The sequence below is a fragment of the Rhipicephalus sanguineus genome, chromosome 7 (genome assembly GCF_013339695.2).
Source record: "Rhipicephalus sanguineus isolate Rsan-2018 chromosome 7, BIME_Rsan_1.4, whole genome shotgun sequence".
NCBI lineage: Eukaryota > Metazoa > Arthropoda > Arachnida > Ixodida > Ixodidae > Rhipicephalus > Rhipicephalus sanguineus.
In genome coordinates this window covers 69,408,246-69,552,424 of record NC_051182.1, presented here as the reverse complement: position 1 = coordinate 69,552,424, position 144,179 = coordinate 69,408,246, and the positions used below count along the sequence as shown (strand labels likewise).

The 144,179-nt window shown below is 47.8% G+C and overlaps 1 long non-coding RNA gene across 1 annotated transcript; it reads right to left on the bottom strand.

Moving 5' to 3' along the window:
- Positions 1-25,070: 25,070 nt before the first annotated feature.
- LOC119399517 (uncharacterized) lies at positions 25,071-67,070 on the bottom strand. The gene is made up of 2 exons (XR_005184876.2): positions 66,834-67,070; positions 25,071-25,227 (listed from the first exon to the last, which is right to left on the bottom strand). It is a non-coding gene; the product is annotated as an uncharacterized LOC119399517 (long non-coding RNA).
- Between the last annotated feature and the right edge of the window lie 77,109 nt (positions 67,071-144,179).

Below are 144,179 nucleotides of genomic sequence, written 5' to 3'. Positions count from 1 at the left end.
TCTTTACTTACTTTAGAGCATATCTGGTTGTTGTTGAATGTCCAACTTATGCCCCTTGCGTTGAGTTTCTGCAGCTGAACAACAAAAGCTTCGAGCAAGAGCGTCATGTTGGGGTGCTCATTCCCATACCACAGTAGCGGCATCATGACATTCTTCCAACGCAGCAATGGTGGCAATTGATCAAGGGTTATCTGGACTGGCCATATACTGTACTTAGACGACTTGAAAACGGGACTGCCATCGCTATTTACTGTCACTGTCAAGTCGTGCGCAGCCATGCCAACTTTGTTCCTCGAAGCCCGATACTGTGAGCCGTCGGTGATGTCAATCATGGAAGTGCTTTCCGAATTCCTTGACAGGCTGGCCATCACAGCAGCACTGGTCGTCTGGCTAGAAAGAACAGACTCGAGCTGTTTTTCGATGGGGAGGCTCACAAAAAAGCTACCCGAATGCATCAGGCCACGTCCAACGTACTTCGAGTGGCATGACTGACATTCAACCTGAATTCTTCGTCGCTCCTCTAAATCACCATTCGTCTCGGCAAGTAGTGATTTGCAACGTGGACAATAAAAGTGAAACGTGATGTCTTTTACATCAACACCACAAAGCTTCCTAAACAGGTATTTGCTTTCCGGAAAGGCTTTTTTCCCCGACAGGCTGTTGTACGTTTTCTGGATGGCCTCAATTACTGTCCAAGAGAGGCCGTACTTTACGGCGAGGTCCAATATCATCATGTACGCATCGCCCTTGGTCAGCGTGCCCTCATCGTTAAATGGTTCGGACAATTCTTCAAAAAACATGCCATTTGTTCCAGAGTCGGGCACATTCTCATCTGCACAGGCGCCAGGAGGAGGTCCATTCGGTGGCTCATCATCGTTCATTTCAAAGGAAGCATATTCGAGCGAATCTTCGTCGCAGTCCACGTCCGGAGATGCCTCCGCTTGAGGAATGCGCGCTGCGTCGCAGTCGTCGTCACTGGATGAGTCTGGTGATGACAATTCGCGTTGTGAAGTTCCCGATGAAGGCGCCGGCGTAGCATCGTTCGCGACTGTTTGACGAGACATCTGCGAACTATCGCATGTTGAATTGTGAAGACGCCACTTTGTCGTTCTTGGAATTTCGTCGCTTGATCCAGGATCTAAATACATTTTCCGCCTTTTAGGTGGACCCATTGCACAATGTCTGCACCGATAGCACGAGCCACACACACAAACAGAGACGAAGAGATCGAGTGAGAGTCTGAGAGTGGCCAGTGGTATGTGTGGTATGTGTTCAACAACAACAGCTGGTGCTGCAACACAAAAATATTACTCCGCGGCCGCGCTGTTTTAAATACTGCTTTTAAAGATTTACTTAATTCTCGGGAGAATTATTCAAGCATACTGCAGCCAAAAGTTTTTTTTTAATGCGCTTGTTTGCTCTTGTTCAAGTGTAACATCGTTAATATAAGCAAACTATATTTTGACGAACACATGAGCAGCCATTAGGCACGTGCACGTGGTATCTGTCGTCAGCCCCATTCCTCCATGGTCAGCCCTGTCCAAGCAGTTGGAAAACTGCACGAGATCGCCACGGAAGCGACGTGGCCGCTCGCTGTCTCCCAAAAGGTGGGGGCGCTGCGATCGTTTTGCGCCCTCGCGACGCCGGCTGCGCCGTGAAGAGGGTCACGTGACGTGATCGCAAAGCGATGCCAGCGACACCGGGAATGGGCGACCATATGCGGCCGCCTCCTCGCGCGAGTTTTCCAACTGTCCTCCCTGTCGTCACTTGTCGCTTAAATTTGCTTTGTTGGCTCTGTCTCTGTCCTGTGCTCACTGTGGTTGCTCGTGCGGTGGATGGTAGCGACTGCCCGCATTTTCCCAGTTGATGCCGCGACACATTTAAAGAAATCATGTACGCGTACGTGCGTTTTGTGGAAGAAATCGGCAACAGCTCATTGTATACAATACCAGCAAAGGACATCCTGAATTTTCACCCTAAGGACGTAAATGACTTCGACAACAGAACGACGTATACGGCCTGCTGGCACGATGAGGCCAATGAAGAAAACAGTGGTGAATACGTGATACAAATCCTAAAGCTTGCCGGTGAGTACCTTGTGTTATTGAGTGGTTATGTAAGATTTGTTAGTTTTCAGTACGTTGAACGCATATTTTTTAGCCTAATTGGGTACGATGGCTTGCACATGATTTTCAGTGCACTATAATTCAGTGCTCATAGGCATAGCACTACAGTGCAAATTATATAGTGTTCAGCTTTCTGACAATTACAGATTTGGCTTTGCTAAGAAGGGTGGTTGAATATTGGAAGTGGATCGATGTTGTGGGTTTTATATGTGGGTTTTATATAGTTCTTCCGATACATTCACATGCTGACGCGACCCATAGTTATTTCATTCTTGAAGTTTAATCACGCGGTTTTACACTGACGTTTTTCATTTTTTAGCGTGTTCTGAAGTAAAACTGACGTACCCGTTTAATGATGATATCGTCATGATTTTCGAAATCTAGTGTCGATGTCCCGAGTGCATGCAGTAGTCACGTACGCTTCGGAATTAAGTCATATTGCTATTTCGCAGCAGTAATTGGTGAAATTGACCTGCCGAACCGACAAAATTTTCTCTGTTAAGAATATATGCGCTATAGCTTGGCTGATAGATTCATTTGAAGTAAAAAACGTGTTTTGCTTTGAACACGTGCAATTTTAATAAAATCTAGTCAGGATGTATATTACGCACCAGTGAATTAGACAGTACTTCGGATTGAGAGTTTATGTGCTTCACTTGATCTCTAAGGTTAGTGTCATCCTCAAGGTTCTGAATTTGCGTTTAGCTTTAAGTGATGTTTGAATGCAACATTCTGGAGGAATGGCAGCAGTGAAGCCCACTTCAGCATCATTATTTAATGTGCTTGATAATAGCGGCTATTTTTCAAACTGAAAGTTCACATTATATGTTACTGCTATTTTCGTTAGTTTGACAAAATTAAATTTCCACAAAACCAATGTAATAGTGCATTCGTATTAATTACATTACAGCATCAAAGAAAGAAATGCAGCAGCAATTGGCCCTCAAACGGCCTCAGATTCCGAAGTTGAATCCTTCAGTTGTAGAATCTGAGGAGGAGGAGCAGACTCAGACAAAAACAAAAACAGCAAGACGGGTAAATAAAGCAAAACTTCAAAATTCAATTTTTGAGTAATAACACGATTCACATTACACTTCATGGTCTAAGTACTTATGCATATTTTGTTGCAGGAGCTGCATAAACAAAAGCAGACAGCAGCGGCAACAAAAAAGGAGCAATACAATAAAATATTGGCAAAGTACTCCGAACACATGTCTCAAAATGTTGCCGATGCTGCAAAGGTAGTGTACAAGCCTTTTCCTGGCATTCTAGCTGTGCCTCTGTGTACTGCAGTGTTGTGAACTTTGCAGATTTCCAAAGACAAAATTAATGGTCCAGTTGAGGGAGACTTGCCCCGTGACCAGAAGCTCCCGCGAGAAGGCTCCAGGAAGCCTGCGGCAGCTCCAGGCAAGAAGGTGTGAATTGGTTTTTACCTTTGCTGTGTGCTCTGTCTATTTTGTTCTTTTACATTTTGAATTGTGTGCTACAATGTGAAGTGACTCGTGTGTGTGTGCATTATGGACCTTTTTCCTTCTCCATTTAATTTACATATGTGTGAAATCAGTAATTTAAATGTGAGCTTTTAGGGACTCTATCCTGGTATGCTCGTACTCTTTTCAATGCACAGAAATCTAGCAACTCGAAGCACACAGAGTCGAGCTCCGACTCTGACGACAGCGTTGCACCAGCCAGCAAACTGAAGAGCGCCAAACAGGAAGCACGTTTCTGGCGAAGCCAATGCATGGCTGAGCGAAAGCTCACTGTATCACTGAAGGAGGAGATAAATTTTTTAAGAAGTAAAATTGTGGACCAGCTGACACAATGTGAGTCGACATCCATATATTTTGATTTTTACCCCGCATGTCTTTTTGCAGATGTATAAAATAGGTTTAACATTTGTGTAGTTGAATCAGTTGCACCTTTCTCCTTACAGTCCAAGAAACACTGCAAGCAAAGAAGGATGAACCAGGTAAGCATGTATTACAATGTCCAATTGTTGGATGAAGAATATGTAGCAAAAAAGATACTTGATTGACACATATGTACTGATGTCTAATAATGTGGCTGCAATGTTTTCAGGAGCAGCAAACTGCTCACCAGCACTTTCTCCAGTGCCACGGCTCATTCATTGTAGCGATGAAGAGAGCAGCAAATGTAAGTATAACATTGCTTGGTCAATAGACGGATTGCATTGTGCTTTTCTTGCAATAGCAGACTTCACAAAAGTCTTATACCACGGTGAAGCTGTAAATGTGAATGGTTTTCTATATGGCCTTAAAAGAGCATTCTGCACATAATACAGTGTGCAATAATTTCGAGGAAACACTTTTGATGCATTGCGATATTTCCATTTGTCTTAAAGCAGGCCATATGCACTGCGAAATGATCTAAAGTGGATCTTGTTATACTGCCTTGGATGTAATGTGTCAGAGTTGGGGTGACAGAGAATAAATATAGCTGCTTTTGTTGCATAAACGATATGTATCGGCACCTTTCTTGTCGATTGAAAACGTATGCATTGAGTACGAAAAATCCATTCTAGTCCACATTGTTCACTTGTAAACAGCTCATTTTTTTGTTAAACTTCTTGCACCTTTGTGTTTCACAAATGTACGCAGCCATAGACACTGCCATTGCTGCACCATGCACAGAACTCGGGCGGCAGGACAGAGCTCCTGAGCATGCCACAGGTAAATATTTATACCAACTTTCTTTTCACTTTGGGCCTAAGGCAGTTGCTTGCCTCCTCTTTATCTCCAGATTTAGATTTCTGTATTACAAGTTATGAATATTTTTATTAACAGATTCTGAAAGCGTGAAGCCTGCTGCCCCACCGCCATTCTCTGAAACTTCTGATGGGCGTGTAAGTAGCCTTCAAAGACTACGCTGAAAATGTAGTGTGCTTTAGACTGCTGTTTGCATATACCTGTATGTGTGTCTATTTTTTTAATATTTTCTTCTTCAGTTCCACCTCTGCAACGAGGTGTACACGACATCAGTACAAGCTGCAAAGCTTTTTTCAAATAAGAAGCCAACTATTTTGGTAAGAGAAGCGGCGCAGCTCATTTGGGGCATAGAAGTTCTGGCCCAACGCTCCATCAGTGGAAAGATGGCCCCCACGAAGCAAGGGGAAGGTGGGCTGCCATGCAAACAGCTTTCTCCTGAGAAGCTGGACGTGGTATATGGTCAGTATTTCCCATGAGAGGCTTCTGTGCTTGGAGTGCGCTTACAGATTTTTTTTTCTTTGTAGCATGCCTGTCCCACTGGGGCCAACTGAACAAGGTGGACACGGCTGCTGTGTCACAAAAGGTGCTTCGCACACTAAGTGAAAAAATCCAAGATGTCAAGAAAAAGCTGCGTTTCGAAAAGTAGTGTGCGTATTCAGGGCCGGCAGCCGCACGTCCAGGCCTGACTAGTCAAATAAAAGCGTTCTGTTTTCATACGTGACTTCTCTTGCTGCATACCGGAGCTGACCAAAGATGTCGGTGAAGGTGCTAAACGAACATACAGATAAGGTAGATGTTAGCTTTGTCTGCATTTTTATGCGAATAGTGCTTTTATTAATTTCCCTGAACGTATTTTCACAGCTGTACAGCTTAGGCCGTTTTTTACTTGAGCAAAGAAACCTGGGGTGCTTTACTTTGAGTTCGACATACTAGCTGCAATACATTATTCCAATTTTGTCAAGTGGTAGCTGGGAATTAGTGCAATTAAGAAAGCATTTTCAGCTGGAAATGATTTCCATTCCCTCCAGGAAATGGTTTCCATTTCCAGCTGGGAATGGAAATCATTTCCTGCTGGAAATGATTTCCATTCCCAGCTGGGTTATGAAACCTGGAAATTATTTCCAGCTGGAAATTTTTCCATTTCCAGCCACCATTTCCAGCTGGGAAAGTTCCCATTCCCAGCTGGAAAATTTCCAGCCTGGAAAAATTTCCTGTTTCATAACCCAGCTGGGAATGGAAATCATTTTCACCTGGGACCGTTCTGTCTGTCGCAGGGAACTCCACGTGCCTTCCAGTTGTCAATTTTAGCTTGACACCTCAAGTGCTGCCGCAAGGCATCTCTTTGGCATTGCTGTCCACCTTAGAAGACAACGCAGTGAACGCTTTCACGGTGGCCACTCCTTCCGACACCTCTACCCAGCACCTCCACCAAATATGTTACGGGGAATATAAACAGAGACTCGAGGACTAGCAACAGATGTATTTGCAAGTGGTTCACCGAGCAGCGCTGCTGATAGGAACAGCTCGCGCCAGTCTATCTTATTGTCGTCCTTTTCTTCGTCTTGTGGACCACGATGCCACTGGTACGTAGCAATATTGTGAATCATAAAGATAATTGTGTCAGCGATACGTCCTTGTCTCTGACGTCGAAAGAGCGTGCCTACTTAGCGTAAAAATAAGTTTTAAGTGCCACGTGTCGTGGGAAGTGACGGCAATGCGCATGCGTGAGAAGCCTTGCGCGGCAATGCAATTTCCAATAAAGCACAGTTGAAAGTCCAGCGCTCGTCCGTGTGTAACGCCTTCTTCTTGTGTGCGTCTTTCTGTGTCTTCGCTGGTACCCCGTTTTCAAGTTCACATAGCACCATTTGTCGTCGGTGAGAACGGTGGCCTGCGGTGACTTAATGGGAAATAGGCGAAAAAAAATCAAATTTTACGAACAAAGCTAGTTATCAAAAACAACTCCCGGTTCTATACATCACAGACTTATTTCAACATTCTGTTGAAATTACAGTGTCACACTACAAACCGCGCGGCTTCCCCGAGTGTTGAATATTTTACAATTGGGCCCCATGTGTTTCTAATGGGCGGTGTTCAATTTTCCTGGGAAGCTACACGCTTTGTAGTGCGATACTGCAATTTTACCAAAACATTCCAGTAGGTCTCTGTTGTATAGAACCCGGAGTCGTTTTTATAAGTAGCTTTTTTTCAAGAGATATCCTTTTTTTCGCCTATTTCCCGTTCAGTTATGGCAGGACGCCGTTGTTGCCGCCGAGAGATGGCGCCACGTACACATGTCCCCAAATTCTGGGAACGCAAACTTGGCAGCCATGGCCCGGAGTGAGTCGTCTCGGCTCAAAGCATAACAAAATGTGCCAAGGGCAGCGGCAGCGGCAAAATACCCTCTCCAACGCAATCCATCTCTTCATTGGGCTTTGTGCGTGTAAACATCTCGTGAGCCGAGGCACGGCCGTTTTTTAGATGCTGGGATGCTCATGCAGTCCCCACAAGTCACAGATTTCAGGAGTGTTCTGAGCCCGGATAATGAGCGTAGTATTCGGCATCAGGGCCTCGCTTTTTCAAGCACGATTCTCACGAGATACAAGCAGGCGGAAACATTTCAAGACTAAGCATGCCCGCAGAGTGCCTGTCGTGTTGTAAAGAGTGGGTATGAAAACAGAATCTTCCTTTGTATAATCGACTACACGGCATTCAGGCTGCGTGTGCAATTTGCCGAATATGCAAATCATTCTAAATGTAAATATGATTGCTCTCAACTGCAGTTCTGTTATAATATGCAGTTACGCACATGGTCTAGGCAACGGAGTTACACGTTTTCTTTTATTATAGTTAAAGGAGCACTGACAGAAAATTTCGAAGGCGAGATAATGAGTGAAATAGATGTATGCGGAGCCATACACAACATCTACGAAATATCAAGGGCCAATATAGCCTAGAACATATTTAAAATCAATTTTAAAGTGCATGCAGCGCGACTGAGCGAGATGCGAGCACCTCGCGAAGCCGACATCAACGCGGCGGATATGTAAACAAACCTACGTCACGAGTTTGTGTTGGCTGGTTGCTGGTTGTGCCCTTGCGCTTGTGCGCTTGTGCTACCTGTCATTTCTTCCTCCGTGCCTGCGGCTTCGCGTGTGCTGGTTGCGCTCCCTTCCGCTGTTCGCTCGTCGTGCCATTTGGCAGATGTTATGGCCCACTCACGCTAGCGGCAAGCCTGCCGCAACGGCCTGGTGCCGCAGAACATCGGACGTCGCCGCACGCGCGAGAGCTGTCCAACGTGCACGGCAAGCTTCTCCGGCGAGCCATTCGCGCCTCCGAAAAACATCGCCGCACTGCCAAAAGCGGTTGTCGTCCACTTCGAATCTATCAAGTGGCCGCCGTGCGCTCTGTAGCGTGTAAGCTCCGAACTGATGCTTCCATTTGCTTTAGATTCATGTCCTTGAGCTTCGACAGCAATGTATTCGTCCCGATTCGGAGCCGTTTTTGAGAGCCATAGTCAAATAATCGATGCTGTAGGGTTAACGAGTCGAAATGGGCGCTTCCGAATGCTCGGAGGACATAGATTACGCGTTTGTTAGTTGTTTCTAATCCTCCATAGCTGGCGCCACTTGACCTAGTGCCACTTTGGGGACACTTTATTTGGTTTTACGCGACGCCTTTTGACTAAAACGCTCTATTGACTGCTCGAACAATGCCTGGCAACGACACGGACGACGTCCGCACTTCTAGCGTGAAAAACGCGGATCAAAAAGCAAGCAGCTCGAAGCGTCCCGCGTCAGACGAACTGGCGTAGCGGACGAACTGGTGCGGCGCCCGCCGCACCCGCTCTCGCGCGTCCCCTACGTCACAATTTTGCGTGGTCACGTGGCCAGCTGTTTACCCGTCCTACGGAGGTAGTGCTGTCTAGCTCGGTGCTCTTTGAAACTGAAACTGCGACTGGGCGCTCTAAAAACGTCTCTAAATAAATAACCGTCGCGCACTCGCGCAAACGAGGTTCGCAGCCGTGATAAGTGGATCATAAGCTATCTATTGCAACAAAAAAAAACAAGGTGCGAAATTTTTGTGTCAGTGCTCCTTTAAGCCAACGAGTGCACGCTATTCAATGTGCCTAGAACATTGTTTCACTTTACTACTCCATATAAAATCCGGCAAGGAATACGGTGCAAAATTCAAAATATTTCTTACTTCTGAAGTATATCTTTCCCGCCTTTAAATATTTCCAGAAGAAAGTGATCAATACGAGATTGGCAAAGTGTCTGCATCACCACAGTTTGTTGTCTACACGTCAGTACGGGTTTCAAAAAGCCAATCCAATTGGTACATTTCTAATTTTAAAATTTGTCCCGCATTCATTTAAAACAAATCTTAATTGCCGGGACATTTGGAGACTTCAAAAAAACCTCATTGAGATCCATTTACCAGCCAATGTCAGCTTGTCCCAGAGCACGACAAGTACAATGGGTTCACTTCCTTTAAGAACATGGTACATGCCTTCTGTATCGAACAATGTTCTGCTAACGTGCTGGGTACATACTTTTTTCTAGTACGAGATTTAGGCTGTGAAAAGCTGATGGACAACAGACAAACAATGGAGCGCCAAATTCGACTGTTTAACGGAACTCCCAGAGAGCAAGAAAGAAATCGTCTCTTATGAACAAAATACCAAGGCTATATTGTTACAAATAAAAATGTGCCCTCTTTAATTACTGTAAACAGAAAAATTGAAGGACACTTTGTAAATTCCAAAGTGTGTTCTGCGAAAGCCTGTGGCCATTCGACTGACTATGCCGTGACGGACACCGCCGCCGCATTGCGCGACAGTTGCGCAACGCGCGTTGGAAGGAGAAACGCGCAATTGTTGCGCGTTCACGGACGGACGCCACCGACGGACGCCGCGTTGCGCGACAGTTGCGCAACGCTCTTTGCAAGGAGCAACGCGTAACTGTTGCTATGCGCCGCTGTGCCTTCACGTGATTGCTGAGAGAGTGCGAGGGGGAGAGGCCACAGCTGGCACCGTTCCAGGGCATGGACGGACGCGGTCGGACACCGCGAGTATGAGACATCAAAGGCTTTCGTCTTATTAATACCAAGGAACCACGCTAAGCGGCTCTGATTATATTTTTAACACTTCGGCGAAAGAATCTGCTCTGGCATTCCAACAAAAACGTCAAGGCGATGGTGTGAAGATTAAGCAGTGTGTGTTTTTGATAACTTGGAGATCGACGATGCAGTCAAGGCATAGGACGTGCAGTCAAATGCATGAGTCATGGCCGAACAGAGTAAAGAATACATGCAGTCCCGCGCTAATAACGTCGTAGGCGGAAAGCACGTTGTTAAATCTCAATGCATGAAGTGTTGAACTCTAAATTGCTGAACAGAAAAGCTAAAACCTAAGAATAAATGCAAACTCCGCCCACAGCCGTCACTGTCCCACCCAGAGAAAGTTTGCATTACTGCCGCATCCAATTACAGTTATGACATTTCCTTGAGGTTAAGCACCTACGCGTATTCAGTGATTTTCTTAAACGGAAACATGTTCGTGTCGCTGGTTCTTGGCTGAAAGCTTGAACTTCCTGGCAAGTTCAGCAAAGATTCCGACATCACTGCTGGAGGAAAACAATATTTGAAGTAGAGACGACGAACTTTTAATCATTAATATGTGCAGTGTTTACATTAGCAGCAGAAATGTACTAACGGATAAAGCGAAAACCACCTAGTGCAACTCTGTTGCACATATGAATGGCAGGCGCGCCGCAGTTCTGGGGGCGGCGCTTGTATTAAGGTAATGTCTCATACTCGCGGTGTCCGTCCACCCGTCCGTGCCCTGGCACAGTGCCACCTGTGGCCTCACTCTCTCACAATCTCTCAGCAGTCATGTGATGGCACAGCGGCGCGTAGCAACAGTTGCGCGTTGCTTCTTTTATCGCGCGTTGCGTAACTGTTGTGCAACGTGGCGGCGGGGTCCGTCGGAAGCGTCCATCCGTCAACGCGCAACAGTTGCGTGTTGCTCCTTCCAACGTGCGTTGAGCAACTGTAGCGCAACGCGGCAGCGGCGTCCGTCGGAGGAGTCGAATGGCCACAGGCTATCGCCGAACACACTTTGCTATTTTTTTTTCAAATCAAGTCACAATTTTAATTTAAGATCGTACATATTGATAACAAACACTTGTCGGACCTGTAACCAGTGTCCTTCAATTTTTACAGTGTGCTTCAATTTTTTTAGGGCGAAGCACCTTAGGGTCTAGGCTTGTCCGTTGTGTGGTGTCCGTTCTCACGGCACAGCACCATGTAAAATTCCCTAAAAAAAGGTTTAACAATAGACTGATATCAATCATAATTTTTACGGAACAATATCAAACACCTAGAAGCACAAACCATTTATACTAGTCGGCGATTTCAACGTGGACATTGTGAACCTTAGGACCTAGCTTTGTCGTGGACGCTCACTGTCCGCTGTCATGGTGGTTAGAAAACCGTTGCTATAGTCGAAATATATGTGTGTATGTGAATCATAAAAAGGTTCACAATAGAGAAACAACAATCATAATTGTGATAAACCAATATAAGACACCTCCAGGCACAAAACCTTTATACTAGTCGGCGACATCAACGTACACATTATGGACCTTAGGACCGAGCTTTCTCGTCGACTCTTTATGTCACTTTATGTCACTAAATTTACATTATATTGGGCAACGCTCAGGTAACATATGTGAGACACAAAAAGAGTTGACTACAACGTATACACATATGGATCTTAGGACTACGTCATCGTACGTCATCATTCACTTCGTGGAGATACGTTCCATACCACACATTTTCTTTCTACCACAAAATGAAAAGAAACACCATAAAAATACCGACATTAAGCGCCTATCAATCAAACATCTGACAGCACAATGCACGCTGGAGTAAAAATACACGAGAGGACGCTGCGGTGCAAGTGCACATGTAAGCGCCTTCCAGACCACACATTCTCTTTCTGCAATGGCTGGCTTGTGCAGTATATGACGTCTCGATACGCTCTACGATGCATTTCGTATGACTGCAAACAACCAACAACCACCAGGGGAACGAGCATAGACGTCGTCTTTGCCAACTTCAGGCTAGATCCGATCGAAGAACCATTGGCTTTAGATTTCACGGACCACAAAGCAGTAATAATGAAGGCAAAATGGAATCCACAGCTCAACACGACGACATACGAGTTCAATAAAACACATTGTATACAACTGTACACACGCGTTGTCACTCATTTACATGCGCGAGTGGGCAATGTCACGGGAGATTCACGGTTACCGAGTAATCCCCAGTGCTTCGCCCACTCATAATCATTCACTTCGCAGATATGCGCGGATTTTTTTATACATGCTTGTGATTGACAGAAACTTGGCTGCCATAAAGTCAGTACAGTTTCTAGAAGAAAAGCTCCCCATAGGTCCCATGCATTAGAATCTCTGACCACATGGGCGCTGCCATTGCCGCCATTACTGTACCGTGCGAGCGTTACCAGCACCTGAGACGCATGCTATACTTGACGGTGGTATTAAGCTTTCATCGTAATTAATAAAATTGAGCTCACGTGAAGTCGAGTTGTAAGTACGCGTCCACAGAAAGAGCAGGAGACAAGGCATTGCGACTCACAACTCAGTCAAAAGACGCGCAATCGGCCGCGATCTCGAACCCAAATGGATATGGTGGCGCCATCTAGGAAAAGCTCGTGCAGACGCATCCTCCCTAGCTGTGAGTTCCGCGCACACTAAAATGCCTAAATGGCCTTGAATCTTTCCTTAAAAACTTTTAAATAAACGTTAAACACTGTCTGCATGTTTCTAATTTGTCAAAATTCCCGTGTTTGATTTTTATAGCCAGTATTACTCACATTGAATAGCGCTACTTTTAGCCGATTTGTAAATAAATGCAAAGGCAACAATCATAAAGGCACAGTAATGGTGATGTTCTTGTGGTTGGCGCTCTTTCGGCCCAGCTTTTCCCCTAGAGTATGTACTAATTCTATGTTGGCTGCAGCATGTGGCTGATGATGCCGATGTTTTACAACGATCCTGTTAAAGCTGGCCGTCAAAACTTTGGTGTATACAAAAATCATCATGAAAGGGTATGTTCCACAGAAATTGAGCGAATAACCCTACTCACCGCTGGTCTACTAAAGATGAAGAAGGCAACAGACGGGCGACAAATTAAGATTTCTAGACAGACGTAACCAGTAACTGAGAAAAGCTTTAATAAACCGCCGGGATTAACCCAGTGATAAACACCGTGGCCGCACGTTTCAGCTGTGCTGACGCATCTGTAGATAGTGCTTCAGCGTTACGTAAAACGAGAGAATACTATGGAACCGGATCTTCTCGTAGCCGCAGTTGGCTGCGAGAAAACCCCGAAGCGATGGAAGCCCTACGCGAAAAATATGTCCGTAGATCTTTGAGAGGTGCGAACGCTTCGTTTCAACGCGAGTGTCTGTCTCTGGAGTTTGGACATTTGTGTCATGTCTGTGACTGTCTGTGGTTTAACTCGAACCTCTGTGCGCTGAGAAGCAACCTAGAAACAACCTAGCACAACCTACCTAATTCCTAACAACAAACTAGAATCAACCCGGAAACAACCTAGCATCACCTAGCTGAAGCCTAGCAACAACCTAGAAGCAACCAGATTGGACTTCAGAATCGTCCAGCTTCGCTGTCTCAAGCCTTAGGCGACTTATTGCAAGCTAGAACCCCAGGTGGTCGACATTTCCGGAGCCCTCCACTACGGCGCCTCTTATAATAATATCGTGGTTTTGGGACGTTAAACCCACAGCTATTATTATTATTATTATTATTATTATTATTATTATTATTATTACTATTATTATTATTATTATTATTATTATTACTGTTATTATTTCCTTTTTTCCTGCATGTTTGTTTTTACTTACAGCCCTCGCGGATTGAAACGCGACATCGATTTTTTTTAGTATACCGACAGCTACGAGCGAGTGCGCAACATAACCGTGTCACATCGCTACGAATCTGACCCCTAAAGGTCGACGTTACACCGATATGACACGAACTGAAGACGATGGAAACACATGTACGTGCACTGCTTATCCCTAAATTCTCGCGTCTCATTCCGTAAGTAGTATACTTCGAAAATGGCTGAACGAAAGCATGGACGCCAAGCACCACTTATTACTGTAGCATACTCATGCCGTGCTCGCAGCAGCGCTGGACCCAGCGAAGCATCGGCGTAGCCAACAGAACCAAAAGGAAGTCCATTGAAAAGTGTAGCCCGGATGTATAGGTAGTCAAGTGGTTAGAAGATAGTGATGAAGACGTGTTAGTAGCGATGGTCCGATGCGCTGAAGGCTGGCCAGATAATGCAATAACAGTTGCGCGCACACCGCAAGCACGTCAAGTTGCAACAATCAAGAATTCATTGAAATATGTGCAACTATTCTGCATTGATGCTGCGGGAAACGCGCGGTGGAAATCATTTATCAGTGAGTCTGGCTTTAATGCGGGTGTTATCTACAGATTCCCGGGAAGCTTCCGTGATCTTTTTTTTTTATTAAAAGTGTTTAAGGAGAGGTTGGTGTATAGCGCTTTGAGACGCTATGTACACAATTGCGTACACCACTTGTTTTTGCTATTTTTATTCACTAGGGGCTAAGAAAGAGCAAGATACATTGAGCTTTGGATAAATCGAACCTCCCGCATAATAAATTTGTCTTGATTTCACTTCATTTTGCAGTGTCGCATGTGATCACTTTGCTGAAGGCACTACCATATTCGACGAGTCGTTCGACATGCCGCTTCCCGCCCCGTCGAAAGAAGTGAGTGAGTGAGTTGAACAACTTTATTCGCTCCACAATAGACGCGAGTAAACTCAACGTCACCTGGCTAGGCCCACTCGGGGACCATCAGGTTAAACCTGACGGCCCTCGCGCGGGCCCTCTGGACGGCCAAGATTTGAGAGGTCTGGTCCGGGGCCTTAATGAGCCTCTTCATTTCCGCTTGGGTGAAAGGGGGACCGGCAGAGGCGCAGCCCCACAGGACATGCTCGAAGTCCGCATAACTACCACACAGCGGGCAGTCCGGGCTTGGGAACCGTTCAGGGTACATTGAGTGTATAATTTTTCTTTGCTCAGCATAGACACAACCGAAAACGAACTTGCGCTATATTTTAGAATGAAATTTCATTCTATTTATGCAAAAACGGAGCATGAATGGTTTCAGAATAAATTGGTACTTAATTACAAATTAATTAAGAATGATTACTATACCACACAAACATTAACGTAATACGACATAATTGTTGTTGCAGTATATTATCGAGTGAAACAACGCTGTATCGATTTGACGCATTTACATATAGTTCTTCATAGGAGGCATCTGAAAGGGCTAGGTATGTCTTTGGCTAGTCCTCTTCTCTTGCTCTACATAACTGACACCTGTATCGACATTCACAAACCTAATCCCAGTACTACCAAATTTACACATGAATGGGCTTTTACATACTAAACCCAGTACTACAATATAACTGTCCACGCAGCAGCAATGTTCACACGTCATAAATGTTCACACACACGAAACGCCCACGCTTTAATGAAGAGTTCATCAAGGTGATCACACAATCACTGGACACTTTCTCGCACCTTAAACACAGCCGTCATGATCGCAAAAACCAATTGTGGCAGGTACGAAAACACTATAAACACAAGAAAACACGGGAAACATGTGACCGGAAGTATGTCAATAACAATGTAAACAACAACTTTTTATCTCATTTAAAATGTTTCTCATATTTCTTATTCCTCTAAAAACTGTTCTAATGCGCGCGGCGATATTTTCAAAAGTTTGCAAGGCCATTGGCCCAAGATATTTGCTAATATGGTAGTGGCCTTAAACCTCTTTAGTTTTTCTAAAAATTTCTTACGGGGAACATCATAATTTTTACAATGTAGAAGAAGGTGTTCTATGTCTTATACCGTCTCTTCACATGAGCATGTAGAACTGTTAGTTTTCCTTTTCCTTTAGAGGAAGCTTTTAGTACAGACAGGGCCTAGCCGAAGTATATGAATTAATGATTCGACAGATTGTGTAATTTTAATCGGAATATTGAATTCCATTCCAGGGTAAGTTTTATAAAAGTACTCTTTAGGAAATCGTGATTTATTCTAATAACCATGCTGAAGCACTAAAACGACGAAGACGTAAAATAGAAAACGCAGGGCCAGCTCTGCAATGCGTTCACATCGCAAAGATCACTGTGTAAAAATTAATGTGTAATAGCGCAGATGGACAGCGCTCATCCGGTGTTTTCTCGTCTACGTTTTTCGCGCTGCAACGAATTTACGTTACCGTACTAACTCACATATCGCGCAGGGCTGATAATCAGTGGTCACTTAAAGCAACGGAATGGATACCGAGAGGTTGGACACGCAGCCGAGGACGGCAGAGAAGCTCTCAGGCATAAAATAGAATCAGCTCGAGTGTGAGAAAGTAGATTGGAAATCATCGGGAGAAGGCTTCTTCCTGAAGTGGACGTAAATATAGGCTGATCATGAACAACTCTCCCAACTATCGACCCTGTTTCGATTACGTATTAGGAGTTATTAAGGCTAGGTGTAGCCTTATTCGGTTAGCGGACGACTCATTAGAATTCTCGCATTATGCGAATCACCCACCCATATGTCGCTAAGCGTGTCCTTGAACTTACTGTTATTGGCGACTTGATTGAAGCAGTCTATCAATTAAAACTATTTAAGGCCAAACCCGAGCGGTGCTACATTTGTTATTTTTATCACAGTAAAATTGTTGTTGTAAAACTAATGTAGCAGATGGGATTCCAGATCACAAGCTGGTCGTACTGCATTGCGTTTTAGTAATAAGTGATTACACGAAAGCTGTAAAGTTCCCGCGTTTCCCTTTCGATGACACTGGGATGCTCGATGTCATGGCAATGGCCTTTGATGTTATGCCTGATACGAATGACGGGCAATAGAAGTTTATGTTTATTTCAGGCAAAAACAAAGTGCAAATTGCCCACACATTTCGTCTATATATAGGGACCGGTGAAGAGGTAAATCATCCTCACAAGGCACCTGCCAACTGTAAACCCTAAATTCCGCCAAAATGGCGCAATGCTTAGTGTTCGCATTAACCATGCTGTAGAAGTATAAGAAATAACCATAAATGAGAGTTATTCCATGTACGTCACATGTGTATAAGAAAAACAAGATATTTGGCATATTAAGCCCAGGCAATGACATCAAGAAGTAGCAGATGTGTTTAACAATTGAAACAAAGTTTAGAGGACGTAACCAAACGGGAATGTGATTTACATGACTAACAGCAATATTTCAAGGACACAAAGAACAAATACCTCGGAGAATACAAAACAATGATCATGTTGATAATGATTAATATGTAGACGTGCAAACGCAATACTTCACGACATCGAAACCCATTTAGAGGTGAAGCGCTCACAGAAATCTAATTGCCGCACAACCCGCAACATTTTGCAGGTGAAACGGCTGCTATGGCGCGATCGGCGGAAAAATTCCAAGATGTCCTGAGATAATTGCTATTCTTATGCAAATGTTCGAGCGCGTTCGAAAGCATCTATAAGACACTCTTTATCTCGCCCATTGACAGAGTGCATAAAAGCTTCGCCCCATGAGTTTGGATATGTTTGTCACGCTTAAAATAATTATAAGTGGAGTTATTATCAGCGGAGTCACGTAATTATTCTGCCTTCGTTGCTAAGGAGTTCGAATAATCACCTAACCCGCTGCTGGCCGTGACATACGTCGAGCAGAATAACAACCACATTGTTATTTTTAAGAAGCATTTTTTTTTCTTTATCGCGAAAAAGACACTAAAAAGCTGGCAGGTCCTCATCTGTTGCCGAATGAGTTTTGGAGACTACACTGCGAATGGGTCTCACAATACTTGCTGAAAATTCACATCACTGCGAGAAGGCACAGTGCCGAGTGAATGGCTGACGCCAAGTGTTGTGAAAGTATTAAGATCTGGTGTGAAATTGAATTCCGCTAATTACGGCTCGATGTCGATCACATACACCATGTGTAAATGATATAACGCATAATTTCATAACAATTAGCGCAACATATTGAACATAATATTTTCTTTGAAAAGCAACTTTGGCTCCACCCATGAACTGTCGCCCAGTTTTTCAAAACAGTTCACGAATTCGCCACTGTAATCAATTCTAGAGAACCAATTGGTATAATTGCAAGAGATCTGTCAAAAGCATTTGAATGCCGTTTGTCATACGAAACATATTGAGGAAAAAGAACATAACAACGTACGGGCGCAAACTAGTTGCTATGCGCAAAACTTTTCTATGAAAAACTGTCCTTGTCTTCTTCGTTCGACCAAAAGTCTTGCGCTTAAAGGAGCTGGAGAATGACTTATCGAAAATATGCAAGCCTTCGTTGCTGTTTTAAAGATTACCAAGTAAGTCAGACTATATGCACAACAGGCAGCAGTCTATAAATGTATCTGGCGCAAAGTCACTTACGTTGCCTGCGACGTCCGGGCACTTTAGGGCTCTTTTAGATGCGAAGTATCTTAAGGCGGAGCTCAATCCGGTGGTGGTGGTGGTGGTGGTGGTGGTGGTGTGCGGCGTGACCACCCTTACTGCGCATGCGCATACCCTCTCCACGCACCTCCTCTCCACTCACCCTCTCCCCTTCCCCTTTCCACTTCCCCTCTCCACTTTCCCTTTCCCTTTCCACTTTCCCTCTCCCATACCCCTCTCCCCTCCCCCTTTCCACTCTTCCTCTGAAACGCGGGCTAGACATGCCGAAATTCTCTCCTGCGCAACGCCGCGATGAGCTCGAGCGCATGCGCGTCCCCTCCCCTTCTCCCTCCTCTCCTACGCTGCCCCCCTCTCGCCCGCCTGTCGACCGCGTTCCCCGCTCGCCCTGTGAGAATTAACGGCCAGGCTAGACGGAAGATACGACGCGCGTAGCGTCCCTCTTCGCGTTCCACGACGCGAGGTCGGTAGCATGCCCAACGAACGCCAACGGAACGCGATCGTGCAAGTGCTCCGGCTTCGCATCGCCTCATGGTCCCCTTTAGCGAGAGATGGTGTAATTTTCTTAGGATCTATTTTGTTTTTGCTATGCATAAGAGATGTTGCAGAACGTATCCATGGCACGCATCGTTCTTTGTTTTTATGGCACAAGAGATGGCCACGCTTTAGGAGTTTTCTACTAAAACAGTAGCAGATTTGCTTTTCCGAGATGAAGCAAATTAAATTGTGTGTGATAAAGCTTTCACATTTCTTTTTGCCACGCAACGTGTTATTCAAGAGGAAAAGAGTCGAATTTCGCCTGGAATCAATCCCAAGTCACTTGAAGACATAGTCCAAATCACAAGTACACGGCTAGTCGCAAATGAAGACGTCGATTGTGTTTTTATGACTTGCATTTTGTCAATTTCTGAACAGCGCAATAAATAAATGCGTAGTTATGCCGTATACCTTTACTATACTGTCTGTAATTTGTACTGGGACAGGTTGGTGTTGTTATTGCGATATCAATTATATGAGAAGTGCGGTCACGCTTCTTTAGAAGAATCAATAGCTGGGCTTTCAATTAATATTATTTATTTGAATTATTATCAATTACTATCAGAAGAATGAATAGCTGGGCTTTCAATTATGTTATTATTGCGATATCAATTCTCATATAGTTCTCTATAACTCTCATATAGTACGGAATTCTTGTATGGAGAATGACTTCACTGTAGAACATGCATAAACTTGCAGTGCTGCAAAAAAAATGGCTGTGGGGGCATACGCCTTGTATCCAAGGCACCAAATCTCTGTCACACTGGCCCTTTGATTTCAAACATCAAAATTATAAAAATAATAACTTTGTACCAATATGGGTTTTACTTATGCAGAATTGAAAAAAAGGTGGTTGGTTGATCCCTCCGTCATAGGAATCGGTGTAACGCGAAAGTGAAACGTGTCGTCACAGAAGTAGTTGATTGTTTATAGTGCATTGGTATACGAGAGCTTGTACAATGTCTACTGTTGTTTGGCAGATATAGCACCGCTTATTGTGGACGCATCGCACTTACGTTGGCGCCTAGTGGCACATCTCCGTACCGACGACAAACGCCCACGATCATGATTTAACCCTTGCGGTAGCTTAAGTTCTTAACATATACGTGGTCTCCGCATATGGTGAATCCCGGGCAAAGATGCCATCAAGAAGCACATAATAAACACTAATGCTCGATATGCACTCCTTTAAAGCGTCGTGAAATGCGACGAGAAAAGCTACGCGCGTCGTGTCTTCCCTCTAGCCTAGCCGTTACTTCTCACAGGGCGAGCAAGGAACGCGGTGCCACAGCCAGGCGAGCGTCGGAGAGCATCGGAGAGCTATTTGTCGATATGGATATACTATGCTATGAACGAGGCTTCCGCTAAAACCGCCACCTCATGGTGTGTTAAAGCGTTGACGAAATTAAACTTGTATTGGAAACGCGCCGAATGGGACGGTCGTTGCAACCGCGCGTTTTTTGTTTTTTTTCCGAACCTGGTGGCACAGATGTCACCTCCCTATTATGAAGATGACGCTGATAGCATCCATTCATCCAAGATCACTGTGAGAGGTAAGTGTGAAAGATAAAAATTGGCCGCGTATCTATCTGCGTGCTTCGCTGCAAATGTCGTCTAAAGACGATAGAAGAGGCGCTGCATGAGATGTGGACGCCATCTGGCAATACGTCGGGAAACATGAGGGCTGTGTTGCGGGCTGGTAGTCCCGGCGCAGCAGCAGGCGAAGACCGGCGGTGACCAACGCGACCGGCGGGGACGCCAGCCAGCCCGAACACGCGGTTTGGCGCCAAGCGCTGAAGCAGAAGAAACGTCCGCACTCAACGAGTACTCTCCACACACTCTTTCATTTACACGTCGCCTGGGTAAAACAGGAATGCCAGAGCGGCGCCCCATGGCATTCGTACAGTGCAATACAGAACCGAAACCGAAACACAACAATGAGCTCGTGCAAAGGGCACGGAGGAAGGCAAGTTTCAGCGCAGTAGCATTTTCAGCGCAGCTTAAGAAACTAGGCTCTTTAGAATTACGTATGTATGCATTTTCTGTTAAAGGAACACACCACCTAATACTTACCTAGTGATGTTGCGCCTCGGATATGCGTCATGTTTACACAAGTATGAACCTAGTCAGCCGATCAATATGGCTGGCCCTTGGGCAAGTGGTTCAACTTTGGCCGAGTGGCTGAATCGAGGGACGTGCCGACAAACAGAAAGACAGAAGGACAGACCAAAATTTCTCCGTTTAAGTATCCCAAGAAAGACTATCGGCTTTAAAAGGCGCGTTCATGTCGCCTCCGTAAAGTGCGTAATGTGCGGCGGTAGCTCAGTCGGCAAAACGCCCGCCAGCCATCGTCGAGGACCGAGAGGTCATGGGTTCGATTCCCCTCAATGGAACTTTTTCTTATTGTTTATTTTCTTTGCCATCTGGTGGCATTCATTTTCCTTACGTATTTCCGTGACGGAAATACGTAATGAAAGTCTTGGTAGACACCGGCATAAAACACTTTCGTGTTAAAAATGAACAATAATAACTCACTAAACAATATGGCATCCCTACAGCATCATATCTCCTTTTATAACGTCAACCAGAACGTACGTCAACCAGAACACTTGCTCGTTAACACTAGTAGAACTACCTACGGTGACCAAATGCTGCAGTTTTGTTTCCAGAGACTAGCCTGTTTTATTTGCCTGCTAGGAAGCTGCTCTGTGTATGAGGTGGCCAACTTCACCTCAAGCTGATAACTGCTGCTTTTTATTAACTGGTGGTCCTCGCAACCATGCCGCAAAATCATTTCAGTTCAGTTCTTCTTGTATGTGTGTGCAGTATTTGCGCTGTATTCATAAACCGTTACCCAGTATTTGCGCTGTATTCATAAACCGTTACCAACTAGACCGGCTATCCATTCTTCTACAGTATATTTATTCTGCCTTAAGGCCATAAAAAAACAAGAAGTGGGCGTGGCAATAGAGCCGGCGAAGTGGCTCACAGGCATGATCTGGCAAGCTACCTCCCCTTATACAGTAAAACCTCGGTGATACGAATCTTGCAGGGTTACCAAAAATATTCGTATCATCCGAAATTCGTATCACCAGAAAACATAGAAAATTGGTATGCGACAAAAGAAAGTTGGCATACGTTTTGATTCAGTGTTTCTCAGGGCCGCAGCGACGTCATGAACAGCTCTGAATGATTGCCAGTAAAGTTTTTTGACGTCTACAATCATACTTGTACTCGTAAATATACGGTGCATGCGCGCGCGTGTAATAAATGAACCAGATGTGTTGTGTCCCGCGACCGCTAGTAGCCCCTTCCTAATCTTACTACGCTTTTCTGCATCATACCAGATTGCTGCGACGAAATTTACTTAAGAAGCGCTGTGCACACGATAGAGACCAAGCTCCTTCGCCAAGACCGTCCGCCTCGTCTCTTGGGGTCTTCGTCCACCTTCAATGGGACTTCATGACGGACCCGCAGCCCAAGTTTCAGTCTTGTTTCATAGAACGTCTGACTGCGGAGACATGGCTTACATTGACGTGGCAGGCACGTTAACACAGTGCAAAGACGCTGCTGCCTCGAGCACAGGAGCACGCGCCCACACGTCGAAAAAAAAAAGAAAAAAAATCGCGATGTCAACGTCATCTGTAATCTAAACGCGAAGGCATCTAAAGGCATCCAAGATTCGCCCGCACTATCTCGGAGGCAACGACGCACTGTTGATGGTCGCGCAGCTCGCATGCCCGCGCCCGCGCGTGATGTCGCGTCTTCCGCGACAGCGCGGGCAGCAGCTGTTCGTACCTGTGCGCTAGCGTACGTTTGTATCAAACGTCGCGGGGTGCAATCTGTTCGCAACAACCGTATTCCAATACATTGCAGGCTAAAGGGCATTGGCCGGGACCACAGAAAAATTCGTATCACCCCAAAATTCGCAAGAACCGTGATCGTATCACCGAGGTTTTACTGTACATGACTCTAGGGTCAATAAAAGCTTTCTTCTGCTTCATCGGGCTTTTTATTCCAGCGCTGTGCTGTGTCCTTTGTTCTTCTGGTGTCCTTGTCGTATTTCCGATGTGTTAAGGACATTTTATCTTTACAGGAATCAGCAGACGGCTCATGCATTTATGTGTACTGGTCTGACCACACAGTTTGTGATGAAGTGATAAACAGCACGAAGGTCGCTTTGCTTGCGGCAGCGGTCCTGTTTCCTGACGCCGCCGTTTTGTTGAGTTACATGTTACAGGAGTTAGCTGCTAGCTTCACTTCGTCCACCTACTGCCGGTCCTACTAGCGTAGTCTTGCCAGCGTAGGCCACCTTCTACCGGTACAACATTGTAAGGAAGGCATCCACCATTATAATATGAAAAAGAAAGGACCCAGTGCAAGCCGTGCATAACAAACACTGCTGAAAAGTGCAAGAATCCCTATGATGCATTTATAGATTGTATTGAAGAGTGGCACAACGTTCGGGAACGAAAGAAATGAAAGGATGAATTGGACAACTATTTTCCTTCTGGAGAGGTGCAAAAGACATCTTATTAAGAACTACGACTCCCGACGCCTTAACATTTCGCAAGGCAGATGTGCGCCCCTGCGGCTAGCGCAAGCAGTGCAAGTAACTTTAGCACGGCAGGACATGTGATGCAACGGCGCATGGTGCGCTTATAGCGGAATCTCTTTATAATTTGATTTTTTTGTACAATAACATAGGAATAGATAAACTATTAACTATGCCACAAAACCTTATAGACTGTATATGAGAGCAGTGGTGTGACACATCAAAATAATGCTATGACAAAGAGTTTAGTTTTTCCACTCGGCTTCTTATACGTATTTCCCAAATGCACGTGGTGCACGCGGTTCGTTATCATTTTTATTTAGGTTAGTGTATTTACAACAAATCTAATAAATTTGGCTTCGTTCCTCTATTGCTCCTGATGTGGCAAGGTGCTGCTATGATAATGATAGGTGCTACATATCCAGAAGGGTGCACGGTTGGCTTTGTCGTTACAACAAGCTTTAAAGGGACACTAAAAGGAAAAGCGATTTTTGTCGTATTAGTAAATTACTCTTTCACAATTCTAAAATTACCACGCCTGCCGCGAGAAAACGCGCAAAAAGAAATTACGGGTGCTGACGGCACCTTGAAATTGCATCATCAAACACCGGAACGTGAAAGATTTTGACGGCGTCTGCTAGGTCCTACGCAGTTTCTAATTGCCAAAAATGACGTGTATTGTCTTCCAAGTTGGCCATAGACTTAACGTACGAAGCTTCAGGAAATTTCGAGTAGCGAAAGTCGCAAATATACGATAAATACGCTTTGAAATCCGTGTTGGCACGCGTGGAGATTTCGGCGCAATATTTAGAAGTCACACTTTGACCGTGATTTTCTCCGTTATTCTTGCATCTGTGTTGGTGAAATTAGCGACATTCGATTGCTCAGAGCACAATTTGTCAAACTAAGCCCATTCATTGTTTCACTTTCGTGTCCATTTCAATTTCAACAAAGAGCGCTATAAAAACAAAATAAAGCGAGCGTTCTGTTCTCTGTCCCCTCCGTTTTTATTGCGCTCCTTATTGAAACCGGATTCATGCTGCAAATCACTGTTCTTCCTACAATATCTAGGATAGTCGTCCATCGGATAAACAAAGTATTTTAACTAAATAACTAACTAACTAACGGTAAGCCAGCCCCTTTTTACAAGAAGGTACCGTAGGTTAAAGTATACTTGCTAGCAGAAGAATGCGCCAAGCATGCGTACATCTTTGGCACCTAAAACGCCTTGCGGTTGATTCTATGTTTGCGCAACACCACCCAGATTATTCGCTCGGGCCCCTGTCGGGCCCGATCTGTGGTCGGGCTGGGTAGGCGAAATTTTTTCTCGGGTTCGGGCTGGGCCCGGGTCTCGATTGTATCCGCCGGCCCGGGACCGGGCCGAGAATCACGGCCCGTGCAGTGCTCTACTACACTCCACCAGTCATTGCGAATTACATGTTAACAATCTGCTCAGCACGTCATGTTTTACTGCAGCAGCTAGAAATTACATGATTGCGAAACGCAAGTGCTCTGAACTTATAAAAAACATAACCATACAGCACGTGATAGACCCTTGGTATTGCTTTATTGAGCGTATTAGTTTGTTCCACGGCAGAGACGTGTCAACGATGGAATTCATTAGGGTTATCCAAGCTTTCATAATCTTGGCCATCTGCTGCTCCCAGCCACGCCTCAAAGGTCGTCCGCTGGTCACCTTCACGTCCTGCAGTAAGGTAGGTTTATTTAAAGTAGTGTTATTAAAACTTAACAGGAAATGTTCGATGCATTAAATCATGAAAAAACATTTCTGCCTGTCAAGGATTTATTTTTCATTACGCCATTTTCTCATATATATTACCCCCTTTCAAAAAAACTGTTCCAGACTCGTATTCATGGCTACTGGCGGCGCTGACTAACACTCCTGGGTTTAAATGCACATATATACCTCATAAAGTGGACGGGACGATCACCCTCGCCGTAGCTCAGTGGTAGAGCATCGGACGTGTTATTCGAAGGTCACAGGTTCGGTGCCTGCCGCCGGTAAGTCATCTTTCTTCCACTTTACTTTGTTCACATTTCCACATAATTACTACGAATAACATCCCCTATACTTTCCTTGGCTTTCTTGTCTGTTAGTTCTAATTATTGTTGTGCCTAACAGGGAAAGACGAGCCCTTACAATTCCCCCTTCTTTCGTTCATTCATAGCGAGGGTCTCGTTCTAGCAGATTGGATGCCTTCAGGCATTCAATCTGCCAGCATGTGAACGATTAATCGTCAGCTGCCAGCTCGTAAAAAGATCACGTGCTTCGTGACGCCAGCAGGCACAAAAAAAGATTCAAAAGAGTGCTAAGCCGGGCTAGTTGGTAAGCGTTCATAGTAATTTAAATTTACTGTAATTTACGCTGTAATCATAGTAATTTACGCTGTAAATTACTATGAAAAAAAAAGATTGTTCCACACTCGCCGTGATGGCTACTAGCGACGCTGACTAACCCTCCTAGGTTTTAAATGAACATATATACCCCAGAAAGGGGACAGGGAGATGACCGCCGCCGCAGCTCAATGGTAGAGCATCGGACGTGTTATCCAAAGCTCGCAGGTTTGGGTCCTGCTGGCAGCAAGTTGCCTTTTCTTCCACTTTACTTTCTTCACATTTACTTCACAATTACTACAAATAACATCCCTTATACTTTCCTTGGGTTTATTGACTGTTCCAGGGATCCGAAAAAATCTGAGCTGTCGTCACCTGTGCTGAAACAACTGTCTCTGCTTCTTTTGCACGTAATGTATGCGAACAGTGTACATATATATACAGATGGTTCCACAAATATCCAGTGTTCGTCCGGTGAGGTGGTTGTCCCAGAAAGAGCTATTACCATCAGCTTTAAGACTGACCATTCACGACGTCGACAGCTGCAGAACTAGCTGATCTGCGCGCTGCACTTTGTTTGGTCAATTGGGAACCACCTCAACAATGGTCTATCTTCAGCGACTCAAAAGCAGCCCTACAACCTGTGCTATCTGCTCTGCGTCGCGGGCCATACGAACAGCTCGTATTCGAAATTCAATATCTTCTCCATACTTCACATGGGAAAGGGCACCACGGGACGTTTCAGCGACTGCAAAGTCACTGCGGAGTCATAGGGAAGGAACACGTCGATAATGCCGCTCGGGCATCTCTTGAAAGCACACAGGAAGGTGCCATACCACTTTCAAGGTCTGACGCTGCCAGCAGTCTTCGAGGGCTTGCACAGGAGATCAAGCTCGCTCTACGGTGTCCGCCATGCAGACAAACCCACCGAACCAATCGTCAACGCCACCTGTCCTCTTTGATGCATCTCTGTATGCCAACTGGACTCCGCCGCAGAGAGGCCACACTGCTTTATCGCTTATGGCTAGGCGTGGCATTTACGAAGTCCTATTCCTTGCGGATTAGAATGGCCGACAACGCTCTTTGCGATGCCTGGCGTTGCGAGGAGACGCTACACCACATCCTGTGCGACTGTCCGGTATAGAATGTTCAGAGACAGTCACTGGCGTCCATTCTAGCGCACCTTGACAGTAGACAAATGTCTGTTGAAACTATTCTTGCATGTCAACAGAAGACATCGCAGCTGAAGGCGACGAAGGCACTGCTGAGGTTTTTAGGAGAAACGGACTTGGACAAGCGGCTGTGACAGTAATGTCGTGTACCACGCAAGAGCGACCGACTGTGACTGACTCCTGTGTGTGCTGTGTCATGTGCTATCTTTCTCTCTCTCTTTCCTCTACTCCTCTACATCTTTAAATCTACCCCACCCTGTTCCCACGTCTAGGGTAGCAAACCAGTTTTCCTAAACTGGTTAACATCCCTGCCTTTCTTTCTCTGCTATTCCTTCTTCTTCTCTTGTCTGTCAGTTCTAATTAATGTTGTGTCTAGCCGGGAAAGACGAGCCCCTACAATTCCGCTTCTTCCGTTTTCACACAGATACTTGGAGATACTGTACAACCAGCACGCACGGTGGTCCAGTGGTTATGGTGCTCGACAGCTGACCCGACTGCTGATCCGCGGCGGCCTCATTTTCGAAGGAGTGCAAAATGCTGGAGGCCCGTGTGCTTAGATTTAGGTGCAAGTTAAATAACCCAAGGTGGTCGACGTTTCAGGAGCCCTCCACTACGGCGTCTCTCATAATCATGTGGTGGTTTTGGCACGATAAAAACCACAACAATTATCATTTATCGAAGACACTGTGCAATCGCTGCTATATGGCAAAGCTACTGTGGTTTTAAACAGCGCCTGATAAATTGGTTTCAGTAACGAGACATATAAGCAGCTCCAAGAAAAGTACAGACCGCATGAAGACGGCTAGGTGAGCGCTCACCATCTATTGGTTTTACTGAATGCAGACAGCAACAACGCTGGGAGTGATAAGCAGAAAAACTGAAAACGTTCACCGCTCATAACGCAAGCTGACCGCGAAACTTCTGCATCGGGCGTAAGGTTAGTTCTTTTGACGAGAAGTAGAGGGGCACTTACGCAGTTTTCACCTGGTGCCTTCTTTATTACCGCGATTAACGAAATTCCGGTATCGGTGTCGGCGTCTTTGGTTGCCAGCGAAAAATCGGCGTGGTCCGTGAGCGAAAAATGGAGGTGTGTGCAAATAAAGCCTATAATAAAAGCTTCGGCAGATCCCACGCACTGTGTGAATCCATGTAATGCGAAGCAGTCAGCATAGAGCTCCATACATCACCTTGTTTTTCTTTGAGAAAAATGAAATCATTTCTGTCATGACATCTAATTCACTATATGCCACATGTTTATCATGCATGCATGCATGTACAATCTTTTATTGCGATAGCAATGATATGGACAGTCTCGGCTGGTTCTTGCCATTGCCGTCGCCGTCGCCGCCGTCATGCTGCGTATATGTATAAGTATTATACATATAAAAGTCCCAAAGAAAAATAATTCCTAAAAAAGCTTCCGAAGCGCGGAATCGAACCAGCGCCTTCTCGATCCGCAGCGCGTGGCTCTAACCACTATGCCACAGAGCGCAGATCGTCCAGATGGCTAACGGTGAGCGTTATATACACACCCTTTACCGCAGTACTCAGAGACGGAGGCTCTTATAAGCGTTTCTTCATTACCAGCGAGATGGCGCTAGGAGCGCAACAGGCGCACTTAAAGGCGTCAGCCAGCTCGCCCCGCTTTTGCCAACGCCGTTTCTCTTCGCCCTACATGCCGTGGTCGCATTCGTGCGCTTATCAAGGAGAGAAAGGGATGGGCGGGGAGGGGGAGTGGAGAAGGGTCTGTCTTGTGCTTTCCCCGCGATGTCCGCCCTGAAGTCAAAAGCGTACGAAGGTAACTTCGCACGCTGCAGCGGCCGCGTTTGCGAAAGGAAACAGAAATAAGTAACAACTGTGACAGTTAGTTCGCGCTCGTCCCGTGTGTACGTGTTCGTTCGTACGTGTTCGTAGGCTTTGGCTCCGGACCTACAACACGCCATTCGAACCCAAGTTGCTGAGGCCCTCCCACCGATTCTCCAACAAGAACCCGTCACTGCACCGCTTACCTACGCCGCCGTCGCTGCTCGCCCGCAGCAGCCTACGCCATATTCTCGACCTGCCATGCCACCCCATCCCTTGCCGACGACTGTGAACGCCGCGTCGCATACCTTCGCGAGACCTTCGGCTCCATTTTACCGCCGCTCAGACGCGTGGAGAACGACAGACAATAGGCCCATCTGCTTCGCCTGTGGTATCGCTGGACACGTCGCCCGCTACTGTCGCCAATGTCCTCCCTTTGACGCCGTGGGCAGGCCTGTTGCGTCGTCGTCAAGGGCGCCACCAAGGTACACCCTTGACGATCAACGACCCTACGCCAACCACCAATCACCATCCCCTCGACGACACTCCCTGTCACCAATGCGTCGCCGACCTACTACGGAAGAGGGAATCTGATCGCTGCAGTTCCGGAGGCAAGAGCTGCATGCGAGTCGAACTGCTCAAGGCCTCCATCTTTTTCGCCGCAAAACGTTATCGACGTCAATGTTGAAGGGACCGTCGCACAAGCGCTTATTGACACAGGAGCCGCCGTTTCCGTAATCTGCGAGCACCTATGCCGCAAGTTAAAAAAGGTGACCACGTCGCTCTCGGGACTAATGCTCCGCACGGCCAGCTCACAGTACATAGCACCTTCTGCTGTGTGCACCGCGCGTGTCATTATTCAAGGCGAACTGTACGTCATCGAGTTTTTCGTGCTAGCGTCATGCTCCCACGACGTTATTCTCGGCTGGGACTTTCTTTCGCGTCATCGTGCCCTCATAGACTGCTCCCGTGCAGAAGTCGCCCTTACGCCGCTGCAAACTGCTCTTTCGGTGGATCCCCTTCCCGACGCTTACAAACTTGTCGTTGCTGCGGACACAGATATAGCCCCGAAAACGTCCACCCTGGTAGCCCTGACCTGTAAAGCCGCTCCAGACGGAACTGTTCTGTTCGTCCCGTCCGAGGTATTTCTCCGCCGCCGCGGCTTGCGACTACCGTTTGCCGTACTCGCCGTTGAATCGGGTGCTACAGTTATGCTGGTTGCGAACTCATTGACATCCTCAGTTACATTACTTCGCGGGGAATGTTTGGGCAACATACACGACGTTGACCTGCTGCGTTCTCTGCAGTTTGCTGCAAACCAACCCAACCTCCAGCTGAATGCCATAACACCACCTGTTGCCACTTCTTCCGCTCCAGACATTTTTCACCCTTCCGTTGCCGCTGATCTTTCGCCGACACATCGACGCGAACTCTTAGCCCTTCTTCGAGAGTTCCGCTCTTCCTTTGATTGCGCTCAACCATCTTTGGGGCGTACAACGAGCATCACGCACCACATTGACACTGGTGGGAATGCTCCCTTACGCCAACGACCATATCGAGTTTCAGCGGAAGAGCGGCGTATTATCAACGAACAAGTCGACGATATGCTCAAGCGCGGTGTCATCCAGCCATCCCAGAGCTCCTGGTCGTCCCCTGTTGTGCTTGTGCGCAAAAAGGATGGATCAATTAGATTCTGTGTCGACTACCGCCGCCTCAATAAAATAACTCGGAAGGATGTATACCCGTTGCCACGCATCGACGATGCTCTCGATTGCTTGCAAGGAGCAGAATATTTCTCGTCGTTGGATTTACGCTCGGGTTATTGGCAAGTTCCGATGGCCGACCCTGACCGAGCGAAGACTGCATTCGTCACTCCTGACGGGCTGTATGAGTTTAACGTCATGCCGTTCGGACTCTGCAACGCCCCAGCTACCTTCGAACGGATGATGGACAACATCCTTGGCGGCTACAAGTGGAATACCTGCCTCTGCTACCTTGACGACATTGTCGTTTTTTCTCGCGATTTTCTGACTCACCTTACTCGCCTTCGTGCAATTCTCACCTGTCTCACCTCTGCTGGCCTTCAACTTGACATCAAGAAGTGCCATTTTGCGGCGCGCCAGCTCACAATACTAGGCCACGTCGTCTGGAAGGAAGGCGTTCTTCCGGACCCCGCGAAACTCCGCGCCGTGGCCGAATATGCGAAGCCCAACTCTATGAAGACGCTTCGAAGTTTTATTGGGCTGTGCTCGTATTTTCGTCGATTTGTGCGCGACTTCGCTTCTATCATCGCGCCTCTTACCAATCTACTGACAGCCTCCAACGGCCTGTCTGCTTGGTCACAGGAGTGTGACGAGTCTTTTATGACGCTACGGCGCTTATTAACGTCGCCTCCGATACTTCGTCACTTTGATCCTAATGCGCCTACGAAGATCCATACCGACGCCAGCGGGGTCGGTCTTGGTGCAGTACTGGCTCAACGAAAACAAGGATATGAAGAATACGTCGTTGCTTATGCGAGTCGAACCCTCAAGAAAGCCGAGTGTAATTATTCCGTCACAGAGAAAGAGTGCCTCGCCATTATCTGGGCTTTGGCAAAGTTCCGCCCGTACCTTTATGGCCGCCCTTTCGAAGTAGTGACGGACCACCATGCCCTATGTTGGCTGTCATCGCTGAAGGATCCGTCGGGACGCCTCGGTCATTGGGCGCTTCGCCTACAGGAATACGACATTCGTGCTGTGTACCGATCCGGCCGCAAACACTCGGACGCTGATGCCCTATCCCGCTCGCCGCTACCGGCTGACACAGCTTCATCGTCAGCTTCTTCAGCTGTCTTGACGCCAATTGACTTCGCAGACATGCCGTTGGAGCAACGCAAGGATGCGTGGATTTCCCATCTTCTCGACTTTCTGACTGACCCATTAGCACATCCAGCCTCAAGAACTATCCGTCGTCAAGCCACGCATTTCACTATTCGAGACGACCTCCTCTATCGGCGGAATTACGCGTCTGACGGTCGAAGGTGGCTGCTAGTGATACCACGCCACATGCGCACGGAAATCTGTACTGCTTTCCACAACGGCCCGCAAAGTGCTCACGCCGGCGCTCTCAAGACCTACAACCGCCTGCGTCAGCGATACTACTGGCGCGGCATGTATACTTTTGTGCGCAAGTACGTACGTGCTTGTACTGCTTGTCAGCGCCGTAAAGCTCCACCTGAACGCCCAGGCGGTACACTTCAGCCTCTGCTTTGTCCGGCGCGTCCATTTTATCGCGTCGGTATCGACTTATACGGACCGCTTCCCTCGACTTCTTCTGGAAATAGGTGGATAATTGTCGGCGTAGACCACCTCACACGTTACGCGGAAACTGCAGCCCTGCCCACAGCAACAGCAAGAGAAGTTGCGTTTTTCATCTTACGCAACTTTGTCCTTCGCCATGGTGCTCCCCGTGAACTTTTGAGCGACAGAGGGCGTGTTTTTCTGTCTGACGCTATTCAAGCATTGCTCGCTCAGTGCAACATCATTCATCGCATGACGAACGCATATCACCCGCAAACGAATGGCCTCACTGAACGATTTAATCGCACTCTCGGCGATATGCTGACAATGTACACCGCATCAGACCAGACCAATTGGGACACCGTCCTTCCGTTTGTCACGTACGCGTACAACACCGCTACGCATGCGACCACAGGTTTTCGCCTTTCTTTCTCTTGTACGGACGCGATCCATCATGCACGCTTGACACTATGCTTCCCTACACGCCTGACTCATCTGAGTACACTGCAATTTCTGACGTTGCCAGGTACGCCGAAGATTGCCGACGATTGGCCCGTTCGCTGACAACCGAGGACCAAGGCCGTCAGAAGCTAAGGCACGACACCGACCGACCTCTCCCTACTTTTACGACAGGTGCCCTGGTTTGGCTTTGGATCCCACCGAACACTCCTGGCCTTTCGTCGAAATTACTTGCCCGATATCACGGGCCCTACCGCATTCTCACTCGTACGTCCCCAGTCAATTATGAGGTTGAGCCTTTAACACCGTCTTTTGACTTTGTGCACCGTATATATATATATATATATATATATATATATATATATATATATATATATATATAGATAGATATATGAGTGTACTGCAATCACTGGATCCACTGAAAACACCTATCTGATATATATATATATATATATATATATATATATATATATATATATATATATATATATATATATATATATATATATATATATAGTGCAAGGACGACAGCGCCGCAGGGGCACGAGCGCGCGCTCGGCTACTGGAAGACGAGACAGAGGAAGACAGAATAGAACAGCCGGCCTAGCGAACAGGCGTTGTCTCTGTTCTCTTCCTTTATAATGGCGCAGTCGAACCGTAAGCGCGAACCTCGTTCATGGCACCCGCCAGCGTGCAGCAGCAGCAGGCGCGACTAGAGGACGGCGTCCAGGCCTCCTCGGCACCTGCTCACCTGCCGCCGCTGCAGCCACCGTTCGGGGACGGCGTCTAGGCCTCCTCTGCGGCTCCACACCAATTCACCGACGCCGTGACACCAATTCACGACAAGGGACGCCGTCCGCGCGTCCTTGGCCATGGATCCTACCACCATGACCACCGGGACCGCTGGATACTCCGCAGCCGCTATTCCTGGCTCGTCGGGCGCTCCCCCCGACAACGGCTCGGAGCTCTTGCACGTCCTGACGGAATTATCACGTCAGCCCAACCACATCACGTCGTTGAGCTCCGGTTTCTCGCCTGCCGCTTCATCATCGTCGGCTGTCTGGTCAGTACGGGAGTTCCGCGGCTTCCAGGTCGACGTTTTCCTGTGGATGGACACCATGAATTCTCTCGGCACCCTCCATGCCTGGCCAGACCATCGGAAATAGCTGGTGGCCATCGACCACCTTCGTGGTGCGGCCAAGGCGTGGCACGCCTACGAAGGCGTCAGGCTGCAATCATGGCCTGAGTGGTGTGCCAGACTCGCCAGTCTCTTTCGTCCTCTTTCCCACGCCTGTGACCCTATCTCTTCAGGCACATTCTCTACCGCGGATGGGGGCTGTGAGGCGCACGTCCTCGACGCTGCTGTTTGGGAGTCCACCAACGTGCCCTCTCTCGGAGATCAAGCTCACCAATACCATAGAACTGCCTCCGTAGGCACACCTCATCCGACCCAGTTAAAGACTAGGCCCCAAGTTTCGCCTTTACTACAGGTGCGCGTGGTGATGCCAGCTCATATCGTGCCTGACACGCAACGAGCATCGGAAGAGCCCATGGCAACCATAAACGTGCTCGTAGACCCACCGGAGCAGCTTCCCCAGATTGCACAGCAGTCTTCGGCACACGATCACCTTCCACCGAGCGAGAAGGTTCTTCCGGACAAGCGCAACATTGTTGCGGCGTCGCTACTCCATCCGCCTGTTGACGTGCCATCTATTCCGAAGACGTCTTCGCTGGACCTCCCACTCAAGGCACCCGGTGTATCAGAAGGACCGCCTCCGGAGCTGTTGGACGACACGAAAAATGAGGAAGATGGAATCCCCGTCTTTAACGTGGACAATGCGGCTGCAGAAAATGATTTCTCGGTCTCCCCCCAGTGATGAAAGATTCTTTCTGACGATGGTCCTCACTGTCCTCCCAGTGGTGACCACGACTCATCTTGTCACACTTATGACGACAACCTTGCGTGGTTCTGCGCGTTGGTCTGGTTAGGCCAAGAAGCGGCTCAGTCCAAACTTCTTCGTCCTCTTCTACCCGTGGGTTCTCACACAACCATGTGGCATTAGTCCCCCCTTTGAAAAGCATCGACTCGATGCTTGTAAAAGAAAAAAAAGTAACTACAACACGCGCAGACGCACAGAACCAGAGACTGAGTACCAGTAACTGCAGGGAAAATAAGATGACGCACCGACACTTATGCCATGTGCAAACAGGAAAATACAAAGAAAACAACCACAGGAGTGACTGGGTAACAGAAGTAGCGCGAAAGCACAAGGGCTACCGTGTGTAGTACGGCTTGAGTCGTACGACGTGGACGGTTTCGGGTCGAAGTTGTCGACGTGAAGACACTGCGCCGTCCGGAAATACTTCGTAGGTGAGGTCACTGACACGTCGGAGAACCTTGTATGGTCCGAAATAGCGGCTCAGAAGTTTTTCACACAAGCCTGGTCGTCGGATAGGTGTCCACACCCACACTCGGTCGCCAGGGTGGTAGGCGACGTTTCGACGGCGAATGTTGTAACGTCGCGCATCTGCGTCTTGTTGGTGACTAATGTTTACACGAGCCACTTGACGAGCTTTTTCGGCGTACTGGGTGTATTGCTCGGCATCTGGAGCAAGTTCATCGCTATTATCGCACGGAAGCATAGCATCGAGCATGGTTTGCACGTTGCGTCCGTAAACAAGGCGGAAAGGTGAAAATCGCGTTGTTTCCTGCGTTGCCGTATTGTACGCAAACGTGATGTATCGCAAAATCTCGTCCCAGGTTTTGTGGTGTAGGTCCACGTACATTGAGAGCATGTCTGCTATGGTCTTGTTAAGTCTTTCCGTCAGTCCATTTGTTTGTGGATGCTAAGCTGTTGTTTTTCGGTGACTTGTGCAGCTCAGTTTAAAAATGTCTTCCATATTTTGTGCCATAAATGACGTCCCTCTGTCCGTAATGACACATGACGGCGCGCCATGCCGCAGGATGATGTGGTGCACGAAGAACTTCGCGACTTCAGACGCCGTGCCGCTGGGTAACGCTTTTGTCTCGGCATAACGGGTCAAGTAATCGGTTGCCACTATAATCCATTTGTTTCCGGTGGACGACAAAGGGAAGGGTCCTAGAAGGTCCATTCCCACAAGGTCGAATGGAGTCCGCGGTGGTGCAATCGGGTGGAGAAGGCCCGCGGGTTTCACAGGGGGCGTCTTGCGACGCTAGCACTCGCGGCAGCCTTGCACGTAGCGGTGTACGCTAGCCGATAGTCGTGGCCAGTAGTACTGCTGGCGCACCCTGGCGAGAGTCCGCGAGTAACCCAAGTATCCTGACGTGGGCTCGTCGTGGCTCGCAAGGAGGACGTCATCACGCATGTCGGCTGGGACAACGAGGAGAAAGGCTTTGTCGCTACCTCGCGCGTTTTTCTTGTAAACGATGCCCCTTCTAAGACAAAATGATGACAGCTCGCGAGCAATGTGTCGAGGAACGCGGGCGTTTCGGCCTTCTAAGGAATCGATAACAGGGCGCAGTTCTTGATCTGTTCGCTGTCTTGACATCAAGTCAGAATCACTGACTGCTCCGAGAAAAGCATCGGCCTCCTCTAAGTCCATATCGGGATGCCCCACAGGTGCTCGAGAAAGCGCGTCAGCATCTTCGTGTTTGCGCCCAGACCTGTACACAATCGTGATGTCAAATTCCTGCAAGCGCAAGCTACATCGAGCGAGACGGCCAGACGGATCTCTGAGATTGGTCAGCCAGCACAGCGAGTGGTGATCAGTCACCACTTTGAAGGGACGGCCGTAGAGGTAAGGTCGGAACTTTGCCGTCACCCACACGACTGCGAGGCATTCCTTTTCTGAAGTAGAGTAGTTGGCCTCGGCTCGGGAGATTGTAAGACTGGTGTAAGCGATGACATACTCAGCGCCGCCGTGTCGTTGTACAAGGACAGCGCCAAGTCCAACGTTGCTGGCATCTGTGTGTACTTCAGTAGCAGCGTCCTCGTCAAAATGGGCTAGAACAGGAGCTGTTTGCATTCGCTGCCGTCACTCTGCAAAAGCTGCCTCTTGTTCTGTAGTCCAGGCAAAGGGCACATCATCTCGGGTGAGTCGCGTGAGCGGTTCGGCTATCTTCGAGAAGCTGGCAATGAACCGACGATAATAAGCACACAAGCCGAGGAAACGTCGCACTGCTCTCTTGTCTGACGGAACAGGGAAGGCGGCGACGGCTGCAGTTTTCTCTGGATCGGGCCGAACTCCATCCGCACTCACGACATGTCCCAGAAATTTCAGCGCTTCATGCCCGAAATGGCACTTCTGGGGTTTTAGCGTGAGTTCAGCAGAACGAATGGCTTCCAGAACCATTCTTAGGCACTTGAGATGTTCTTCGAAGCTCTCAGAGAAGATGACCACATCGTCGAGGTATACAAGGCAGCTTTGCCATTTCAAGCCAGCGAGAACGGTATCCATCATCCGCTCGAAAGTGGCTGGAGCAGAACAGAGGCCGAAAGGAAGAACTCGGAATTCATAAAGCCCATCTGGAGTTACAAACGCTGTCTTTTCTCGGTCTCGCTCATCAACTTCTATCTGCCAATAGCCGCTCTTTACATCGATCGATGAAAAATACTTGGCGTGTCGCAACCTGTCGAGAGAGTCGTCGACCCGTGGAAGCGGGTAAACGTCTTTCTTTGTGACGCTATTGAGCTTCCTGTAATCAATGCAGAATCGTAGCGTTCCGTCTTTCTTCTTCACTAAAACGACTGGCAAGGACCACGGGCTGCTGGACGGTTGAATAACACCATCATCGAGCATCTCCTTTACCTGTGTCTGTATAGCTTCGCGTTCTTTAGCAGAAACACGGTAAGGTTGCTGTCTGATTGGGCGAACATCATCGTCGGTAATAATTTGGTGCTTCGTGAGGGGCGTTTGACCGACTCGAGACGAAGAGGCGAAGCAAGATTGAAATTCCTTCAAAAGGTTGTGAAGTGCGGCCTTCCTATCGTCCGAAAGCTTCGAATTGACGTCGATGCGCGAAACCGCGCAGTCCCAGCTGTCGGTACGGGCATTCGCGGTAGATGTGACCGGCCTCACCGCAATGGTAGCAGAGAGGTCTTCTATCCGACGTACGCCAAAGATCAGACTTCCGCGTAGGTGCACGGCGACCGTCGATGTCCAAACCAGCGTGTGCTGATTGAATCGCAACTGGCGGCATCCTCTGGATCGCGACTGCGGGGCTAGCGACCAGCAAGGAAGAGACCGGCATGCGCAAGGCTTCGGCATACGTACGGCTCCGAATATCAGTGGACACAGGAGCCGGTTCCGCATTGGTAGGCAGCGGTTGATAGTGACGGTTGTGCAGCACCTGTTGGACCTCGTCCCGGATAACAATGGCGATGAAGCCTACCTCTGGTTGTCTCGGCCCGTACAGCTTCTGCATTTCTTCGCGGACGACATAGGGAACGATTTCGCGAATCCATTCAGTGCTGTTGCTCCCAGGGTGGGGCGAAATTCGGGAGACGATGCGGTATTCACTTGCCGGTCAAATAGGGCAGACCGCTGATGAAGTATTTTCTCCATCGTTGCGGTTTCAGTCAGAAACTCGGCTACACTTTTTGGAGGACTCCGCACCAGACCAGCAAAAAGCTGCTCCTTCACACATCTCATAAGATAGCGCAGCTTTTCTTCTTCTGGCATTGCAGGATCCGCTCGCTTGAAAAGCCGTGTCATGTCCTCCACGTACATCGTGACAGTCTCGTTCGGCATCTGAATGCCTGCTTGCACTGCACGTTCAGCACGTTCGCGGCGGTCGGGGCTCCTGTAGGTCTCCAAGAGGCGATGCTGGAACTCGCGCCAGGATGTCAAGACATCATCTCTATTCAAGAACCATGTTCGGGCGCCGTCCTTTAAGCAGGAATAGACGTTGCGGAGCTTTGCGGCATCATCCCAGTAATTGATCGCTGCGACACGTTCAAACTCACTCAGCCAGTCATCCACATCTTCAAACAGCTATCCGTGAAAGGGACTAGGCATGAGCGGTTTCTGAACGGTGCAGTAGATCGGCGTAGAAGACGTAGGAACTTCCATGGCGGCCTGAGGTGAAGTCATAGTCACTGTGTCAGTAGGCTGTTCCGGTGCCTCCGGTGGTAAGACTCGTTGGCGGCTTGCTCTGTGAACTGGAGTGTCCACGGGCACAGGGCTTGTGTTCCGGCTACCGGGCGGGGTCTTGTGCATGGGGTGAGTCGTGAGTCGTCGTACCCAGCTCCTCCACCAATCTTGTCACACTTATGACGACAACCTTGCGTGGTTCTGCGCGTTGGGCTGGTTAGGCCAAAAAGCGGCTCAGTCCAAACTTCTTTGTCCTCTTCTATCCGTGGGTTATCACACATCCATGCGGCAATATTGAACCGGCTTCCAGAAAGACGTGGGAATGACACGCCGACAAGCCGTGCCAGCCCCTATGGTTTCTCGGATGCTGTTCCGGCAGCCTCCTCAGAGCAAACCGCCTACGCCGTTACGACCACGACAGCAAAGCCTTTGGCGCCCTCCTGAGTCGCCATCTGCAGCTCTCCATGCCAGATGCCAGCGTGGCCAAGACCAGCAACCCCTACGACACAGCCAATGCCGACCGTTAGAGGCATCGTTGGCACCTGATCGGACCAAGTCGCAGCTGAACCGATATCTACATAGACCGTTAAGGTACAGTCAGTTTCGCCCACCAGAGACATTTCGGCAGCTCGTCATGCTACGTCGCAGTCGTGGCCGAGTGTAAGGACGACAGCGACGCAGGAGCGCGAGCGCGCGCTCGGCTACTGGAAGACGAGACAGAGGACGACAGAATAGAACAGCCGACCTAGCGAACAGGCGTTGCCTCTCTTCTCTTCCTTTACAATATATATATATATATATATATATATATATATATATATATATATATATATATATATATATATATATATATATATATATATATATATATATATATATATATATATATATATTATGAGGAACCGCTTTATTCAGCCGTGCTCCATATATATATATATATATATATATATATATATATATTATGAGGAACCGCTTTATTCAGCCGTGCTCGAGCCGAAATCACATTGATGATGATATATACAGATGACGAAGATGCACAAGTGATGATGATATGTAAAGAGGAGGAAGAGTCATTCACTTTTCGCGCTCACACTAATTCCCTCGCGCGATTGAAGCGGCCGCCTGGCCGCCTGAGAGTACTATGAAATGCGTCGGGTATAAGGGTTTAAACGAGATACATGCACTATCTCTGTCCCACGGCAACGGTAATCAGATGGAGTGCTAAGAGGGCACACGCGGTAATTAACAGGGGATGTCTGTTCGACGACCGTGTACGGTCCAATAAAACGACTGGTGAACTTGTCGCATGATCCGGGAACGCGCAGTGGAGTCCAGAGAAGAACTTCGTCTCCAGGGGAAAAAGTCACAACGCGCCGAGACGAGTCATAGCGAGACTTTCGGGTTTCCTGGGAAAGGCCGGTGTTAACACGGGCCAGGTGACGGAAATGTGCGAGGCGAGACAAAAATTGTTCAGAGAAAGGAGCTGTTGAGGGTGCAGGTGCTGAAAGGAACGGGACGTCCAGAGCGAAACTCGGGGAGCGGCCGTGGACGAGGAAAAATAGAGTAAAGCTGGTAGTGCGTTGCGTCGCCGTATTGTAAGCGAATGTCACGAAGGGCAGGATTGCATCCCAGTTCGTGTGGTCGGGGTCGATGTACATTGAGATCATGTCCGAGAGGGTCCGAAGAAATCGTTCTGTCAATCCGTTTGTCTACGGATGGTAACTAGATGTTGTCTTGTGAATGGTGTTGGAGGCACGCAAAACTTGGTCACCAATATAAGACAGAAAGACTTTGCCGCGATCGCTGAGGAGAACGCATGGGGCTCCATGGCGTAAAAAGATGTTGCGCAGAAAGAAATCGGCGACTTCAGTGGCAGTCGCATATTGTAGAGAGGCTGTTTCCGCGTAGCGGGTCAGATGGTCAACGGCCGTGACAATCCAACGATTCCCATTTGATGTTTTAGGAAGAGGGCCGTACAAGTCTATTCCGACGACTTCAAAAGGCAAGGCGGGACAGGGAAGTGGTTGCATTAAGCCAGGAGGAACAGTCGTTGGTCGCTTTCGCCGTTGGCAATGGACACAGGAGGCGACATACTTGGCTACAGCTGAAGAAAGGCCAGGCCAGGAGCAGCGACTTCGTATTTTGTCGTAAATTTTATGATAGCCGAGATGACTGGTGGTTGGATCATCGTGAAATGCTTCCAGAACCTCACGTTCGAGAGAACGTGTTAAGACTGGGACTCATTTGTTTCCATCGGGGTGGTAAACATAGCGATATTGCCACGTGTGTTTAGAAAAGAAGCGGACTTCTAATCGCTTTCTTTATCCGCGTTTTGTATGTGCTGGAGTGTATCCGCAAGCCAGCTTAATGCCCGGATGTGCTGCAAGATAACGGAGTGATAATGGATCGACACACCCCCCGGCGGGGATTCTGTCAGTTGCTGTTCGGGCACGCTGGGATCGTTTTCTGTTCGCTGTCGCCGAGCAGTGTGTTTAGCTTGCTTTCGGGCGCAAGTCAGCCCCAATAAATTACCCTTAGTTTTATTGCCATCGGGGTCTGCCTTTCTGCTCGTCTGTGCGCCGGCCAGCTCAACGTCACCTACGTGACATTTGGCGGAGGTGCTGATGTTTAGCACACCCCCTTCGAACCGTGATCCAAGCCCAAGAACCTCTCGAGCGGCCGACACGGACGAGGTCACCAGAGAAGGCAAGAAAGACGAAACCCGAACTAGCCGCCGCCTAAAAGGGCTACCAGCTGAATTGGGACCGCTTCAACCCTCCAGTCGTCTCCTGAACCACCGGTCAACGTCACCAATGGAGGCCATCAGCGCACCTACTCCGGTCGTCATCCAGCAGCCTCGCCAACCCCTGTTGTTTCGTGGCTCCGCTTGCGAGGATGTACAAGACTGGCTAGAGCGTTACGAGCGGGTCGCAGCCTTGAACAGGTGGTCCGACGAAGATAAACTTCGAAACGTTTTCTTCGCACTCGAAGATTCCGCTAGCACGTGGTACGAGAACCAGGAACCTCACTTGACAACGTGGGATGCCTTCAGGAGGCAGGCATCGAAAACATTCGGAAGTATCCTCCGCAAAGAGCGGGCTGATGCCTTTCTCCAAACTCGCCAGCAGCACCCTAACGAGGCCGTAACCATCTTTGCCGAGGAAATGCAAAAGCTATTCCGGCACGCTGATGCGAACATGACTGAAGAAAAGAAGCTTCAGTACCTCATGAGGGCCGTCAAGGAGCAACTTTTTGTGGCTCTTATTCGCAACTCCCCGAAGAGCGTCGAAGATTTGGTTAGCGAGGCCGCCGCTATCGAGAGGACGCTCGAGCTGCGTGCAAAGCCGTACGACCGCAACTACCACGCTGCACCGCCAGACAGCAACGATCGCCGTAGTGCCACCGCTGAGTCGCTCCGAGACACCATTCGTTCCATCGTTCGCGATGAGCTGCGCAGGCTGCTACCGGGTGCACAACCAGAAACGTCATCACTCGCTGACGTCGTGCGGGACGAGGTACAGCAAGCGCTCGCGACACTTGGTACCAACGAAACGGCCTCGGCCACAGCGCCACCCATCCAGGAGCCAGGAGTTCACACCTACGCCGCCGCTTTGAAATCCCCATCAAGACCAACCTGCTGGCGACGAGAGACCTACGCGCCACAACATCGCATGCAAGCTGGTTCGCCACCGCCACGCGCGCGGCAGCCCCCCCCCACCCCCCCGTTCCGCTACGTACCCGCCAACGGCACCACGTAAGACTGACGTCTGGAGAACCCCAGATCAACGACCGCTTTGTTTCCACTTCGGTGAGGCCGATCACCTTTTGCGACACTGTCCTTATCGCCAGATGGGTCTTCGAGGATACGACATTAACGCCCCACCACCTTTTCCCGGCCAGCGGCCCCGAGATATTGAGGCATACCTACGAGAGGCCGAAGACTCCGCCCCCCGTCGCTTCAGGTCTCCGTCCCCCACCTCTCATCGCTCGCCATCGCCCTATAGCGGGAATTCCAAAGGCAGATCACCTAGTCCCCATAGGGGAATGTTATGAGATCATTTCACCGGGGAATCATAGATCATAGGGGAATGTTATGAGATCATTTCACCGGCCGTTGCCGGTGAAATGATCTCATAACAGCTTTCGCTGTAAAAAATTACAGCATATCCACGGGTGAATGATGAAGAGCTTGGGCGAAGCTCCTGAAGCAATCATGGTTACACCGTGAAATGTTCCGTGGTTTCGCCCAGCAGTAATCAAAGCGATACGCCGCTCTGATTATTTTTCCTTTTTACAGCGAAAGCTGTTATGGGATCATTTCACCGGCCGTTTTTGGCGCCGTAGTTGTCCGCCGCCGCCGCCGCCGCCGCCGGTGTCCGTAACCAGTATCGCTCGAAATAAGAAAAAAAACGAAATAAGAAAAAAATTGGCCGCGTATCTGCGTGCTTCGCTGCAAATGTCGTCTAAAGACGATAGAAGAGGCGCTGCGTGAGATATGGACGCCATCTGGCAATACGTCGGGAAACACGAGTGCTGTGTTGCGGGCTGGTAGTCCCGGCGCAGCGGCAGGCGAAGACCGGCGGTGACCAACGCGACCGGTGGGGACGCCGGCCAGCCCGAACACGCTGTTTGGCGCGATGCGCCGAATGAGAAGAAACGTCCGCACTCAACGAGTACTCTCCACAAACTCTCTTACTTACACGTCGCCTGGGTAAAACAGGAATGCCAGAGCGGCGCCCCCTGTCATTCGTACAATGCAATACTGAACCGAAACCGAAACACAACATGAGCTTGTGCAGAGGGCACGGAGGAAGACAAGTTTCAGCGCAGTCGCATTTTCAGCGCACCTTAAGAAACTAGGGTTGTAACATTGTAGGGCGAGTAGGGCCAGAAGGAACGTCACGACGAAAACCTGCCTCCTCAGTCGTATTCGCCTGTAACGTTGGTGTGGCTTCGCGTTCCCTCCTCCGCTCCTGGCCTTTCCACAAAGCTACTGCCTAAGTACGAAGGCCCCTACCGCGTCCTACGTCAAGCATCCCCAGTTAACTATATGATTGAGCCTGTTCAATCATCTACGGACCGCCGACGTCGCGGCCGCGAGACTGTTCACGTCGATCGACTGAAGCCGCATTATGACCCACCAGTTGTACCTGTTCCTTAGGTCGCCAGGATGGCTCCTTTTCCGCGGGGGAGTGATTTGTAACATGGTAGGGCGCAGACAAGAACGCCTGCGAAAGAAGACGACGAAGACGGTTGTTGTTGGCGCTCGCGCTTGCTCGGCTTGGACCGCTGATCGCTTCAGCTGTGGCAATCTTTTAATAAACGCGTTACTGTCTCAACGTTAAACGCATACCATCAAGGTCTTTAAAATTGCGTATCTATGTATTTTCTGTTAAAGGAACACACCGCCTAATACTTACCTAGTGATGTTGCGCCTCAGATATGCGTAATGTTTGCTTTTTGATCAACAATGTACACAAGTATGAACCTATTCAGCCGTTCACGATGGCTGGCCCTTGGGCAAGTGGTTCAACTTTGGCCGAGTGGCTGAATCGAGGGACGTGCCGACAAACAGAAAGACAGACAGAAGGACAGACAGAAGGACAGACAGAAAGACAGACCAAAATTTCTGCGTTTAAGTTCCCCAAGAAAGACTATCGTCTTTAAAAATCCAGGATGGAACGAGGTTCGAACCTGGGCCCTCTGCGTGGGAGCCCAGTATTCAACCTCTGAGGCATGCCGGTGCTTGAAACTGCTTTGCAAAAAGGTCCTATACATGCTTCATGTCGGGAAGGAACCACATTATCATATGCAATATAGCGTGGTAGAAGAGTAAAATAAGCACCAAGCGTCGCACAACGCGAATTCTGTAACCAGGCGTCACACAATGCGAATTGCGCAACGAGTAGGTTTTTGAATGCTTCCAACCAAGGAGGTTTAAACCTCCTTGCTTCCAACCCATTACAGGGCTCTGCCATAATTCTTCGTCGTCATCAGGCACAGCATCAACAAAGTGCGCATAATGCCTTACATGCGTTTAGCAGGTACCGCGGCTCTCCGTAGAATGACGAAAAATGGCACAGTGACTGCTGCCCTATTCTCAAAAATTACAATAATTTATAGCGTAGTGGGTTTCTCGCAAGTGCACTTGTATTGGTTGCCAAGGAAGCCCATAAGCGCATGATCCATTTCCTCGGGGTCTCAGTAAAATTACAAAGATTTAGAGCGCAGTGGGTTCCTCGCAAGTGCACTTGTATTGGTTACCAAGGAAGCCCATAAGCGCATGATCCATTTCCTCGGGGTCTCAGTAAAGTTCTTCGCCCCCCTCCCGTCTCTCTCCCACGTCAACGTATGTTATACAGCATGACGGGAGAGGGAAATAGCGACCGGGCGTGACCCAATGCAAATTACATAACTGGTGGGCCGTTTAAAGGTTCCAACCCATTACAAAGGGCTGAGCCATAATTCTTCATCGTCATCAGTCGTCGCGTCAACAAAGTGCACATAATACCTACAGACGTGTAGCTGGTGCCTCGCTTCTCCGCAGAATGACAAATAATGGCTTAGTAGGTGCTTCCCAACTTCACAAAAATTGTGATTTATGGCGTAGTGGGTACCTTTCTAGTGTACTTGTATTGTAGCCCCAAGAGAGCTTACAAAGGGCTCTAGAAACGCCGCTCTTCCAGCTTTCGCTGTGACTGTGCTGCGGTTTCAGCGCAGGCCTGGCGTCTTTTTTTCTTCTTTTCTACTTTTTTTATGTTTTATTTTTTGACTTTTTTATTTTTTATTTTTTATCTTTTTTATTTTATTTTTTTTACTTTTTATTTCTTTTTTTTTTATTTTTTCTATCTCTATGGGACAGCGCCATCTAGTATATCGTCACCCAACTGCAGTTTGCATGCATCTCTATAGGACAGCGCCATCTATTGAATGATGCGGGAGACGCGACGGCGGGGGCAAGCCGGATGGAGCGACGACCCACAAGGTGATGTGTTGGCCTCGAGGAGTTACGGAGTCGCCCTCTATCGGACGCGCCTCGATTGCGTGCTAGGCAAGATACCGCCGGCGCGTTCCCCATAGGTTTTGCTGTCGGCGCTCTACAAAAACACCTCGCGGAAGCCCTTTAGGGCATTTCTGTAAGTACTTTCGAAATGAACTGTGTTCTTTAAAGGGGCCCTGCGACACTTTTGCGACTGCCTTATTTAGCACCGCAAATGCATGTAGTTATGAATGCCGAGACGAACGCAAAAAGAATTATGCAAATTGGTGCACGAAAAGTGAAGTTATTAGTCCTCAAAGTTCAAAACTCAAGCAGACGACGACGAGAAACGTTTTTTTCGGATTTCACTCTCCCGCTGACGTCAAAGACCGGCTCCAATCACCGCGCGCGTCTTATAAAGACATACCGGAAATGTCACCTCATGGTGGCCTTCACACAGTACATTGCTACAGCTCTTTTTGACGGCGTTGTTACCATGCTTACGACAAACCACGTCCGTCAGCTAGCAGACGCTCCCATGATTTGTCGTGTAGTGCACAAAATGAGTCTGGAAGACCTAACAGACCTCGAGTGCGAGCTCTTGCGACGCAGTGATTGATTGCATGTCGTGCACGCCATTGCACATTGAAAGTGCGTCGCTGAGCCCCGCGCAACGCGAGGATGGCTCCATGGGCCCAGACGAAACGCTAACGCCCGATGACGCGGAAGGCGTCGGCCGGTAAGCGTTTAGAATTTTTTTTTATTTTCTTTTTCGTTGACAGCATCGCGCCAAATTGAGCGTTGCGTGTTTCGCAGGTGCCGGTGTGGCCGGTGTCGCTCGATGCCGCAAAAGACAAAACGCGGAAGAGTATCGTTTGATTACCATTCCACAACGCACCTAGCGTCGTGTTCGTTGTTTTGAAAATATATCAGTTAGAAACAGGAATCATTTGTTTCTGAGAAAGCATAAAAAGGGGTTTTGCTCCTCTTAGACCTCCGTAGTATGGCCTAGCTACCACCATATGAATATTGCACGTCACGTGTCGCGTCAAGCCAATCAAAAACGAACGGTCTTTGTCGTCACTGCCACATGACATCACGCCACTTCCTGTAACAGAAATAGCCGATGTGTGTCGCCATAGTGCGAAATCAAGGTAGTTTATCCCGTGAATTAAAATTATAACCGCTTCGATTTCGGCGTTGCCACTTGCGCAACAATATCGGTGCATTCCACAGTGCCAGAAGAACCGATGAAAAAGACATGCTCAAATTGTGTCGCAGGGCCCCTTTAATGTCAAAATAATCATTTTCGACGAACTGAAAGCACAAGATAGTCTACAGTCGCTGTCTCTTTGCAGAAAACCGAGCACCCGCTTCACGCTGTCACCGCGTTGCAGTCCCCTGAACCGGCTTCTTGCGTGAAAGGTAGTCACTCGCTGAGTGCAAACTATGTGAAATATCTCGTTAGAGTAGACTGCCTGTATAACCAAACGGAGCATAACAGAAAGAAGCCCCAAGCCAGCGATCGCACGGGTTCGCGACGACTGACGGTGCCTCTGCATGTATGAGCGTCTGCATGTATGTTCGTACTGATGGTTTCGCTTTTGCTACGAGCGCATTTTGGCACCGCGCTGTTTACTTTAGGCCGCAAAATATGAGAATTTGTGAGTAAGCAAACAACTACTGTTGCGCGGACGCTATCAGAACAGTTCAAAAACAATTTCCTTACAACTGCGGCTTCGGTGCGCATGGCAACTTTGTGATCTGCCTGCCCGACGATTCAGTTATTTTTTTTCTTTTTTGGTCTAAATTCGGGTACGTTTCAATGTCATTTGACAAGTTGTCTCGCACTGCGTATTGATCGGTCTTCTCAGCGGGCAAATGCCGCTGCTTATGTTTCTTTATTCCGCGCATTCGTTTCGTTTGGTGCTCACAAAAAATGTGAGCAAATGCGACGCCTTTTTTTAATGCTCCTTAATTATCGTTCCGTTTGCATTCCAGTGAACTTGCCGCTCTCTGTCATCAACAAATTCATAGACCAAAGCTTCACCACTTCGAGATTGCTGGTGGAAGAAGAACCAGTCTACGAGACCGAGCATGTAGTAGCATGCGACGCCTAGGAAAAGAAAGAAAATACAGTAACGTTTGCGGACTTGTTCTGCAAACGTCTGCTGTGAACTAGGACCCACATGAACTTGAAATAGCGGTGAATAAAATAGAAGTTATTGCAGCAACCAACAGCCGCAAAACAGGATAGTAATTATTTGGCATGTACCCCAGCAATTTTGGCAACAGTGTCGTGTCTAACACCAACAGGGTGGCATCTTTCCCACGTAAATAAATGAGGCTCCAAGAAAATACATGGGGTTGGCCGGTGGGCCGATCACGGTGGCAATGCAAAATTTATGTAGCTTATGAAGCAATGCATGCCTCATCAAATAGGAAGGTTGCCCGTCGGCGTCCCGCGTCGGCGTCAACACGAGTGATGCAAAAAATAATCGGCACGTGATGGTGTCACCATATGACGTCATCATGACGTCACAGATCGCCAAAATATGTAGCGTCATAATGATGTCGCATAATGACGTATTCACACGTCATGGTCGCTTTACATTGCCTCCGTGATCGGTCACGGAGGCCGTGCAAAACCGCGTTAGGCGCAGAACGCTTTTGGAGGGGGGCGCGGGAGAATCAGTACATCGACTGACAAGAAGAAGATGGCTTTCGCCTTCTAGTCATCTTTAACGAATGCATAAAAGACCCTGTGCGTTATTTAATTTAACGTATCTAAACAATGACTTGCGCATCTGCAGCCGATTTTGTGGACGCTGAGCACGGGGCCGACGGTCAACAGGTCGCATTGGAGGGTTCTGAGATGGCATCGGACGAGGTAAAAGGTAGCGCTTTTACCATCCTGTGGCAGATAAGCATCATTTGCCGGCGGGAAGCGCGCGCGAGCCATCGTCTCAGTGCGCGCTGTCTGCTACTCACCGAACATCGCAGGCCCGAAGCAGTAACAAAAGTCTTCGTCGCGGAAGTGCTTGTTGCACACAAGACTCGTAGCGGATGGCTACTTGCCGGTTCTTAGCTTTACAACCCATGCTTCACGCTGTTTCTTGTCCCGCGGTTACCAGTGCAGGCTGACACTGGGCTCCTTTGCGTAAGCGCGGCACTGCGGCACCGAGCGGTAGAGCCCCATGTTCGTCGCCTTCGGAGGCAGCCACTCTATTGCAATGGTTTCAATTGAGTAGAAAATGAGCGAAAACTTCCGAATTTGAACAGACAGCAGCGCATGTGGGACTTGAAACTCGTTTTCAAAGCACGCGGCAGTGCGCCACAAGCAGCCGACGCGGCCGCTGAGACCACGTGATCCTGCCAAGCACGTCACGCCGACAGTGGCGCCGGCGCTTCCAGTGGTGGGCCTCGAGGCCAATAAGGAGCTCCGCTCCTAATAGTTGGATCCATACCAATAGTTGGATCCATACCAACCACAACTACTAATCGGGCTCTGCCTAACATTGCAGATTTCACCGCGACAGGCCTGCAAAACCACATCCGCATTGCTGCTGAACGGGCCTGCGTAAAGGGAAGCGGACGGTGAAGCAAGGCCACTGCGCAAAGGCTCGTGGATTCTATTCACGGCGGCGCAAGACAGTGGGGACCTCGTGACCATCGCAAAGGCCCATAAAAAGACAGCGGTGCTCTGTGGACAGGCATTTGGCAGCAGTGACGGCATACCAACCACAACTACTAATCGGGCTCTGCCTAACATTGCAGGTTAGCCAATTTCCATTTTTAACTTATAATTCACTTAGAAGTGTTGCTGTCACTGCTGCCACAGTGTGTTGTTCTGAAACGCGTTTACACTTTGTGCCGGTCGCTAAGAAATGTCGAAAGAAATGCAAAAATGCATCCAGGAATTTAAGGAGGAGCTTCGAAATGAATTCAAGAACCTCCGAGAATCTCTGGAAAGAAGTATACGTTTGGAAGAAAGGAACATTCGGGCGGATATAGAAGAGATGAAACGCAGCATGAGTTTTATTAGCAATGGCCTTGACGAAGCTAATAAGAGGCTTGAAGCCTCCCTGACTGAAAATAAGCTCTTGAAAAAAGAAAACGAAACGCTTCGACTGCAGGTAGTCGCTATCGAAAGGGACCTTGCCACATGCCAAGCTGACCTCGTGAAATCGGAACAATACTCTCGTAACCGGAACCTGGAAATTAAAAACGTCAAAGAAAGGCCAGATGAATCGCTTTCAGATATCCTCAGCAAAATTGGCAAGGAAATCGACGAGCCAATCTCAGTTACTGACGTAGACGTATGTCACAGGGTTTCAACAAAAGATAAAAATAAGAGAAACATCGTGGTCCAGTTCGTGAGGCGAGATAAGCGCGACAAGGTTCTTGAAAAAGCACGCAAGAAAAGGCTCACAAACGAAAAGTTGGGCCTGCCGACAGAATCATCTTCAGGTTCATTGACAGACCAGCCCATTTACATAAACGAACATCTTTGTCAGTATATGAAAAGACTTCTGGGCATGGCTGTAGCGCGCAAGCGCGAAGTGGGATGGAAGTTTGTTTGGGTTAAGAACGGCAGCATTTTCGCACGTCGCGACGAGAAATCACAAGTTGCAACGATAAAGCGTGAAAGTGATCTTGGCAAGATCTGCGCAGACAGCTAGGACTTGCATATTTTCTTTGGGTAGTCGGCTCTCCGTGGCAGTGCCAGGATGGCTGCAGACAGTATTCTTCCTGAGGATATAAAAAATCTTGTACCCTGTGAACTACACAAACTGTTCAAACTCTTCCACCTTAACACAAGATCCATCCAGCGAAAATATGATGACATTACTGTTCTGTTAGAATCGTTAAAAGTTTCTTTTGATGTAATCATGTTTACTGAGACCTGGTACAACGACAACTCTGATCACTTTGTTCTACCTGGTTACAGTCACTTCTTCTTAAATCGTCAAGATAGCAGAGGAGGAGGTGTGTCGATACAGGTAGCAGTACAGGGATTTGACGTCATAAGTGAATTCAGCACTGTTACCAGAGACTTCGAGATCATCTGCATTAAACGGGGTAGAAGCGTCTTTGCCGTGTTGTACAGACCTCCCGCTGGCAACGTTTCCATGTTCTTAAGCTTTCTTGATACTCTACTTTCACGTGCTAATGAGTGCGAATGGCTGCTTACAATTAGAGGTGACCTGAACATTGACTTTTTGAAGAATTCGGGCCCCGCCACAGAGCTCTTGCTCTTGTTACAACAAAATGGTTTTGAGAATGTTATTGCCGCTCCAACGCGTGTAACTGAGTCAACCGCATCTCTACTGGACACTTTCATTACTAATGGTGTTACAGAAAAAATTGCATCTGGTGTTGTAAGCTGCGATATCAGTGATCATTTGCCAATTTTCTTCATGATTAAGAGACACAAAGACTTACAGAAACATGTATGGCCGGAGACAACATATCGTAAAATATCGCCACAAACGTTAGACATATTCAGGCGGAAAATTGCTCGGGTCGAATGGAACCGAATATATGCGATAGAGGATAGCAACAAGAGTTACGATGCCTTTTTGAGCATTCTAAAGCAGCATTACACGAGTTCTTTTCCTTTACACACGTATCGCAAGCAAAAAAAGCTGCGCAAACCGTGGATAACGTGCGACCACACCAAACTGATCAAACAAAAAAACAAACTTTATCAGACTTTTCTATCATCAAGAAGAATCGAACAATTGAAAGAATATAAAACGTTTCGAAATAAGCTTAACAAAATACTAAAGAAGGCTAAAGATGAGTATTACCAACGTATGTTTGACGAAAATTGCCTTCGAAACAGCGACATCTTATGGAAGAACCTTAACGAAATTTTGAACGGCAAAAGAAGCAAAACAGCAGTTGATAACCTGACAATTGGAGATACGGTAATGACAGGATCAGATCTTGCAAACCGTTTCAACGACTTTTCATCGGGATCGGTACTAGTACATACTGTACTGAAGCCACCAATAACATTTCTAGAACCCCAAAGTCAGCATTCTTTCACCCAACGAGTGCGAACGAAATAATAAGTATTTATCAGGGACTAAAAACAGTCATAGTCAAGACGCTGATGACCTTCAAATTAAACCAATTAAGTATGTCATTGATTTACTTGCACCAACATTAACCCACATATACAATTTGTCCCTCACGACGGGCGTTTTCCCGAGTAGAATGCAAGTAGCAAAAGTGTCAGTGATTTATAAGAGTGGCGAAAAAAACAACTTAAGCAATTATCGACCCGTATCTGTTCTTCCTATTTTTTCAAAGGGGCTAGAAAAGGTCATTAACACCCGCATTGAAAATTTCTCCAAAAAGCACAATCTCCTTACTGACTGTCAACATGGTTTCAGAAAAAGAAGGAGTACTGAAACTGCACTCCTCGTTAAAAGGAAACTATTTTGAAAAATTCCGAAAATAGGGTCATGACATTAGGTATCTTTTAGATTTCAGCAAGGCATTTGACCGAGTCAACCATTTAATACTACTTGATAAATTAGAACGATATGGTTTTAGAGGAACGGCTTTGCAACTAATTAAAAGTTATTTAAACTCCCGCCAGCAATACGTCCAATTAAGCAAACATAAATCCAGGATGATGCCCATTGAGTCCGGAGTTCCTCAGGGAAGTATATTGGGCCCAATATTTTTCCTGTTCTACATAAACGACATCGTACGAATTTATGATCAGTGCCAATATCTCATATATGCAGATGATTGCTCAGCCCTTATAGAAGGAATCAACATTAACGAAATAATACCTAAAGCTACGACGTTTTGTCAGCAACTATACGTGTGGTGCAAAAACAATAGGCTGAACCTAAATGAATCCAAAACGAAATGTGTCATGTTTCGTCCACAGGGATCTGTAGAAGTAGCATCTGGGCACATAACACTAGGTCCCTACCAAATCACCATTGAAAAATCTGTAAAATTGCTCGGCGTTATCTTCATGGAGCACATGTCCTGGAATGAGCACATAAAACACTTACTGACTAAATTAAGTAAAGCTGCTGGTGTGCTGAGTCGTTGTCGCCACATTCTTCCGGCTAATGTGAAACGCACTTTATACTACGCTTTGCTGAACTCCCACTTGTATTACTGCGCATCAGTATGGGGAAACACCACACTTACAAACCTACACACTTACATTAATACAGAAAAAAGCACTAAGGACTATTGAAAACGCCACGTTCTTAGAACACACAGATCCACTTTTTCGTAAGTACAGAATTATAAAATCGGACAAAATCTACACCCACAAATTACTAATAATGTATAAAAGTGCTCAACTTGGCAAACTTGACAAGTTTTTAGACCTAGCAAGCTTAAAGGAAACAGTCACGTTGTATCCCTTTAGGTACAAACCACCATATGAAATTCCCTTCTCTCGCACACATTATGGTACAGAGAGAGTTAAACACACAATGCCACTTACATTAAACGCATATTATGCACGAGACATAGATATATTATCACTAACAAAACAAGAAATACTGGATCTCTGCGTGGCGTAAAAAACAAAAAATCTGCACCTTAAATAAATGTCTTCATCCACTTATAGTATGATTATCACCAATGGTATTATGACAAAATGGTGTACTAGAAAGTATAATAATCAGTAAATACATGTCGCGATGTAGTTTTCATCACTGTTCGTACTTATTGTTCGTATTGTTTGTATTTATTCCTTTATTTTATATTGTGTTACACAGACATTCTGTCAGGCCGTTGAAGTGTAAATGGAAGATAAATACTTTATTCTGTATTCATTTTTTGCTTATGTATTCGCTGTATGTTGCCTCTGTACGGGTGGCAGGAGCTCTGTCAAGCTGCGACGAAGCAGCTTTTTCTCTTGCCACCTTTTTTCCGTTTTATCGTGTAAACGAAGGACGAAAAATAAAACATGATTGATTGATTGATTGAAGGCAGTCAAGGGCGTCATCGATGCGGAGCAGTGGATACACATATTTTTTTTGTTATCGGGTTGAGGTGACGGTAGTCGAAGCAGAAGCGCCACGAGTTGTCCTTTTTCTTTACTAAGACCACCGGGGATGCCCACGGGCTACTCGATGGTTCAATGATGTGCTTGTCCATCATCTTGTCGACCTCTTTTTGTATGATGGCCCTTTGCGTAGCGGAGACGCGATATGGTGGTCTCCTACGAATGGGGTTCGCGTCACCGGTGTTGACGCAATGGGTGACAACAGATGTCTGTCCGAGAGGGCGGTCGTTCAAGTCAAAGATATCCCGATAAGATGACAGCAGGTGACGAAGAGCTGTTGTTTGTTCTGCAGGAAGATCAGGGGCAATCATCTTACAGATGCTGTCCGCAGTCGACGAGGACGAAGTAATAGGCGGCAAAGGTGTGCTGGTAGTGGAGAGGGCTTCAGTAGCCAAAAAAGAGATCTCGTATTCTCCTAAAGGGGTGATATGCGCCATGGCGATGCCATGTGGAAGCACGTGAGTAGAAAATCCAAAATTGACGACTGGGACGCACGCCCGATTCTCGATTATTTGGATTATGGTGCTTGGCAGGGCAATATTTCGCGTCAGAACCACGTCGGTGAGCGGCGACACAACATAGTCGCCATCTGGGACGGGAGGACAGGGCGTCAGGAGAACAGCTGTAGCAATTTGTGGGGACAGGGGAGCGAATTCAGCAGATCATAAACGGGGTGATGTACAAGTTGCGGTGTCGGCAGAGAACGGCAGATCCAGCTGTACAACTCCTTCGCAGCAGTCAATGTGGTCTGAGTGCTTCGAAAGAAAGTCTATGCCGAGAATGAGGTCGTGCGGGCATTGTTCGAGTACAATGACTAAAACAATGGCGTAGTGGCCACCAAGGGTAACACGTGCTGTACACATTCCTAGAACAGCTGCAGTGCCACCATTGGCGACTCGTACAGTGCGCATAGCGGCGGGTGTCAGAACTTTCCTGAGCCTTCGGCGGAGAGCAGCGCTCATAACTGAAAGCTGCGCCCCTGTGTCGACAAGAGATGTGACATGAACACCATCAACTTCCACGTCCAGTAAGTTTCCCGCATGTAGGAAGGGTCGGTAGAGGATTTTAACGCCGGGTCTTAGTTGCAGCGTCACCTCCGGGAGCTGCGCCGCCTAGTTTACCGGAGTGAAGCGGCCGGTTGTGGATGGGGACGTGGAGCGGTGAATGAGAGGTGAACGCGAGCGGCGACCTTGCGGAGACGGGGAGCGGCTGGACCTTAGCGGGACATTGTCGACGTTGATTGTCCGAGTCGGCGTATAGGGCGAGAAAGTATGACTGTCCGGCGGCTGGTGGTAGTGACTAGGAGACGGCAAGCGACTGCGGCAGTGACGGGCAGTGTGTCCAATACGGGAATAATTAAAGCAGATGGGTCGATCATCCACGGTGCGCCACTCGGCTGGATTGCGGCGGGGCGGAACAGAACTTTGTGTCTGGCTGCGAGTGGCCGGGGAAACCTGGAAAGTGTTCGTATGACGGACCGAGCAGAGTGATGGCATGCCCAAACTTGCAATTTCTTCCCGAACGTCATCTTGTATGAGGGAGATGGAGGGCATGTCCCTAAAGTCTGAACGAACTGGAGCCGGAGACATGGCCTCAAGCTCATGGCGAATGAGGCGCGTGATGTCTTAGGTGCTGTCGGTTGGACGAGCCGTGGTGGGTCTGTAGCGAGAGACGAAGACGTGAAGGCGGCCGACGTGGCCGTGCCGAAGTCTCGCCACTTTATTCGAAGGCCATGGAAGAAGCAGAGCGGCAGCGGCTGCCGGCTTCGAGCCCCCAGGAGCGTGAGCTCGTTCTTCACTGCTCGCGCCTCGAGCTCTCAGCATGAGCTGCCCGAGAGGCGCGGCGCGTAAATAGTAAAACGATGATGATGATTGTGCGGGATGTTGATGATGCCGCTACAGATTACTCCCCCCCCCCCCCCCGCAGAAATGACCCGGAATGAAATCTATGTGAGCGTATATACAAAAATGTTTTGGGAACGCGAGACAAGGGGGTCCGTGAGAAGTCCAGGTCGTCAGCGTGCAAGGACCTTCGGGAACCAATAAGTCTCTGGCGGGCGGCTCTGGGAGCTGCGTAGCGGGCGGGGGTTGCGACGAACGGACGTGGTAGGTAGGAGCGAAAGCACCCGCAGCAGTACACGTCGGAGCTGAACCAAGAAAAATGGCTGGGCGCGATGACAGACGCTGAACCGGCAATATCGGCGAAGGGAACCACTGCGCGCACTCCGTGCACGTCTTCGGCGCGAGACGAAACGCCGTCGTGTACGGTCGGCGTGAGCATGAGGCGGCAGCTTGCGAAGGAATTGCAAGGATTGCGCTGGGGAACAAAGGCGCCGGCGCGCATGCGGCCCTGTACAGGTGCTAGCACGTCGTGTCGTAAGACATCCAAAACGTCGTAGCATTGTGCACGATACGCCTGTGGTGCGATTGGACATCGTCGGCGCTGTGATCAGCGTGCCTGTATGGTGCTCAGATGTCGGGTGGGCGGTGTCCTGCGTCAAGAGCTCCGGAGGAAGCCCGTGGTGCAACCGAGCAAGCGTAGTCTCTGCAGGTTCTGACGGTGCACCTGCGCTCGGTGAAGCATCTACAGTAGACGGCACATGAGGGCCCGTGCGCAGGTCGGAACGCTGCACGTCTGCCGTCGTGGCAGGCGTGACCTTTGCATGCGGTGCTGCCTTTGATGAAACAGGCATGTCATCCTCAGGCGATTCCGTCATCGTTGCCGCGTCCCGCATGTTCGGCCGAAGTTGGTGAGGGGCACGCACTGCTGCTGCGGGAGACGTCGAGGGCGATGCGGGTCGCTGCTGGCAAGAAACGCAGAGCTCTGAGGTCGATAGAAGGTCACGCTCGGATATCGTCGACGGCGAAACCTCCGCAAGCGAGGGGCGCACAGTGGGAGAGAGGTTGTCCGTGTCAGCTTCCAGGTCGTGCGGCAAGGTAGCCAGCGTGGAAGCTGAGGTCAGGGACGTGTCGAGAGCTGGCCAGGACAGGGACGACGGGCGGATGGTGGGCATGCCTGATGGACCGTCGGCCGAGGGCGTCGAAGAAACGCGGCTCGTGGCGGACTGGTCGATGGCAGCAGCAACGTCGTCGGGCGCGGGAACCTCGGGCGTAGGATCCTGAACATCGTCGGGCGGGTCGTCCGGCGCGTGAACCACTGCGCTGGTGGCCGGACGAGAGGTGGATAGAGACGTAGCCGGGGAAGGTAGGTCGCGGTCATGGGAGGGCTGCGGGCCGGGTGGTACCGCTCGCGTTGGCGGAGGGGAAACCCGGAACTCACGGGTCCCCGGTAGCGGGCGGTACGTCTCGCCATAGCGAGCCAGCACCGCAGCGCAGGGGTGGTCGTATGGCTGCGGGCTGGATGACGACGCGGCGGACAGATGACGCAGCTCAGCTGGGAGGGCGTCAAGCAGGATATCGTGCATCAGTGGCTGTGCGGTGACGCCGTTCACCGCGAGGCAGGCGTCGAGCTGCATAAACCACGCTCGGGGGTAGGCCGGGTGAAACGGCGGAACTGGAGGGCAGAGTCGCGGAAGCATGGCAGGGGCCGCTGGAAGGGCGTGTTCTCCGGGTCACCAATTGTAGCGAGAGACGAAGACGTGAAGGCGGCCGACGTGGCCGTGCCGAAGTGTCGCCACTTTATTCGAAGGCCATGGAAGAAGCAGAGCGGCAGCGGCTGCCGGCTTCCAGCCCCCAGGAGCGTGAGCTCGTTCTTCACTGCTCGCGCCTCGAGCTCTCAGCATGAGCTGCCCGAGAGGCGCGGCGCGTAAATAGTAAAACGATGATGATGATTGTGTGGGATGTTGATGATGCCGCTACAGGTCTTCGCATGAAGAGGTCGCGGCGGTATTCGGCAACCTGTCGTACGCTTGAGCAACTCGACGGCCCTTTGCCTGTTCGAAGCGCCGACACTCCTTCATGATTTCATCGACCGTAGAGCAATCTTTGCACATAAGGAGGTTAAAGGCATCGTCGGCAATACCTTTTAATATGTGCCCGATCTTGTCTGCCTCGGTCATGCTGTCGTCAGCTTTGCAGCAGAGAGACAGCACATCTTGGATGTAGATGACATGCGATTCTGTTGACGTCTGAGCTCGGCCCGCAAGTTTTTTCTTTGCGGCCAGCTGACGACCGACCGGTCTGCCAAACAGATCTCGCATTTTCTGTTTACAGACGTCCCAGCTCGTTAGGTCAGCTTCATGCGTGTCATACCACTGCCGCGCAGTTCCCTTAAGATAAAATATCAGGTTCGCTAGCATGAGGGTCGGGTCCCACCTGTAGCTGTCACTCACCCTCTCGTACAGTGTTAGCCACTCCTCGACATCAGTCTTATTCGTGCCACAAAACGGCCCAGGGTCCCGCGGATGGGTGAGGAAGACCGCTGGCACGGAAGTTGACGGTGGGTGTGCCATCAAGGCAGCAGGCAGATGACGTCCGCTGCAAAGTTCCGTACTAGTACCCAGCACGTCCACCAAAATGTTGCACGAAGAAAACAGGCACACGAGTGCAGAGTTGGTGTTTTACGATAAAAATTGGGGGACGCTTAAGCTTCACCTTTAGGAGTTGAACGCGATAGCCATATTCTGTTCCTAGTGCGCCGTTCGAACACTACGAGTGTTTAACAGAATGCGCGCACTAAGGCGTGTGCCTTATAGAATGGGTAGCATGCTTCAAACCAGGAGCAATTATGCGCGAGAAACTTTTTTGAAGTTGCGATGTACCCACTACGTGGTCTTAAGGGAATACGCGCAGTAATGTGTGTACCTTTTGCAATGGGTGGCTGTCTTTAAAGCTCCAAGTCGTTATGATGTTGACATGGTGTGACGCCCGATGGCAATGTACGCTTGTAACACGCAATATTACTGCGATATTACATCTCGTACTGTGACACCTGTATACAGGACGCGTATTTTCGGGAAACATGAAAGTTACTTTCAGTACAGCTCCAAGCAGAGGCGTGGCTGCGTGGTAGAACACCTGCTTGCCACGCAGACGGCCTGGGTTCGATTCTCACTCGTACCCAACATTTTTATAATTTTATTTGCAGCATTTTTGATTTTTCGGTCACGGGCAAGATGATGCTTTTTCGCTCACAACCAACGGTCCCGACGCCGACACCGACGGCGGAATTTCTGCGATACGAGCTCTTTAACGCTATCGCGTTAATACAGCTGGTGCGCAAGCGGCGGTAAGAGACATCGTCTTCCACTAATCTCTGGGGCTAGCTTCCTCGTTCTTTTCACCGTAACAATATTACCAATTGCTGCCCTCATTCTTGCCTTGGTTTCATTGTGTATTGCCTTCTTATGGTTGAGGTTAACTAAAATGTGGTTCCTTTTATTCGTTCATTAAGTAATGGGTTGCGTGTCAATAAATATTAAAACGTGAGAAGTTGACTTGCTCCATTTCCAGAAGCGAAACCCAAACTGAAGCAAAGATTCTGGGTGGAATGCTCCAGCGAGAAAACAAGCAACTAAATCTTCAGCAGTGTTGCACTACTGCTAATAATTGCGGGAGTTCTACATGCCAAAACCACAAGATGTTTACGAGGCGCTCATTGGAGGAGGGCTACGGAAATATCGACCGCTTAGGCTTCGTTAACGTGCATCTAAATCCAAGTACACGAGCCTCTAGCATTCTCGCCTCGTTCGAAAATGCTGCAGCCGCCATCAAACTTGTGCCCTTTAGGTCAGCAGCCGAGCAACGTAACCGCTGTACCACCGCGGCAAACATCAGCAATTCTTAGAGAGACAAAAAAAGAAAAAAAAACGCATAGGGCTTTGAACCCACGCTCCAGCGATTACGCGCGAACAGCCAGCACGGACGATCAGCCCATTCAGCCACAGCGCACGGCGGTTGGCACGTGATACGATATGTATTATAAACATACTACGGTCAAACACGCGACTGTGTTATAGAAAACTTCAATTTGCGACGTGTTTTCCTTAACGCAAAACCATGATCGTGGCCTCAAATGAAAGCTTCGTCTTCCTACTATTACATCTTTGACAAATTTGCTGGTTTCTGTCTAGTATTTTCAGACGGCTCGTTTTTGTGCCGAAAAACAAGGCGTGCTTTTAGTAGCTTCCACAGGTTTCCATTGTTTAAACTTTAGCCGTCGTGAGAACAGAATGTGAAGCCGCGATGTTAACAATGCTGGATCTGTGAAGTGCGGTACAGCTCCTAGAACGTGCCTTTCTAAGAAGTTTTGGAAGTTGAGCCTCTGCGTTTTTTGATCGCCGAAAAATGACCCTGTCCCATTAAAAACGTGAGCGCTTCCAGCAGTGACCGCTAGAAGCGCTGATCATCCAGTCTCCCTGAAACCTGGGTATGTTCTCATTTATAAAAAGCCGTTAGTCATCTTGGGGTGGCTCAATGCTGGATAGCTCGGAGCTAGAGTCGCTCTCTCCAGTTTATCCTTCGCCCTGTCGGATAACGATACGCTTATTGTAATCACTTTCAGACGTGTCAAGTCTGAGGTCTGAGCTTTGCTTCAAGGTGCATTACGTGCCTAATATTGTTCTTCCAGTCTTCCACTGAACGTTGCTGACCTTGTCAATTAACATGTTTTCGACCGCGTACAGCTTGAAGTCTCTGCGGGGGCGTAAATCACGAGCGCAAGGGGTGGGGACGCTCCTTGCAAGTGTCCCCACCTCCCAAAGAGCAGGAACGAAATGCAAAAGTGAAAACAGCTGCTTTCTGTTTGAAAATGCAATGTAGACCATAATTCGATGTTTCACAGCGTAAGGAACGAGGACGACATTGGAATACACACGGAGCACTGAACTTACAACTGGCTATATTTCCGAGCGTACATTCATATATATGCGCTTTTCACCAGGAAAGAAAAAAGAATAGAGCAAATGAAGCATACCAAGAATTCCAGAAAAAAAATCGTAGAAGCCCAACAAATTTTGAAACATGTCAAAAAGTGCATGAGTGCAGCTTCGCTTGCTCTTTCGAGCAACGAAAGTGAATTTCTTGCGATCGTAAAATATATGATATCGATGATGGGTTGTTGTTTCGTGTGACTGCAATTTCGTGTACGCCAGGCCTGGAACTGTCGCGTGACTAAAATCACGTAACATCACACAACAGCTACTTACGTGACTACAATCACGTAACAACACGTAACAACTAGTCACGTAACTAAAAATCACGTAACATCACGCAATTATTCACGCTACTGAAATCCCATAACATCACCTAATGTTGACGTGACATGTTTCCACCGAAAACTTCGGAACAACCGGGTGGCGCGGGGCAACCTCAGCGTCTGCACTGAACTCTAATAAATGTTGTACTCTCTCTCTCACCTGACGAAAATCACATCACGTAACTACTAGCGACGTGACATTTCCCCTTCAGAACCACGTAACAAGTGCGTAGTGTGGGGAACCGACCGAAACCTGAGAAGCATAGAATATCTAAGCCTAGCCATATCCTAGTACTACTAGCAAAAACTTTGCACCTCTAGAAAAAGCTTGGTATTACTAGCAAGACCTTAAAAGAAGCTAGGTCGAACACTAGCTCCGCTGTCGGTTCCAGCCTTGCGCAAATAGTACAAGCTGCGCACATTTTAATTTATAGATGTTTAAAATGGCGCATCTTACTGCGGTACATTGAGGTCGGCTGCGAGTGCGTGAAAAAAGCTGCTGAATCACAGGATTTTCGTTTTGTAACTGGCAGCGCCAGTCCCTGGACTTCCCCAAAGATTTGATCCACACACGTCTTATCACACGGACCTATCCGATGCAGCGCACAGTGCTTTGTGATGTTCAAGGAAGAAGGCATACTGGTCTTTTTCTGTTCACGTAGGACGACAGATATGAGAACAGACGAATAAAAATCTTAGTTTCACCGCAAGGGCGATGCAGGGAGTGCGATAGCAACAAATCAAGTAAGGCTGGCAGCTAACTCTTCTAGATCCAGTCTCGCGTAACTCTACAAAATGGTGCTGTAAGAGAACACAGCCACTCCCGGTAGGAAAGGGGATTTCGCACAGTCTCTTCGCGTTGAGAACGCAGCATGTAGAAGGGTATGCGAGCCGTCCGCTGATGCCTGTCGAGATAGCGATTTTGATTTCTTTGAAGTTAGGGCGAAATCATTGCACTGCTGCTGTTTCCTATTCTTTGCTTAGCCTCGATATGAAAAAAAGCTGGATATGATTCTTCGATAGTGGCACAGTTGGCAGAGAACAACATGAGAGCCAGGCATGGACGAATCGTATAGCGCGAACGGGGTCCTCGTTTTTTCTGTTCTGTCCAAGTACCCCGTTCGCGCTATACAATTCGTTATGACATACCAACTAGCCCAAGCCGCTACCCAGGCATGGAATCACTCCTAATAATTAAGACCATCAGCACAACAATGAGACATGCTGGTTTGCACACACACTCTTCTCGCAGAGATCTTATCGGCTACAACAAATGATATGTTTGTACTGCGGTTGTAGAAAGGCAGGTCTTTAATTTGATGAATCCAATTTAGTAGGTATGAACTATCACCACTGGAGAAGCAATAGAAACACGAACGCTAATCAGGCGTAGGTGGAAAGAGCTGTCGCGATACATGAAATTAGAGCCTGGCGAAAGAGGAAAAGCCTGGCGTCTTGTCCTCTTTCGCCAGAATGCCCCGAAGTTTAGAGTAAGAGGAGGGAAATGCGTTTTGGTGGCGGAATTCGCCTAGGTGTCAGCAACACAGAAAAATAAATCGCTGTGTATGTGTGCTTCATCCCGTTGTACTGTCTTTGCACGCTGTTTAATAGCGAAAGCTGTTATGCGATCACAACAGGCAATTTTGGTGGCGCGGATGTCTGCCGCCACCACCGGTGACCGTAACCACTATCCCACGAAACGAGAAAAATTATCTAGGGTCGGATGAGATGTGAACCCGGGCCCTGTGCGTGGCTGTCGAATGTTTTACCACAGAGCCGCGTTTGTGCTTACGACTCCTTGGCAAAAAAACCTTACACATGCGTTGTCGGGCAAAGAATTTCGCATTAACCAACGTAATATAGCGTTGCAGAAGAGCGAAAAATTCGGCAGATCCCACGCCTTGTGGGAATCGGTTTCATGCGAAGCAGTCAGCGAGTAGTTGCGATGTTGCATTTTTTGCCTTTAAGCCAAGCGTTACGAGGTGGATGGACATGTTTTTGTAAGTGTAGTAGTCGTGTGCACATTGTGGGTTACAAGGCACGTCGACTACACTGGCGTTTAAAGGTGAACTTATAGTCTGACGTAACATCAGCACTCATGTTAGAGCACAGACGTCAGTATTATCGAAACGAAGTGCACTTTACAGTGCGATTATGTGAACGTAATACTTAGCTTTTGTTCGCGTATTTCTCCGAGGTCGGGCAACGCTGGAATATAGCTTGCTCAATCATAGGCATAAAAATGCAATTTTTATCAGACTGCTATAAAAGTGGAGCCAGCACTGGAACCACAACTGGCGTTAACCCGACATGACGTCTGTATCATAGGCGTACATATGTAGTGTTTATGGCTTTGATATAAAATTATATAACTAGCACAACAACCACTATTGACGTTGCACCGACATTAAGCCTGCACAGCGTATTAAATGCGAAGCATTTCTTAGCGAACCTTTGGCACTTTGAACGTTTCTATCCACGTATCTATTTATCTAGCCACCTACATCTGAGCGCTCTCGTGATCGCCTCCTCGACTTGGTATAGACCAAAATTAGCGTGGGAGGGTAAGAGAACTTGACGAATATCACTGCCTGGTCATGACATGACTAACGTAAAAATCCTGTCGCGTACGTCGCCAAACCCATTCCTCCAGACACATGTGGCACATATTCGTTTACCATGAGTATACGGGTATGCGCCACAGGTGATTGATAGTTTGTATCTACCAAAGAATTGCGACAACAGACGTTGGTAAAAACCGGCACCTGCAGCGTTGACTCCGACGAACGCAAAGAATAAAATTCAAGATCTCAGCAGGAATCGAACCTAAGCATTCTGCGTGGCAGTCAGGTATTCTACCACAGAGCCATGCCAGGTCTGGAAAGTGCTTTGGAAGAACACCCTGTGCAAGCGTAATGTCGGTGCAACGTCAATTGTGGCTGTGGGGCTGGCTATCTAATTTTAAAGCAAAACAATAAGCGCTAAATATGTACTCCTGCGATGCAGGCGTGATGTCAGGTTAACGTCTGTGGTTCCAGTGTTGGCTCCGCCTTTACAGCAGTCTAATAAACATTACATTTGTATTCGTGTGATTCAGCAAGCTATATTCAAGGGTCGCTCGACCCCAGAGGAATACGCTAACGAAAGGTACGTACGACATTCACATCATCGCGCCATAAAGTGCACTTCGTTTCGATAATACTGACCTATGTGCTCTAACGTGAGTGCTGACGTTACGTAAGACTATAAGTTACTCTTTAAACGTCAGTGTTGCCGACGTGCCTGGAAAGCCCGCGATGTGCACACAGCTAGCACACTTACCAAAACACGTCGATCCACCTCGCCACGCTTGACACAAAGCAAAAAAAAATAACATTGCAGCATAGAACTACTCGCTGCATGCTTCGAATGAAACCGATTTCCACAAGGTCTGGGATCTGCCGAATTTGTTTTTTCCAAAGCACTTTCAAACCCTGGCATGGCTCTGTGGTAGAATACATGACTGCCAACCAGAATGCTTGGGTTCGATTACTGCTGGGATCATAATTTTTAATCTTTGCATTCGTCGTGTCAACGCTGCTGATGTCGGTTTTTCTTAACGCTCTCGAATTCAATTACCAATGTCTGTTCTCGCCGTTGCAGGGTAGATATGAACTGTCAATCACCTCTGGCACATACCCGCATTCCACGGCCCGTGGTATACGGGTATGGATTTTCACGTTATACGTGTCATGACCAGACAGTCATATTCGTCAAACTCCCATACCCTCCCATGCATATTTGGTCTACACCAAGTGAAGGAGGCGATCACGAGAGCACCTAGACGTACACGGATAGATAGATAGATAGATAGATAGATAGATAGATAGATAGATAGATAGATAGATAGATAGATAGATAGATAGATAGATAGATAGATAGATAGATAGATAGATAGATAGATAGATAGATAGATAGATAGATAGATAGATAGATAGATAGATAGATAGATAGATAGATAGATAGATAGATAGATAGATAGATAGATAGATAGATAGATAGATAGATAGATAGATAGATAGATAGATAGATAGATAGATAGATAGATAGATAGATAGATAGATAGATAGATAGATAGATAGATAGATAGATAGATAGATACGCTCAAAGTGCCATAGGTTCCCTAAAAAATGCTTCGCATTAATATAACATACATTGCGCAACGAGTGTGTGGTTAAAAGCTTCCCATCCACTGCAATGTGCTCGGCCACAATTCTTCATCGTCATCAGCCAGATGCAGCATCAACTAAGTGCACATAATACCTTACAGGTGTGTAGCGGATACCTCGCTTCTCCGCAGAAAGTCGAATAACGGCGTAGTGGGTGCTCCCCTACTTCACAAAAAATATAATTCATGGCGTAGTGGATACCTTGCATGTGTACTGCTATGCCCCAAGAAAGTTTAGAACGGGCTTAGAAAGGCCGCTCTTCCAGCTTTCGCTGGCACTGTGCGGCGCGTTCCGTGTATGCCTGGCGTTTTTTAACGCGACAGCGTTAAAGAGCTCGTATCGCAGAAATTCCGCCGTCGGCGTCGGCACCGTTGGTTGTGAGCGAAAAATCATCATCTTGTCCGTGACCGAAAAATCGAAAAAGCTGCAAATAAAATAAATAATAAAAATGTTTGGTCCGAGTGAGAATCGAACCCAGGCCGTCTGCGTGGCAAGCAGGTGTTCTACCACACAGCCATGCCTCTGCTTGGAGCTGCACTGAAAGTAACTTTCATGCTTCCCAAAAATACGCGTCCTGTATACAGGTGTCGCAGTACGAGATGTAATATCGCAGTAATATTGCGTGGTACAAGCGTACATTGCCATAGGGCGCCACACCATGTCAATATCATAAAGACTTGGTAGTTCAAAGAAAGCCACCCATTACAAAAGACACACACATTACTGCGCGTATTCCCTTAAGACCACGTAGTGGGTGCATCGCAACTTCGAAAAGGTTTCTCGCGCATAATTGCTCCTGGTTTAAAGCATGCTACCCATTACATAAGGCACACACCTTAGTGCGCTCATTCTCTTAAACACTCGTAGTGTTCCAAGTGCGCACTAGGGGCAGGATATCGCTATCGCGTTCAACTCTTAAAGGCGAAGCTTAAGTGTCCCCCAAATTCTCACGCTCAGATAAGTATCAAGCGGCCCGCCTGCAATCAGTATTGCAAATAAATAGTGCCGAACGCAGGAGTGCTCCTTTAGGTGCGGAGCAGTTGAAGGGACCGCCCTGTAGTTGTCTCATGTCTCGCGTTGGCGTCACGGAGGTCCCACGTTTGATACACATAAGCCGAGCAGGCTGTGCGTTTGGAACGCCAGTGCGGGTTTGCTCGTGAACGCAAGCGTCGCCAAATGGCGAATTTCTCTGTCCGAGCCAGCGAAATGCCAGCTTCGCGAGTTAAGACACAGATCTACGGAAAACAGAAGAGCAGGCAAAACGCCAGCGCCGGGAGTTAGACGCACCGCGCTCGGAGCAGCAAACGGTAGAAAAACAGTAGAAAGGCTACCATAGAACAGAAAATAGATAATCGCAAAAGAAATTACATAACCACAATAGAAGAAGAGACAAGAATATAAAATATCGCATAAGCACACGAAGAGAATAGAAAAAAACAAATAAACACAAGAAAACAACGCAAATGAGCAGAAAAGGTTAATTAGCTAGTTGAGGTTTTATGGGGTATAAGCAGCTGAGGCGATGCTGCGCCGCTCACAAGTTGAACAGAAAAAAGCAGGCAAACAAAAGGTAAACGAGCGTGAATGAACGCTTCGCAGTTCGTACAACTTTCACATGTGGTGGAACAGGCTTTGATTTTTTTTTATGATCTCACATCATGTCATACATCACTCCTAGAACACTCCTCTGCTCTCTCCCCTTTGCGCGCCAGATAAGCTCCTCTGACTAGGTACCCGCAGTTAAACAAAAAAAGTGAAACTCACTTACGATCGCCTAAGACGGCTCTGGTTCTTTAGTCTGGTTGGTCGTGTCACTTTTTTGGTGAATGTCATGGCATCATTTCTGTTTCCTCTCGCACCATATCTCCCTGCACTTGCCCCAGGAAGTCCAAATTCTATAACGGAGTTGGGACCCTCTTTATTAATTCTCGGCATAAAAACAGCGCAGATTGCCAAGACAAGCACAACGGTGATACAGGAGAGCCTCATTATTAAGCACTCAAGTTTCGAGTACTCGAAGTCTAGGCACAAGGCCTTTATATACTAAATGTTAACCAACTCAGGCAAAACTTTACTTATTATCAGATTCATGCACCTCATTGTGCGTTACCTATATTTAGCGTTCACCCATGGATGCAAAAGGCTTGCGCAGCACGTATTCTTCTCGTGCTTCGCCTAACTCTTATAAACATTCAACTTGAAAAATGTGTTTGTGCGTTAAAGGCTGGAGAGTACTGCTTTGTAGTACAGCAAGCTCAAGAAACTCGTGAACTGCTGATCGCGTTCAATGAAATTGGAAAGCGTGATAAGGCGAAAAATGCTCGCTTTACAATGCTTAGCTATTATTTTATTGAATACCAACAGACAAGGAAGCCACGGAAGGTATAGGGAACGTTATTGTGTGTGTGGCTTTGTGTTTGTATAACTATGTAAAAGTGTATGTGTATATATGTGTGTTTATGTGTAATATTGCCTCACTGCCAAATACAAAGGGTTGTAGGCTAGTCAAGCTGTCCGGGGACACCTTTTTTTCTACAATCCCCCATCTGTATCACACAAAGATGGCAAATAAACTTATTATTATTAATATTATTATTAGGGGCGTCATTTCGGCGTGTTGTCGGCGTCTCGTGTCGTCGTCATGGTCCATCATAAACGGCTATGCGCCGCAAAAATTCGATAAATCCCACTACTCGCCACCGGTCCACTAAAAGTGAAGAAAGCCACAGTTAGCCCTAGCCCACGAAGTATCAGGATTTAACTGCATTAACAGAAATTTGTTAAATTCCGTGTTTCAAATGCGAAGTTTCCTCCTGTAAAGCATATTTCGTAGCATGTTGCGGTGTTGTAACACGAAGACAACTTGCGGCAAAATCGCTGCTAATGGGCAATGAGAGACAGAAGAAGAAGAAGCACCTTAGGGTAAGCTGCATTCCGACGCAGTTTTCCGACGACGTTAGTGGAGCTCAAACACCCTTCCCTACATGCTCGGTTTCAGGCTTGGTACCACTAGTACATCATCAAAGATATCTCTCTCAAAACAATGTGGCGAATTACCTCGGTCAGCTCATTGTTCTTCTTTTTGTTCTTCTTCTTCTTCTTCTTCTTCTTCTTCTTCTTCTTGTGCCTTTCATTGCCCATTAGCAGCGATTTTGCTGTGGTAAACACCGGCTCACACTGCATGCTTCGTCCCTCCCCAGGTTTCGTGTTAGTGGAGCTGAAACACCCTTCCCTACAGGCTTCGCTCTTCCCCAGCTTTTTCAACGTCGCTCGCCTCGGGTCACAACGTTCCGACGGATGTTATTTGCAGTCTTTTTGAACTGTACTGTTGTAAATATTATATAAATTTTAAGAAAGCAATGTGGGCGATAAGACAACTTGCCGCCGGCAGGGACGGAGCCTGTAACCTTTGGATAACGCGCCCGATGCTCACCCAATTTAGCTACAGCTGCGGTCGTCCTCCCGTCCACTTTATCAGGTATTTCTGTGCATGCAAACCTGGAAGATTTAGCGATTTTTTCTGCGCATGCCATTAATCAATCTGGCCTGAATTCACGGGGGAGACCACAGTAAATGACCTTTATTCTCGAGAATCGTGCCATTGTAGACAAGTATGTCGTGGTCTATAGCAACGGCAACACCTGCGTGTTATCACGTACTTCACGCTACCACATAACCGCCCCCCCCCCCCCTCCCTGCCTCTCCCTACAATTTTCCTTGATATGGTCAAGTGGTTTCCGGGTGCGCAAACTTTCGCGTCACGGTTGCTATCTGTTGGCAAGTTGTGTTGGCGGCTGTGCCGCCAATGGGGTCGCCACTGTTATTGACGTAGGTGCTGCTGAAGGCTTCAAGCCGGTGAAGTAAAAGAGGGAACAGTTGGGCTATTTGGTGTGCCATTTCTACGATCAAGAGCGAAAAACTTGTCGATGAAAAACTACACGGACGAAAGGGACACAGGGCTGACAGGAAACATGCTCTACTTACAACTGTAGCAAGTAGAACGTCTTTCCTATCAGTTATGTGTCCTTTTCGTCGGTGTAGTTTTTCATCATGAACAGGAGCAGCATGAGAAAAAAAAACGTAGACACAGATGAAGGAACGTAGAAATGAACAAGACAAGCGCTGCTTCTATGTTCCTTCCACCGTATCAGGGGCGTAGCCAGAAATTTTTTTGTTCAACCATACTTTATGTATGTTCGTGCATGCGTTTGTATGTCTGCGTGCATATATACGCAAGCAAAACTGAAAAATTTCGGGGGGGTTTGAACCTCCCCAACCCCCCCCCCCCCCTTGGCTACGCACCTGATTGTAGCCTCAAGAGAGCTTACAATGGGATCTAGAAACGCCGCTCTTCCAGCTTTCGCTGTGACTGTGCTGCGGTTTCAGCGCAGGCCTGGCGTTTTTTTTATTAAAGGCAGCGAAAAAGGTTTCTTCTGCCACTGATGAAGCACGGGTGGCGGGCTGCTGTTCGGTGACGTAACGCACAAGCATGGTCGCCAGGTCCGTGCCTTGCGTCGCGCAGTTGAGCGGGTTGTCGCGTTCGTGGCAGAGAGGCAGGCCCGAAGGTTTTGACGGGCAGGCGGATGGCGGTGGCTGGAAGGCGAGACCCTTAACTGTCTTACGTGCATTCTGTCGTTTTTTTGCGCTTCCCACGTCCCATTTGGGCCTTGTACATTGCACCACCTTCCTGCACAGACTGCAATGGCTCCGGTTACCCCGATATGGAGTGCTATGCTCCATGCTGTACAGGCTCTCCGCTGTCGCGCCTTAAATTATATTATCTCTGCAGTCTGGCGGCCGTAGTGGCTCCACTTTTGTCTTTCGTCAATGCGGAGCGACGTTTTCGAAACGTTGTGATGAGTCAAGACCGGAACGACCAGGTTATGATTGTTATCCTTGAAAGACAAGCTGCGGTTGGTTGGCCATAGTTTCCTGGAATGGGAAAACCACCAATCTTTCTTGGCTAAAACAAAAGCTTGGTCACTCAATAAAGTTTGTTGCTCCTCCTCATTTTCTCCAGACTCTCTAATTGTTTGTAAAAGCAGCGAAACTCTTGGCCCAGCTCCATAGCGGGTTGGTTCAACCGTTTTGAAGGGAAGATTCATTGTCGAAACACTCTCAAAGAATTATCTAATCGAATTGGACTGGATCTCTCACTACTACAAATATTCTGTCCTTGGGAGTCTCCTGATCAGGCCATTGTCACAGGGATGTCTGCTCCGCTGTTGAATTGCATTGAATTAAGTATAATTTTGAAAATTACCACTATTGATTTTATTGATTATTCTAATATTTCTCAACAGCCATAAAACTGATACGTGTTCATTTTCTTTATAAATTATTCGCTTCTTGGCTGATCTCATAGTGTCGGTGTGAGCAAGTGACGTAGGTCATCATCATCATTACTGGACTGCATTTTGCTCATCATCATCAAGAATTGCAGCAGCGAGATGGGTAAGTCAGACGCATCAGTTCCAAGCATCGGATACCGCTGTTTTTTTTTTTTTTTGCCGACCTTGAATTATAAGAGCTGCGCTCTGAGCGTCGAAGTTTTGGTTCGTCCGAAGCGATACCACTAGACAGACTTCCGAGGTTGTTGGTGGAACGGGGAACGGCGTCCACTGTTACACGTCGCATGTCTTCCGAGCATAGGCGTTCGCCAGGTTATCCATTAGGGTAGCCAGATAACACCGCAGAGCCCCCCCCCCCTGCCCTTCCTTGTTGACCGAGTAAGAAAACAAGCTCCGCAATGGAGGCAAAAATGAAAAAGGAGTGGTGACTTGCTTCTCATAGCAGCCTGCCGTTGTTTCCCGGCTTTCTGGGGGTAAAGACGGGAAGTAAACAGTTCTTTGAATGCAAGATCGGGTGTTCTTGGTGGCCTTTACAGTAAAAAAAAAAAAAAAGAAAGCACACGTAGCCATAACCTTGTGCATTAAAGAATGACGTTAAAGTTTCGACTGAGTAAACTATAAAGGGTAGAATTGACTCCCCTTTTAAATGACCTGGGGGGGGGGGGAGGTCTATTTCCCGCCTCTCCTCCCTCCGTGCGCACGCCTATGCTTCCGAACAGGGGGTGCAGCCTCCGGAACTGGGGACCTGACAGAGTCCCTGAGTCTCATTCCACGACATAACCGAATACTACTGCCTCTCCAAAAGATAAGAAACTCCCCCCCCCCTCTCCCCACCCTCCCCACCCACCCCAGCGCCTCATCCTTCATGTTCCTTCCCGTCCTTCTACCTACTTTCACGTACCTTCCCTGAATATAGAGACCCGCATTGCAAATAATGCGGCCAGGTCGCCACACTCAATCACATCATCTGGGATTGTAGAGCGGACTCCACTTCCACTCTCCTCTGGCCAGTCCCTCACCAGAAGCGTATAGCCCCCGGCGCTAGAATCTTCGGACGTGAGACACCGAGACCCTCGCCACAGAAAGAGCTGAGGAGGTGACCTCCAGGCTAGGCCTGGAGACCGCCCCTATTTAACCCTGACGTCAGATCAAGATGAAGTTGTTCTGTTCCTCCTCCTTTCCAGCCAGGTGAATGATGCCGTCCGCTCCTGTCTTGACCTGAAATGTAGCACATTGGGCAGTTTCAGTTGCAGTTCTGGAGCTGGGACGAACCAAATGATAGACGTGAGTCGTGACATCATAAAGGCCGAGACAGACGGTACGATTTTCCATGCGATGCGACGTCCGACATGGCGGTGGGGAAACCGGAATGCTGACCTAGCATCGGAGAGCCACCATTCCCTCTCCCCCACCGCCGCGTCGGCAGTCGCATCGCATGGAAAATCGTACCGTCTGTCTCGCGCTTAAGGAGTGGGAAGTGATCAAGGGAAATTAGCTTGCGCGTGCGCGCGAGAGAGAAAACACAGATTACCCTATTTATAGGCCTTGGAAGTAAACCAGAGTTTCACAAGCTGTTCTTGGTTCAGCATAAAAAGGCGATTTTTCGTGCTGGAATTGGGGTAAAACGTCCATAGTGATGTAATGTCGGTAATATAAATTATCACAAAAAACTACAAACAATACGAAAAATGAGATAGAACATCAATTAACATTAAAAAGAAAAGTGAATGGTCATTGCTCTTCCTACCTTATTTCGTCGCATACGAACATTGACAAGTGTTGACTGCAGTTATCTAATGTTGACCAACGACTCTTTTAACGACACAATGAAAATATACACGTGCACAACAATTCCTCTGCGTCCGAGTTCATTAAATGCTTCGCACATCTTGGCTATTCCCCTTAGAGAAATTTACCGCAAGGCTTCTTTCTATATGAAGTAAAATTGTGGCACTGTTTTCTTTTTTTGCGCTTAAGTGTCTTCCATCTTGACGAATTGGGATACGTTTTTTCTTTCTTTCTTTCTCGCCAGCTCTATACAGCGAAATCTACCAAGCTTCCTTGCGTAAGTACATAGGTTCAAATATAAAGACTTCTGCATGGTGCTTCGTGGTTCGCTACAGTGACTTCAATTTTCCACTCGATCGACTATAAAGGGGGGGGGGGGGGGGGGCTGCGTTGCTTGGGCAGCAACTGCGCACTTTGACCAACTTGAAGGGTGGAAGCGCTCGCTGGCGCGCGCCCATTTCGACAGAGCTCAGTAGACGGCTGAGACCCCTGTCCATGTTGTGCTCTCATCGCTTAATTCGCGCTGACGCGACAGACAGCGCGAAAACCGCTTCGCTCCCTGGAGTGGCCGTGTTCCCTTATACGCCAACTTTTTGTAGAGTTACGCCAGACCGGGTCCTAAAGGAGTACATCTGCTTGGCTTAGATCGTATGACATTCCAGTTTTGTTGCTGTCGCGTACATTGCTTTGCCCTTGAAGTGAAACTATGGCTTGTTTATGTTCGCTTTGTTCATTCTCCCTCAACATCAATGGTGGCGGAGAAGAGTAAGCCTGTGCGCAAGTAAATAGAGGCGTACATAAAAACGTTGCTGAGGAATGCAGTTGCTGCCCTGATGAAGGCAAGTCCTCATGTCGCAACGTTGGCTCCACTGACGTTTCCTTTTAGACGAATAAAAACAAAAACTCTGACGTAAATGAAATACTATCATACAGAACTACGATCAAGATGAAAGGTAAACTGGGACATTAATGGAATGACCAGGTAAACGCGGTTACGTTGAAATTGGCTAAGTGTGTAGGACTAATTAGCCGTCATCGACACATACTGCCAGCTACAATAAAGAGATTACTTTACGACGCGCTTTTTAATTCCCACCTATGTTACTGCTTCCTGGTATGGGGTAAAACTACAGCTCTTAATATGTCAAAACTGAGCGTGTTACAAAAGAAAATGGTTCGACTTATTTCAAATGCTCCCTTTCTAGAACATACCGCCCCTCTTTTCAAACAGCACCAAATAGTGAAAATATCAGATCTATATGCTTACAAATTGCTATACTGCTACAAAAAGGCAGCACTCGGGAAATCGGACACATTTCTTAAACTCGCGAACCTTAAACAAAACGTAATTTCTTGTCATGTTCGATATCAACCGCCTTGGCACGTTCCGTTCTCACGCACACACTATGGAACGCAACGCATCCAAGACATCGTCCCAAGAACATTAAACTACTTCGAAACGCAAGGAACAGATGTTTTATTTCACACAAAAAAAGAAATTAGAGGTCTGTTCACGTAACAATTCAAACTTGCCTTTTCCAATATTGGAGTATACACGCATTTCGCAAGTTGTGTTTTCCTTCGTTATTCATATGCTGTATGTGTATATATATATATATATATATATATATATATATATATATATATATATATGTGTGTGTGTGTATATTATGCGCATGCATATCTGTAGATAACTGCGCATTGTACATTTTAACGTACTTGAAGTGCTTAGTATATTTCCTTGCATTTTTTTTCCACTTTTTTTTTCTTCTTGTAAAACCTTGTAAAAGTAGTGTACCTGCGCCCGTAGTGAATGCACTACGGTATCAATGTGTAATTGTGAGCAACTATTAATATGCATTTCTTTTTCACTTTTATCAAGTGCTGTACCCTGTCGTTTCACCGCCGATGGGTGGCTGGGGCTTTGTCAAGATGTCATTGGACAGCTTTTTTCCCGGCCACCTTTTTTCACCGTAAATGTTCTTGTTTTTGGTGAAAATAAAGTTCTTTGATTGATTGATTGATTGATTGATTGATTGATTGATTGATTGATTGATTGATTGATTGATTGATTGATTGATTGATTGATTGATTGATTGATTGATTGATTGATTGATTGATTGATTGATTGATTGATTGATTGATTGATTGATAAAAAATTTTATTGGCAAGCCCCTACACACAAGTTAGGAATGAGAGCCACGGAAGAACACCAGCCGTTATTAATGTTTGCTAACTGTCGCCTAAGCTTGAATAGTGTGGTCCTTGCATGCTTCGCATACGCGACAGTTTCCAGAAGAACAATACACCACATTTGACATTTTTGTTTCACCAGGCCCTCACGACCCCAGCAAGCCCTTGCCAGGTAAGCTTTCTGTGGCTTGTATTTTTGCCTGCTCGGGAGCTCGATTCATAACCACTTGGGCGCCCGTTACATTCCGCGACAACCTGGGAATTACAAATACGCTCCGCCAATTACGTTCGCTCATTTTCGTGACGTCAAACATTTTTAGCGCCATAGCGTTAAAGAGCTCGTTTCGCAGAAATTCCGTTGTCGGCGTCATTGGTTGTGAGCTAAAAATCACTGTCCGTGACCGAAAAATCGAGAAAGGTGCAAATAAAATAAATAATAAAAAAAAATTGCGATTCGAATGAGAATCAAGATCAGGCGCACATTCCATACATTTCAACTTCCACACATTCTAGCATTTCACACATTTTAACTAACCCGCCTATCAACCCTTCTAGTTAAAACAGAACGCATAAGTTCCCCGCTTCCCTGCTCCCCAAAGAACTCATTTGTCATGGTTGCCCCACCCCTCGACCCCCCAGCCCCCACCCCAGTAAAAACAAAATTTATGGTGCTGCCTCGAGGAACACGTACTCCAATAAATTTAAGCGTATGCATGCGCTTAGAGGCGCAAATGGCAGTCGTCATCATCTCTGCAAAACTGCTTCATACATACTGCCGTAAGCTGAGAGATGATTCACATACGCAGTCGGAATTCTTCCACTGCTAAAATATGCACAAATGTGCGAATACAAAGTAATTAGTACTTCTTTCGGCTTTTCTTACTTAGCGTGCAAATTTGATTCAGGGGCGGATGGCTGATTGAAGGCAAATAATTTAGGAAGCTTGAACTTGCGTCAAAGTGTTTCCAACGCAGCAACTCCAGTTCTTCTTTTCTTCAAGCGAAAGAAGTTCACTAACAAGGTAATGCTTAACCAGATAAAATATTGTACAAGACAAACCTCCTATGTACTGTCGGCTCCACCTAATTGTGTCTAACTACAAGTCGAATGTTTTGATCCGGACGGAAACGATGAATAACGTCGCAACCGTCTGACGTCATGCTTCGTTTCGCCGTTGACATTCCAGACGAGACGGGCTACCTGGACCAGCCGTCGACGCCACCGATGTGGCTGGTGTACTACCACTACCCAGCATACCATCCCGACTTCTGGCAGCCGCCACCTCCGCCGCCTCCGCCTCCTGCTGGGATTTCTTTCGTTCCGTATGAAGAGATTCTACAAGAAGCAGGTCGATTTACCAAGACTGAAGGTGCGCGCTTTACTCGCTTGATGTTTCATTCATGCGGCTCTCAACCCCGGCATTTCTTCGTTTGTAGCTATTCCACGTAAAGGGCCAGTAAACAGCCTCAAGTTTGTTTTTCACACCTAACAAACAAGCTCGCTCCTTTATTCGGAAGGCTGCGGCGATCGCATTTTGCGAATATCACAGCGCTGCGCGCCGCGCAGACCCCACATTTTCAAAAACAATTAACGCGTCCCTACCTGCGCTTGACCAGTCCTATTCTTCCACGAAGTGACGTAATCTTGCCCATGCGCAACTTTACGTAGCACTGACCACGCTGATTGGTCCTCCGCACTTTACGAAACTGCACCTCGGTCCTTTCGCTGATGCGGTTTCGGCGGCGCAGTTGTCGCGCTTGTTTCGTGTTGGCTTATCTCGTGAGTGCCTCGCACCGCGCAGCCCGCGCTTCCTCACCGCGCCACCTGCGAACAATTGACACGACCAACACGTGGAGGAAGCCTCGCTCGGTCGTTGGCTGCGTCGGTATGACGCAGTCGCTGACGTCGCGTTACGTTGCTCATGTGGGCGTAGCCACGACCACGGGCTACGCATACTCCTCAGAGCGACAGAGAAGGGTGGAGAGGCCGAGTGAGAAACCGAAAGCAGCCGAAAATGATTGTTCTATCCCCTGTAACGTCATTTGTACAGCACTTATTCGGGAAATCCTTGCGTCAACATTTTCACGTCGCACAAGTGCGCAGTTATCTAGCTATCACAAATATTGGGACGCGGGTTTGTTTACTGGCCCTTTAACACTAAAACTATAGTCCATGATGACGGTGACCTTTATAGACATCCTTGAAACGGGGCAGCTACCAACAATAACTTAGCCTGCTTTTAAAACGGACCTCTCCTTTGCAAACCTCGTTGTGCTTCCCCTTACTATAGCTGCTACTAGTTGTGTTGGGGTCCTGAAGCTTGGCTTCGATAGGTCACTTCCACAACAGCCAGCGTCCTCTCTTCTTTCATTTACTCACTAGGGAAGCGCACCACGAGAAGCTTTTCATGTATGCCTTCAATTGCCAATAACATGTTCATTTTAGAAACTATGTGAAATATGTTACTGACGCCCTATGGTGCTCCATCTAGAATTTGTTGTTCTGTTGCAGGGAAGGACAAACGCAAAACGTAAGTATGCTAGAATAGCTCAGCTAAAGCTTGCCAGTGCCCAGAAGCTCGGTGCTACTTTGGTAACTTCTCTGTTAGCAAGGCTTGTCAGAGATACTCAGAAAAGCATTCCGGAATACAGATATCGAAGTGCAATTGCTGGAAGCACAAAATATAGATACTGCGATACATTTGCCTTTAAGGTAACGGGATATTATGGAGATACCTTTCAAAAACCAAAAACGTATATCTGAATACAGATACAGGAATACAGATGCAAGAGTATACAGATACTAGAATACGTCTTTATTTCGGGAATGCCGATGCTCCACAAAGACGTTTATTAAGTGCGGCATATTACAGCGAATAAGTTTGCAGCGTATTGAAACTTCCAAGTCAAGTATGTCGCTCGAACTACTAACGAACACCAGTGAATTAAGAAAACGTATACACTTATCTCGCACACGATATGTGTTTTCCTGAGAAGGTTAATAGTTGAGTTAATTGCACTGAAGCAACATCAGCTTCACAAATAGGCTGTCTTACAAACAGCGTCGTCGTGAAGAACTGGCTGGCTGCCCGAAAAAATATTAGGGCCACTGCACCGGCCATGAAAGACAGCGACATTCGTCGGCAGGCCGACAACACCGCCTTCAAGATTCGGCCGTCAGCGGGGTCGGATGCTTTACCACATGGGCAATTCTCTGCTGGTTGGGAACCCTTCACCGCCTTCCATTTGTCACCGACCGGTGGTGCTTAACACAAAAAAGTATTTCTTTCCCCATTGGAGAAACGTCAGCTGATTTCCAATAAAGAAAAAGTAACGAGATACACGAGTCCTTCACAGTACGCAACATAGTTGATACATCGAGAAAGTATCTCAGTACTGAGATACAAAACATCTTTCAAACGTATCTCGATACAGAAATACAGATACACAAAAGTATCTCTAAGATATTATCGCGATACTCTGGTATCGCGATACTGCCCAGCCCTGTCTGTTAGTGATTGTCAACAATGCTTTTCTCGGAAAATGCTGAGGCGTAGCAGAGCGACTACAGTTAAAAAAAGTATGCGTACGGACAGCAGAAAAAATCCATTGAATTAAAAAAACAAAGGCCAGTTCCACGCCTCTGAAATCTGGGCAAGCGCTGCCACCTGGCTAACGCATATTGAATTCTTTCGTGATCTTTCTTCGTTTATGTCTTTCTACATCGTCACCATCATCTTCTTCTTTCTTCTTTGTTTCATCTGTCTTTGTTTGTCTCTTTTTATACTGTCTTGTCTCCTTCTTTCCTTTCTCCTAACCCTCACAGCACTCCTTCTGACCCTCACTTCTCTTTCCCACCGATATACTATACTGTACATAACCAATAAATGTTGAAAACCAGTTAATTCTCGTTAGGTGATGTTACCTAAGACAACTACTGGACCGTGGTAGTCACGCTACCACTTACACTAACCGGGAGGCTCAGCCGAAATCAATCAGCCGCAGTTGCTCGTAGCCCTAACGTGTCGCCGATGTCCAAGTGGTTTCGGGTCCTAAAAAACAACAAAATGGAGGCGACTCTAATCCTTGACTTGGGTGTCTGGTAAGGGGCACTCGCACCTCGGCGTTCTTGTGCTCTGCTGTATTCCTCGGTTTAACTTTGCGCTTCGTTGCGCTGCCAAAGTGGATCTCAGAGGCCTCATAGAAAGAAGCGCGTAATTGAGATCTCCTCCGCCAGATGCCGCAACGATTCTAGCTGCTCACGAGAGAAGCGTCTGCTCCTTCAGTCGTGTCATTCAATGAGCTCTTGTTATTTATTCCGAGAGGTAATTGGGTCGTACGTCAAGTAACCTCATGCTCCGGTATCGTATGTACCCAGTATAGCTGTAGTATAACTCTTGAACTAGAACAGTCGATATTATTTTACCGCTACTATTTTTTACGAGACTGTTTCTGAATATTTGGAAAACCCGAAGCGCTCGACCGGTGGTGCTTGGAAGAGAAGCACTTTGCTCGTGCCATTTTAAACGGTCATGCTCTCTTTTTTTTAATGAAGATGGAATGCAAGAACGCTAGCGTATTTAGCTAGCGTGTTCTTCACATCCCCGATGCAGCGTCTCGAAGCTACGTAGGTTGCTTCTAGGTCTGCCAGGGTGCGCTGTAGTAATGCCCACGATCTCTGTTTTCCCTATAGGGGACCGCTGCTCAGCAGGGTTGTGATCTGGGCAACGTCCTTCACGTTGTTGGCGCTCATCGTGACCGTGTCAATGATCATTCTGTCGCCGAGAGGTGAGGACGACGTGTAGCAAACGCCTGAATGGAAGATGTCCCTTGCGCATAGGCATGCGCACGGGGGGGGGGGGGGGCAGGAGGGGAGTGGCAGCCCCCCTAATCACCTAAGAGGGGGGAGGCGCAAAATCTGCCCCATACATTTGCTTAGTAGGGTGGGGGGGGGGCGCTGCGATGAACCTTCGCCCCCCTGATGGGAAACCCTGCGCACGCCTATGCCCTTGCGTATAAGTCATAGTCGTTGGCCCCGCCACGGTGGTCTAGTGGTTATGGCGCTCGACTGCTGAACCGAAGGTCGCGGGATCGAATCCCGGCCGCGGCAGCTGCATTTTCGATGGAGGCGAAAGTGCTTGAGGCCCGTGTACTTAGATTTAGGTGCACGTTAAAGAACCCCAGGAGGTCGAAATTTCCGGAGCTCTCCACTACGGCGTCTCTCATAATCATAGCGTGGTTTTGGGACGTTAAACCCCAGATATTATTATTAATATTAAGTCATAGTCGTTGCTTGGTATACTCGATTACGACCTAAGAAATAGTGAGAGCTCCGCCCGCAGCCATCGCTTTCTCTCTCACTCCATCCAATAGCGTTCTCCATCCAATAGCGTTTACTCATTTTCATGACGTCGAGCACTTCTCGAGTGTTTCATATAGTTGACTTTCCCTCACATACACACGTTTGTGTCGTTGGTTTTAGGTCCGAAACTTGAACGTCCTGGTAAATGTCGTCAGGGATTCTGACATCGGTGTTCAGCCAAATGTAATATTTTATGCAGAAAGGACAGTGGCGTAGGCAGAAATTTTTTTTCGGGGGTGGGGGCAGGGGGCACCTCCTTGATCCGACATGGGGGTCTGGGCAGATAAGTGTGCTCGAGTGTCATTTTGCGCTTTGTATGACATGGCCAGAAAAATTGCCGAGAGGGAGGAGCACGGGCCTGGTGTGAAACCCCCTGGCTACGCCACTGAATAAGGATGAATCTGTAACTCCTAATATATGCGTAGTGCTTACATTAGCCGAGAAAAGGTACTTACCGTTCGAGCGGAGAGCAGCTAGCAAGTCTGTCTTTCACGTGTGAAGGGCAGGTGCGCCGTAGTATGTGGGTGGAGCTTACATTTTTTCTTGGGTTGTGCCCGACCACAGCGAATAAGACGCGCACATGGTCGGACACACACACGCGCGTGCATTTCACGTGTGGTCCAGGATTACGGTAGCCTATATACATATGGTTTTTCAGGTAGGGATTTATACAGGGTTCTAGTATTGCTTCCTGCAGGCTCTCTTATAAAGAGTACAAGTCTATTTTACTGTTCTGTTCGACGTACTGTTTCGGTGATGCAAGTACATGCATACCACCTTATATGGACATGCCAAGGGTTACAGTCAGAACGCTCCCGTCATCTCCTGCAAGCTGGCCTTCGCTACAGTGACACAAACAGTTATGACCGATGGATACATGACAACACATTCCACAAGACACTTCTTCACTTCATACACAACACCAGCCTAACGGCGCATATTTAATACAAATATACAAACAAATATTATGCCTTAAGGGCAAGTCTATGTCACCAATAAAAAAAAAGAGTCTATTTTACTATGGTTGTACGATAGTTTGTAAGCATTTTTCATATATACGTTCCTTTGTGTTTACCCTACCTCTGTTTGTTGCTCTCAAGCTCCCATGATGATGATAGAAAGACTGGATGGCTTTCGCATTCAAGTCGTCTTAGGCTAATGCAGAATGGACCCAGCGAGTTATTACTCTCGTCGGTCGGAAAATTTCGTGGCGTAAACACAAAGCGCCAGGTTAAAGGGCCCCTTAACCACCAACAGACGTTCGCGTGCTCCTCGATGCACGCGCTTCTTGCGTTTTCTCCTCGGACGCTGAGGAAGGGCATTCGGAGAGGTGGACAGACGAGCGGACGAACGCGTTAGCTGTATACTCGTGCACAATTGCAACGCCACGACTAAATTTCGACCTCTGGGTGTTTTAGGGGCCCCTTATCAATTGAAGGCAAACGACATATCTTTCTTTGCAATCAGGCATACAGCATAGAGCTATGTAATCGTTTTAATAAAGAAAACCACAAAACAAGCATCAAAACCGCATGATGGATGATAAGGCGCTTGTGAATTATGGGAACACGCTCCCACGCGTTCCCGCTAAAGATTACGTTGCAGCTGCTTTTCACTTCACACGAGGGCTTCGAATGACGTCAAACGGCCTTTCTTCGCCCCGAGTGTGTTTCCTGCTTTCATATATAAAATTGAGACCTGCATAGCAACTCACTGAGTTAATACTAGGACTGCCATGAGTAGACAACGAAAATTAAAGACACAAGAAGAACAGCGTGAATGCAATGCTCGACGAAAGGAACAAATTCGTCTTTCTGAAAATGGTCACAGAACCAATCACACTCTACCACAGCGACCGCAAAGCGATTATTACTATCATTACTCTAAAGTAATAATAAAATATCCCCCCTCCCCCCATCAGCAGGTATGGTGTTACAGCTTCGCTCTACATTCACGTTCACAGGGAGGAATGGCGGCCAATTTTTTTTAAAGACGAGTCTGTTTTCCACGTGACCAAACCAATTCATTTGAAACCAGTAGCCGACCAGTTGACTACCAAATGGGACGAGTTGAAACCAATAGAAACCAGTAGAAACCAATAGAAACCAGCAGAAACATTTCCACCTGGGAAACACGCCGAAATACATCCGCAGGTGCGCTAATCTTCATAAAGTGTATATCGGGGGTGTCAAACTCACCTCAGCTAGCGGGCCGGAGTCGCCTACCCGCAAGGGCCGGGTCAGTGAGGAAGCTTGGTGCGGGAAGGTGGGGTTTGAACAAAATGTCAGCTAACGCCGCCATTTGAAAGGTCATTCCCATATCTCATATAAGGCTAATTTCTGAAGTAGATTTGACGTCACGTTTCGGGAAACATCGATACTGATTTCCAGAATGACTGAAATACGGACGCCGATTCTGAAATGTAGTTATCGTTCCACGGTTGTTTTAACAGATGGTCACTGTATGGAGTGTCTCAAGAAATAAATGCTTGAGAACAGTCATGTCTCTGTGTAGCTCACGAACTCATTTATTAATAAAAAAAATATGGGACGACAACAGTCTTGTGCGGTCCAGGCCGCGTGTTTGAGACCCCTGGTGTACACGGCTTCGCCTCGCATACAGGGAGAAGGGCACTGCGCCTCGAAAAGACCACCGAGCCTGAGCCGCAGCTGAATATTCGGGCCGGCCCGTCCGTTCCGGAGCTCAAGCTGTCCCCGCCCTACGAGCAGGCATCACTCCCGATGGCCGCGCTTTCTTACGACCGTGGCGGAGATCTCGTCGGCACGCGGCCTCCGAGACCGGTGGCTCGAGCGCGCCGCCGCTCGTGGTCGGAGGCCGTGCCTGGTCGCTCTGGGGAGCGCGACGAGGAGAAACGCGGAGGGAGGACCTGACAGCTGCCGGCAGGCGACGCAAGGGGGCCCTCGTTTGACATATTACGATAGCTGGCGCGGCTTGGTCACGAAGCGAGCCTTCGCAAAGTGCGAATAAATTCTAATATTCGTATTGATGAAGCGGCACACAAACGAGACATTCACGCACACACAAAAAAGATGCAAAACACAAGCGCCGGAGGGCAACTGCTCCTGTATTGTTGCAAGACCCGCCTCATACAGGAAGAAGGCAGAAGTTCAGGAGAATTAAGGTGGATGCTTGAAGAGATGAAGAAGCCTTGGACAGGGCTTGTCGCTGGAGCCAACGTTTTGACAAGTAGTCTTGTCATCTGTAGGTGCTACCTTGTAGAAACGACAAGACCACTAGTCGCAACGTTGGCTCCAGCGACACTACCTGTTCAAGGATTTTACGCCTAATGAAGAGTAATACGCGCATGCGCTATGACAGCAGTCGTGGGCAGTAAGATGGAGCCGCCAGTAAAGAAAAAACGAACGGCCAAGCAGTTCTGCTGTGTGCCCCAGTGCGTGTCTGCGAGATGGAAAGATAGCGCTATTTCATTTCATGCATTTCCTTCCGAGGCCAAAGACCGAAGCCGCAGAGCGCGGTGAATTGCGAATCTTCGCATCGGCAAGGCTGTGACGCCGACGATGACCGTTTGCTCGCGGCATTTTGCACGGGATGATTTCTTCTTTCCAGGTGAGACACTAGTGTAAACTTGTGAACTAGAACCTGTTACATGATCATTGTATCTAGCGACTGTACATGTCGCTGCGGCGCCTGAAGTATGTCAACAAATGTGGCACTACGAGGTCTCGGTGCGCCATGTGCGATTGAGCTGTACCTTATTTTCTTTGTATGTTAACAGGAATATGAGGACTTGATCAACTGGGCACACTTGCGACTATTTGCTGCATGTATCATGCCGCAGTTCGAGCCCATGTGTGACCTTTGAACAGTGTCTGCGTTGTTCGTATCTTCTGCACTACACGTGGCGGCAACCCGGAAGGCATCCTATACACTTTCCAGCAAAACGCTCGCGCATCGTGAACGGGTGTAGGAAGTCTTAGTGTTTACTACTGGCGTACCAGCAAGTTCGGGGAAGCGATCAATCATCATTGTAACTTTGGCACTTATTGAAAGCGCAGTCTCTTGCATGGCACGGACGAATTCGCAGTGCACTCAAAAAGCTCTCCGCGCACGAGTACGGATTTGTCTTCCAATCACGCACGAATGTGTCCATATGATGCTGGTATTTCACTCAGCCGGTTTATTACAGTAATTGGTGACATGCACGCCACCCTCGCGACAATTTTACTCGCCCTTGCAAGTTAAGGAAATCCAACCACATCCACTTTTTGCTGGCGTATACCGTATTACAAGTGCAGTATTAGTACCTAAAGTAGCGTTATGTAGATTATTTCGATTATGTTGACGTCAGCGTCATAAGCATTTATCATTTTATTGTATTACAAGCAATTTTATTGTGTCTTGCAGATGCTACGTTCGGTGTGCAATGTTTCATAACACTCCAAACATTACCATAATTTTCTTGCAAGTGCCATTTCTTTTTCCTAAAAACATTGTGTTTCTGTTGTGAAAAACTAAATGCAACACACATCGACACATAAAGCTTAAACAATTTATTTTTCAGATGTCCCATGCCAGCGAAGACGGCTAAAAAACAACGCCGTACCAAGCCAGAACCAGAACCCATATAGTATTGTTGTTGTTTTTCTGACTATGTTTAAAATAAAATGTGAGTTGTGTCGGTGTAATGCAACAGACTCCTTTCATCGGCCCTATTGCTATCCCAAACTGCTGCTGTGCACAAGCTCCTTGTGCGTCGGACACGATGAATGATGAAGCGCGAACTGCGTTAGAGGAAAGAAAAAAAAAGAGTTCGGAATAGAAGCAGGGTCAGTTACGTTATGCCAGCCTTGCTTCAAAAGCCATGAAGCAGTGAGCTTGCTCTGCGTTACCATGCGCGTCGATGTAACTAGTCACGGGTCACCTACCTGTAACAGTGGATCAAGACAGCCGAAATGTGCTTACACTTCGCGGACAGTCCAGCTGTGCACGAGCACTCCGCTTCAGTGATGGACGGCTCCCGGAAAACACCGGCGATTCGAACGAGGATCTCGTGTGGGTCCGCAGTCACGCCGGATCGCACACACCGGATCGCACACACCGCAGTCACGCCGGATCGCCGGTCCGCACACCCAACGCGACCACTTCCAACACGCCACTCGCGCTTACAGGACCACTGGTTCCTACTAAAATGAGATGTTCAGCATCGACAACCCGCTCCCCTTCTACAAAACATCGCGAACTGCAGTCACATTGCAAAAAAGTTAATATTTGTGTCAGAGACAGCGGATGCGGGGACCTCCGTGAATCCGCCATGCTGCACAGCGTGGCCAGACCGTGCCAGCCTCCGCAGCGCCCTCGTGTTGATTTGAGTTGCGAATATATATATATATATATATATATATATATTGTCAAGACGTTTATTAACGGGCACTCAGCGACGGCGCACGGCAGAGACAGTCAAAGCGGGGCGACTCTCTGCACGAGGGGCGTGCTCTCAGAGAAGAGAACGACCGACTGGAAGGCGCTCGAGAGGACGACCCATTACTGAGTAGGGAACGCGTCGCTACAATTACCCCGGCTACGAAAAGGGAGCCGCCTGGCGACCTAGCAACTTGTCACTATGAGCGGGTCATGGTAGGGCTTCAGGCGCGCCACGTTGACAATGTCGCGCCCTCGACGGCGCATGTCCGAAGATGGGTCGATGGGTTCGATCAGGTAGTTCACCGGGGATGTGCGTTCGACGACACGGTAGGGGCCTTCGTATTTGGGCAGTAGTTTGGAAGAGAGGCCAGGTGCAGTGGTTGGGACCGAGAGCCATACGAGCGCTCCAGGAAGGAACGTGGACGCAGAACTGGTGGTGTCACCGCGAATGCTTTTCTGCTGCTCTTGGCTATGCGTAGTAAAGGTCTTGGAGAGCTCGCGACACTCCTCAGCAAGTCTGGCTGTGGCAGAAATAGGCGCACATTCAGATCGATCCGGCTTGTAGGGAAGGATTGTGTCGATGGTGTGCGACGGGTGCCTGCCATACAATAAGAAAAATGATGAGAAACCAGTAGTGCTTTGAGGAGCGGTATTGTAGGCGTACGTGACGAAGGGCAGAATTACATCCCAATTCGTGTGGTCGGCGGCGACGTACATCGAGAGCATGTCCCCGAGCGTGCGGTTGAAGCGTTCGGTGAGGCCATTCGTCTGCGGGTGGTAAGCAGTAGTTTTGCGGTGAACAACGTTGCACTCTTTGAGAATGGCTTCGACGACTTCCGACAAGAAGACACGGCCTCGATCACTGAGCAGCTCCTGGGGTGGACCGTGACGCAGCATGAATCGGTGGAGCAGGAAGGAGGCCACATCGCTCGCTGTAGCCGCAGGGAGGGCAGCAGTTTCAGCGTATCGCGTGAGGTGGTCTACAGCGACGATGGCCCAGCGGTTACCAGCGGACGTCAGGGGAAGTGGCCCATATAAATCGATGCCAACGCGCCCAAACGGTCGGTCAGGGCAAGGTAGAGGTTGCAGACCTGCTGGCGACAGGTGCGTTGAAGTTTTGCGGCGCTGACAATCGATGCAGGAGCGAACGAACTTCTCCACGTAGCGGTACATCCCTCGCCAAAAGTAGCGTTGGCGAATGCGGTGGTAGGTTTTCGACACCCCAGGGTGTGCACACTGCGGATCAGAGTGGAACGACTGGCATATGTCATAACGCAGACTGCGGGGTATTACTAGTAGCCACTGGCGGCCGTCGCCGTTGTAATTGCGTCGGTGGAGCAGGTCGTCGCGAACGGCGAAATGGTGGGCTTGACGACGCAACAAGCGAGTGGATGGTGTGGCCGATGGATCAGTCAGCAAGTCTATAAGTGAGGCAATCCATTGATCCATGCGCTGCTCGGTAGCGATGGTGTGAATATCGATGGAAGAAACGACAAAGTGAGACGCTGAGTTGCGGGCATTGTCGTCAGGCAAGGGGGAGCGCGACAGGGCGTCGGCGTCAGCATGCTGACGTCCGTTGCGGTACAGCACGCGGATGTCGTAGTCTTGCAGGCGAAGTGCCCAACGGGCAAGACGGCCTGAGGGATCCTTCAATGACGACAACCAGCACAGTGCATGATGGTCGGTGACGACATCAAATGGGCGACCATACAAATAAGGTCGGAACTTTGTAAGGGCCCAAATGATTGCCAGGCATTCTTTCTCCGTGACGGTGTAGTTGGTCTCGGCTTTAGTAAGCGTACGACTTGCATATGCGACGACATATTCCGGGAACCCAGGTTTGCGCTGCGCAAGAACAGCACCGAGGCCAACACCGCTGGCGTCCGTGTGTACCTCTGTAGGGGCCGTAGGGTCGTAGTGGCGTAGAATGGGAGGAGACGTCAATAAGCGACGGAGCTTTGCGAAAGCGTCGTCGCACTCTGACGACCACGAATTGAGGGGCCCGTTACTTCCAAGGAGCTTCGTCAGCGGTGATATGATAGGCGCGAAGTTTCGGATGAAGCGCCGAAAGTAGGAGCATAGTCCTACGAAACTGCGCAGTTCTTTGACGGACGTAGGTTTGGGGAACTCTGTCACGGCCCGAAGCTTGGCTGGATCTGGGAGGATGCCGTCCTTGGACACCACGTATCCTAGTATCGTCAGCTGCCGTGCTGCAAATCGGCACTTCTTGAGATTCAGTTGTAGCCCGGCGTCGCTCAAGCGCGTCAAAACCTGCCGCAGGCGTTGAAGGTGTGTTGAGAAGTCCGGGGCGAAAACGACGACGTCGTCGAGGTAGCATAGACACGTGTGCCATTTCAAGTTGCGCAGAACGGTATCCATCATGCGCTCAAATATCGCGGGCGCATTGCACAGCCCAAACGGCATGACGTTGAATTCGTACAAGCCGTCGGGTGTGACAAACGCTGTCTTCGGTCGAGCGTCATCCGCCATGGGGACTTGCCAGTACCCTGAGCGCAAATCGAGCGATGAAAAGAACTCTGCTCCTTGCAGGCTGTCAATGGCATCGTCTATTCGAGGTAGGGGATAAACATCCTTACGGGTGATCTTATCGAGTCGTCGGTAGTCCACACAGAACCGCACAGAGCCGTCCTTCTTCGCAACGAGAACGACAGGAGACGCCCACGGGCTGTTTGAGGGTCGAATAACATCGCGGCGAAGCATGTCTTCGACTTGCTCGGTAATTACACGACGCTCTGTTGGCGACACGCGATATGGACGTTGCCGCAGTGGTGGTTGGGCGCCAGTGTCGATGCGATGCGTGACAGCAGACGTGCGGCCGAGAGAAGTTTGCGCTACATCGAACGAAATTCTTCCAACAGGCATAGAAGCTGGGAACGCTCGACCGACGTAAGGTGTTCAGCAATGGAGGAACCAAATAAATCAGCGGGTGACGAATCAGATGTGGGAACAGCACTGAGCGAATGGGAGCTGGCGCAGTGCGTGTCACCCGGTGCGCCCATAACTTGTGCGTCTTCGAGGGCTTCAGCTCTGCCGAGACATTCCCCTCGCACCAACCTAACAATGTACGGGGATGGGTTCGTAACAAAAATATCGGTGTCGCCCTGAACGACTTGCACGGTCGCAAATGGCACCAACAAGCCTTTTCTAGTGAAGACGCGGTCAGATGGAGAGAGGAGTGCAACGGCTTCGGCGAGACCGGTGCAGCAGACTGACACAGCCGTTGACGAGTTTGCAGGAAGTGTGGTGTCGTCTTTGACGAGTATCTTGGTCGCAGCCGGTGGAGTGTCCGCCGGCGTCAAATCTGAGAATGGTGAGAGCTCTATTTCGGCGGGTGCGCAACGAATTACGGCGGCGTGACGGGCGAGAAAATCCCATCCCAGGATGACGTCGTGAGAGCATGAGGAAATTATGATGAATTCGACGGCGTACAGAGCGTCCTGAATCATGACACGGGCTGTGCACACCGCTGTCGGGTGAATACTGTGAGCGCTGGCTGTACGGAGGGAGAGCCCGGAAAGTGGCGTCGTCACTTTTCGTAGTAGTCGGCTAAATTTAGCGTCCATAACGGAAACGGCAGCTCCAGTGTCTACAAGGGCCGATGTGCGCACACCATCTACAAACACGTCTACTACGTTTGAGCGGCTTCGCTGAGGGCTTTGGCTGTTCGATAGCGTCGCAGCCCTTGCCTCTTGGACTGCGACGACTAGTTTTCCTGGTCTCGTGCGACCGGACGAGGCCGCATCGGTGACAGTGAGCGGCGTCGTGGGGACGGTGAACGGCGGGTAGATGGACCTGGGCGTGACGTTGGTGACATAGGCGGCAGCGGGTCATAATACGGGCGGCTGGACTGGTTGGTGACGGCTGATCCGACTCGAGGCGGCTGCACGCGATTGCAATAGCGGGCGACGTGACCGGCACAACCGCACGCAAAGCAGATCGGGCGGTTGTCGGAAGTGCCCCATCGGTTTGCCGGGCTAGGTCCCATCCACGTGGCAGGACGCGAGGGACGGGGCGGCTGCTGATATGACGACTGCATGGTGGGCTGCAGTCGGGGCGTATGGATGATGTCGGCGTACGCAGCCGGCACACTCGCTTCGAAGGCCTGAGGCCTGGCGACGGCTCCAGCGTATGTTAGCGAGGGCACCACAGGGAGCGCTGGGGGCGGCCTGGCTGCAACTTGTGCGTAACTGAGCGGCGCAGACGCCGGAGGAGGCTGGTGGTATTCTGGCATAACCTCCGCGATTTCTTGCTCAATAGCCCGGCGTAGGGGAGGCAGCAGTGTGGTCGACGACTGTACAACATCCTGCGGGTGAGAGAAGGCCAGTAAGGAGAACTGGCGGGCAATTTCTTCCCGCACGAATGACTTGATTTCGGCGAGTAAGACGGAGTGGTCCGACACGGCCGACAAGCCAGCGAGATCGGCGTCGCGTGATGGAGGTCGACGCGTCATAAGCCGCTGCCGGCGTAGCTCCTCGTAGCTTTGGCACAGCGTGATGATCTCTGCCACAGTGCGAGGGTTTTTGGCGAGTAGCATGGTGAAGGCATCGTCGTCTATGCCTTTCATGACGTTCCGGATCTTGTCGGCTTCAGACATGGTTGCGTTGGCTTTCTTGCACAAGTCGAGCACGTCTTCAATGTAGCTCGTGAAAGACTCGCCGGACTGCTGGGCTCGTTCACGTAAACGCTGTTCGGCTTGCAGCTTGCGAACGGCAGGGCGGCCAAACACGTCGATGATGGCGGTCTTGAAAGCGGACCACGTAGCGAAATCGGATGCGTGGTTGTTGTACCATAGACTTGCCACACCCGCGAGGTAGAAAACGAGGTTGCTCAGTTTGCCTGCCTCGTCCCATTTATTGGGGACGCTCACACGCTCGTAGATCGCGAGCCAGTCCTCGACGTCGGTGCCATCCGCGCCGGTGAAGATAGGAGGGTCGCGGATGCGGGGGACACCCGGACATGGCGTCGGCGCAAGAGGAGGCGTTTGCTGGGCGGCGTCTTGAGTCATGGTAGCAGGCACGGTACGGGATCGAAGCTCCAAGGGCATCGAATGCGGACCGTAGTTGTTTAAAGGGCACAGCACTCTCCACCAAATTGTCAAGACGTTTATTAACGGGCACTCAGCGACGGCGCACGGCAGCGACAGTCAAAGCGGGGCGACTCTCTGCACGAGGGGCGTGCTCTCAAAGAAGAGAACGACCCACTGGAAGGCGCTCGAGAGGACGACCCATTACTGAGTAGGGAACGCGTCGCTACAATATATATATATATATATATATATATATATATATATATATATATATATATATATATATATATATATATATATATATAACCGTATCTACGTTTTTTCTGGGAGTTCCTTTTCATGATGCAAGTGTACCAACTCGCCCAACTTTACATCCTTCTGTAGGTTTTCATCGACAAGTTTTTCGCTCTCGATTCTAAAAATAGGAACCGGACCCGCCGCGGTGGTCTTGGTTACGGTGCTCGAATGCCGACCCGAACGTCGCGGGATCGAATCTCGGCCGCGGCGGCCGCATTACGATGGAGGCGAAATGCTATAGAGGCCCGTGTACTTAGATTTAGGTGCACGTTGAAGAACCCCAGGTGGTCGAAATTTCCGGAGCCCTCCACTACGGCGCGCCTCATAATGATATCGTGCCTTTGGGACTTTAAACCCCAACAATTATTAATATTACAAATAAGAACCGGTGAAGTAAGTTTCGGAATGTAGAACTTAGTTGTTGAATCACCAACAGCCAGTCCGCCTGGATGCGGTGCCGGCCACGGTGGTTGTGCGTGCTTGTAGTGCGGAGCATCGTGACGGGGGATGTTGCAGTGTTTCGTCTGCCGCGCACATCACGCAGGTTAGGCGACGAAGGACTTCCATGCGTATGCTTTCGGGCGGCCTACCAGCTGCAATTGATCCGCAGGCGGAGGATTACTGACCGTTCACGGTGAGGCCGTGATGGTGAGGCCGCGTTTCGGCATTAGCGTCGGGTGTCCCATCCTGGCCGCCTGTGGGTATCGCGATTCCATCTTACGAGAACGGAAACCTGGGCGAGTTTGTAAGAATGCACCATAGAGCAGGTAGCACAAAAAATACGTAGACACAAGCGTGTTTATGTTCCTGGCATGTGTCTACGTATTTTTTGCGCTACCTGCTCTATGATGCGATACCATCAAATTAGCAGTTGTCGCAGGGTGCGCCCCACGCAGCCTGAGGCGACAACCGTGCGGCTAAGTGTTGTCGCTCGGTGGTGAGCCCACCGACAGCATGCACGCCTCCTTCACTCCTACTCTCTAAGGAGTAAAAGGTGAAGGGCGGTATCGAGGTTGCTCCTTTGCAGGAATAACTGAGCTACCACTTTGGGTGTAACTGCGAAGGGACAAACTCTTACATCTCTCTTAGCCCCCCTCCCCCTCATTTCGTTTCTTCTCATGAGGCGAACAAGTGTATAAATGACAGAGTGGGGGAGCAAAAAGGTAAAGAAACAGAGAAAAGGCAATTTAGCCGAACATTGTAATACCTGTACGTGTGATCCTCGACTGAATGAGATTAAGGTTATCGGTAGAAGTGGAAATATGAGCGCACGGTTGGTACTAGAAGAGTTTACTATATCGCAGAGGGCAACTGCTTGTGCTAGTGATCCTCCTATGGGCCCGTACACTGGATAGACGGGGTTTCTTGATGCGCATGTGTAATTCTCTTGTCTCACTCTTGGCGCATGCACACGTGGTCTTGGTGTTCCTTTTCCTATTTATTCAGTGGTTGTGGTCATGAATAAACAGTGTGAGTTTGCGCTTGTCCCTATACCCTCTAATGTGAACGTGTCTCTCTTTTCTTTTTTGCGCAAGCTTTTATTTTCAAGTACGTCGAACACACTAGGCCAAGAACGAGTTTATTGTAGTTGATACTTCTGGACGCTCCCCAAACAAGAAACGGCTATTCTTTCCCGATACTCCTCAAAGGAACAACGGTTGCTTTTGCGAAAAAAAAATCAGTACCTCATTGATTTACTCAGCATTTGTAGTTATATACACACATGTGTGATTACAATTACAATCGATATACAGACGTCTAACACAGAAATTAATTGCGGAAAATTCGCACTTAGAGCTTGTATGATTATAATGTATACGCGAGTTACACATCCTTGCTTCACGCACCGCGCGTGCCGTCCTTTTGCACAGTTCTCCACCCGTTCGTCCACGGTCTATGCTTGACAGTCAGCGCCAGAAATCACCACGTCGTAGAGCCGCGTTGTTATGTGGTTTCGAGAGCACCGACGACGAATAACGGAGGCAAGCAGCACGAGCGGAGAGCATGCCTGAGCTGGTCTTGTTAAAGTAAGGGAGGTTGAGGAGTGGGAGATCTTCACTGTGTAGACACGCTGCCTTTTCTTATCCGCCTTTACCAAAAAAAAAAAACTCACACAGTCCTTTATGCACTCACCTAAGACGACCGGAAGAAGAAAGCCATCTTCTTTTTCTTCTCAGTCGATCCTGACCCGCAGCCCTCCGAAAGCTTTCTGCACCTATTCGCCGCGAGATCGGGCTATAGGTGGCAGCACCGTCACCGCGTGAGTGTGGATAGGCGGTCGGCGGCGGGTATACAAATGTACACAACGGCGCTTCGTTGTGAGCGATTTGAGCCGATCGTCGGCGAATAAAAGGTGGTGACTCCAGCCTAGTGGTACTATGTATGTTGTCCATTGCCGAATCGATGCAAGAAGCCCGCTGAACGTTGCTATTACTAGTGAGAGATGCGCAATCTGCCAATGAAAGGGATGGTCGCCCTTGGCGATAGTCTGCGTTTTCGCACTGTATCACGCTTCTTGTTTTATTTGTACGTGTTGGGCTTGTGTTCCGCCTACTACGCACTGCTGGAGCACGACTGAACTAACAAAATATTTAGTTCATGCTCACTTGGATGCAAACAAAAAACTCAAAGAAAGAAAGAAAGAAAGCCCGTATTCTTGTGCGATGAGTTGGAGTAGGCGCGAATACACATCTACATTTTTCGTCTTATTCAGTGCTCCATGAAATGTAGGACAGTTGATAAGTCAGGAAAGCTACGTGGCTGACAGCGCTTTAGCGAGACGTTTAACACGTACGCGCATGTTTTTACTCCAATAACAGTATAAAAAGGTAACAGTTCAACACAAGAGTTTTCTTCGATTGATTACTTGCATGGCAGCGATGCAACAAAGGTTCCGTTATTCTGCAGCAGAAAGGTGTGCTTTTTTCAAGCGAATAATGCCCGCTCCTTCCGTCAATCTATGACAGCGCCACTCAAAAGCTCAACATAATGTAAAAAATTGAGGTTTTGCGTGAAATTATACGACATAAATGTGATGCACGCCGTCTTGGTTAATTTTGACCATGTGTATTCTTTCAAGCGTACCTAAATGTAAGCACACGGATGTGTCTGTATAAATTTCGCTCCTAGTTAGAATTGCGCACGGCAACTCAAGTTTAGTAACCTACGTGTAATTCCATTTTTTAGCCCCTTTACGGGACAATTTAAGTACCTAAGTGTCACACTTTACTTCACGGCACTAAAGAGAAACTTCGGTCGTGTCTTCTTTAGTCCTCGTCCGTTTTTAGCGCTGTTTTTCCTTCACAATGATTTACTTGACAGAAATATTTCTCGGTAATGGGACAAGTACCGTACAATAAAGGGACATGTAAAGCAAAATAAAGCTCGTCGCATAACCGATAAGCAACAGCGCCGCAGTTGTACACCTAACAACAACGAAAAAGTGGATGGCCTAGAGCCTTGTTTTTTTTTTACCACCGAGTCGCTAAAACGCTCCATACACGCGACATTTAATACTCCTCATGTTTGAGACGACGCCAAGTGTACTTTACGATTTGTTTGAACCACAAAGCGGCACCTAAACTAAAATGATTCTGGCGAACGGAGGCTACGGCGGCAATACACAGCACTCTCGACAAGTGCAGTCACTGATCTTATTACAGTGCAAATAAAACGAGCAAGGCCAAATGCATCGTGTTAAATGCATCGTGTACGTCGTCTTAGGCATACGTATAAGCAGTTAAAATTACGCTAACACAACAGAACAAGCCACCCTTTGAGGGCATGCATGACGTACGCGCACATGCAAACACGCCGTGGCTAGCAGACGACGCAGGGAGCAATCCACACTAGGCGCGGTTCAGCCAGTAGCCACCAGGCGGCGACTCCACTCGATCTCGAGGCGAATATCGTGACTTTGCATTGCCTCCAGGATCGGAGGCACTTCGCCTGGTTTTGCACCGCCTCCGTGATCAGATCGGCCCACCGTGGACCAAGCTACGATGTCATGTGACGACGTCATCATGTGACGTCATGATAGCGTCATAATGATGTCGCAAATTTGGTGATCTGTGAGATCATTGTGACGTCGTATGGTGGCGTCCTCCCATGATGATGATTTTTCGCATCACTCGTGTTGACGCCGCCGACGCGGGACTGCGGTCAATTTTCGCGTTTGATGATGCATCTAGGGGTTTCGCCTTAAAAAGGCTTCTACAGCGTAAGCTATAGTGAGCTTTCTGCAACAGCCTATTTTGGTGGCGATGTTCCTCGCCGATGTCCGTTGAAGCTATACCACTTAATGAGAGAAAAAAAACGCCAACTCAGCGCGGAACACGGAGCACAGTTACAGCGTAAACTGGGGGAGCAGCCTATAGGTGCACGTGAAAAACTGTTTCAGAACCCTTGCCGCATATACCGAACCATTAAAGTGGTAGATTAAGAGGGTGTTGAGGCGAGCTCGTAGGCACGGATCCGTTAGCATACACAGCGCTTAATGAACACAAACACATGGGGCAAGAACGAGGACGGGTGCTGACAGCCAACATTTGGTTTATTGTGCGTTAACATATAGCAGTCAGTGCACGTCCTCGTTCTCGCCCAATGTGTTTGTGTTCCTTACGCGCTGTGTATTCCAATAGTAGTTTAACATGCACGCATTTATATAGATACAGTCATATTTGCGTTGTGATCCAAAAGGTAGTTCGCAAGTGTCATGTACTGTGTTATATTACAGTAACGCGCAGTGGAATATACCATTGTCATGGGTGGGCCCGTATCATAGCAACCAGACTTTACGGAGTCGACATGCCATATATATGACACCTGGTGCAAAACTATGTAAATGCAATGTGTGAACATATGTTTACACATTGCATCGCAATGCCTATGCGTTGTGATGCAATGCACATTCATTCGATGCATTCGATGCATTCACAGTCTCGAGGAGTCACCTGTGCGATGCATCGCACAGGTGGCTCCTCGAGACTGTGACTGTTGATGCTGCGGCTGCTGCTGACGATGATAATTTATGGCACAGCCCTTTGTGTTGATGGTGAAGTGTGTGACCACTATTGTCCTTAGCGTGTATTTGTCGACACACAGTCACAATTTCACTCCGCGCAGAGGTCTGTTTCAGCCGAACGTTGCCCAGCTGCAAGGGCGCGCGCAGCTATACCACAAAGATCGCAGGGTCCCACCTAAGACAACTCGAAGGCGAAAGATCATCAGCTTGGTCTGTTTTTTTATTCCTACCTTCAACGGTCGTTTAAGTCTACTCATAAATTATCTCAATAAAGCAATGCAAATTATATAGGTGATACGCAATTAAACGAGCATCCATTATTTATAAGAACTACAAATGAAGCCTACACTGTGACGGCTGCACACCCGACATTTTCACATGTCGAAATTTGCTAAAATTTAAACAAAGAAACAGTTTCTTTTCTGCCATTATTTATTGAGTCCTTATTCTAGCGGGTGAGATGTGCCCATTTTTCTTTTAAAGGGGTCATGAAGCACTCCTTGGGCTTGGCGTGAAAAACATCCTGGAATGATTCGGACCCATCCCCGAAATATATGGCCGAAAGAATTTTTCCGAAACCTAAAGAAGGACCGGAGATATAGCGATCGCAATATTTACCCTCTCAGCTCCCTCTCAACTCGCTTCATTCCGGAGGAGAGAGGGAGCGCCGTTCGAGGAGCCCCGCCCAGTGCCTTACGTCACCTCGCTTCAATGTTGTGTGGTTTCCTTTCCACGTAACTTGGCGGTGTTGACGGCTGCTGCTGGAAACTAATAGTTCCGGTCGGCTACTTCTCGCGGCGCGGTGCAGTCTATCGCGCCTGGGTTGTAAGCGCTGACGCGATATTTGCATTGATACTGTCGTTACTTCGCTTATGTCGCATTAATATTGATACTTCGCATTGGTACTGTCGTTACCTCGCTTCGTTACTTCGCTTATGTCGCATTGATATTGATACTTCGCATTGATACTGCCGTTATTTCGCTTCGTGACTTCGCTTATGTCGTTTTTCCATCAAATCAAAATTAAACTGAAAGTAAAAGCCAGCAAGCCCTCGATGCAGCCGATTGACACGGCACGTACACTCAGTATACGCTTTTACATAACGAACTGGCCAAGACGGGCTGCCTCAACGCACGGAATAAAATCCCATGCGGAGAAAACACGACGCAAAAGCAGAAAAAAAACGCGACCGCTGTGAACGGGAGGAAACGAGATAAAATGTCCTTCGACCTTCGGACGGCTGCAGCCCGCCTGCTCGCCGGCGAGAGTGAGGAAATCAGACAATCAGACGCGTCGGAATACAAGCGAGGTTTGAAAAAGCGTCGCGACGTAAGCGCGCGCGAAGGGGAAAAAAAGCAAGAAAGAAAGAAACGCGAGAAGAGAGCCGTTTTAGGCTGGCCCCAGCAGCATGCGAGATGCCCAAGCAAAGCCGTCATGGGATTACCCTTGGCCTTGTGAACGCCGCTTCTGAACTGCCCAGCTGTGTCGGCCGTGTGTGCGCGTTTTGTGCCTGCTCTTTGCCGCTGGACGTGAAATGTGTGGTTTGACGACAGTGCAATATGCCTTACTGCGGGTCTTACTGCGGGTGGGATATTGCGCGACACCGTCCCGGCGACTCAAGCGAGCCTGCCGCTGTGTATATTACCAAGCGGATTATGGGCACGCTGCGTTCGCGGTACCATCGGGAACACAATGGGAAGTAATACTAATGTTTCCTCTGTTCGCACGTCCTTATCGTCGCTCGGGCAGCTGAAGGTATCCTCCTGTACATTGCGTCGAGTGAAAAGTGCAATGAAAAATCAAAAAAGAAAGAAAGAACAGTCATTAAGCTCATATAGCGACAATGTAACGCGTGTTTAGAAACTCCTGTGAATATAGCACATGATTCGATGCGCGAGTGCGCCTTGAAAAAAGATGTTTGTACAGCATAATTTCCTTCCTTGCGATAAAGCATAAATGAAGCAGAGTGCTTTCAAGGAGTATACACGAAAGCAAAAAAAAAAGCCGCTATTCCCTACTGAAAGCGTTCCGTATGCCAGTACCATAATTCCATATGTTTCGTACGGAATCCATGTTTTCCGTATATTTTCCATATATTTTCCGTACGTTTCCGTAAGAATCATACGGAAACATACGGAATTATGGTACTGACGTACGGAACGTTTTCAGTAGGGTTATCACGCTGTTATGCAATGAAATGTGCATTGAGGCCAAATGTGTTTTCTGTTTATGCTGTTTTCATGCTTGATTTGCTTGTCTTGATCCTCCGTCTCGATGTCAGTTTGTGCGCGTTGACATGTGGCATAATCGTCACATAATTATGACCATATGATGTGACAGACATCCGCTAAGTGACAGTGTGTATTGTGAAGAACATGCATTTTATGGTATTGTCACTTCATTAGTCACATATCAGCACTGGAACTTAATTGCCAGGGTTATATATGCATATTTATAGCCTTTAGGAGATGTATTAGTTATGCAAGGCTTTTTTAATCACATTGATATAAGCCAGTTGAACCTGTTGAACCACCTTATTGAATCACCTTGTTTCTGCCCTCTCGTTATTTTGTTTTGAATTATGTTGCCATAGTGTTTATTATCTGTACACAGTATTCTCATTGTTGACACAATTTCTGACAAGGTGAAAACGCTGGCATGTGTCCAGGTCTTCTTTTGTCCTCATTACAAGTATGCTGTTAATTTTTGCCATGAATCAATACCAAAGTTGCCCAATATTCAGCCCTAAACAAAGCAGCTGTGGTTGATCAAGAATCTAGTGTCCGACGTGCTTAAATACGATGTGAACCTCACTAACATTCACACCACTTTACACTATAACGCTAACTTGACTGACATCGAAATCTACCCGAATGGTGGTACACAGGACAAGAGTAACACTTCTGGTGTTGTTTCGCATTTCTTTACCTTCGTGTATTTTTCGCCCTGTGGACTTGAAAAGCTGACAAGGAACTACCTAGCAGCCTCACAATTTTGCATTTGTTTCACGTTTTGTTAAAAGGTCTGCAATAAGTATAGTGAAGTGTGAGTCCTTGGCGAGAAATTCATTGTTATGGACACAGAAAGCTTAATGAACTTCTTTTTTGTATCATTTTCAGGAAGACATTTCTGGCAAAGCAGCAAGAGTTGCTCGCCTACTGTTTGTGTACGAGACAGTGTATTGTGGGAACACTCCACTGTGCCTCATTGTACACTATCTCGAGCATTTCTTACATCTTACAGCATTTGGGCAAATACTGGGATTGATGCAGAGTGTTATGCATGATACTGCGTGCAAGCTTTCCAGTAGCATGTGCATTTGAAAATTTCGCATCGTTCAAAATGCCACTTAGTGGAACTGGCTTTATACAGCTAACTTTATCCTAAAATGTACAGCTGGGCGAGTTGATGTGTATTCATAGTTAAAGAAAGTGCGGAAAAACCACCCACAGCACAGAGAAATGAGAATGAAAGGCACAGGATGATGCGCTACTAGCAACTGAAGTTTAATGCAAACCGCAGAAAGACATAAACACACAGTATGAAAAACTACAAAATTAAAGAATCACGCAGTCGCAGAAAGAGTAAAAACATGTCTAAAAAGGCCAAGCACGTGTTGCTAGTACTGCGTCATCCTGTCCCCTTCATTTCTACGTGTGTTGTGGTTTTGTTTTCCCGCTTTCTTTTACTATGAACTTAAGTCCTGACTGTTTTACAGTCTCTATAAGTGCGTGGTTAAATTTTATTCAACCTCATGGCATATCAAATACTAGGATCCAATGTGCCAAGCCATCAGCCACTATTTATAAGAATTTTTTAATTTTGGGCACATTATTGCCTAATTTCAAGTTCATCTTGAAGCCATAAAGCTGGGCTTAATTTTCAATGTGGTAATTATGCATAAGCCATGAAGTGAGGAATTAAATATGAAGAACTTTAAGTTGCAGATGGCACTAGCTGGCATGGATATATTGTAAACATAGATGTACTAATTATGCATAATAGAAGTATTGGTACATTGTAGTCATGTGATAATGCCGACAAGTTCCCAAGCATAATTCTAGAAATTTACGTTAGTTTTCAGATATCTGTGAGCAAATATGTGCATCAATATATGAAGGCCGCGTTGTCATTTTGTGGGCATTGCTAAATGCTTTTATAAATTGTGGTAAGTGGATCTACAATAAATTTTAGACTTTTCTGCAGGAAACTGTATGATCATGTGCGACATGTTTTGATGCAATAGTGGAAACTAATGCAATAAAAATACTAGAACATGCCTATCTGCATGGTTGCATATTTCTCAAAAGTAAAGCTAGCCTTATTGTACTAATTTAGTTGCCTTCATGTGTAGGCTGATACCCAGTTCCTTGTGCATCCCATTTCTTTGGATTGTGCTTAGATACTGGCACTGTGAAGTGCACATATCAATATGCATTATGAAGAGGTTTCACACAATACTTTCATGTTGCTTTACTGCTGTGAATTATTTATAGTGCTTGGGCTATACTGCATATGTTGTTCCATGTGTTCAGTATTGGGTGCAGGTTCTGTGCACAAAAATGGAAATATACATACGCTTACACTGACATGAGGACTGCTTCTGTTTTGATTCCAATAAAATAGTGCAAACGCTGTTTCTTGTATCGGTAGAGGTATGACTATTTGTCGTGCATGCAAATGGAAGCAATGAACTTCTGCATGCAATACAAATTGGTGAAACACTGCTCGCTCACTGTAACGGCCTGTGTTTTATTACCAAACAAGTAGAACAGATGATTTACAAATTAGAACACATTGTGGAAGAGAAATAGGTGACAGGCAGTTAGGCAACAAGTCATCACTGTGTTCTAACGTAGGTTCGGTGATATTTGATTAATCGTAGCATAATTGAAGGTGCCTGTTGTATAAGTGAACTTCAACATAATGTGCAGGTGGACGAGGGAGTGCACATATGACAAGAGTTTTTCCACTTTTGTACCTATTTGCTATAGTCCTCGTGTTTCTGTGTTATGTATGTAACGTTCTGAATTGTTAACAAGCCAACCTGTCTACTCCTGTGAATATAGTATGCTAGCAATTCAAGCGAACCATTATTTTCTGGAGAACAGCTGTTTCATTGAGGAGGACTGTAATACATTTTTTTTAATTCGTTCTGCGTCATCTGTGCACGGGGAATGCCAAGTACACATAGACGTTCACAAGGGTGAAGTGCAAGTGCATTAACTTTTTTATTTGGCGGGAGACATGTCACTGGTAAATTTGTGGATGTTGTGCTTGACCGACGTTACTAGATGAGCTTGACATCGGGGCACGCTTTTGGCATGCGCTTTAACGCGGTGGTGTGATGCTTAACAATAACGGTTAATTAGTAAGATAGTAGGTAGTCTACGAGTATGAAAGCAACTAAATACAAAATATCAGTTATAGAGAACCACTGTATGCCACGTTAAAGCGCGAATTGCAAATAAGTGCTCATTGCGGAAATAGATTATCGTTCAGCCACTCAGAAGGCGCTGTTGCCCCTGCGTGCAGCTCACGACAGTAGGCGCGCTTTAAATGCACCTAATGTAGGCGCGTTACAATATCCTTGTAACTGTGGCGTCTGCGTGTGTAACTTTTATATACTATGGGAGCGGCAGCCGCGAGCGCACCGACGGTAGAAGAGAACGATGGACACGGACACGCTTGCGGCTTGCGCTCAGTGGCCTTTGACAGTGAGTCGCGGCCGAGTCTTGGAATGATAAAGACGTGTTGCTCAGTGCACGGGGAGATCAAGTGGCCGCGTTTAGCGTCTCGTGCTCGTTTCTGAGGGGTTCTGCGCGGCGGCTGGCCCAGACCCCTACAATGCAAACACAAGCGGCCTTAGAACAGCTCAGAACACGCTGCTGCCACTGGACGCGTGCAGCTCGCGGCAGAAATTACTACAATTGTCCCACAGAATACGCCCATGAAATGTAGATACGTTCGGCTAACTGAAGATACCTTTGTCACGCTGGTATCCACAAATTTCGGGCGAGCGAAGCATTGTCGACATATGGAGAAGCACTCAAGAGGGTACACGTTTATCATTTTTATAACGGCACGACACGACTAACCCAAGAATTCGGAGCCGAAGGTGTTCACTTCGGCCTGCATGACGCCCCACAAATTATGTAGCTTAAACACAGGCCGATGGTTGTTCTTTGAAGACGGCTGGAAGCAAAAGTGCTCTCAGTGAGTTGACAGTGGAATTCAGGTTGTATTAGATTTCGACTTTACCGCTGAATCCATCTTCGGGATATCTTCGACGTGAATTGTATTATCCAAAGGTCAAAGGATCGTGTGCATTCTCTGTCAACAAAATAATAGTGGTAAAACCCTCAGCTATAATCCAACCCTCATGGTTCACGAGGGGCCGCTCTCCGGTCTGTTAATTAAGAACCTGCTTGCAACTCGATCTGTGCACGCACTCATCAAGTCAGCACGAGATCCGTGGCGTTAGAACTCAACGCCACGCACAAGTTTTATAAGGTTTGAGGCCAGTTATGACGTACAAGACTAATCGAAACAAGCGAGGCACAAGAAAATGCGATACCGAAAAGGGCGCACCGAGTTCAGCAGACGACAGTTGGATTCTACCGGAAGTGAGCCAACTTTTCAAAAACTCGCAATGAAGTTTTTCCATGTTTCAGCCTGTTTGTGCAACTACAACTGTTATACACAGTGTCAACGGGAACAAGCGCATCTAATCCAAACACCGCTCTTGATTTATGTCGGCTGTTGGCCAATAAGCATGCCATGTCTCTTGCGACGTAAACAGGCAGATCCGCGACGTCAACGTGCAGACGCCCCGCCCACCAACGAGAGTGAGAACCGGCCTCTGTTTGAAAAGAGGGCGCCTGAGAAAACGGCAACTTCGCGCTCCGCTTGTGGCCTTTACGCGGCGCGCACGACTGTAATATTTGGCAGAGAAGTTCATAGCCGTGTCAGCTTTCCGCAGGATGTGTTTTTTCAACAAGCCCGAGGGGTGCTTCATGACCCCTTTAAGTGCGGAGCACTTTGGTGGCCAAGGCTGTCGTATGTTGTCATCGCTTGGCGTAAAGCAGGCAAAACCACGTATAAAAATAGAAAAAAAAGAGGAAGCAAGCGAGAAATAAAAAGCGAGAGAAGAAGAGAGAAATGGGAAGAAAATAGAAATAAATATAAAAAAAGACAGAAAAATTTAGAAAAGAGAAACAGAAAAAAAGAGAGGAGGGAAGAAAGAAAAAACCGGAGAAACAAAGAAGGCTGCCCAACTCCCCACTTCCTTCAGGCTTGGCGCCACTAGTGGAAAGCTGCATTAATCTTTTCTTTGAATTATGCTAGCCTAATGCATAAGCGAACGATATATGTGTTTTATCTTATACAAAGCAAAGGCTGTTCTGTCAGATGGCCGCCTGAAGGTCAGGGGAACGCTCAGCGCGGTGGACTGGCGTTAGTCGGTAAACAATAGCTTTATGTTGGTACTAGAGACTATGAATATGTTTTAGCATTCTTTCGTAAGATTTTTGTGAAAATACTGCTAATCCATTTTTTTTTCACGGCCACATTTTTTTCTGCTGCTGTACTTTGAGCCAGGCCTCCTTTGTTCGGTTTCCTTTCGTTTACCTTATCGTTTTTTTTTGTCGTTTTATTTTTTCATGATGGATTGGTTCACTAATATTGTGTAAAGCCGGAATATACCTTTTGCTGCTCTTTGACGCTGTAATAGAAGCCGTGTACCGGGAGAACAGCGCCCATCGGCAAGTTCTCTGCACACGAACAAATGCTGATTGCATTTGCGATTTCAACACAACTACAGTCAGGCTTTATTTGTACTATTTCGCGGCTGTCGAGCTTCAAGAAATAATGCATAATATAAGACTCGTCAGATTTGGGTTGGTCTTACGAACCGCTGAGGAAAAATAATCAAACAGATAAGATTGCACGATGTACAAACATAAAAATAACGCATTTAATAAAGTATGTATCCCTTAGACAGTATAAGCTGACGTGTGAAGCTTCAAGTAAAACTTACTTGCCAACCAGTGCTTGTTCCTCATCGAGTGGGGATGAGGGGGAAAGATTTGAGGAAGCCTAACGTGTTCTATTTCTCCGCTGGTGTGCATTCACTATGCTCCATAGACTCCTTTGTATATACCGGAATGCCGTGCACGCTAAACTTTTCTAATAGCTAATTGAGACACACCAGCGAGCACGGCCCAAGCGTGCTCGTTGGTGTGTCGGTGTGTCCACCGCACTGGACACGCCGACAATGCGCCGTGTCCAGCGGGGTGAACGACCACGCCCACATCACCCACTACCTCGCAGGAGCTCAGTGGACAACCCGACAACCTTCCCGTTCACCGTCGCCAGGCCGCTACATCTTACCGCAGCGCCGGCAGTACACCGCCCTACTCAGGGCCGATCCGCGAGCCCTTATCCGCAAAACTAAGGCCAGCAGTGGATGTAGGTGCGGTTGCTGCACAACGAAATGCCGAAAAGCCCCCGCTGCCACCGACGACGACGATTCGGTAGTCATCAGATATCAGCTCGCCGCCTACCAGACAGAACTTTCATGGAAGCATTTCTCCGCCCAAACAAGACTTGACAAAACAACTTGTCAACATGGGAGCAAGACGACGCAACCGTGATCAGACGCCACGACCTAACCGCAACGCAAGACGACGAACTAGCGACCTCGGCGTTCTTATCGACGGCCACAACGTCACCGTTCTCGTTGACATTGGAGCCGACTATTCCGTCGTCAGTGCCGTCGTCTGTGGGCCGTTTGCCGCTAAGTTGAAGGAAATTAAGATTGCCTGGAAAGGCCCCGAAATTTGGTCTGCTGGAGGCCTTCTAAAAACGCTGGCTGGAGTCTGCAAAGCAAGAGTCACGGCAAAGCAAGAGTCACGGCGAAGCAAGAGTCACCTGCCAGTTTCGTAATCCTAGAACAGTGCTCAGGGATGCCATACATGGCATGGACTTAATGCATCATGGTGCCGTCATCGACTTAAGAACCAAGTCCATAAATCTGTCATCGGACAAAGCAACACCGCCGGATACGAACCCATGCCACCGTGCCTTGAACGTACTCGAGGATGAAGTTAGCATTCCGCCTTGCTTCAGCATCGAAATCCCCGTTGGCACCAAAAAATCTGAAGGCATCGAAGGTGTCATTGACACTGATCAGCGTTTGCTGCTAGACCGTGACATCAGCGTCGCAGGAGGCATCATTCGGTTGCATGAAGCAAAAGGAAGCGTGATCCTCACGAACTTCAGCCACGAATCGTCATGCCCCAGCAGGGGCACGACGATTCGTGGCTGAAGTTCGTGAGGATCACGCGATTCGTGGCTGAAGTGTATGATATCGTCGTGCCCCAGCAGGGGCACGACGATAGCATACATCCAAGACATCGTGGCCATCAGCGATGCGTCTGCATTTTCAGATTTTGACGAAGCTAAATTGACGACTCCAATACCTACACCATCCTTCAACATCAACCCAAGTCTTCACGTTTGCTAACAGCACCAGCTTTGATGCCTTATGCAGCAATATGTGTGATGGTAGGGAAAAACCCTTGCCAGCACATGGATTGTAGCTGGGCCATTTGGTGCGTACTGTGCGTGAAAACAGTGCTCCAAGACGGGAGAACGAAAAGAAGCACGCCAAAAAAGATGTGCGCTTGTATTCGTTATCCCGTCCCAACACCGGCTCACCAGGACGTAAGCCGGCGTTAGGAACGTTAGCGAACTAGTACCGCTGTGCGCGAATCCCAATCTGCCTCAAAGCCATTGAATCATTATGAATCATTATGAATCACTGAAGCATTATGTCGGAACGAGGAGGAGCGTCACCAGTGTGGAGCTCATAACCAGCACGAAGGCATAATGTTTATGTAATATGGCAGTCTTGCATCGCAAAGAGGCCGCTAAGTTTAATGTCCCGGTACACTCTTTCCTTGTTATGCATACATCTCGCACATTAAACTAACGTGCCACATAAGCATGACACACATTCGCGAAGTGCTTCAAGAGAGTTAGAGAGACCAGGGTGCCAAATTGTCTGCATAATAAACTAACATCTAAACCACGGATGATATTCTTGTAGCAATATTAAACCTCTAACACATGTCACATATGCGTTGCCCCTATAATAGCAACATATAAAGATGGGCGATGCTGTAGGCCTAAAATGGGGACGATCGAGAGTTCACTACTGGCGACTAGGCTCTACAATTCGTACAGGAATATCTATATTTAAGTCGCTTCATAACAGAGGAACCTACTCATGTAAAAATGAATTTCACCGAACAATAATGATAGAATTGTGCCCATGCGGTAAACATTTCCAACTCCTGATCATGAACCTACCCCAGTCCCTAAAGAGCACAATGCACAACCACTGCATTTTTCCTGGGCTAACATATTGTGCAAAAACATGACCCTAGTGTAATAAACACTCCAGAAAAAAGTAAGTCCCACGCAGCGTGCGAATGAACGGGAAATGATAGAGGTAGCAGTAAGAGACAGGAACCCGGCAGAGTGAAGAAGAGACCGAGAGGTGGAGCCGATATCGTTATCGACATTAACAGAAAAAAAACAGCGCAGGCTGCACTAAGTTGCTCAAGGCTGGGTCACAGCAGAGCTGGTGGGCACCTAGCTCGTACTCGCTTGGCTAGGCTTTTACCCTCTCATCTCTCTCTTTCCCAACCCTTCGTATTCCATATTACACATGGCTATGCGTGGACTCTCTTTTTTCTACCTTTTTTTAGTATCGATTTCTTTCTCCGTCTTTCTATCTTTCTTCCTTTTATTTCTATCTCTATTTATCTTTGTTCCAATCGCTCTCTCTCTCTGTACTCGTTTTTCTCTTTTCCTTGCTCTCCTCCTCACCCTCAAACCTTTCCCCCTCATCCTCACTTGATGATGAACAAGCACTGGTTTGCAACTAAGTTTTACTTGAAACTTCACACGTCAGCTTATACTGTCTAAGGGATACATACTTTATTAAATGCGTTATTTTTATGTTTTCACATCCTGCAACGTTATCTGTTTGATTATTTTTCCTCAGCGGTTCGTAAGACCAACCCAAATCTGACGAGTCTTATATTATGCATTATTTCTTGAAGCTCGAAAGCCGCCAAATAGTAAAAATAGAGCTTGACTGTAGTTGCGTTGAAATCGCAAATATAATCAGCATATATTCGTGCACAGAGAACTTGCCGATGGGCGCTGTTCTCCCGGTACAAGGCTTCCATTACAGCGTCAAAGAGCAGCAAAAGGCATATTCCGGCTTTAACAATATTAGTGAACCAATCGATCAGCAAAAAATAAAACGAGAAAAAAAAACGATAAGGTAAACGAAAGGAAACCGAACAAAGGAGGCCTGGCTCAAAGTACAGCAGCAGAAAAAAAATTGATGAGCGGTATTTTCACAAAAATCTTACCAAAGAATGCTAAAACATATTCATAGTCTCTAGCACCAAGATAAGGCTATTGTTTACCGACTAACGCCAGTCCACCGCGCTGAGCGTTCCCCTGACCTTCAGGCGCCCATCTGACAGAACAGCCTTTCCTTTGTATAAGATAAAACACATATATCGTTCGCTTATGCATTAGGCTAGCATAATTCAAAGAAAAGATTAATGCAGCTTTCCACTAGAGGCGCCAAGCCTGAAGGAAGTGCGGAGTTGGGCAGCCTTCTTTGTCTCTCTTTGGGTTTTTCTTTCTTCCCTCCTCTCTTTTTGTCTGTTTCTCTTTTCCAGTTTTTTCTGTCTTTTTTTGTATTTATTTCTATTTATTTCTATTTTTCTTCCTATTTTTCTCTTTCTTTCTCTCTATTTCTATTTCTCGCTTGCTTCCTTTTTTTATACGTGGCTTTGCCTGCGTTACGCCAAGCGACGTCAGCATACAACCACCCGGACCCCTAAAATGCTCCGCACTTTATATCATCATAAAGGCGCTCGAAGAACAAGAGGAAGGAGACTTCTCTTTGGCGCGAGCGCGCGCGCAATATGCTACAGATGGCTATGCTGTGCGTGATTTGGCAGCGTTGCGCCAAGCGATGACAGCATGCGAACGCTTACGACAGCCTTGGCCACCAAAGTGCTCCGCACTTAAAACAAAAATGGCAACATCTCACCCGCTAGAATGAGGACCCAATACATAATCGCAGAAAAGAAACTGTTTATTTTGTGAAGAGCTTTATTGGTTGTTCAAGGATTTAATGGTTGTCAGCGCCAAGGCAGCGAGAAGAACCGTCCGGAGGCACAGCAGCGATCCGAAACACGAGCCGAGGGAGCCGAGCGTTGGCGATGCTGCGGCATGGAGGCGCATCTTCTTCTTCACAATCGCCCCGCTGAAAAAAGAGCCATCCTGGCGACCTAAGAAGTTTCAGGCAGAGGATCATGGTACGGCTTGAGGTGGGAAACATGGACGATGTCACGTCCACGCTGGCGCATGTCATCCTATCAAGAAACTGGCTTGATAAGAAAATTAACTGGAGAGGTTTTCTGCAAGACGGTGTAAGGCCCCTCGTACCTTGTAACGAGCTTCGAAGAGAGTCCCGGAGTTTGGTATGGGACAGACAGCCTTACGAGAAACCCTGAGGCATAGCATGAGTCTGGAAGTGAGGTTTTGCGATTTTCTTTCTGGCGTTGCTACTCTTGCGAGGTAAACGTGCGGGCGATCTGGCGCACTCTTCGGCTTGTCGAGCAGCTTCGGAGACACTCGGAAGCATCAGGACGGTAGGGGAGTAGAGTGTCGATAGTTTGTGAAAGCTCGCGTCCGTAAAGGAGAAAGAAAGGCGAAAATCCGGTAGTTGTTTGTATCTCGGTGTTGTATGTGAATGTTACATAGGGGAGACGACGGTCCCGGTTGCTGTGGTCAGATGCGAAGTACATCGAGAGCATATCACCCAGCGTGCGGTTAACCCGTTCCGCGAGCCCGTTAGTCTGCGGGTAGTATGCTGTGGTTGTCCGATGAATGACGTGGCATTCCGAGAGCAGAGCTTCGATGACCTCGGAGAGAAACGCGCGGCTTCTGTCACTCAGGAGCTCTCGAGGGGCGCCGTGTCGAAGTATGAAGTGCCGTAAAACGAAAGAGGCGACATCCCGAGCGTTAGCGCTCGGCAAAGCGGCAGTTTCGGCGTAGCTTGTCAGGTGGTCGACAGCCACTACAATCCACCGATTGCTATCTGGGGTCAATGGAAGGCTACCGTAGAGGTCAACGCAGACGCGATAAAATGGCTTGGCAGGGCATGGAAACAGCTGAATTGCGCCAGTCACACGTAAAGGTGTCGATTTGCGTCGTTGGCTGTCAGGACAGCACTGCACGAATTCCCGCACGAAATTGTACATGCCGCACCAGTAATAGCGATGGCGAAGGCGTTCGTATGTCTTGAACAGCCCCGCGTGGCCACATTGCTGATCGTCGTGAAGAGAGGCCCATACTTGCGATCGCAAGCTGCGTGGAATGACCAGTAGCCACCGGCGTCCACCAGCAGCGTAGCTGCGGCGAGGAAGCAGTTGATCGCGGATGGTGAAATGGAAAGCTTGGCGTCGGAGGAATCGAGACACAGGAAGGGTGGATGTGCCCGATAGATAATCAAGAAGAGATGCGATCCACGGGTCACGACGTTGTTCGGTGGCAATGGAGTCGAGATCGAGAGGTGACAAGGGGTGGGTGCAAGTGGTTCCGCACGCTCGATCTGGAGGTAAATGTGAGCGGGAGCGGGCGTCAGCGTCAAAGTGCTTGCGTCCGCAGTGGTATACGACGCGAATGTCGTACTCCTGGATGTAGAGTGCCCATCGCGCTAGGCGGTCAGAAGGGTCCTTCAACGTGCCGAGCAAGCAAAGCGCGTGGTGAACGGTTACTAGATCAAGCGGGCGGCGGCATAAGTATTGCCGGAACTTTCCAAGCGCCCACACCAGAGCCAAACACTCTTTTTCAGTCACGCTGTAATTAGATTCGGCTTTCGTCAGCGCGCGACTAGCGTAGGCTACGGCGTTTTCTGAGTATCCGGGCTTTCGTTGAACGAGGACAGCGCCAAGCCCGACCCCGCTGGCGTCTGTGTGTACTTCGGTAGGAGCCGTCGGATCGAAGTGGCGAAGAATAGGTGGGGAAGTGAGCAGGCGGCGCAGTGTGGCTAAGGCGACGTAACATGCAGGGGACCAGGAGGCGAGGTTCACGTCGCCGCGAAGAAGCTGGGTTAACGGTGTCATGATGGATGCAAAATTGCGAACAAAGCGCCGGAAATACGAGCATAGGCCTACAAAACTTCCAAGTTCCTTCATGGTCGTGGGCTTGGGAAATTCCACGAGTTTTGTAGGGTCAGGTAATACGCCGTGTTTACACACGATGTGGCCTAAGACGCCGAGCTGCCGGGCAGCGAAACGGCATTTCTTCAGGTTAAGCTGAAGGCCAGCGTTGGTCAGACAAGTCAAAACGTGCCTGAGGCGAAGGAGGTGCGTAAGGAAATCATGCGAGAATACCCTGACATCGTCGAGGTAACAGAGGCACATAGACCACTTTAGACCACGTAGCGCATTATCCATACGTCCTTAAAACATAGCAGGCGCGTTGCAAAGCCCAAAGGGCATGACGTTAAACTATAGTCCGTCAGGTTAATAAACGCAGTCTTCTGGCGATCGGCTTCAGCCATTGAAACTTGCCAATAGCCAGACCGCAAGTCCAGCAACGAGAAGAATTCTGCTCCGTGAAGGGTGTCAATTGCGTCATCAATGCGCGGCAAAGGATAGACGTCATTGCTGGTTATCTTATTCAAACGACGGTAGTGGACACAAAACCGAACAGATTCATCTTGCTTACGCACCAGGACGACAGGAGACGCCCAGGGACTGTGCGATGATCGAATAACATCTCTACGAAGCATATCTTCGACTTGGTCGTTAATGACGGCGCTGTTCAGTGGAGACGCGGTATGGTCTTTGACACAGCGGCTGGTGTAAACCGGTGTCGACGTAATGTTGTACTTGCGACGTGCGGCTCAGTTGAGGTTGTGACACATCAAGTAGGTCGGCGTGTTCGGCAGGGGTGAGGGTATCGGCGATGGCACTGCAAAAGATATCCTTGGACGACTCCCCGAGTGCCGACAGGGCACTTGGTTGGTCGCAGCAGTCATCCGGCACGTCAACCAGAGATGAAGAGTCGAGATCTTCCACGCGGCAGAGACTTTCACTTGCAAGCAGCGTGAGAGGGGCGGAGAGCAGATTCAAGACGAATATATTGCTGCTGCCGGCGGCGTTGTCAATCGCTGCGAAAGGTAGCGGCAGAGCTCTACAACTCGTGAAGACATGGGACGGCGTGAAAAAGGCCGTAGCGTAAGCGCGAATATGCCAGGCGGAATGTCGGTATCCTCACGAACGAGCAACTTAGGCGGCTGATGAAGCGCGTCAAATAATGGGGCGTCACACAATGGTGAAAAGTAAACTTCGGCGCGTGCGCAGTCGATGACGGCCCTATGGCAGGATAGGAAGTCCCACCCGAGGATGAGGTCATGCGAACAGTCATAAAGGACAATAAACTCAACGATGTGCAAATTGCCTTCAATGAATATTCTTGCAGTGCAGGCTGCGAGAGGCGTCACTTGCTGCGCGCTTGCGGTGTAGAGCGACAGTTCCGAAAGCGGCGTCGTTACCTTGCGTAATAAACGGCAGAGATTAGCGGCTATGACCAAAACGGCTGCGCCGGTGTCCACAAGGGCAAAAGTACGAACATCTTCAACATTTATGGCGACCAGGTTAGCAGGGGAGGAGTGAGGGCTTGGACAGTTCGAAGATAGCACATTTCTTGCCTCTTGAACTGCGGCGGTTTGTTTTCCTGGTCGGAGGGTCCGTAGCGGCGACACATGGGGGAATGCGATCGCCGCCGAGGAGATGGCGAGCGCTGCGGCTGGAAGTCAGGGCGGTGAGTAGGGGCATCGCGCGGTGATGGACCAGGAACGTATTGGGGGCACGGGACCGGAACGTATTGGGGACCGGGCACGGTCGCCGAAAGTTTGGGGGCGACGGCGGCAATAGCGGGCGAGGTGTCCGGGAGTGCAGCAGGCGTACCAAATCGGTCCATTATCAGGCGTCCTCCATAGATTGGCGATAGACAGGCCGTTGCCTAGGCTTTGAGTGCGTGGTGTAAGATGGTTGCGGAAGCCTACGCACAACGTGGATCCGCATACGTGAGGGGCGTGGCTACAGGCTGCACGGCTTGGGCATAGGCAACAGGAGCGGCCACAGGCTGCGCTGCACGCGCGTAGTGAACAGGGCTGGATGGAGGTGACTCGTGGCGCGCAAGGGGAACAGCGTGAACAACCTCCTCCGAAATAACAGTGCGGAGCGGGGCGGGCAGGCGGATGGTGGGCTCGTGAGCAAATGGCATTAAGGGCCTATCCACGTCCTATCCGCACACCAGCCCCGTACGTGGCGGGATACTGCCGCCCACAAACGGAGGGCGAAAGAGCGGAACGACGCCAAATCGTCGCACACGCGGTACCCGCATGAGCGGCTCTGGTGCGCATTCTGGTTGGACGACCTGACGACTGTTGAGGCTGGCAACCTTTCCGCGGAGCTACAGTTTTCGAGGTCGGCAACCATTAGCAACAGCTGGCGATGCTGGCATGTTCTTGAACATTTGTGTTCAAGCCGCCGTATTTATGACGAAAACGATGCTTTTGCATTCTCATACCGTGTTTTTCGGCCACATGTGGTGCGTCGCCGTTGCCATCTGTATTCGAGGGATTCTACGCGCACCACTTTTTGTTGTTGTTATATAATTGTTGTTACCGCATACAACTCGTATCGCTCGGCTGCATTCGGCGCCATGACGATCTTTTATTTATGCCATCGACAGCTTACAGGAATGTGGGCGCAAGCATGCACGAACACTTTTACAGCGAAAGCTGTTATGAGATCATTCCAACGGCCGTTTTTGGCGCCGTAGTTGTCCGCCACCGCCGCCGCCGCCGCCGGTGTCCGTAACCGCTATCGCACGAAATAAGACAAAAATGAATAAAGAAAAAATTTTTAGCATTGAACGAGGTTCGAACCTGCGCCCTCTGCGTGGGAGCCCAGCGTTCTACCTCAGGGCCATGCCGGTGCTTGAAACTGCTTTGCGAAAAGACCCTATACAGGCTTCATGACGGGAAGGAACCACATTAACATATGCAATGTAGTGTTGTTGAAGAGTAAAATAACAACCAGGCGTCACAGAAACGCGAATTCTGTAACCGGGCGTCACACAATGCGAATTGCGCAACGAGTAGGTTGTTGAATGCTTCCAACCAATTAAAGAGGCCTCTGCGATAATTTTTCATCGTCATCAGCCACAGCATCAACAAAGTGCACATAATGACTTACAGGTGTTTAGCGAGTACCACGGTTCTCCACAGAATGACGAAAAATTGCATAGTGGCTCCTTCCCTACTTCACAAAAATAATGATGATTTATAGAGTAGTGGGTTCCTCGCAAGTGAACTTCTATTGGTTGCCAAGGAAGCCCATAAGGCTCTCATGATTCATTTCCTCAGGCTCTCAATAAAGTTATTGCCCTCTCTCTATCTCTATCTTTCTCACGTTAACGTATGTTATAAATAGTGGTGGGACAGTTAAATAACGACCGGGCGTCACACAATATGAATTACGTAACTAGTGGGTCGTTTAAAGATTCCTACCCATTACAAAGGGCTCAGCCATAATTCTTCATCGTCATCAACCGTCGCATCAACAAAATGCACATAATGCCTCACAGATGGTACCTCGCCTGTCCGCAGAATAACGAATAACGTCGTGGTGGGTGCTTCCCAACATCCCAAAAATTATGATTTGTGGTGTAGTGGGTACGTTGCTAATGTACTTGTATAGTAGCCACAAGAGAGTTTATAACGGGCTCTAGAAATGCTGCTCTTCCAGCTCTCGCTGTAACTGTGCTGCGCTTCCGCGCAGGCCTGGCGTTTTTTTATTGCAATGAATAAAAGGCCTACAGCGGCAGCGGCATTGCACGCTCTAACGCCGCGATGTTATCTACAAACAGCCAAAGAACTTCCGACCTTGCAAGTTCAATTGTTTTAGATATAATTATAGGCTGTATGGTAGTAGATAGATTGACTGGTCAGGGTTGTCAACCTAGGTTGCACTCATGACAACTTGTGACACAATTTGTGATGTCTTCTGTCTTGGCTGCCAAGTTCATCAGCAAGCTATTTTATAGTATGTTTTCCAAAATCTGCCATTTTATCCTGAATTTGGACTGGTGTGAAACTGCTTGAGGAATTTTGGCACTTTGTTTTCCAGTACGTATGTAGTATGTTTTTCCATTGTTTATGTGGATGTAACGTGTGCCTTCACACTTTACATTCACACCGTCATGGTGCGGAATGACAACATTCAAATGAATACTGAAATGCGTGTGGACTGCGGTAGCGTTGTACGCGTTGCCCGTGACGTCTGGTTGTTATTTTACTCTTCTACCACACTACATTACATATGTTAATGTGGTTCCTTCCCGACATGAAGCCTGTATAGGGTCTTTTTGCAACGCAGTTTCAAGCACCGGCATGGCCCTGAGGTAGAACACTGGGCTCCCACGCAGAGGGCCCAGGTTCGAACCTCGTTCCATCTTAGAAATTTTTTTCTTATTTCGTGCGATAGCGGTTACGGACACTGGCGGCTGCGGTGGCGGCGGCGGACAACTACGGCGCCGAAAACGGCCGTTGAAATGATCTCCTAACAGCTTTTGCTGTAAAATTAGACTGTTGCAGGCATGCCCAGTACCCACATCTGCTGCTCGAGTGCCGTTAGCAAGTGGATGCACAATGGATATTTAGTTGAGGTTTTTTTATAGAGAGTAGGTATTTGAAGGCTCTGTCCTTTGTGGTTTGTAAGACAGCAGCAAGTTCGCCTAAAAAATAAGAGTACTTTTTTTCTGAAACCACTGTCTTTTTTCTCGCAAACCGTTTTTTTTCTCGCAACCCACTTTTTTTCTCGCAAACCGTTAACAATAGAGAGCTCCAACTTTGTACATATTATAAGAAGCTGATAGAAACGACAATGCCGCCTTCCATGGGTGGCCTGCGTTGTTGATAACACTACGCCCCGTAAAGGGTTAACTCTGTGTGCACTTCGTTTCACACAAGCAGATGAATCCATGATGCACTGCTTTTGTTCTTTTTATTGACTTCAATGTGACTCAATCGATCAATCAATCAATCAATATTTATTAGTCTTGTCAAAAATATAGTACATCGCAGTTAAATATGCAGGAGGAGGTCCCAAGGTACACACCGCAGGCGGGACCTCTAATGTAATTCTGATTCACTGATGTAATTCTGCCCTGTCACATGTGGTGTACATGTGCCAAAGTTTCCAGGCTGTTGCTGCCAGCTGAAAACAGGAAACTTTTTCATTGTAGTGCATTCCAAGCGAATTTCTGTGGTCAGTTTTTTGTAACTTTTCTAATCAACTGTCCCAAAGAATTTCACTCTGCAAACGTCCGAAACAAATGTCATGTAACACGGTTTATTTTCAATTCCGGAATGTGCCAGTCTAAATTGACAATCAGGCACCAAAAGCGCGAGCTCCTCTTAATCGTGTGAGACAATGATGATAGCATGCCCTTCGGGCATGCCAGTATTCTTTGTCCAAATGCCCCTGGAGAAGGAGGACTCATCCTGACAATCCAAGGGGACGAGACGAGAGTCGGGTTGTAATAAGGACTATGAACATGCACTGTCTCGCATTCACATCTTCAGTCAGCGGACAGTGGGACCGGCTCCAAGATTAGTTGACAGGGTGCGTATGTACGATGCGGTAGGGAATGCAGTTGCTGCGAGGAGTATAGAAAACAGGCCAGTGGTGCATCAGGCGGACCAAAAAGTCTCGCTGGTGTGTGTAGGGAGCTTGTTTGTCATCACGAAGAATCTTTTGTAGCCCTTGGTCTTCTGTCGTGAACGAGCAGGCCAGCTGACGGCCTTCCTTGGTGTATTAAGAGGCTACAGACAGTGATGTGCACTCTCATGGGCCAAGCCTGTGAGGCAGAAATATGTCAAGTGTACAAGTATGTTCACAGCCACAGATGAAGAAGAATGAAGAAGAAGAAAACATTTAATGAAAAGAAAGGAGGAGAGGTCAGCCTGTAAAGCGAGTTGAAATATGTGCCCCCCTTCTCTCCTCCTGCGCTTTCCACTGTTTCATTCACTGCTTTTATTAGCCCGACAAAGGCGGATAAATAGAGTGAATGCATGCGCATTCAAAAACGCATTTCATCAGAAGCACGCTGTGTATTCTTTATGCTTCGCGGATCTTCCACCGCTCTATTGAATTTTGATCCGTGACCGAGCAAAAGCCCCCCCTCCAAATCTTGTCGGATTATTCTGAAGTGTGTTTTAGGATACTCTGATATAATTGGAAATGATAGGGCATGCCAAAGAGGAATAATTTGGAGAAACTTTTTGATGCAATTCTGCTATCAGACTGCACACTTGCTACAAAACAATGTACGTTTTTTTGTGGTAAGGAACACATTTACTACAAAATACATGTAGCCTTCTATCAGAAAACAACAATTAGTAAAGGGTCAGACTGAAGCATGCAGTTGTTTTTGCCATGCCAATGGCAACTGTGCGAAAACCTTAAAGGTATGCTTGTGCACCAAGCAGTCTTGCTTTTTCAGCAACTTGCATGCCTCCTTTAACAGCTATTGACGTAGCATTGAAATCTGTCTAAAGGTTCTTGGGGTTCACAACGTTCACGTAACAGGGGACGTCAAGTTATGGGAACATGAAAATGGAACTGTACCAACAAGCGCACCTGGCGACCTTGCTACAGAAATGAAAGCTGCTACTTTCGCATTCAAGAGAAATCTGCAAGTGCGTGCACAGTTCTTCAAAAAGGACGTCGTTGGGGTCGATTCTCATAATCGAATGATGTCCATTTCAACCAAACAAAACGTGCAAGAAGAACATACTGGTTTGATAAAGACGTTTCCCTAGCCAGATAAATAAGAAAATTCGGCAGATCCCACGTACCGTGGGAATTGATGTTATGCGAAGCATGCGCGGGAGAGTGACTGTGGCGTAATTTTTCACATTGAGTAAAATGTGACGGAATGACGCTAGAGAAATGTGCGAATGGTATATACACACAGTCACACATATATTGAAGAGTCGCACATGTGTAACATAACCAGTTGTTTACAGTTGCGCAACGATGCCAACAGCAATGTTACTAACACCATACATGGGAAGCTAATATGTAGTGCTTATATTCCAAAGAAGGAACACAGATGCACAGGGCAGGCGCTACTCACAACTAAGCTTTATTCAGAAACATTTCTCTGGATATATAGCCAGCCGAGACAGGCGCAATGCACGTACGTTACACTCACAGTTACAGTTGTTACAGTTGCGTTTCAGCTATGCTTATACTTGTCGGTTATAACGGACAACGCACGCATGTTTCACGAACTCGTGTGCATGTGTGAAAGGGGTTTTTGACAGTTTTTGAACAAGGTGGTCATCACCGTGATCCGTGAGCACCAGCAGCTGGACAGGACTTGCTATCAAATCCGTTCGTGATCGCGGCTACGAGGGGTCTAGTGTATTGAAGTGCAAGGTATAGTACAGCTGGTGGAAATTGTGGATGCCTCTAACGAAGAAATGGTCTATGATGCCTCCTGTCTGTCCTGGACCTGGCAACGAGGTCTTTTGATGCCCTGTCCACATCTAAGCCGTCTTTCATGCAGTGTAAGAAGCAGGCGTTGTTGGGCTGATAAACTGATTTCAAGTCACCGGCAATTATGACGGGCATGGTCACTTCGGCATAGTTGTAGGAAGCATTGACCCCGATTTTTGCGCAATCCACGTGGTCCGCGTTGCGAACCACGTGAACGAGTGGATGGTAGTTGAGCGACTTCCAGTGCTGTTTTGTCTTCAGCTCCCTCTACGCTACACCGTTTTGTCTTCAGCTCCCGTTTCAGCACCGTTCTGTCTTCAGCTACGTTTTGTCTTCAGCTCCCTCTACGCTACACCACCGCGGCGTCCGCCGCGGTGGTGTAGCGGTTACGGTGCTCGGTTGATGAGCCGAAGGTCGCGGGTTCGATCCCGGCCGCGGCGGTTGCATTTCGATTGAGGCGAAATGATAAAGACCCGTGTGCTGTGCGATGTCAGCGCACGTTAAAAAACACTGGTTAAACGCTGGTTAACGTTGAATATCACTTCGCGTGTCATTGTGAATGTTCGCGGTTACTTGTATCACCTGTGGCACATACCCGCGTAACATGAACTCTGGCAGGTGGGTATGTGCCACACGTGACTGAGAGAAATAGTTTCATGACGTACGTGACAGATATTTTGCGTTATTCATGTCATGACCAGTGAATAGTGTTGTTCATACATTGATCCTCTGCTATGCCAGTTTTGGTATATTACCACCTATGGAGACGACCAGGAGAGCGTCCAGGGATAGATAGATAGATAGATAGATAGATAGATAGATAGATAGATAGATTGAAACGGCCAAAGTGCCTGAGGTTCACTAAGAAATGCTTCGCATTTAAAAACTGGACCGGCAACCACGCAAGCTCCACTTCAGGGCACATGCACGCAACCACACAAATCGGAAACTTAGCACCACGCTCCTAAATATTTCACTATATCCATTTCTTGAACACACTTCACAGCATTGGACAGAATTGCTCAGATGTGTCACGGTGCGCAGAAGTTTCACCACCGCGCATACCATCGGGCACAACAGCACTCGCACGACGTTGCGCATTACGAATGACAACAATGACGGAGCAATAAACCTTGACCATCCTGATCGTATCATCGTTGCTAAAGCTTCGGCTCGACTACTATTTGCCGCGACGAATGGTCCACCCACAACACACCCGACGCGAACACTTGCTCCCGAGATTGAGCACTTTTCACTTCGGCGCGCACTGAACGCATATCCTGCTTAGCACGATGCATGATTACGTCACGTAAATCTTCTAAAGTTTTTGCGATTAGACTTGAAAGACAGACGTTGCAAAAAATACACGAAACGACGACATTCGCATCAGCACAGCACACTTTCCACACTGCATCCGTTTCTTCGTTTCCGTTGATTATCGCACGCGCTGGCGGGGCGAGGAAGTGCACACGGGCTGGCTACCTTCGATGAACATCTCCGCGGGAGTTGTGTAGCGCTTATGATGACCACAATGATAAAATCAGCAGTTTTTCACGTCGCTGCAGCGATAGGCCTCGTGCGCGCTTCGAGCAAGCGCCATGTTTGCTATGAACACGGCCGCCTTCGAGCGGAGAATGAGAGGCGAGAATGGCGAGCCAGCCGGGCGGCTGCAAAAGTTGAGAACCGCTCTTCGTGACGTCATAAGGGCGGCCGCTCTCAGCCGTTCGAGCGGGGCGCGTGTGCGGTGCGGGTGTGCGGATAGCGCGTAGATAGGCCCTAAGGAAAGTTGGCGGGCAACTTCTTCGCGGACGAAGTCTCGGACCTGCTGAAGCAACGTCGAATGGTCAGGCATGGTGTCGAGACGGCACGCGACTCGCCACCCCGCGGAGGCTGCCGAGTCAGAGCGCGTGCTGCTTCTTCAAACTCGTCGTAGCTCTGACACAAGCTGACGGCTTCTGAAACTGTGAACGGATTCCTAACCAAGAGCATTTGTAATGCACCGTCGTCAATGCCCTTCAGGATTTGCTTGATCTTGTCAGCTTCGGTAATAATAATAATAATAATAATAATAATAATAATAATAATAATAATAATAATAATAATAATAATAATAATAATAATAATAATAATAACTGGGGTTTAACGTCCCAAAACCATTGTCAGCTTCGGTCATGGTGTCGTTGACACGTCTACAAAGGTCGATGACATCCTCAATATAGCATGTGAAGCTTTCTCCAATTTACTGCGAGCGGACGCGCAAGCGCTGCTCTGCGCGCTGCTTGCGGACAGCCGGTCGACCGAACACTTCAGAGGAGGACGTCTTGACGGTCCATGCGGGGATGTTGTGTTTGTGGTTGTTGTACCAAAATTCGGCGACGCCAGTCAGATAAAATATGACGTGACCTAGCTTGTCGCGGTCAGTTCGTAGTGGTCGAACTAGTCGTAGTGACCAGTTCGTAGTGGTCAAGCCAGTCTTCCACGTCGGTCTCATCTCCACCGCTGAAGAACTTAGGGTTCGTAGCCGAGGAAGCCCGGTGCAGGTGACGGACAGGGGCGAAGGCGCCGGCGGGTTGGCGTTGTAAGTCATAATCGGCAGAAGCGTCCGGCTTCGCAGCTCCAGGGTGTAGCGACGGGGTTGAACAGCACCCTCCACCGAATGTGAATATGTTTATTGGTTGTTTAAGGCTTTAGTGGTTGTCAGCGGCAAGGCAGCGAGAAGAACCATCCAGAGGCACAGTAGCGATCCGAAACACGAGCCGAGTGAGCCGAGCGTTGGCGATGCTGCTGGATGGAGGCATATCTTCTTCACACTTTGTTTAAATTTTAGCAAATCTTACCATATGAAAATGTCAGTTGTGCAGCCGCCACAGTGTAGGCTTCATTTTTAGTTCTTATAAATAATAGATGCTCGTTTAATTTCGTATCACTTATATAATTTGCATCGCTTTATTATTATGATAGCTTTTGAGTAGACGTAAACGACCGTTGGATGTATGAACAAAGAAACACACCAAGCAGCGCGAGAACAGTCTCCACAATGCTTCTATTTACGAGGTTACACTGTATGCGTCAACTTAGTTACCTAAGACATGTTGTTGGGCTAGTCGGTTCTCCGCTCTTCCATCAGGCTTGTCACCACTAATGCGAAGCTGCCATAAATTTTTAGAAAGTGCAAAGAAGACCGGACGATAAACGGGAATACAGACGCACGGACGAAGCGCGGACGCACGCACGTTACGCACACCATACATCCGAAGTAGCTAAACAACATAGAAATTCTTCCGTGTGGCACGCGGAGGCCTCTACGACACATGTAGGCACCACCGATGAGATCACTGAGTACGTGCGTGATTCTGAGTGAACCGCGCGATTGCAGACATTATCAGCCTATATCTTTATGTACCCTGCGCGACGAAGGCATCTCCCAGTGGCTCGATTGGTAGAGCATCGGGCACGTAGTTCGAAGGTGGTGGACTTTTTACTCGTCTTTTCGTCTACTTTAGTTCATTTAATTTATGTCATAATCACTGCACTTCACTAAACAGTCCCAACTAATGGCCTCTGTTTTACTCGGCTTCAATCGGTTGTGCCTACAGAAACGCGATCCTCGATCAATTCCCATTCTGTCGTTCAGTTGAGTACGTAGAAAGATTTAGCAGATTGAGTGCTACGTTGGGCAAGTGGGTGCATAGCCAAACGAAAGAATTGCTCCGCAAAGAGAAACAAGATGGAAAAACAAGGAGAAAACAGGAGGGGACGCCGGGCCTTCAAGTAGCATATCTTCAGCACATCACCTAATTATATCTATTTTCAAAAATACGCACCCGCAGAGCAGGGGCGTAGCTAGAAATTTTTTTCGGGGGGGGGGGGGGGGGGGGAGTCACCTCCTTGATCTCAAGGGGGGGTCGCGCAAGCAAAGGTGATCGAGTGTCATTTTGAGCTCTGTATGCCATGGCACAAAAAAATTTCAGGGAGGGGGGGGAGATAACGGGCCCGGTGTGCCCCCCCCCCTGGCCGCGCCACTGCCGTAGAGGGCACAGCACGCGACAACACAAGATGTGGGATGCCATCCTTCCGTACATGACCTTCGCACACAACAGGGCCATGCAAGAAGCGACGCATTGACGCTATACAAGTTGATCTACGTAAAGAGCCTGTCGACGACGATCGGCGCCATGCTACCCAACGTCACCGACGAAGAAAACCTCGACGTCACCGTCTACCTTCAGCGAGCTGAAGAAGCCCGACGACCCGCCCGTCTGCGTATCCAAAGCCAGTAGAATGCCGACAACCGTCGTTACAACCTTGTAGAATTCCAGCCTGGCGACCGTGTCTGGGTCTGGACACCGATACGCCGATGTAGGCAAAGTGAAAAACTTCTTCGGCGATACTTCGGGCCATACAACGTGATTTGACGTCTCGGCGCTCTAGACTACGACGTTATCCCGGAAGGCATCACGAACTCTCAGCGTAGCAGCGCACGAACTCAAGTCGTTAATGTCGTGCGCCTTAAAGGCACAGGGTACGGCTTATACCTGACATGTATTTTAATGCTTCTTTATGACCCATTTTCTCCGGAAAGACTACATGTAAAGCGTTCGGGTTTGTTTCATGTTATTCCTCTGCGTCTCTTCGTGCAATTGAACTATAATTACAATTGTATTTCAAGTGTTGACACTTCTGCAATTATTTATGCAAAGGAGGTAGTTTTTGTCATCATTTTTAAATAGGACTGCAAAAAAAATAAATCTATTCCCTATAGGCATAGCATTCTAGTTCAGTAGCTTCGTAGTAATATTTGCTTTATTCTGGTTAAACACTCGCCTACTTCTTTTTCAAGTTGCTTTGATAATGGGGAAAATATAAGAAAAAATTTCATTTCCAGATATTGAGAGTTAAAGAGGAAAAAGAAGTTTATTTCATGTTTTGTTCAAAAAGAAGATGTACTGAACAACATAAGAACAACGTGACATATAGTCATCGCATGCATGACCTTTTCGCTTCTTTCCTTGTTTCCTAGTTTTCCTGGCTTGTTTTGTCATATCTTCTGTGTCTATATATGCCAAATACTGTCGATGGCAGTCTATCTCACCGAACAATATCGCAGTGTAACGTTCCGCTGATATGCCAAACGACGCTGAGAAAGTTTACTCGGACCATGCATGCTTTTTTGAAATTTAGAAAGGTTTCAAAGGTAGTATTTCTGGTGATTTCCATGCAAAAAGAACATGATCCATTCTGTTCTCTACGAGTGCGAAGGTTGCTCCGCATTCTGTGCAGACACAGTTACAGTAATGCCGGTTTTTATAGATCCACATTAATCAAAGCGTAGCCATTGTCACAGCAGGTAACATTTTGGCCTTGTGGCGACGCGGTATAAGGACAAAGCTTACTTGCTGAAGTGCTCGCACCAGTGCTCCAGGTGTCGTTTCTGCTCGTAGCCTAAGCGTGTCTCTTTCTATGAATAATGCGCTTTCTAACCAGTGTGAACACGAGAATATCTTTTGCCGCCGCAACAAAATCAACAGGGCCGCAAAATTTCAAAATAAATGCACACAACCCCTTTTCCATGGGGTCTCCCACACACAAGGCTAGTGGACTCGCTAAATGCCACGCGTATTCAAAAAAACTGCATCGTGTGCCTTTAAATAGCCGGAATACTTTTTTAAACCCCCTAAGGTTAGAGAAACTACCAGTTTCGATTTTTCAAAAGTGGACTTGAGGCAGAAAGCTCAGGCTGTGCACGGTCTGAAAAAAGGGGGCTTGGCTTCTAGTTGGTTCGTCACAAAAACCTGGTCCTTTTGGCTCAATCAAAGGGCGCAAAAATGTGTGCGCCTCTGGATATTGTTAAGGAAGGCCTTAGCAGGTATCCGAGTGCTTTAGGTGTTGTGGCACAAGAAGGGATGAAACGCCTGTAAAAATTTACTAAACCGAGAAAACGTCCGAGTTGTCGGATTGAGTTTGGACGAGGGTAATTTACAACTGCTTGAACCTTGCCAGGAAGGGGCCTGATGCCATGACTGTTTACAATATTGCCAAGAAATTCCAAGGATGTCACACCGAATTGGCACTTCTCTGAGTTAATCGGAAGACCATGTTCTTTAAGTCGGTTGAAAAGCAAACGGAGATGTTCGTGACGAATTTCTGTTGACGAGCTGGCTACCAGAATGTCACCAATGTAAGCGAATACAAATGGTAACTCACAGAGGACAGCGCTAATAAATAATTGGAATGTCTGAGCACTGCTCCTGAGGCCAAATGGCATTCGAAGTAATTCAAACAATCCAAAACGAGTTGTAATGGCAGTTTTCGGTATATATTCTGGAGCCATGGGAATCTGAAGATATGCCTTAGCCGGATCAATATTGGAAAATGGTTTCGCTCAGGGAAGACTGGCAGTAAAATCCTGAATGTTCGGCAGGGCGTATCTATCAGGGATTGTGGCTGCGTTCAGAAAACGATAATCTGCAGATGGACTCCCATCGCCGCTTTTCTTTGGTATTATATACAGAGGTGACGACCATACGCTACATGAAGTACGAGCATTACCAGTCTGCAGCATATGGTCGAATTCGTTTTTGGCTAAGGTTAATTTCTCTGGTGCCGGCCGACGAGGTGATGTATGACACTGTGGGCATGGAGTGGTGATGTGATGTTCAACGTTATGACATACAGATTTAGTCCAATCAGGTGAAATGATAAGGAATAGAAACTCGTCAATTAATGGGGCGTTGGCCTCTGGAACAGCCTTCCGTACAGTGAACGCGAATGGCTCTATGGACTAAAGCACGCCAGACACTTTTGATCCGTTAGTTCTATCTAGTATCGGTTTCTTTGCCATGTCAACTAAGAGGCCGTAGTGCGAAGGAAAACCAGCACCCAGTATTGCGCGACCGACAGAAGAGACTCGAAAAATGCGTCTCGTTGTTCTTCTAAGTCCAATATAAAGCGTGACGGACCTGCAGCAGAATACGTCAGTTTTGCTGCCAGTCACGGCTTCTAATTGCATGATTGGCCCGCAGTTTCTGTCTATGAAACAGGTAGCACGCTCACCTCTGCTCCTGTGTCGACCAGAAACCGCAGTCCGCAGATGGAGTCTTGCTTAAAGAACGGGCAACTGGGAGGCAGGCGGGAGTCACTCGTCGCTGATAGCGCTATTGGTTCCCTATGTCAATTGCCGATAGCTGGCGTGCCCAGGCAGTGACGACAACTTCCTCGTACGTTCCCTAACCACGCTCAACATTCCGTTCGACACTCCCACCTAGGCTTCTCTACGTGGAGCGACGGAGCAGCGCGCCGCGACTGCCGTCGCAGAGAAGGCGATAGGCGCAGAGGACGCCGGGGGCTCGTGCGAAGCGGCGGAACTGGATGCCGATGACCTGTGCCCGCACGAGTGCGCCCGAAAACGTGAGTGCCGCGCCGTATGCTGATGTGGCCGTGGCTATCGTCGGGGGCGGAGGTGGCCGAGAAGTTCCAGGGCAGCGGGAAAAAGATGGATGTCGCCGAGGACGGAGCAGACGGACGCCGTGTGTGAGGATGACGCGAGGCGAGACGGCGTTGCGGACCAGGAGGGGGCAGCCGACGGCGCGAACGGAGACATTTAGGAGGAACACAAAAGAATTGTGAAGAAGGAGATGAAGAAAAAGAAGGAAATGAGGAAAATGAAAAACCACGACGATGACAAGCTTGAGATATTGGCGGAGATAATATTGGATAGTGAGGCCGGAAATCGGCACCTCACACGGAGGTTGACGTGGTCTCCTCAACGTAACACAGCAGCAGTTCCCACCTTGTCACAACACAGATCCTCCGCCAAGAAAGGCGAAGGTGGCTGCGGTCAGCTCAGTCGCATGACTTGGACTACAGCCACTTGAAAGCGGACAGCACCACGTATCACGAAGCGGAATTCTGCGACGGGTCGGTTGAAGTTCCCCTGGCGAGTAGCGTCTGAGGAGCTGCAGCAGACATCCTGTTTTCGTCCTGCTCTGCGGGAGGAACGGGCCCTCGGGACACGCTGGCGTCATGACTTGGTGACACCTCGCAAGCCGCTCCCTTTTTCACCGTCTCACCTTCTGAACCAGAGCCACATGAGCCCGCTGGAAGGCATGCAGCACACGTAGACCCCTGCACGTGGTCGCGACGCACCACACCCTTCTCTTTTCCGGATGATGCCACAGTCACCGGCTATGAGCCCTTCGCGTACGCCACCGGCAATGATCCCCTATACACGCCAATGGTGAAGTGGTGGAGAAATTGTGCCACCGTGTGGTCGCGCACGCCACGTGCAGTACGCCGTGGCCAAGGATATCCAGGACAGTTCCGTGTCTACCGGCACATAGTAGCCTACGTTCTTCTCCCCCCCTTTTCCCGGAGGAAAGGGGGCAGTATGCGATCGCAGGCAGCCATCGAGCCGGCCAAAGAAAATGACGATGGGTGCGGGAACGCTCGCAGCTCGCGCTACCCTGCCGCAGACAGTCACTCGCGGCTGAGCCCTGGAATGCTAAAGGCGTGTTTGTTGGTGTCTCGGCCTCCTCTCCGAGGGGTTGTCGGGCTCTTAAGGTTGTCGGGCTCTGGCCCAGAGCCCGACAACCTTAAGCATTGCGTCCAGAGGATCTGGACGCTTTCCATGACGACCTGACGGCTGGACACCTTGGATTTTTCTGCACGCTGGCGATGATACAAGCAAAGTACTACTGGCTTCGGCTCACTGCCAACGTCACCCATTGCGTAAAGATTTGCGGAGATTGTCAGCGACGAAAGATAACGCCGACTAGGCTAGCCGGACTTCTGCAGCCCATCGAGCCACCTCGTCGGCCATTCCAGCAAATCGCGATAGACTTCGTGGGGCCGTTCCCGACGTTGACTTCTGGAAACAAACGAATCGTCGTAGCACTCGACTACCTCACCCGCTACACCGAGACAAGGGCCCTGCCCAAAGGCAGTGCAGCCGAGGTAGTGACGTTGTTCGTTGAGGACGTGGATACAGCCAAACAAGCCATCGCCGGACCACAGCCTACCACCCACAGACAAATTGTCTCACCAGGCGTCTAAAAAAAATAATTGCCGTGTAGCGAAGCGTTCGAACTCTGTAATGGGTCATCCTCTCAGGCGCCTTCTAGTGGGTCGTGCTCTTCTCTGAGAGCACGCCCCTCCTGCTGAGAGTCCACGATCCGTCTTGACTGTCGCCGTTGTGCATCGTCGCCTAGTGCCGTCAATAAACGCCTTTACAATTTGGTGGAGAGTGCTGGGCCTTCATAACAATTTCGGTCCTCATTCAGTACCCCTGGCGCTTCGATTCCGTACCCTGCCAGCTACCATGCCTCAAGACGCCGGCCAGCAAGCGCCCCCTCCTGCACCGACCTCATGTCCCGGTGTCCCTCGTATCCGCTACCCCCCCAGTCTTCACTGGCACAGATGGTACCGACGTGGAGGACTGGCTCGCGATTTACGAGCGCGTGAGCGTCCCCAGTAAATGGGACGAGGCAGGAAAATTGACCAACTTGGTGTTCTTCGTCGCGGGTGCGGCAGGTCTGTGGTACAACAACCCCGCATCAGATTTTACGACCTGGTCCGACTTCAAGACCACCTCGTTCCTCGTGTGCTTCGGGAGCCCAGCTATCATAGGGAGGGTCGCCCTGTGTAACTTTTCGACGTCATGGAGGTCTCAATTGGAGAACTCATACACGGGAGGCCCATAAAGAATCCTTCCGACAGCGACTGCTTTCGCAAGTGTTTGGCACGGTTTCTGTCTTGCTCCACCGTGTTTATTGGTAATGGGTCGGACCATGTACGGCATCGGGCTCCACATGCGTCTTAAGGCTCAGATCCATTGCTGGGGATTGTTGCAATTAGCATTCTACGCTCCGGGGACCCTAATTTGTCTGTTCGTAGATGTAATGTCGCTTTCGCTAATGTGTAGTGTGATATGCTTGCTTGCATTTGTCGCTTTCTTTCCGTCCACGCTAATCCCGTCTTTTCTGGCGACAGCTCCAGTCCGAAGTTACCTAACGCATCGGTGAGGGTGAGGATAGCTGCTTGGTGTTCAGTTTGCATGCTTTGCTCGTCGGGATAATCCGCCGCTTCTGTCCATATTGTGATGTCATCCGCGTAGAAAGTAAAACGGGTCGAAGTTTCTTGCTGAAGTCTTTCTGCCACCCGCGTCATGGCCAGATTAAAGGTCAAAGGACCAAGGATGGAGCCCTGGGGTACACCCTATCCAGATAATAGGTCCTCGGACTCTATCCCGGTGCTTTGCCGTGGAGCCTGATTGGTCTACTTTGGAGAAAGTTGCGAATACAATGCTATTTCGCTGTGATACCTTGCTGCCAATTCTTGTAGTATAGCCTCCTCTTTATCGTTGTCGAATGGTTTGCGCATATCTACTGCAAGGACATAGTCTGGCATCTGTTTGCGAGATTTGCGGTTGATTACTCTGCGAAGTAACCACAGGCAGTCATGTGTGCCCATGTTCGGCCGAAAACCTGCCTGCGCAGGGTGCAGTCCGGGTTTCACGTTTTCGATGTAGGACTGTATCCGCATTGTATGCAACGAGACCGACACGTACAGTGGCCATGGAAGGACTGATGTTTATTGCTTGCGCACCGGAAGTGCTCGAGCGCGTTGCCAGACTGGGTGGCGTACATAGACGGTCTTAGCGGTAACCGATACATCCTCTTTTCTTTAAAATTACGAGCTGATTACACAGTATGTCCTTCATAAGGTGCAAGAGCAGACTTGTTAATTCTGGTAGCCCAATCGGTGGGGAGGTCTTCTGATTCTTGATGACCGCCGCGGAGATGTATTATAACGGTGTTCTATAGCAGTCTCTGCTGAACCTCTTGGGGCCTGCACAGCTGGCTTCTCGGTGGTGCTGCCGAAGAATACCTTCCTCCCGCACCTCCTAGACAAGCAGGAGTGTCGGGGGAAGATGAGCCTAGAGCGTCGTCCAGCCAACAAACCACCGAGAAGCCAGCTGTGCAGTACTGCTCGGGCCGGCTGCGGTTGGCACTTGGTTCCCAGGGCGTCAAACACACCGCGCGGCAGCAGGTTGGCCTGCGCGCCGGTGTCTACTTTCAGCCGCACTTCTCGTCCCGAAATCTGAGTCGCAACCTCCCAGTCGCGCCGATCGGCCGTGCTCGCTTTCTTACATGCCGTAGATATGTGCAGCACAGTAAAGGCGCCGTCATCGTCGTCGTCATCCCGCTCGGCGATGTCGTTCACATGCGTTGCTCTTGCTTTGCAGCAAACTGCGAAATGATTCAGCTTTCCGCATCTAGCACAATATTTCCCATATGCTGGACACTCTCGAGGCTTATGCGAGCGGTCGCAGTAGCCGCATTTCTTTCCTTGATGTCTCTCTTTGCTGTGCCCTAGCGAGTCCTTCCTGTGTTGCTGGTACTTCTTTTTGTCTTGCGTCACTGCGTCTACGCTCTTGGTTTCACTCCACGCTTTGGTTTGTGCAGCAGCGATTTCCTCAGCCTTGGCCCACTCAACAGCTGTGCTGAGCGTCAAGTCTTTTTTGGCTAGAAGCTTTTCTCTCAACGCTTTAGTAGATGTGCCGTACACTATTTGGTCACGCAGCATCGACTCCCGGAGGTTCTCAAAGTTGCAGCTCTTCGATTTCAGTTGCAGGTCCCGATAGAACTGCTCGAAAGGCTCACCTTCGGTCTGCGTGCGGCTCCGGAACACGTAGCGCTCGAACGTTTCGTTGCTCTGAGATAAGCAGTAAGCCTCGAATGTTTGGACTAACTTGTCGTAGTCCTGCTTTTCTTCTCCAGTGAGGTCGAAAGTGTTATAAACATCGATCGCCTCTTGGCCCGCCAGGTGAAGCAAGATGGCGGCTTTCTGGGCGGGGCTGCGTTGCTTTCCCGGTTCCGAGGATTCTGTGGTGGTGAAGTACAGCTCGACTCGCTGCTTGAACCGAATCCAGTTCTCCGCCACATTATCCCCGAAACGTAACGGCTCTGGGGGCGGAAGCTCAGTCATTTTCTAGCGTGGTGATCTAGCCACTTCTGACACCATGTATGCAACGAGACCGACACGTACAGTGGCCATGGAAGGACTGATATTGCTTGCGCACCGGAAGTGCTCGAGCGCGTTGCCAGACTGGGTGGCGTACATAGACGGTCTTAGCGGTAACCGATACACGCATGTTCAGCATTCGCTCTATGAGTTTGCAGACTGTTGAAGTCAGTGTATTGGTCGCAGATTCGCTGGCTTTGTATGGTCTTTTTCCGGCTTCGGTAAAGGATAGATGAGCGACAGTTTAAGTGATTCGCGGGCAAGGCCGGATTCCCAGAATTATTTAATGATAGTTATAAGTTTTTTTAGTATTTCGTCGCTGAGATTTCGAAGTTCTTGTGAAGTCATTCCATCGTGCTCAGGAGCTGACTTCTTCTTGCTGTGGGCGAACCGATGCCTTTCAGAGGGGGGCAGTGCTACAAACGCTCCTTTCTTTCTATTTTTAGATGAGAAGCAGCTTTCACGCTGGGATTCGTCCGTAGTTCCATTGGCGATCGTCCGCTTTCTAAAACCTACCATAGCCATCTGTAACATACTGAGCGCGCGCTCCACCAAGAAGTCTTCTTCGTCTTCTTCTTCGACCACCTTGATGATGATACGTGCAGAGCACTTTAGGGGCATGGGCTGCCGTATGCTGTCTAGCTTGGCGTAACGCAGACAAAACCACGTGTGCTGGCACGCGCTAGCGCGTTCGGGCCTCTGTAAGGGCCTGGGTAAAACGCTGCGGCCTCTCCCCCTTACACTCGCTCAGCAATCATGTGATGGCGTCGGCGAACGAGATTCTGCAGACGCGCGATGAACGAACGCGTTGTATCTTAGTCAGAACGCGCTTGCACGCGCTAGCGCGTTCGGGCCTGTGTAAGGGGCTGGGTAAGGCGCTGTGGCCTCTTCCCCTTACACTCCCCCAGCAATCACGTGATGGCGTCGGGGAACGAGATTTTGCAGGCGCGCGATGAACCCGCGTGCGCGTGGCGTGCACCAACAAGAGTTCGGGACGAGTCACAGCAACAGCAACTACAGTGAATTCATGGTGTGCTCCACTTGCAAGGACGCGTTAACATCGGGCAAGGTGCCCGTGATGAACGGAACTTTAAGTCGACCCATGCGCTCCTTCGCATCCCCACATAGTTTCCTTTAGTGAGAGATCGTGAAATTTTTTTTTTCTGTTACCGGCCCATTGCACGTGTAGCAGCTGCCTTGCGCAGAGCGCGCCAGAATTTCTGGGAAAATTCCATATTGTAGTAGATCATTTTATTAAGATTGCGCACATGACGCGAATAGTGAACATTATTCCACAGCTTGCGCGACCACCAGCTCTAAGGCTCGAATGTTCGATGCCGCATCTATAAAATGCCGGCGTTCCTTGCCGCGGTTCAGTTTTTCGACGGCCGACGCTCTGTTCGCCGCTATCAGTGTACAGTGTGTATTGCTGTAGTTTGACTTTCAGTTTCCCTGCCACAAGTTCGGCCAAATAAAAAGTTTCATCTTGGACACGCCGACTGCTGCCTTCGTCGACGTCACGACCCCGTGATAATATAATCATAAATGTTTCGACTGGTAGATTAAAGTTGCAAGGTGGGCGACTTAGGATAACAACGCTAGCGCAAGAAAACCGGACACAATACGGCATATATCTAAATGCGGCACAATGGCGCCAGCAATAGTAACGATGCTTGTGTGTGTCTCTTTGTTGCCTTCCTGTGTCTTGTGTCCTTGCGCCACCATTGTTATCAAACTCGGCTGCTAGGCCATCCTTCATCGGTGCAACATATAAAACGGCTTTCGTAACCTTTATATAGACTTCGAATATGTTTCCGAACATGCGAAATAGCAAGTCGCAGTAATGTGGTATCATTATACAACGGGATCGGATACACCTACTGCGAAATTTGCACGATGCATGAAGTAACAATGGGCACAACGTCCACATTTTATCGTCATGACGTCAGTATGATTAAAAGGAGAACTTTTAGACTTGAATGGCGAACGGTATGAAAAAAAACGCATTGCAACAACCTTAAGCTCAGATGGGAAGACATATAGAAAATAAATAAATAGAAAAGCTAACCAGGTCCTCAGATTATATCGAAAATAAATAAACAGAAAAGATAACCAGCTGAACTGAGTTTTCAACAAAAATGGTTGCGTGAAAAAACCAGGAAATCTCGGAATGTGATTTACTAAAACCACGTTAGGCGGTGGAAGGCAATCTAGCGAGTACGCCTGCGTGTTCGTTTATTCCAGACTTTACAGTATTAAACTTGTAGAACAGAAACGATTGGCGGATATCCCGCTCACGGTGCGAGCGGAAAGCGGACTGCAATACCGTTACCTTAACTTTATCAAAATAGTGCCCAGGCATTATTACATGTCGCGATAGAGGAAGGTTTGGAAGCGTTTTGACGTGGGACTTATGGCTATTAAATAACGTTCTAAACTATGTTTCAGTTTGGCCGATATATTGCATATTACAAATATCGCATTCAAGAATGTATACAGCGTTGGAAGTGTCAGAATTTAGATTGCCTCTCGTTGCTACCTGAAAACCAGTGGATGACCTGGTGACGGTTTGCGAAGTTACCATGTGTGCACACAGCTCGCACTGCAATTACCCGCAAGCAGCATTTTGTTTTAGGGGCAGCGAGCTTCGAAAATGAAAGGATATCGCGGAAGCTTCCTTATCGTCTGCAAACGACCCTGGGCGGTTCTAGGAAGATGATTTTTTAGGCGCTCACTTTGTGTTAGTATGTCACGGTGTCGCTTCAATCTGGCAGCGACGTTTGGGGCTGACGCCGAGTGAGTGAGAACGAGATAAGTCTGTGATGTATGTGAAGACTTTGCATTGGTTTTAAGCATATCAACCCGGTTTAGTTTGTCCGCGCGTTTTATGGCGTCGTCAAACATTCCCGTTGGGTATTTACGTTACATGAGAAAGCGTCTTAGATCTTGGCAGTTTAAAAGGAAATAGTCGGGGTTAGAACATATTCTTCTAAACGCATGTGCCTGGCTCTAAGGTATCCCTGTCTTGCAATGTCAGACGTGAATGCTATGAAGATGAAGGAGTTGATGCATATCGATTGGTTTGCGTAAGAGCTTTCTGGATAGTCGTCCTTTGCTGGCTGTGAAGGTAACGTCAATAGTGTTTATGGTTGTTAGTAAGTAATTATGAGATAAAGTAATGGTGGGATGCGCGTCGTTAAAGTTTCACATGACATTTTTCAGCGAGAAAGTAGAAAGTGAAGAAATTCTGAGAAGAGAAGAACAGAGAGAAGAACATCAACTGACTTTATTTCGTATAATACCACCCAAGGTAGACCCCTTAAGCGCATGCGTGCAGCCGCTGCGTTGCTAACAAAGCATCAAATCTGTGAGCTAGACTCGCTCTTTAATAAATAGATTGAAGTGCCGATAATGCAATGCGTGCCCTTGTTCTTAATGTAATAAGCGTCCAGCAACGCTCTTCCCAAGGTATCGGCACTTCTACCCAGGATCTAAATCTCGCAAAGCCGCGGTGCACACGTGGAAGCAGCGCAATGGACGGGTAATTGCGCATTACCTTTATTTTTCAAAGACAACTCATGTTCCCGCGCACGATCGTTAATACAGCTCTCAGTTTGACCTATGTAGGTCTACCCACACGAAGTGGTATGGCATACGCAACGCCGATTTGATGCTTCATTAGCGACGAAGCGGCGGCACGCATGCGCTTAAGAGGTCTACTTTCTGTGGTATTTTCCTAAATAAGGCCAGTTGATGTTGAGCGCTCGCCCTGTGCACTGCGTTCTTCTTCTCTTATCAGAATTTCTTTACTTTCCACTTTCGCGCTAAAAATTGTCGTGTGTGATTCAACACCAACTCGCCCAACAGGAAGTTTCATTGTCGTTAAAGTTGTTAACGAAAATTAAAGGGCTTGCCTCGCCATGTGGTCAAATCATGAAAGTGTAGTCTATGAAACGCTTACATAAGAATGGTTTTACAGGTCAATTCTTAATAAAGTTACTTCCAATATGTTCAAAAATATATTAGCATAGGTAGGACATGCTTCAGTACCCATGGATGTTCCGTTTGTCCGGACGTAGTGCGAGTCATTGTATTCGGAGTTGTTTAATTCTAGGATGAGCTTCAAGAGAGTGCACCGTCAATTGCCTTGCCAAAATTACATTCCTCGTAGGCTTTTATGAAAGCGTAAATGCCATCGCTGTGTGGTATGTTCGTGTACAAAGACAAGAAGTCAGGTGTCAGTAGAACACTACCGTCGCTAACACTTACGTCTGAAATGTCTTTCGGGAAATTATTTGTGTCCTTTATGAACGAGGAGAAGGCATGTGGAATCATGTTTAGGAGACAATCGGCCCACCTGAATAGGTTTTTAGTAGGGGTGTGCGAATATTCGAAAGTTTCGAAAATTCGTCGAATATTACATTCGTAATATTCGTATTCGATTCGAAAATCGTATATTCGAAAAGTTTCGAATGTTCGATAACTTCGAATATTCGAAAAATTCGAATATGCGATTCGATTATCATGCATAAAATAACTCGTCTTCCACATTTCTACTGCGTTCGTATAGCCAAAAACGTTGCCGAGAGGAGCGATGCACATCGTAAGTACACGGAGGCACGATATCTGCCTGCGACGAGCGCCCCAATACGTATGATTTATGGCTGGTGCATCTCCGACGTGTAGCGCTGTTGGCGATCATGTAACCGTACATTTTCAATATTATGCGGCCGTAACGTGCCGCACTACCACTCGTTCACTATGCGGGACCACTTCTGAAGAAAGACAGTGACCCATGTGACTGGTGGCGGACTGTAGGCACCTGCAGATACCCCAGTCTGGCAAAGCTTTGCCCCATGTACCTCCCTATACCAGCCATTGTTCCAAGCGAGCGTGCCTTTTCAGTGGCAGTGGGGGGGTGTCTCTGTTAGAAGGGAGCGGGGGGTGTCTCTGTTAGAAGGGAGCGGGGGGTGTCTCTGTTAGAAGGGAGCGCCTGCTGCCTGATCATGTGGAGCAACTCATATTTCTTCATGATAACATCTAGTCATTACTTTCATTGTGCTGTGATATTTGCTTGCGTTGTGATGTGCATTGTGCTAGCCTGGACATTGTGCTCTGGAGAGAGCAGTGCCAGTCAGGCTGTTAATGTTTTTTTTTTCAAATAGCTACATGTTAAATAAAATATTGTTACTGTGGAGGCATTTTTCCTTTGATATTCGATATTCGATTCGTATTCGAAAAATTTGATATTCGCACACTCCTACTTTTTAGCCACGATGCTTATGCCAGAGATAATTGGGCGTCTGGAGTTAGTCACTTCATGTATCTTAGGCAGGAGATAAAACCTGCCTGCTACTGGGCTTAGTAGAATTAGTGAACGGGCTGTTGCTTTATCTTTTTTTTTACGAGCAGCGCGAGTGTATCTTGCAATGCGACTTTGAAGTCGTTTGTAGGATCGGAAAGCAGGGGTCTGTAGAAGTTTTGGTCTGAGAGCCGCCTTTGAGCTTCACTCATTTAGTCACATAGATCAAGATTAACAATAGCACCACCTTTGTCCGCAGGCTTAATTGTGATGTCAGAGTTATTTGCTAGCTCGTCGAGTGCACCTATTTTTCTTTTGTTGATTGGTTATGATAGGAAATGCAAGTTTTGTAACAATCCATGACATCTTGTTGTACAGCCTTAATATGGCCACGTGCGTTTCTTATTATCATTTTTGCTGTATTCGGTTTTCGCCCACAAAGACTGTCAGCAACGCTCAGCGCAAACCGCGCCTCATTGCTCGAGAAGCTTCGCGATTATTGTAGATCGTTTTGTTAAGATTGCGCGCAAGAATATTCCAGCGATAACGCTGGAATATTCGACGGCACATGTATAAATGCCGACGCGCTTCACCGCTTGTCAGTTTTTAACACGAAAGTGTTTTATGCCGGGGTCCACCAAGTACATCCGTCACGGATATGACGTTGATAAAATGGACGCCAACGGGTGAGAAAGAAAAAAACCAAGAAAAAGATTCCCCGCTGGGAATCGAATCCACGATGTTGCGGCCGCGACGGCAAGCGCCCGACGCACTACCGACTAAGCTAACTCTGGGGATGCTAGACACGGCGCGAACGCGCCTTATATCTTTCACACATTCTCTTTCGCGGCGGGCGGAGCGGGGCGGTGCCGCCGTCTCTGAGATGTGAAAAGAAGTAATGCTTCACGATCGACACTTACTAGCGCTTACTCCGAGATTGCACGCGATATCGGAGGTCATGGTTAAAGCGTCTCGATACCAGAGAGGTAGACTGGCCGCGCTGGCGTCGCCGAGGCACCCTTGACGCAGTTACGTCCTATGCCTTTGGCTTCGTGTTAGCGTGCGTCGGCTCATCGGAATAGTGCAGCTTCCACATGCACCAACGGGATTTCTCCGCCGCCGACTGCTTCAATTGCGAGAGCACCAACTAACATAACTGCTGCAATACGCGTTGCATAAAGGACGCGATTTCGACGGGCGAGTGTCGTGCCTTGGTGGAGCGAGAGCAGCGCCTGCGAGACAGAAACCAGCGGGACGCACGCGTTTGCGGCTCAGGCTACGAACCTCTACCTCCCGTGTTGCTGAATCGCAGTGTTTGAAGTTTGAAGTTTATTTACAGTTTTGACAATACATGTGACATGAATTGTCATGGTGCCGGAACAAAAGGCGTGTTTATACACGCCTGACTAGGCTCCTGGCACCACGAGTACAGCGGACAACTGCATAGAAAAAAATAATAAGATACACACAGCAATATACACAGATATATGTGCATGTACAGAATTGTCACAATTACAAATGAGCAAGTTCAATACAGCATTATAAAGAGCAATAATCCGAATAAGTACAAACACAAATGAAGATGTATAGACATACAGTTTACAGTAATTGGAGCTAGATATTTTTATAGCACAGCAACAAATAGATTAAGAAAATAAGAAAATAATGTTATGTAGCACTCGAACAAAACAAGTTAATTTCTGAGAAAGTACCGTTTTGATTTTTTTCTAAATGCTGACAGGGTTGGACAATGTCCCATAATATCAAATAACTCATGTTCATCATTGAGAAGATTAGGAATTTGCCATTGTAACAGTTGGTTTCCGTAGTTGCCTCGTGTTTTTGGTTTAACAAGGTTCCTAGATCTTAAAGTATAATTGGTTGTGGCATTGGTGTACGTCGAAAAGAAGTTCTCGCGGTTACTTTTAAATTCTAAAAATGCTTTTTCGGATAGTTTTTGTTTATACATATTCGCGATATGCAAAATACGATCCTGCTGAAAGTGCTCAGAAGTGTGGTCACACATCGAGAGGTTATGGATAACACGAATACGCTTTTTCTGCATTCTTAATAGGGTTTCCATATTGGTATTAGAAGTCACACCCCAGACAAGCAGGCAGTAGTGGAGTCTGGAGTGAACGGTTGAAAAGTACAATTGACGCTTAAGGTTTGAAGGTAATAATGTGTGATATTTACTCAACATGCCAATTAGTTGTGCTATATTCCGTTTAATGTAGTTAACATGATGCGTCCATCGCAATTTCTCGTGAAAAAGCACCCCCAAGAACTTGTATTCGGAAACTCTTTCCAGTGGTTGCGAGTGAAATAATAAATGAGATCCAAGATCAGCTGGTTTGTTGACTGGAGTGAAAACCATATACTTCGTTTTCTTAACATTTAAGCTGAGTTGATTAGCCGAGAGCCATATTGAAAGAGATTCTAGCCAATTATTGATTAAAGGAATAAGAGTAGAGATGTTATCAGAGGAGAAGAAAACGTTTGTGTCATCGGCATATAATACAATATCTGGTGTTTCCGGTACTGCTATGATATCATTAATATAAAGGAGAAAAAGGGTGGGGCCTAAAATGGAACCTTGTGGGACGCCATACCTAATATCTGCAATGTCTGATTTAACACCGTTCATTTCCACAAACTGGGTACGGTGTGATAAGTAGTTGCGCAATAATTCCAATACTATACCTCTGATTCCATAAGAAGGTAACTTAGAGAAAAGAATGTCGTGCTTAATTGAGTCAAATGCTTTATTAAAGTCTAAAAAGATGCCTATCGTATATTGTTGATTTTCTATATTGGCAATAATTTTATCACGTATTTCAAGTAAGGCGGATTCAGTGGATTTAGCACTCTGAAAACCATACTGATGTGTTGATATGAGATTATGCTTCTGTAGATGACCAGATAATCTAGAATTTAAGGCCTTTTCAATAATTTTTAAGAATAGCGGGAGTATCGATATTGGCCTGTAATTGCCAATGCAATCAGTTGCACCACCTTTATGAAGGACGACGACCCTAGCTATTTTCATGTTATCTGGAAATGTGCCTGTCGAAAACACGAGGTTTGTTATGTCGCAAATAACATCGCACAATAAGTCTGCAACTGCTTTAATTGGTGCCACTTTAATGCCGTCATAACCACAGGCGGAGCTATTTTTTAAATTACTAACAATGCGCACAATTTCTGAGGGGGTAACTGGACGTAGGTACATGGTATTCTGCAAACATGTATTTATGTACTTTTCATAGTTATTGTTACCTCTCGAGTCAAATGATCCAAAAAGATAAGAAGTGTTGATTGAACACCTCTGCGAGCGGCTTACCGCTTAGGACTTTATCACCAAGCGTTAACTCCTGGGGGAGGCTGCTCTTCGTAGGCCTCAATAGGTCCTTAAGAGTACGCCATGTTTTCTTCGGATCATAAAGAATATCGGTAAATTTGTTGGCGTAGTAATCAACACGTGATTTTTTTATGTCAGCATTTAATTTATTTCTAACTTTCTTGCAATGCTTAAGCATTTCGGTTTCTCTACATTTTAGGAAATCGCCAAACAGTTTGTCTCTCGCTTTGATTCTTTTAACAAGCTCATAGGTAATCCAGGGTTTCCTCGCTTTTTTAAACTTTCTAACTTGTACCACAGGAAACGAATATTCATAAATTTCAATAATTTTTTCAAGAAAAGTAATGTATAATAGGTTTGCATCGCAGTTTTTACCATTTAAAATTTTATTCCAATTCACCGATGCAATGTGCTCACGAAAATTATCCACTGCATGCTTACTTATCATCCGCGTAGTTTGTGTTAGTGCGTGTTAGTGTATGCATGAGCACAGGCGTCGGCTACCCATTGCTAGAAAGCGCACACCGTGCCGTTTCTCTCCTTAGTTGACGACGCTTTGAAGAAATGCATACCGGGTACCAGTGTTGATTATGAGCTTGTTGGTATCATCCTTACGCGGGATTCACGATTCGCTGTGTCTAAATATATGTTCACACCGTCAGCTACCACAACGGTTTAATCATGATCATGGGCGTTGGTCGTCGCGATAGAGACATGCTGTCAACATGGGTGCATCTACGTCAAACGGTGCTATAGCTGCCAAACACGAATAGACATTGTACAAGCTGTCATATATCACTACACAATAAGCACTACTTCTGTGAAGACACGTTTCACTTTCGTGTTATACCGATTCCTATGACGGAGGGATCACCCATGTTTTTTCGGCGGCCGACGCCCAGTTCGCCGCTATCAGTGTTCAGCGTGTATTGCTGTAGTTTGAGTTTTCATTTCCCGGCCACAAGTTCGGCCGAATAAAGAGTTTTATCTTGACCACGCCAGCTGTTGTCTTAGTCGACGTCACGATCACGCGACAATATATTGGTCTAAAGTCCTACACTCTAGGAAAAAAAAAGACTCTGTGTGACTGCTTTCGGGTAGTCCCGACTTGCCACTTACATGACCCCTCTTTAAAGAGGCACGTTGACTCTCTTGTGGATCACACGACTCTCCGAAGAGAGTATAATGACTCCCCAAAGAGAGTTGACGTGACTCTTTAAAGAGAGTCATACACGCGGCAAGCCAGGACTCTCAAAAAAGAGTCAAAGCATTATTTTTCTTTCTTAGAGTGTATCAAGTTGTGGTGGTGAGGTCCAGTGCTTGTGCCGAGGGAGAATAAGCCCCTTTCAAGTTCGCTATAGCGATCGCAGAAATATTCCTTAATGCGCATGTTTCGGGTGAAGTTGTGAATCTCTTTATTGAGTTGAAACTCATCGAACCCGCCATTTGCTGGACAGAAACTAACAGCCTTCGATAAACGAGCTCTCTGTGCGTTTGACGTTCGACTTTAATGACACAGCAAATTCCTCGGCACTTTCTACGGTTGATGTGCTGAAATACTTAGGCGTAAATATATCCATTTGGTTGTTAGTCAGCGCCGTGGTTTGTGTCCTTTCTTCGTCCCATCTTTTAGCGCTGTTTCTACAGTTAATATCCACGAATTTAAGCTGGTGTTGCCATGTTAGCAAAATATGCGAAACTGCGGAAAAGAAGTTCTGGTTCTTGCGACGGAAACTGCATTTAGCCTCACAGTCAGTAAATCTAACGGCTTATTTGACCCACGCTAGAGTATACCAGCATAATCTGGGACCCTCATCAGTCGGGGTTAATTCAGAGACTGGAAAGAGTTCAACGTCGAGCAGCAAGGTTTATTGTAGCGCGAAGATTCCGTCACCCAAAATGCTCAGTTTGCTAAACTTGCCCACGCTTGCTGAACGCAGGCGCATGGCAAGACTAACGTTTTTTTTTACCTTCTCACTAAAAACAAATTTAACATCAATAGCAGTCAGTACTTGATATCACGACAAGGTATAACATTGCGAAGAAGCAAAGATGGTACTTTCGAAATACCTCAGATGCGCATTGACAGTTATGCGTTTTCTTTCTTCCCAAGAACCAATAAAGAATGAATCAATTGCCACTACTAACGCGAGAAAGCATCAGTGCAGATCAGTTTGAAAATAAACTAGCAGGCCATAAAGACACACGGATTTACGCATGCTTTCTACTTTATTTGGTAGTTCTCTGAGTTCATTCGTTGGCATTGTGTAGTTAGTTTTGTATTGTTTGATAGGTGTATGTACAGATTATTTCGCTTATGTACGGCTGTATGTTTTCGTACGGTAATGGTCGGTTTATTTTCTAGCATCGCTGTTAACTGTGTATTTATGGTGTTGTATAATTTGATCAATGTATGTACGAACTATTTCGCTTATGTACGCTTATGTTTTCTTGTGTAGTATTTTATGTATGGTTTCTTATGCAGTATGGTTTTTTATGTACGCTTGTGTTTTCTTATGTAGTATTTTTATGTAATGTACGACATGCAAAAGTGCTGCTTTTGACCCACCCTGTAACGGCCGTCAGGCCAACAGTATGAGTAAATAAAAAAAGGGTTACATAACAAAGCTTTATAATGCTGTCTTGCAGCGTTCGTTCTTAGTTATCGGTTGTAAGAGCTCGGTTATCGCGGTTCGCTTATTGCGGAGCAAGTTGTCACGCATACACTTTCCGTGCTTAACCATTTGAGACGCTTTGTACACAATTGCGTACATCACTTGTTTTCGCAAAGTGTGTCGACTAGTGGCTAAGAAAGAGCAAGATACATTGAGCTTTGGATGTAGTGAACCTCCTGCGTAATAAATGTGTCTTCATTTAGCTTCATTTTGCAGTGCGCCGTTTAATATAGTCACTTTTTTTAGTGAATTACCATGTTCGACATGTAGTTCGTGGTGCCGCTTCTCGCGAGCTACGACAAAAGTATAATTTCTCTTTGCTGAGAATAAGCATAACCGAAAACAAATTTGCACTGTATTTCTTGCCTGAGATTTCGTTCTATTTATCCAAAAACAGAGCATAAATGACTTCGAGATAAATAAATATTTTATTACAATTTAGTTTCGATTAATTACAATAACACACATAAATCAACATGTTATAAATTATTTTCTTAAAATAGAATATCGAGTACCTTCTAAAAATGTTGTGTCAATTTGACGTACCCACAGATAGTTATTCATAGGTGGCGTCTCAAAGGATTAATGGCGCTTTATTTTCCAACCTTACTTTACTGGTAAGCCACCATGCGCTCAGATTCAAGCGGCGTTATCAGCGAAAGCAGGAGCGTTTCTGTCGCCAAAGCACGAAAGTGCCCGTCCATCTAGAGCGACCCGAGGACCCATCGTCGTCCTGCTTCCCCCCCCCCCCTTCATACCTCCACCCGTCAGATGATTCTTACGTGAATCAATAAAGTTGTTTACCTAGCTTGCTTAAACAGTTGTTTAGCGCGTGATTTGTTATGGTCTATAACAATACGCGTAAAGTCTAGCGAACCACCCTGTAAAACTTGTTGCTATCTCGCCTTGTGGGGAGAGGATAGTTCCGAAGTAGGTGCGTTTAGTCGCAGTTGTAATCTTTGGCCACTTTGGACGAATCAAGTGGTTAACGTTGATGCATGAAGCTCAGCGCGGATCTCTTTGTCTGCTAGTTTCCCAGCTCGTAAAACGTTTCAGATTGTGTGCAAGACGCAGTATTACCAATGAAAGGTGCACGAAGTGACTTGGACACCACGTCCCGGTCAGCATTCTTCCTCGATGGGTAGCGAGGAAAGGTGGCAGCGCATGCCTAAATTCGTGCTACCTAAAACCACGTGTTCTCTGTAAACACCGTTTGTGCAGCCTGGAATGCGCCGCCCAGCGTTCTAGACAAGCGTGTTGAGCTCTGTACATACTTGATTATATAGTCCGAGATTTAGGTTGTGAAAAGACACCCGCCACGGTAGTCTAGTGGTTATGTTGCTCAACTGATGACCCGAAGGTTCAGGGCTCAAATACCGGCCGTGGGGGCCGCATTTCGATGGAGGTGAAATGCTCGAGGCCCGTGCACTTAGCTTTAGGTGCACGTCAATCAACCCCCGAAGGTCGAAATTTCTGGAACCCTCCATTACGGCCTCCCTCATAATGATATCGTGATTTTGGGACATAAAACTCTAATATTAATTATTAGGCTGTGAAAAGAGGACCGACAAACAACGAAGCGCCAACGACAACTGCTTCACGGGGCTGCCAGAGAACAAGAAGGAAATTGTCTTTTATGAAAAAATGCCAAGGCTATATGAGTACGACGAGAACGATGGCGTCTTTAGCCACTGTTATACAATCGCAGGCAGCCGTGATAAGCATGTCTGACGAAATGTCACAGTATACACTTGAGCAGGGGCGTAGCCAGATATTTTTTTCGGGGGGGGGGGGGGGGGTTCAACCATACTTTATGAATGTTCGTGCGTGCGTTTGTATGTGCGCGTGTATATATACGCAAGCAAAACTGAAAAATTGCGGGGGGGATTTGAACCCCTCCAACCCCCCCCCCTGGCTACGCCCCTGCACTTGAGCAAAAAAACATGCTCTGGCATTCTGCCAAGGACGCCAAAGCGGTGTGAAGATTGAGCTTTGTTCGCGATCAGTTGTAAATCGACGATGAAGTCAACGCATAGGACATGCTGTCAAACGCTCTATTCATGATCGAAAAGATTGCAAAATGCACAGCGTCCCGCTCTAATTACCTCCTTACACAAAAGTACTGAAATGCAAAGTTTGACTCCAATACGTGTGCTCGTTCTGCTTGCGGTTAGCAGAAACTTGGCTGCAGCATGATGCTGACGGTGCGTATGTTTTTACAGCGACGCTGCATGTTGCTAGGAAAAACAAAATTTCGTCCGTCCTATCAGCGCAAAGCTCCTAGTAGGTGCCACGGAAATTGTGCAAGCCTCCCTATACTCACCACTGGTCTAATAAAAACGAGGAAGTGAACACACCGGCGGCAAACATCAATGACGATATGTGAACGGCGTTAAAGCTATTAGTCAATATTGTCGATATTGAAGCTATGGTTTTAATTTATTTATTAATACTGTCAGCACAAGGGCCAAGACAGCAGTTGGGGTTACATAGCTGACATGTACAAAGAACATATGTGGAAACAAATTTCACACGTTACGCTCGAGAGGGCACAATATATGAAAATAACAGAATAAAACGCAAAACTATATTAGAATACATATATATTAGACACCATGCTTTTATTCGTGCCGTGCCACCAATATTTTAACCACGTGTTTAACCGGAGCGATCTCTATGCCACCAATATCACATGGTGTGCTGTTTTGAAATGAGTTAAATATGGCACTTATTTCGGCTTCATCGGTTAATTCGACATACATGCTGGAGGGATTCCTGGTTAAGGCACGGTTAGTCATACTTGACCTTTGCGGACGGGACACAACATCTCTGAGAAACTTCTTAAATTGTTCAGCAAGTTCGAATCCCTCAAATTGATGTCCTTGATGTATTAGATCCGTTAGTGTTGCCGAGACTGGTGTGCGATTTAGCCAACTGTTGAGCTTATTCTACATCTGCGCATTGTCCCTCCACTGCGCTTTACTAAACTGATCGTGTAGAAAGCAGCGCTTAACGTTTTTTTAGAAAGGTGTTGAGCTTATTGCAATATTTTTTATAAATATCGAAATCCTCTGGTGATGTGCTCATAAGAAATTTTTGAAACAATCTTGCTATCTTTTTTTTATTCTTTGTAAGCATTCACGGTTGATTCACGGTTTCCGGCGCTTTCTTACATTTTCGCAATGTTCTTTTCTTTCTTAAAATGTTCGAAATAAATACATTTGAAAGGAGAAATGAAAGCCATGTATGCGGCGTCGGCCGTTAAAGAATTAGAAACGTCAGCCCAAGTTTCTTTGTCAATGCATGCGTAGAAGGCACTTAAGGTTGCGGGCACGGTATTTTGTCTTTACATCGTTCGTTTGCACGCATGTAAGTTTATCTTCACCCCTGATAGTAAATCGGTAAATCGGTAAGTGAAACAAGTAAATCGGTAAGTGGTCGCCGATATTACAATTCAGGACACCGGTTGTCAAACTTTCTGTATTTATATTTGTGATAAAAAGATAGATGAGTGTCTCTGTGTGGGGTGTAACGCGCGTTGCCGTATCTGTTGTAATAGCGTAACCCGATGACTCTGCTGCTGAAAAAGTGTTTCTTTATTGCGGCAA